General features: G+C 37.3%; 25 protein-coding genes, 1 long non-coding RNA gene and 1 pseudogene across 39 annotated transcripts; 8 read left to right on the forward strand and 19 right to left on the reverse strand.

Moving 5' to 3' along the window:
- Positions 1-6,162: 6,162 nt before the first annotated feature.
- Positions 6,163-7,804, reverse strand: LOC148179701 (cysteine-rich protein 1-like). The gene is made up of 2 exons (XM_088029267.1): positions 7,568-7,804; positions 6,163-6,464 (listed from the first exon to the last, which is right to left on the reverse strand). Exons 1-2 carry the CDS (start codon positions 7,605-7,607, stop codon positions 6,268-6,270), a joined length of 237 nt encoding a protein of 78 aa, XP_087885393.1. The 5' UTR covers positions 7,608-7,804; the 3' UTR covers positions 6,163-6,267.
- Positions 7,805-9,229: 1,425 nt separating this feature from the next.
- On the reverse strand, positions 9,230-11,917 carry LOC148179702 (cilia- and flagella-associated protein 52). The gene is made up of 7 exons (XM_088029568.1): positions 11,832-11,917; positions 11,586-11,785; positions 10,841-11,539; positions 10,618-10,793; positions 10,274-10,568; positions 9,822-10,230; positions 9,230-9,774 (listed from the first exon to the last, which is right to left on the reverse strand). Exons 1-7 carry the CDS (start codon positions 11,905-11,907, stop codon positions 9,230-9,232), a joined length of 2,400 nt encoding a protein of 799 aa, XP_087885694.1. The 5' UTR covers positions 11,908-11,917.
- Positions 11,918-13,977: 2,060 nt separating this feature from the next.
- Det (baculoviral IAP repeat containing deterin) lies at positions 13,978-14,764 on the forward strand. The gene is made up of 3 exons (XM_088029640.1): positions 13,978-14,141; positions 14,194-14,292; positions 14,341-14,764. The coding sequence occupies exons 1-3, from the start codon at positions 14,109-14,111 to the stop codon at positions 14,647-14,649; spliced, it is 441 nt and encodes a 146-aa protein (XP_087885766.1). The 5' UTR covers positions 13,978-14,108; the 3' UTR covers positions 14,650-14,764.
- On the forward strand, positions 14,650-15,283 carry LOC148179704 (uncharacterized). Its single transcript, XM_088029639.1, has 2 exons — positions 14,650-14,920; positions 14,969-15,283. Exons 1-2 carry the CDS (start codon positions 14,744-14,746, stop codon positions 15,245-15,247), a joined length of 456 nt encoding a protein of 151 aa, XP_087885765.1. The 5' UTR covers positions 14,650-14,743; the 3' UTR covers positions 15,248-15,283.
- A 177-nt stretch (positions 15,284-15,460) lies between these two features.
- LOC148179705 (poly [ADP-ribose] polymerase 1-like) lies at positions 15,461-19,245 on the reverse strand. The gene is made up of 10 exons (XM_088050416.1): positions 18,745-19,245; positions 18,549-18,690; positions 18,376-18,491; positions 18,174-18,307; positions 17,927-18,119; positions 17,633-17,883; positions 17,274-17,583; positions 16,454-17,224; positions 15,899-16,402; positions 15,461-15,842 (listed from the first exon to the last, which is right to left on the reverse strand). The coding sequence occupies exons 1-10, from the start codon at positions 18,862-18,864 to the stop codon at positions 15,588-15,590; spliced, it is 2,796 nt and encodes a 931-aa protein (XP_087906542.1). The 5' UTR covers positions 18,865-19,245; the 3' UTR covers positions 15,461-15,587.
- A 420-nt stretch (positions 19,246-19,665) lies between these two features.
- On the reverse strand, positions 19,666-22,090 carry LOC148179706 (poly [ADP-ribose] polymerase 1-like). The gene is made up of 7 exons (XM_088029569.1): positions 21,989-22,090; positions 21,671-21,948; positions 21,298-21,622; positions 20,467-21,252; positions 19,935-20,420; positions 19,719-19,888; positions 19,666-19,672 (listed from the first exon to the last, which is right to left on the reverse strand). Exons 1-7 carry the CDS (start codon positions 22,088-22,090, stop codon positions 19,666-19,668), a joined length of 2,154 nt encoding a protein of 717 aa, XP_087885695.1.
- Positions 22,091-22,098: 8 nt separating this feature from the next.
- Positions 22,099-22,580, reverse strand: LOC148179707 (uncharacterized). The gene is made up of 3 exons (XR_015771765.1): positions 22,460-22,580; positions 22,237-22,412; positions 22,099-22,190 (listed from the first exon to the last, which is right to left on the reverse strand). It is a non-coding gene; the product is annotated as an uncharacterized LOC148179707 (long non-coding RNA).
- A 395-nt stretch (positions 22,581-22,975) lies between these two features.
- On the forward strand, positions 22,976-23,442 carry LOC148179708 (uncharacterized). Its single transcript, XM_088050417.1, has 2 exons — positions 22,976-23,170; positions 23,225-23,442. Exons 1-2 carry the CDS (start codon positions 22,991-22,993, stop codon positions 23,387-23,389), a joined length of 345 nt encoding a protein of 114 aa, XP_087906543.1. The 5' UTR covers positions 22,976-22,990; the 3' UTR covers positions 23,390-23,442.
- On the reverse strand, positions 23,429-27,788 carry Parp1 (Poly-(ADP-ribose) polymerase). The gene is made up of 9 exons (XM_088050415.1): positions 27,557-27,788; positions 26,549-26,690; positions 26,328-26,494; positions 26,095-26,282; positions 25,835-26,045; positions 25,493-25,791; positions 25,127-25,442; positions 23,804-25,078; positions 23,429-23,755 (listed from the first exon to the last, which is right to left on the reverse strand). The coding sequence occupies exons 1-9, from the start codon at positions 27,662-27,664 to the stop codon at positions 23,504-23,506; spliced, it is 2,958 nt and encodes a 985-aa protein (XP_087906541.1). The 5' UTR covers positions 27,665-27,788; the 3' UTR covers positions 23,429-23,503.
- A 214-nt stretch (positions 27,789-28,002) lies between these two features.
- On the forward strand, positions 28,003-29,154 carry Rrp42 (exosome complex component Rrp42). The gene is made up of 5 exons (XM_088030686.1): positions 28,003-28,125; positions 28,171-28,367; positions 28,415-28,580; positions 28,632-28,811; positions 28,858-29,154. The coding sequence occupies exons 1-5, from the start codon at positions 28,078-28,080 to the stop codon at positions 29,122-29,124; spliced, it is 858 nt and encodes a 285-aa protein (XP_087886812.1). The 5' UTR covers positions 28,003-28,077; the 3' UTR covers positions 29,125-29,154.
- Positions 29,108-30,849, reverse strand: Rcd5 (microspherule protein Rcd5). 2 transcript variants are annotated; one of them, XM_088030685.1, is made up of 5 exons: positions 30,630-30,849; positions 30,506-30,584; positions 29,992-30,453; positions 29,426-29,946; positions 29,108-29,371 (listed from the first exon to the last, which is right to left on the reverse strand). In XM_088030685.1, the coding sequence occupies exons 1-5, from the start codon at positions 30,743-30,745 to the stop codon at positions 29,167-29,169; spliced, it is 1,383 nt and encodes a 460-aa protein (XP_087886811.1). In that variant the 5' UTR covers positions 30,746-30,849; the 3' UTR covers positions 29,108-29,166. The 2 variants fall into 2 exon arrangements, with proteins under 2 accessions (XP_087886811.1, XP_087886810.1); XM_088030684.1 differs by having other exon boundaries at positions 30,500-30,584.
- Positions 30,850-31,054: 205 nt separating this feature from the next.
- On the forward strand, positions 31,055-33,293 carry Sirt7 (sirtuin 7). Its single transcript, XM_088029240.1, has 3 exons — positions 31,055-31,319; positions 31,370-31,683; positions 31,729-33,293. Exons 1-3 carry the CDS (start codon positions 31,167-31,169, stop codon positions 33,176-33,178), a joined length of 1,917 nt encoding a protein of 638 aa, XP_087885366.1. The 5' UTR covers positions 31,055-31,166; the 3' UTR covers positions 33,179-33,293.
- Positions 33,290-33,976, reverse strand: mRpS6 (mitochondrial ribosomal protein S6). The gene is made up of 3 exons (XM_088029244.1): positions 33,817-33,976; positions 33,632-33,771; positions 33,290-33,583 (listed from the first exon to the last, which is right to left on the reverse strand). The coding sequence occupies exons 1-3, from the start codon at positions 33,859-33,861 to the stop codon at positions 33,325-33,327; spliced, it is 444 nt and encodes a 147-aa protein (XP_087885370.1). The 5' UTR covers positions 33,862-33,976; the 3' UTR covers positions 33,290-33,324.
- A 159-nt stretch (positions 33,977-34,135) lies between these two features.
- Positions 34,136-35,193, forward strand: LOC148179714 (histone-arginine methyltransferase METTL23). Of its 2 annotated transcripts, XM_088029242.1 has the most exons (3): positions 34,136-34,411; positions 34,468-35,052; positions 35,104-35,193. In XM_088029242.1, the coding sequence occupies exons 1-3, from the start codon at positions 34,307-34,309 to the stop codon at positions 35,131-35,133; spliced, it is 720 nt and encodes a 239-aa protein (XP_087885368.1). In that variant the 5' UTR covers positions 34,136-34,306; the 3' UTR covers positions 35,134-35,193. The 2 variants fall into 2 exon arrangements, with proteins under 2 accessions (XP_087885368.1, XP_087885369.1); XM_088029243.1 differs by lacking the exon at positions 35,104-35,193 and having other exon boundaries at positions 34,468-35,058.
- On the forward strand, positions 35,061-35,330 carry LOC148179715 (SRA stem-loop-interacting RNA-binding protein, mitochondrial-like). The gene has a single exon (XM_088029246.1). The coding sequence runs from the start codon at positions 35,061-35,063 to the stop codon at positions 35,328-35,330; it is 270 nt and encodes an 89-aa protein (XP_087885372.1).
- anox (acyl-CoA-binding domain-containing protein anorexia) lies at positions 35,330-36,129 on the forward strand. Its single transcript, XM_088029241.1, has one exon. The coding sequence runs from the start codon at positions 35,330-35,332 to the stop codon at positions 36,086-36,088; it is 759 nt and encodes a 252-aa protein (XP_087885367.1). The 3' UTR covers positions 36,089-36,129.
- On the reverse strand, positions 36,120-42,057 carry LOC148179717 (phospholipid-transporting ATPase ABCA3-like). The gene is made up of 16 exons (XM_088029571.1): positions 41,579-42,057; positions 41,430-41,533; positions 41,272-41,382; positions 40,962-41,224; positions 39,449-40,915; positions 39,247-39,404; positions 39,124-39,203; positions 38,736-39,076; positions 38,463-38,690; positions 38,141-38,417; positions 37,970-38,095; positions 37,652-37,924; positions 36,445-37,604; positions 36,359-36,397; positions 36,216-36,288; positions 36,120-36,130 (listed from the first exon to the last, which is right to left on the reverse strand). The coding sequence occupies exons 1-16, from the start codon at positions 42,055-42,057 to the stop codon at positions 36,120-36,122; spliced, it is 5,190 nt and encodes a 1,729-aa protein (XP_087885697.1).
- Positions 42,058-42,137: 80 nt separating this feature from the next.
- LOC148179718 (phospholipid-transporting ATPase ABCA3-like) lies at positions 42,138-53,278 on the reverse strand. Of its 4 annotated transcripts, none has more exons than XM_088029180.1 (13): positions 53,085-53,278; positions 47,769-48,249; positions 47,594-47,721; positions 47,419-47,538; positions 46,855-47,138; positions 45,181-46,805; positions 44,997-45,130; positions 44,607-44,950; positions 44,329-44,559; positions 44,007-44,283; positions 43,562-43,960; positions 42,340-43,514; positions 42,138-42,294 (listed from the first exon to the last, which is right to left on the reverse strand). In XM_088029180.1, exons 2-13 carry the CDS (start codon positions 48,242-48,244, stop codon positions 42,262-42,264), a joined length of 5,226 nt encoding a protein of 1,741 aa, XP_087885306.1. In that variant the 5' UTR covers positions 48,245-48,249; positions 53,085-53,278; the 3' UTR covers positions 42,138-42,261. The 4 variants fall into 4 exon arrangements, with proteins under 4 accessions (XP_087885306.1, XP_087885305.1, XP_087885304.1 ...); XM_088029179.1 differs by lacking the exon at positions 53,085-53,278 and adding an exon at positions 51,529-51,610; XM_088029178.1 differs by lacking the exon at positions 53,085-53,278 and adding an exon at positions 50,109-50,408.
- A 732-nt stretch (positions 53,279-54,010) lies between these two features.
- Positions 54,011-59,873, reverse strand: LOC148179719 (phospholipid-transporting ATPase ABCA3-like; annotated as a pseudogene).
- A 355-nt stretch (positions 59,874-60,228) lies between these two features.
- Positions 60,229-65,792, reverse strand: LOC148179720 (phospholipid-transporting ATPase ABCA3-like). Its single transcript, XM_088030309.1, has 16 exons — positions 65,538-65,792; positions 65,372-65,487; positions 65,089-65,324; positions 64,806-65,040; positions 64,579-64,755; positions 64,325-64,534; positions 63,835-64,277; positions 63,620-63,785; positions 63,199-63,574; positions 62,718-63,147; positions 62,451-62,663; positions 62,129-62,402; positions 61,952-62,077; positions 61,687-61,902; positions 60,471-61,639; positions 60,229-60,422 (listed from the first exon to the last, which is right to left on the reverse strand). The coding sequence occupies exons 1-16, from the start codon at positions 65,720-65,722 to the stop codon at positions 60,390-60,392; spliced, it is 4,605 nt and encodes a 1,534-aa protein (XP_087886435.1). The 5' UTR covers positions 65,723-65,792; the 3' UTR covers positions 60,229-60,389.
- Positions 65,793-68,694: 2,902 nt separating this feature from the next.
- On the reverse strand, positions 68,695-72,217 carry LOC148179721 (choline transporter-like protein 1). Of its 2 annotated transcripts, none has more exons than XM_088029994.1 (14): positions 71,975-72,217; positions 71,677-71,728; positions 71,509-71,631; positions 71,183-71,325; positions 71,073-71,135; positions 70,353-70,413; positions 70,236-70,302; positions 70,074-70,182; positions 69,828-70,029; positions 69,546-69,781; positions 69,276-69,499; positions 69,062-69,228; positions 68,927-69,010; positions 68,695-68,878 (listed from the first exon to the last, which is right to left on the reverse strand). In XM_088029994.1, exons 2-14 carry the CDS (start codon positions 71,710-71,712, stop codon positions 68,732-68,734), a joined length of 1,662 nt encoding a protein of 553 aa, XP_087886120.1. In that variant the 5' UTR covers positions 71,713-71,728; positions 71,975-72,217; the 3' UTR covers positions 68,695-68,731. The 2 variants fall into 2 exon arrangements, with proteins under 2 accessions (XP_087886120.1, XP_087886119.1); XM_088029993.1 differs by lacking the exon at positions 71,975-72,217 and adding an exon at positions 71,783-71,867.
- Positions 72,218-74,153: 1,936 nt separating this feature from the next.
- Positions 74,154-77,746, reverse strand: LOC148179722 (choline transporter-like protein 1). Its single transcript, XM_088029992.1, has 12 exons — positions 77,655-77,746; positions 77,458-77,502; positions 76,846-76,968; positions 76,660-76,802; positions 76,405-76,613; positions 76,231-76,339; positions 75,959-76,187; positions 75,670-75,902; positions 75,387-75,616; positions 75,168-75,334; positions 75,033-75,122; positions 74,154-74,983 (listed from the first exon to the last, which is right to left on the reverse strand). The coding sequence occupies exons 2-12, from the start codon at positions 77,491-77,493 to the stop codon at positions 74,852-74,854; spliced, it is 1,701 nt and encodes a 566-aa protein (XP_087886118.1). The 5' UTR covers positions 77,494-77,502; positions 77,655-77,746; the 3' UTR covers positions 74,154-74,851.
- Positions 77,747-79,117: 1,371 nt separating this feature from the next.
- On the reverse strand, positions 79,118-82,144 carry LOC148179723 (choline transporter-like protein 1). Of its 4 annotated transcripts, none has more exons than XM_088030319.1 (13): positions 82,052-82,144; positions 81,748-81,801; positions 81,504-81,626; positions 81,303-81,457; positions 81,174-81,254; positions 80,955-81,045; positions 80,842-80,905; positions 80,683-80,791; positions 80,394-80,634; positions 80,110-80,342; positions 79,802-80,058; positions 79,585-79,751; positions 79,118-79,540 (listed from the first exon to the last, which is right to left on the reverse strand). In XM_088030319.1, the coding sequence occupies exons 2-13, from the start codon at positions 81,790-81,792 to the stop codon at positions 79,241-79,243; spliced, it is 1,866 nt and encodes a 621-aa protein (XP_087886445.1). In that variant the 5' UTR covers positions 81,793-81,801; positions 82,052-82,144; the 3' UTR covers positions 79,118-79,240. The 4 variants fall into 4 exon arrangements, with proteins under 4 accessions (XP_087886445.1, XP_087886444.1, XP_087886443.1 ...); XM_088030318.1 differs by having other exon boundaries at positions 81,748-81,828; XM_088030317.1 differs by lacking the exon at positions 82,052-82,144 and having other exon boundaries at positions 81,748-81,835.
- LOC148179724 (uncharacterized) lies at positions 82,125-83,164 on the reverse strand. Its single transcript, XM_088030322.1, has 3 exons — positions 82,979-83,164; positions 82,248-82,935; positions 82,125-82,186 (listed from the first exon to the last, which is right to left on the reverse strand). Exons 1-2 carry the CDS (start codon positions 83,133-83,135, stop codon positions 82,505-82,507), a joined length of 588 nt encoding a protein of 195 aa, XP_087886448.1. The 5' UTR covers positions 83,136-83,164; the 3' UTR covers positions 82,125-82,186; positions 82,248-82,504.
- A 91-nt stretch (positions 83,165-83,255) lies between these two features.
- Positions 83,256-84,102, reverse strand: LOC148179725 (uncharacterized). Its single transcript, XM_088030321.1, has 2 exons — positions 83,859-84,102; positions 83,256-83,809 (listed from the first exon to the last, which is right to left on the reverse strand). Exons 1-2 carry the CDS (start codon positions 83,998-84,000, stop codon positions 83,328-83,330), a joined length of 624 nt encoding a protein of 207 aa, XP_087886447.1. The 5' UTR covers positions 84,001-84,102; the 3' UTR covers positions 83,256-83,327.
- Positions 84,103-84,163: 61 nt separating this feature from the next.
- Positions 84,164-96,860, reverse strand: LOC148179726 (uncharacterized). Of its 5 annotated transcripts, none has more exons than XM_088029199.1 (8): positions 91,243-91,331; positions 88,266-88,784; positions 85,823-86,876; positions 85,544-85,774; positions 85,344-85,496; positions 85,221-85,295; positions 84,976-85,173; positions 84,164-84,928 (listed from the first exon to the last, which is right to left on the reverse strand). In XM_088029199.1, the coding sequence occupies exons 2-8, from the start codon at positions 88,649-88,651 to the stop codon at positions 84,887-84,889; spliced, it is 2,139 nt and encodes a 712-aa protein (XP_087885325.1). In that variant the 5' UTR covers positions 88,652-88,784; positions 91,243-91,331; the 3' UTR covers positions 84,164-84,886. The 5 variants fall into 5 exon arrangements, with proteins under 5 accessions (XP_087885325.1, XP_087885326.1, XP_087885324.1 ...); XM_088029200.1 differs by having other exon boundaries at positions 88,266-88,713; positions 91,248-91,311; XM_088029198.1 differs by lacking the exons at positions 88,266-88,784; positions 91,243-91,331 and adding an exon at positions 96,195-96,860.
- A 20,268-nt stretch (positions 96,861-117,128) lies between these two features.
- LOC148179727 (uncharacterized) lies at positions 117,129-125,587 on the reverse strand. Its single transcript, XM_088050706.1, has 2 exons — positions 122,036-125,587; positions 117,129-117,217 (listed from the first exon to the last, which is right to left on the reverse strand). Exons 1-2 carry the CDS (start codon positions 125,404-125,406, stop codon positions 117,160-117,162), a joined length of 3,429 nt encoding a protein of 1,142 aa, XP_087906832.1. The 5' UTR covers positions 125,407-125,587; the 3' UTR covers positions 117,129-117,159.
- Between the last annotated feature and the right edge of the window lie 8,731 nt (positions 125,588-134,318).

The following is a 134,318-nucleotide window of genomic DNA, read 5'->3' on the forward strand; positions in this document are numbered from 1 at the left end:
TGTCAATGTAGAAATTATCAATTTCTTTCATTTTTTTCGCACAAAGTAAAATTTATGCCAAATTTAACTTTTGACATTAGAATTAGAAACGCCCATTTAAATACCACTCTCGCCAACTGTCACGTTTAGGAAGTTTTGTATTCGCCAACCTTAGTAACTTTTATGTTTTGTGAATGAATATATTAATTATATTCACTATGAAAACAAAACGGCAAAATAGTGCTCGACAGGAATTCCAGAGCCACCCTTGATGCTAGAAACATTTATAAACAACTTGTAACATATAAATATGCCAATTTGACATTTGTTTTTTAAAAGCGTCAAATTTGGATATGAAAAATTAATATTTCCAGTTTAAAACATCACAGATCTCTTACCAACTTAACAAAACCTTTATGTATCTCTCAAATAATCAAATTTAGCATCTTCAATAATAAACTACATTTTGTGCAAAAATTCCGCCCAAAAAACAAAAAAGTTTGTACCAACGTCAGAAAAATAACTACCCTACTGATGGAAGCAAAAACAGCGATTGGCTACATTGTCCAGCCTGTAATGACAGTATTTTAATTAATTTTAGACACAAAGTCAGAAGAACTGAATTTACCAAAATGACTTTTCTTCTTCTTCTGCCTCGAAGCTCTTTGTCCACCCTGCCTCTCCTTGACCTCCATTCTCCGTCTAATTACCGTATCGCCTTGTTAACGCCAAACAAAACACAATCTCCACCAGTCGTACCAACCCTGAACCGACCGGTTTGTTTATCTTCCGACTGCCAGGTTCTTATTTTGCGCTAAATGATTGCAGTTCTGCAGTTGAATCCTAGATAAGCCGCCAACGAACCGAACTAAACCAAAGGCGGGGTCGCTCCGGATTTAATTCAACCTAATTTTTCGACATCATTCCTCACCTGGTGCTATCAAACCAAATTCTTCAGTAGCTTGGTGGTCTTCTCGAGCCATTTTCGAATGAATAAAATAAATATCTCGTTTATTTGAATCCGGTCGAGTTAAACTGTAATGGAGATATTACGTTCGATGTTGTTTAATATCCGCTCTTCATAATTGATAAACTAGTTTGCGTCGTGATAGAGGCTGGTTCTCTTCGCACGGAGGAATAATTATATAGCTAAAATCGGTAGAAAAAGTCTTATCATGTTATTGATACGTTTGCATATTTCTTTATGTCATTAGTACGATCTAATTTAGTCGGAGCTGTCGCCGCTATGTGGTTATGCAAAGTACGTGGAAAAACTTGAAATTTAAAGCCGAGCTTTGGTACTTTTCTTGAACTTGACTCGTTTTCAGTCACTTTATCAGCAAAGAAAAATGAAATCATAACAAAAATACTGATCAAAATAAATATGAAATGCTCAGTTTGTGAGATATTTTTTATCAGTATCATCTGAACTATCTTGTAACTAAATATAACGGATTAAATAGACAATACTTGTTCCCACACATATTTGTAAACTTTTATCGGTGTTCTGGTATCTACTCCGCTACATTTATTAATTTTCAAGAGATAAAAATATGAAACCAAATATTTTATTGATAGGAATTAAGATGTGAAAAAATCTGCTCAAAAATACCAGCGAATTTTATAAAAGTCCTTTATCTAGAAAAAGACAACACCCATTAAAATCAATCATAATCGAGAAACGAAAATCCAGAATAATTCAGGTGTCAATAAAAAAAGCACTTGAGACGCCAATACATCAATTCATCAACATATCAATGTAATCATAACTAGATAATTCCATATCCCGTTTTTATTTCAGAATTTGGCCTACATGCAGTGACAATAACTCCATTAATTCAAAAATGTGCTCGTGTTACGTCGTCGATAAGATAAGCTGTTTACTTAACTGTTAAGATAACGTCAAAATATAAATTCGGCAATCCATATTCTCATTTAATTATTATGTTTGTTCGAAACAAATAACAAAAATCGATTTATTTAGGGGAAGGAAGTCAACATCGATAAGACTGGCTCCACATGAAGAGCTGTACAGTTATTTTACCTACTCGAAAGCAGCAGACAGCATTCTTTGTTAAGATGATTTGTTTGGGAAAGGCACCCCATGCAAACATATAATGGCGTGTAAATGGGGGTGGGCATTCCAAGAATATAAAGGACCGGTCTTGGCTCCAAACAGGTCCCGGAACCAAAATCCAACCCCCATAACTGCACCCTTAATCCTCTGACTTGTGCGTAATTGTCACCAGAAAAGCCGACAGTAAACAGATGCGGAACACTTCAAATGAACAATCTTCAGAAACAAATTATACGCGGATTTCTTGCTTTCATTGATTCGAAATCGGGGGAGCAGGTAGACAGAGTTAGACCTGATTGCTCGGTTGTAAATTACTTCATTAACGGAAATGACAGGTACGATTCTTACTTCCACAAATTCCGGAGTCATAAATAATAACGGGAGGATTTTTACCTGGCGTGATAAAAATCTGACGGAATGTACCTGCAGTATGACGTCAATGTACTAACAATTGGCATTTTTATTAAAATTTTAGTTACACAGTGTTGAAAGATATGTCAATGAACAACATAATGGGTTGTATAAATAAAAGCACGATCACATAAAGAACATATTAAAGAGTTGTGTCAACAGTTAGATCGTCTTTCTAACAATATGTTTAATAATTGAGTATCAACACTCTGGTAGGTAATAATTTTCACTGAAAAAGATTTTCTTTTCTGTTAATTTCCCTTTTCTCTTGTTGTCACACAAAGTGATTCCTGAAGTGACTAGAGAATAGTTAAGCAGCAAAAATGTAAAATAAAATGAGTGGTATTGTCTAGCATAAATTAACCTAAAGAATAAGTTAAAAAAACACCTGTAAAAAGCAAACCAAAAGAATGAACTTAAAAAAATAGCTTAAAAAATATTAACTTGGAGGCGCAGATTGAACCTAAAAAATAAACTTAGAAAACCTACACCTAAAAAACCCTCACAGAATGAAAACTGAGAATGAACCATACAAACAAGCATTAATTTGAAGAAGCCTACATTTAAGCTTTAACCTAAAAAAAAACTACAGATTGGGCCTAAAAATGAGCAGAAGAAATAAGCCTAAAAACTGTTTAGAAAGCACTAAAGGAATGAGTTTTAAAAGAATGAAAATGAGCTTACATACTGAGCTGACAGCATGAAAAAGAATTAAGATAAACAAAGATCCCAAAGAATGAATGAATGGTTCGGAAAACCCCAAACAATATGTGAACCAAAAGTACACAAAATAAAATATAAATTTTTTTCTTGGTATTTACACTACGACACTATTATCGATTTTTCCGGCAACCAACTGACCGAAATAAAGTTCACAGTAATCCCGAAAAAATTTTAAGAACGAATTATCTCTAAAAACGTTTTGTTTATTTTCATTCCGCGTCTTTACAACGAAAACATAAAATATTACCTATTTGTTTATTTGTTTTGGTTTTAAAAAATGATCGATTATGCATGCAGCTGACGTATTTTATTTTTAAACGTCCAGTACAAGGTGGTGGTTCTTTGAAGAAACAAACCGGCGAATTTTTGTTCATCGACATATTTCTAGGTGTAAGCGACGGAGATGTTTCCTGAATTCTTTTAAACGAAGCTTCCGATTTGCGTTAACATCGTCTAGACTTGTTTCCATTGTTAGAAATTTTTGTTTTTTTCCTTACCAAGGTCTCTTTCCTCCTTCGATTTCAAGATTTATCTTTTTTATTGTGCTATAAAGCACGTAATAGACGAAAAGAATCTTTGTTATTCTTAGCATTCCACAAACACGAAAATTTACCTATAGACAACATCTTCAAGTTATGTGGTCGAATTAACATAAATACTTTCATTATTTATACAACGAATTCTCCGACGAAAAGTCGCTTCTTTACCAAAGTGAAAACTGTTAACGTGTTGGCAACACACCCTGATCGGTAAGTACCATAATTTCGGAAATTTGAGATGGTACTTGTTGTTAGCTGAAAGTTGATGGGATAATAGCGGGCAAATCGTGCAAAACAGTGACAGGTAGACGTTATATTTTGGGAAAAGTGGTCGTTTTTTAGTAATTTCAGGTGGTGTTAACTACGTGGATGATTACAAATGAAGGCTAGTAGTTAGTCTGGTATGTAAATATTTGTCCAAGAGGTAGAATCGCGCGAGGTGCGTGTCCGTGTAAAGTGGACCGGGCCTGGCGAGTTTGGCAGTTGTTCCAGAGACTCAATGGGTAGGTAGACGAAGGTGAGATAATGAGCTTGAGATGGAAATACAAGACTTCTTCTGCGACCAACAAAGATGGAGTTTTAGGAATTCCACCCGCTGTATCTTGTTAAGTCATCTCGACTCACGATCGAGGAGAAGCCAGATTTACGCCCACCGAACTCGACCAGTTTACACCAGGACACAGAAGACAAGATTTCTCTTTGTATGGTCATCGTACAACTTTCCCCAGGTTCCGGGAAAATTGGCGACTCACCCTTGCAAAAAACACCGGACGCCACTGTTGGCAAAACACCCGGTGGATTAAACCAAGCCCCCCTACATGTAACTGTTTGTTATACAAAGAAAACACCCACGGGCGTTTGCGGTTATAATTAAATTAATGCAAATTAGAACTGTGTATTAGTGGTTGCATACATAACATTTCAATGCCACAATCACATGAAAAGACCATTTGCAAAAAACGACCAAAGAATGAATTAAAAATTCCACTCGACGCTTCTCAGAAGATGACTCCGAAAAACCTTGTTACGATCCTTCGGCATTTTAACACTCGTTAGATAAAACCTAATGTAATTAATATTTATTATACCATCCTCAGATTACCTATCGCAAATTTAGGTTTATTATTAATGAAAACGTGAGCAAAATATTTACACTGCTTCACCGGAATATTAAATAAGCAATAAACAAAAACGTAAATTTGACTTTTTGCGAACACTGGCCATTGCTTTGTCGGCAATACACGTGGCATTTTGAACTAGACGTGATTCGAATGGGATACGAGTTGATTCGTTCCCGGAAGTTTGCACCCAAGACCATTTCTAAAATTGCGTCTTTTTTAATTTTTTTTTTTGGAAAATTAAAGCAGAACTCGGCCTCCAAAGTTTTTTCAAAAACCTGTTAAGTTATTTATGATAATGTGAAGTTCTGAAACAAAGCGCCAGTTATTTTTTCACTAATATCGAAAATGAAACTTGTTGAATAATTAATTTATGTTAAATAGTGATCTTGCGAAGAAAAATGTGATCATAAATTAGACTTGCGAGGTCATTCTATTTATCACAGGTTTTGTGATGTTTGTCGAATTGATCTGCTTAGATTGCAATATCAGTTTAAGAATTTCTGTTGTTTTAAGTGTTAAATTCGTGCATATGCAACCAATATGACAGTTAATTTTAGAAAGAATTTAACAGGCAACACAAACAACAAATAGGATGGTTGCGGGTTGTGGGATTTCAGCTCGTATATTAAAAATAGTTTGGGATTATTCATTATTCATTTGATAAAAATGATCATTCGCTATATGCAATACAGAATACAAGTTTTGTAAACTTAAAATGTGACTACCTGAAAAGTATCAATTATCTGTGACCTAATAAGTTTAACAATATTCATCCAAGCGTAAATTTTGTCACATTGTTTCACTAGAAGAGGTGCGGATAAATTTATGCATATTTAATTTGATGAAATTATTGATTTTTCTACAAATGTATTCTTATCAGAAATTTTGATGGAGATTATCAAAAAAGTCTATTTACGCCTTCAAATAGTACATTTTTGCTTGCTAAGCGATTGATTGTCTCTGAATTGTCTTTAGATTCTTTTCAATGTTCCACATTTTCATTTCCTCATCTGTTAATCTGTTACTAGAAGTGTGATGTAATTTTCTGGATTATCTAAATATCTTTAAAGATAATCCACATTTCGTAAATCCAAAACTAACGGAGATTAGTCTTGTATTATCGGCATTTAGCAGGACTACTCGGGTTTGAAAAGTTCGCAAACTTTCTGACCCCCGCAAATTAAAAACGCAGTTTGTTTTGTTGTGTTATCTTTTTAGAACAATATGCGAGCACGTGAGCTCATTTCATTTAATCTTCCCACTGAACTTTGGACTTCTGCAATTCCAAAATGTGCGATAAAAACACCACAACTGAAACATTTCATTTTAATGATTAACACATTATTACAAAAGCATGCAAAAGTATTTTAATGGTAATTATAATTTTTTAATACTTGGTCATGTACGACCTGCTTATTTATTTATTGTAAACGTAACTTTCAGCTCCTCCACGTCCAAAACCAGTAGGACCAAAAAGGGCCGCGTAGCAAGGCTGGTTGCAGTATGGCTTTCCTTCATGTTCGGCATGAGATCCTGGAGTCAGGGTCTTGTTGCATTTTTCACATCGCAAACATGCGGAATGCCAGTCTTTACCGAGCGAGGTTTTGCGTTCGGCTGAAAAAGATAAGAATTTATTAATGCAATTATATAAATGATAACTTGCGCTATTTTATCTTTATTGTTATTTACACGGATCAATGTGGGATTTTTGCATTATCAAATGTTGCATCCATTAGTTAATTATAATGCGAAGTTTTTTACACCCCGTTTCACTAATTTCGAATTTTTTAATACAGCTCAGCGGGGATTAGCAGGATTTTAAAATCAATACGTCCTTAGAGAATTAGCCGCAGTATTTTCCACAGTTCCCCACAGTTTGATAACTATTTCCGTGTGATAACAATGTCCAGTTGTTAATATTCATGAAGGCTGGAAAATCATTGAGTCAAGAATCATGTCCGAAGGAAGTAACTGTTATGTTTTATGTCTACGAAGTGTGTATACAAATTATTACGTCAACTTTGTAAAATGCCAACTAAAGATGGTGATTACTCATCTCTGGTCAACTGCTAGATCCGCGAGTGAGATGAGAGGAAGATTTGACCACTCTCAAGGTTGAAAAAATCAGGAATTTAATTTTTCGTCTTTATCATTGTCGGAGTTGAAATATAAGCTAGACATTTTGCAAAGTAAACAAACACTCCTTTTATGGATGTAAAAGTCAGCAGAGCACTTCCTGGCTGTTACTATCAGTGGTACTAGTAAATGACAACATTGTAACAATGGCTACTTTTTTCGGATTTTTCCGATACACGTATTTGCACTAAAAGAGTCCTCACTCATGTAAACAAAGAGAAACCGTACAAAAAAGTACAAAAAAAAACACGACCTACTTTTGACGAAGAGTACAATGTTGACCACACACTGTAAAGGAAAAGTTTTAACGTACTGTTTACAGGTGATAAAATAAGAGAACTGTACGATAAGCTCCTTTGGACTTGAGTTCATACTAAAAACATCATTCTTTAAAACGCTGGCACAAGTAATCCGCAAAATGTATGCACAAAAATTAACGGCAAGATGCCACAGCATAGATAATCGTGTTAGTTTTAGTACAAATATTTGAATACTAACCGTCAGTACCACACAGTACTTGTTATAAGAAAATAATTAAATTACCAAAGACTATCGCGCTTTAATTAATCAAAAATCCATACCAAAATACACAGGCTTTTCGCATTTCGGGCAGTTGGGCATGTTTGGAACCGATTTGTGTCGACCTGAACACCACAAAGTACCAACTTCGACTAAGCACTGCGAGTAACAAACGCAGGTTTTACTTAACCAGTGTTCGATTTCATTCGTTGCACCGCTGGGAAAGTGATGTAATTTGTAGTGTTTTGCTATTAACGCGTATGTCTTTTGTGATTCAGAGTAGAAAGTACACGTTTTCAGTTTCAATATTTCGGCCTGTCGTCCTGGAAAAGCGAGAAAGTTGACGGTACTTAAAGAAGGATCGTTGCGATATGTGGAACGTAATATCTATAATTAAAAAATTGATATTATTACATAGTAAAATTGGTCGGAGTTAAAAAGGAGACCATGATCTCACAAACAAGGTATTTGTGTGCCTAAGTTCGTTAACTGTCGCGTTGATAAGACTGATAAGAAGAGTTTGAGAATGTTACTGAGCGTAGGACTGTTTTATAGAACGGGTGATTTGGCAGTTTGATTATAATTATTTCTTCACCTGTTTCCGGAGTTTAAGGTGAAGGTAGTGAAGGAGCTTTTCTTGCCTATTTTGGATTTATATTTTATTTACGTTTCTCGAATACGTGATAGAGAATAATATCACAATTACAACATAACAAGTGCGTAGGTGTCTTAATAAATATGAATCATATTTATGTTATTGACTCATTTTATTATACTTTCTTTAGGACTGACGTACTCAGTGGATCTTTTCACAAGACGGTACTTTGTACTTTTCTTTCTGGAAATTAATGAACTGTTAATACCTTTGTTTATCTTAAAAAAATAAAATCATAAAAAAATAAATAAATAAAGATTGTGCTTAGAACTGTAGCTATTTATGTAATAAGTACATAATTTAGGTCTTTGTGGACGAGCCCTATAGTTCATGAAAGGGCGAACTAGCGAGGCCAAACAATAGGGCTAGTACGAATTACATACCAGGCTTTATTTTCGATTGCGGTGAAAACAATTTTCTATCAAAAGAATTAAATTTGGCATATTTAAAGTGCGCCGTTTTTAGTTTAAGTGAAAAAAACTTAAATCGAGCATAAAATGGAAGAAATGGGTGAAATTACATCAAATGCTAAGTTACAACGCATTCAGAACGTTAAATTGTACTTTGGCATTAATTTTTTAATTATTTAACACTGACGAGCACCCGTTTTACTCATTACGCACGCTGTCGATACAGAGCCACTTTATGGACGCTAACGATATTGTAAAAATATAGATTATTATACAATCAGACATAAAATCAATTTTTTTATTTAATTTTATTAGAAAGAATTTCACAAAAGTAAAATTCTTAAAATAAAAATTACGCCTCAGAATTGACTTAGGTGAATCAAAATAAATAAAGTACACCTTAAACTCACAACTTTTATAATTTAAATTCTTGAGGATTTTTTGACGCGTACCGAACATTTTTAACGGGCAATAAATGAATAAGGCAAAACTACTTAGTACTCCTAACTTATTATAAAATATAGCTTGGCTATTGGTAATACTAAACTTTCTGTAAACTTCATAAGTACTCGTGTGAAATAATATCCATACAAATTAATAAATAAATATATTAAAATAAATGTGAGTACAAAAGTATAAAATTCAGAATTGTAAAGTTTTCATTTAGTCCTCCCGCTCTCTCCAAGTGATTCTGGTAACCCAACTTTTAAACTTGGTATAATCTCAGCATCTCCTTCTCCAGTTCCACAATCATTTTTAGGAGAAACTACCTCTTCATCACATCTAATCGCACACTGACACGTCGCCTTGGCTCTTCCACTTTTAACACTACTTGTGTCGCTCCTAGCAGTTGGCAAATCTCGAATTGTCTCGACTTTGGCACAAACTTCAGCTTCATTTCTCTCAGAACTTATCGCACATTGACACATCGCCTTGGCTTTCCCACTTTTAACACTACTTGTGTCGCTCCTAGCAGTTGGTAAATCTCGAATTGTCTCGACTTTGCAATCAACATCAGATTCTTTTCTCTCGGAATCAACTACTGGTTTATCCTCAGCTGTTCTGTCCTTAAATAGAGCTTCAGGACACTGCCAAATAAAAATGCTGCCGGAGCCTCCAGTCGTCACGATGTACTTCTGATCGGGGCTAAAACGCGTAGCTGTGATGACCGCGGAGTGTCCTTCTCCGATGTGAGTGGTAATGCCTGTACGGTACTAATAAGAAATTAAAGTTTCGGAGTGGTAACTTCACCTTTTTGATAGTCCCAGAGTTTAACAATTTGATCGTTGCCACCGGTGACGAAGATCCTTCCATCTTCGGAGATATCAAGTGCGTTGATTGCTCCCGACTGTGAACCTTCCACTTCTCGGACAAGAGTACCATCGAGTACTTCCCAGTAGGATAGCTTCCGGTCGGAGCCTCCAGTTAAGATCTGAACATCGGTCGGGTAGTACCGAGCACACATGAATAAAGTTGTACCAAACATGATATGTCGGCGACATTGACGGATCAAATCCCAGATTATACATGTACCATCAGTACCAGCACTGACAGCTTCCGTTCCGGCTTTGTTGATGTCAACAGCGGAAACGGGAGCTTTGTGTTCTTTCAGCGTGCAAATGAGCTGCTGGCGGTACGGAGAAACGGACCACATTCTCACCTAAAATTTATATAGGCGATGGGTCAAAAAATGGTGATTTTACCTGTCCCTCGCATCCTCCGCTGACTAAAAGATTTCCTTCGTGGTTTGTTGCGAGAGCTGATACTCCTTTGTTGTGTGCGTTTAAGATTGCGTAAATTAGTCTTCCAGTTAGTGGAGTGAAAGATCGGATAATTCCATCGTTCCAAGCTGTGAGTATGGATTTTCCATCATGCGAAAATATCACACTCGAACAGCTGAAATTTTGGACTTTGATTCGGAGGAGTTCTTGGCGGGTTCTTATTGACCAGACGCGGACGTCATTTTGCCCCGCTGTTGCGAAGACTTCAGAAAAGTTGCTGAAACAGGTCTTTAATGTCACGGTAAAATTTTCTTTAGTGTTTTTACTATGGAAAAGCCACGTCGTAAATCGTTGAACCATGACAAGTTACGGTCAGCTCGGTGTGAAATGTCTGCATATTGATCATGTAGACCTCACAGTTGACCGTCGCGGCTAATATTACAGTGTCTTTCTTCATTAGTTGTAAAGACGTGACGGCCGAAAAGATGTTAGTGGTTTTGAGCTGGAATCAGCGTTTAGAAACTGTTGGATTGATTTTAAATTAGTTACAATTTTGAGAGTTGGCACGGATGGCATCTTCACTCTTGGATCGACTTCTTTTCCTGGAACATACTTAGATTCTTCAACGAGTTCAACAGTACCGTCCCCAGCCCCAATGAGGAGAGGCCCAGCAAACAAGCGCTTAATCGATTTCACCCCTAAACTATACAAGTCGACTTTTCCAGCCGGTAACTTCTTTTTACTGATTCTAGTGAAGCATCCAAGAGTCGCCGGTTGTTTCGCTGGTATTAACACATCTGTATCGTGATGGTAATTCAAGCGAACTTTCAAGACATCTCCTGTGGTGGTACCGCAGTAGCACATTTCATCCCTTTCATTCACGTCCATGCAGAGAATAGTTCTTGTGAGTTTCCTGGTGCGGATATCGATCGAGTGTACTTTTCTAGCTTGTTTATCGACTGTCCAAATCGCGATGTGGTTGTCTCCACCAGTCATAAAACACGGTCCTCGTCTGTTCATACTCAAAATAGTTGTCGCGTCTCCTTGAATTCCATGTGCAACCGCGGAACCACATATAACCTGACCTTGGGTCACGTCCCATACCACCAAAGAACCACAATCGCGCCCACCTATGGAGAATAAGTACTCGTCGTTACTTGAAAAAGAGACGGCTTCAACACGGACTTTGTGAAGTTCATGCTGAGAGATGATGGCTTGTGTCTCGAAATCCCAGATTATGACGCGAGCCTGTCAATGTAAACTAATTAAAAGACTAAAAAATTATTGAAACTACTTTAAATCCGATGTGGTTGATTTGACCACTCGCGATATATTTCCCCGATCTGGAGACATCGATGGCTGAAATGGTGTTAGTATGACCACTAAGAAAAAACTGTTCTCTTGTGCCCAGGTTGAGAATCGTCACTTTATTGCCTAGTGGAAAAATCGCGTGCTTTTCGTCGGGATGGATCACAAAACCATTGATGGTAGTACCTTTAAAGTTACATCAACATTTTGGTGGTGATTTTTTTAAACTCACCGTCAAAACCGATGATGCCGTGCACTTCCAATTGTCCGACGAATCCTTCCAGGAGTTCTGTTTCTGGTTCGGACATTTTTAGTCAACGGAGTGAAAATGTGGTTGTTATATTTGAAGTGACAGAGGGGTTGTTATGGTGAACACTTTTGAAGTTTGGTCAATGGAGACACGGGTTCTTCCACCCAATTCGGTGTTAAAAAGCGTACATTTAAATGTATTGATTGTTTAGATTATCTTTGGTATGTTCATAAAGTGAGACGTCTGTTGGAGCGAGTGACGTCAGAGTGATGTAGTTAACACTCTGAGATTCGCCAGAGTGTTGTTGCGTTTATGAACGGTTTCCGTGGTTATTTAAATGTTTGAAAATAGGTACATCACCTACATACAAAACGCAATTTTCGCGAAAATTCATCACAAAAACTATGGCCAAACTTCTGATATCGATATCTCGCTTATTTTTTAGAATAAACTTAAGTTATTATACATCAGTGTACGCAGAATTTTACGCAGATTTCAAATCTGGGATTTAAATTCAGATCCGACAACAGATAACTGAGTTATGGCCGATCAAAGTTTCGGAAAGTTGATTTTCAATTTTTCTCATTTTTCGTAATTTTTAACGTTAAATATCTCGGAAACTATTTGAGATATTGAGATGCGGTTTGCGCCATTCTTTTTCTCAGCTCATTTTACGTTAGAAAATGTTCTCAAAAGCCCAAAATTTGATAGTCGATTTTTCGTGAAAAAAAATTACGACTCAAACGATGAAAATTTTTCTTTTTTTTAATTTTTGGCCAGAACTCGTAAACGATTTGTCCGATAGATCTCAAATTTGGCCAGTAGATAGACTTTGAGCTCCTCTTTCGACTGATGTGTAATTCAATGCTATTAAACGTCGTTTTCATTTTGGAAACATTGATTGAAAATCACCCTAAAATGATCTTTCCAAAACAGTTTTTGGCCAATACCTGGTTTATTTATTGCGCAAACTCAACAAATTTGGGTCTCATTTTACGTAGAATTTTACGCTGAATTCAAAAACATGATAATTTTTTAATTTTTGTCAACAAATAACCGAGTTATGGCCGTTTGAAATTTTGGGTTTTCGCCAGAGGGCCAAATTTTCCAAGGTTCAAAACAATTCATGCTCGATATCTCGGAAGCTATTTCAGATATTGAAATGCGGTTTGCGCCATCGTTTTCTTCGCGATTTTTTACATAAGAAATAGTTCTTTGATTTTTCTACAGTCGAAATTTGCAAATTTTCGCAAAAATTCATGACTAAAACTATGGCAAAATTTCTGATATCGATATCTCGCTTATTTTTTAGAGTAAACTCAAGTTATTTACATCTGTGTACGCAGAATTTTACGCAGATTTCAAATCTGGGATTTAAATTTAGATCCGACAACAGATAACTGAGTTATGGCCGATCAAAGTTTCGGAAAGTTGATTTTCAATTTTTCTCATTTTTCGTAATTTTTAAAGTTAAATATCTCGGAAACTATTTGAGATATTGAGATGCGGTTTGCGCCATTCTTTTTTTCGGCTCATTTTACGTTAGAAAATGTTCTCAAAAGCCCAAAATTTGATAGTCAATTTTTCGTGAAAAAAATTACGACTCGGAAACTATTTTAGATATTTAGATGCGGTTTACGTCATCGTTTTTTTTCGCGATTTTTTACGTAAGAAATAGTTCTTTGATTTCAGTGCATTTGAAATCCAAGACATTGCGCATGCGGAGCGTTTTTCATCGGGTTTCTGAATCCGTTTCGAGCACTCTGTGCGTTCTTAGCGTAGTATTTATGAATGCTCAAAGTCGAGTGACAGAAAGCATTGCGCATCTTTATAAACGCTTTTGTGTCACATTTTACACAAACTTTACACAAGAGTGGTTTTTATGAACGCAGCCCTGCGGAAAACATAATAAACAGGTGCGTGACATTAAAAAAGTTTTAGTAGCTCGAAAAAATCGTTTAAGTTTAGTTTATACGTATTATTGTGTGGATGCATGATTTGTTTCATCACTGCTGTAAAAGCGGATTTAAAAAAAGTTTAATATTTGTAAGAGTAATTAATTTAGCTTGATTTAGAGTTAGACGACCAATTATACACCGAATTTTGAATTACCCGCTGTTGATTTTGACACTTTTGACAACTTCACGACGCATGCGTCCTATTCAAATTTCAAGTCCTTTTTGAACCGTTTGTTTGTCTTCAATTTCGTGTGATTTTCCTCTTAAATTGAGATAAAAGAACATTTAAACTCTACCAGTGATGTCGGACTCTTTGGAGGCAAACATCCTGAAAGTAAGAACTTCCTATGTCTTTGACTTAACTTAATTTTTTCCACTTTGAGCAGTCCCTTGAAGACAACTTGGAGTTTTGTCGTGAGCAAACCCGCAAGGCTACTTATAAGTCGTGGGTGTTCAGTGACGATGCGTCATGTAGTGCTGCAAAGGTGAAATTGAAGAAGAGTTGTTTTTGTTATAATGATTTGAGTTTTTAGATGGCAGAGGCTGGTTTTGTATTTGAAGGGAGTAGGACTGAGCCTGACGCTGTAAGGTGTTTCTTGTGTAATAAACATTTAGATTGTTGGGATGAGGACGACGATCCATGGGCAGAGCACCGAAAGCACGCCCCACAGTGCTCCTTTGCCAAGCTGGACAAACCAGAAAAAAGTCTCACTTTGTCAGAGTTTATAGATATAAGAAATGAGTTCATTGAGCGTTTTGTCAAAGATTTATTAACTGAAGGTGTTGAAAAAGATAAAGCACAGTTTGAACGAATCTTTGCTTTGTTCTCTAAGTTTCTTTGATAAGACTGTTATCTTAAAACTTGTAAATCTAATCTTTAATCAATATCTTGCTTTATTTTTAATTGTTTTTGTAGTATTAAAGTGAATTCCAATAATGAAAGTAGTATTAGTTCTATGTTTGTTTTTCTGTGGCTCAGCAATCGCATTGGATTGCTACACATGTTCTGTTGGTGAGCAAGATGCCATCAGAACGTGTGTTGATGCTCCTCAAAACCTTACAATTACTCATTGCAACAAGAAATATTGTACCGTAATAAGACAGGAGTACTTGGTAAGATTACCACTATTAAAACTGTTATAAAAATTTTATGTTGTTTAGGATCCTGCAGACAAAGTCGCATCCATTTATAGAGGATGTGAAGATAAACCACTTCACATGAATGAGATCATAGAAGATGAATCTTATAGGTTTTATTACACAGCTTGCCAAGATCCACTCTGCAATGGAGGTACTGGAAAGTCTGGAGATGGAGGATCTGACAAGACCAATTTGGGTGACAAATCCACATTGATTGTTCCTGGAACTGGCAGCGCAAATTCTTATCAGATTTCCGTTTTCGTAGTTTTAGTGATGGTGGCGTTATCTTGGACCCTGTAGATACTTTAAAATATAGAATTGTGTATATAATAGTGACTGACTCTTAAATTTTGGTTCTTTTCTCCCTTCCAGAGGTCCTGGAATCTGTATTCTCTGAAATTATGCAGAATTTACGAGGATTTTTATAAAACCATACTATTTGTACTACATATTGTCTATCGAGCTTCTTCGGCATTCTATTCTCATGGTATTTATTGAAAACAAAGAATTGCATTTGAATAAAATCGCTTATATTAAATAGCTATAAATATAATAATATAAGAAATATATTAAGATAAAAAGAATAAAAGTATGTTAAAATGGTTATCAAAATCATGCTTCTGTAATGCAAGCCTCTAAATTAATTCTTAGATTCAAAACTAACTTGTATCAAGTAGTTTATATAAACTTGGGCAATATCATAAACAATATATTCATTGTACTCCAATGACAATGAGGTGATGCCTTCAAGTTTTACCTCTCGCCCAAGAGGTACTTCCATTCCTTTATAATATATATAACCTTCTGGGTTAGGTATCTTTGTACCTAACCCTTTGGTACTATGCTTTCCATCGGACAATTTTTCCACATATTCAAAATGCTTTTTCTCGTACATCTGTAAAATACAACCGCATATAACCGGGTTGGTGTTTAAAATAAAAAAAATCTTACATCCCCCAATGCGACATCACACAACAGAAGTAAACCAGTAGGGTTAGCCTTGTGGTCAAACAAACAAGTGTACTGGCCCGCTTTCGAGACCATATCAGCAAAGTAAATGCCCTTGCCGAACATATAACCAGTGTAGGGGGCTTCAGGTGGAGCAATCTGCAAACCCCGAGACAAAATACCCGCGAAGTTAGTCGTGCGCGAGCCGTGCCACAGTAGTTTATGATTGTGGAGATTTTTAAATCGTTGGAATCTCTCTTCTTCTCCTTCGCGTTTAATAGTGAACACTTCTTTAATGTTAATCTTGAAAGGATGTGTCGAACCGTGTGTGTTTGTCAAGTATTTTTCTATAATTTTGTATTCCTCCGAGTGTTTGTCGAGGACCTTGACTTCTGTTTTGAGTTGTTTGTAGTATTCGTCCACTGTGTTGTCGCATTCGTGCAAAGCTTTCATTAAACTGTAGCCTATCTCGATTTGGCGAAGGCTGTCCAACATTTCGAGTTTTTTCTGGAAAAATAACAACCAGTACAAAAAGGTGCGAATAATTATTTTACCCACTTTAATGTCACTCGTTTCTTTGAGTACCACAGGATCTCCTCTCCCAAAAGAGTGAGGAATCAAACTGTAGAATCTATTAGAAGCATCAATAAATGTTTTTTCAGGTGCCCCTTTCTCGATGAGATGTTCCAATTCAAGAAGGACCCCATACGCTCTTAGAATCTGCTTTCCGCTGAGTTTACCAAGAGGCATTTTCCCAAGATCTAGTTCAAACTTCAGCAATTCTTTCTCCATTGCATCTACATCAAATATCATGTTCATTAAATTTTGAACGGGAATAGCTAGAGTTGACCTGGGATCAGGAACTTGAAGTGGCTTCGGCGGCTCGGGATAACTGACGTCCTGGATAGTATAAAGTCCACGAATCTTTTGGAAATAATGTCGATATTTCCATTTATTCCCGGTTTTTTCTTCGAATAATTGACAAAACGATGATTTAGCCTCATCTAGAGAGTCAAATGGGGTTAATTTCGCATCGCCGATTTTGGTCCCGATGCGACCCCAGGAACGGTACACCCAATACTTATTTCCCGTGTTTGATTCCAGGAGCTGAATATTGTAATAACTATTCTTTTTATTTTGAACTTCGGTTCTAGATAGAGAGGCAGTGAATTTATCCGAATTATCAGAATAAACATGAGCCACGTGCTGTAAACCTGATTTTGGATCCACGACTGCGCCATTTTTCACAGCCAAAATTACAGTTTTTTGTGAAACAGTTTGATTTTTTGCCACTTGTACTACACTGTCCATTACATGATTCAGTCTATCCTGTAGAAGAATCATCAGTGGGTATACTAAATTGGAAGTTGCTGCTTACAACTGATCCCCAGTCACAAATACATCTTGCTTCTACCAGTTCTTTAATTTTTCCCTCATATTCAGGCGCCTCGTCAACAAATTCCTCTGGAACAACATGTACTTTGGTTCTTCTAATTTCTTGCATTTTGTCGTTCATTTCTGTAATGTCGTCAAGTGAAGCAATGCCAGCCACGACTTCACGACTTAAATTTCTGGTAATAACTTGTCCGCCCATGTTTTGAATTTGTTGCTTTAACATTTTTTCGGTTCTTTTGGGTTTTCCGAGAATGATGAATTTCATTTTGTGAAGAATTTTGGAGTTTGTGGGTCTAAAATTTAAACTTTTTAACCAGAGCCGATAAGACTGGAAGTATTTACTGATGTGGAAAGACACGAGTTCTTCGCACATATTTATAGTCGTGGAAATACGAATAGTTCTTAGAGATGCTCAAAGGTATTTCGAACGAACGTCTTATTGGTTCTCTGTATAGAGTTTTACATTTTGTAAATGGTAAAGTACTTCCAGTGCACCTGTAGCCAAATTTTTCAAAAATTAATGGACCATATCCACAAACACCACAGTGATATAAAGCTCCGAAAGTCATGCAATCTGCCAGGAAGTCTAAAATCTGAAACCCAAAATATCAAAACGAACCTGGAGACAAAACTCACATCATCTTGATTCCGTATGAATTGTTGATTGTGATTTATCAACTTTTCTAACTCTCTTTTGGACAAATGTTTCAACGCTTCTCTGTGTTTAAACAAAATTTCATTTTGTTCAAAATATAATTTAGATTCTTCTTCTGTTAGTCCCTCAACAAGGTCCAATTTTGCTTTTTTGGCAACAGGGTCATCCTCTTGCCTGCAGATATTTTTTAATGAAAACAAGGTTGAGTTGTTAAATACTTCTACTTACAATATTTTTCTCACTGCTTCTTGATCTTCTTGTTGCAAACTCTCGAATCCTGTTAACTGATCTATAGAATTAAAATCACCAAAATCAAAACAAGAGACGTGATGCCAATGGTTAGTCTTCTCGCGAAAACGGATCTTTAACAGGGACAAATGTATTGTTTAGTTTTGCTGAAGTTTCATGTAACAATAGCAATAATACCAACCTCGTTTTTCAGTATTGTTTCCTTACATGTTTTACAAGCAGCTCGTCCAGTTTTCGCATTCTCTATGAAGAAGTTTTCGCTGTTACATTCATTTCTTTTCCGTTTTCTAGATGCATCTGTTAAATTGATTGTTTTATGTGTTAAACTTTACATTAAAACTTAACACAACTCACTCAGCCTTTTTTGGATTTCAATTTGATCATCAATGTGTAAACTTTCAAAATTTCGGACATCGTTCTTCGACTTTGGGCGGCGTTTGTCGAAGAAACAATCGAGGTGATACCAGTGCTCAATTTTTTTGTCAAATCTGGTAGCCTAAATTAATAATTATAGTAAAAATTATAAACGATTTCAGGTGGAGTTTCTTACCCAAATTCTGTAGGCAAGTCGGAGGGTTTCTTTCTGGATAAAATTTTTGCATCCTCTACATTTAGATCTTCCACTTTTTGCATATTCTGCACAATAATGCAGATCTTCAATCGTGTTCATTATTAGGATTAGTTTGGGAAGAAATCAAGAAATGGTGAACGCAGAAAAGGCGGGAAACCACTCATGCGACAATCAGTTTTACGTCATTTATTGATAACGGACTGGCAGTTTGAGATAACTGCAGCGTGAATTTGCATTCAAAAGTGAGCAGTCTTGCCACTTTTAATAATGTATATGCAATATCAATTTCCACATAAACCTAAGAAGCCTTGACCTTTAAGGCGGGGCACAGTGGTAACCCCCAACGAGAAAAGAGAAAGTTGTGAGGGTGGTACCTGTGAATATATTTTTTTTACCACATTTACTAATGATTCTCGTCTCAACTAATGTTTTCCAGGATTCTTTATTATTGTAAAGGCATTGAAGAATTAATTATTAATCACTCTGCGATAATGTCACATTAGCATGAGTTTAATGAGTGAATAATGAGAAGAAAGCAGAAGAACTGCACCACAAGTACTTATTATGAATTATTATTTACAATAAACAAAGCAGGGTTAGAATAGCCATTGAGGAGCGTGTAACTTACATGTTTATAACAGAACAGGTTATTGTATTATGTAAAAATAGTTTTCACAAAGGTAGACAATCAAAAATACAGCATTACTGGTGCCGCAGTACCTTATCGTCACTACTGATTGAAGACCCATTTCCTTTTCCCTGGATATGTAGAGGAAGCAATAAGGTGTAAAACGAAGTGTATTTAAAGTAAGATTATATTTATAACAAGTGAATAAGGCTAGAATAACAATACAAGATAGAACAGTTCAGCTTAAATCCTCGGGGTAAAACGGACTTCCACTAAATACTTAATGTTAATTTGTGCGACGTCATAGACAATATACTCGTTGTACATCAACGTCGCTGGACTGTTTTCAAGAACAATTTGTTTCCCAAGTGGTACTTCAACTCCATCATAAACTACAGCATCTTCAGGATTTGGTACATTCCGACCCAAACCTTTAGTGCTGTGCTTTCCTTCTGGTAACCTCTCCACAAACTCAGCTCGAGTTCTTTCGTACATCTAAACCCAATCATTAGTTTTTTACACCCAAATTTGAACAACTTACCTCTCCTAATGCGACATCACATAAAAGAAGCAAACCAGTCTGATTGTTGCCGAACGAACGGCAGTACTGTGCCGATTTCGAGACCATGTCTGCAAAGTAAACGCCTTTGCCAAACATGTAACCCGAGCAGGGGGCTTCGGGTGGGGCAATACGCAACCCTTGTGATAAAATACCCGCGAAATTGGTCGTACGTGAGCCGTGCCAAAGCAGTTTATGATTGTGCAGATTTCTAAAGGCTTCGAATCTCTGAGCTTCCCCGTCGCGTTTAATCGCGAACATTTCTTTGATTTCAAGACCGAAGAAATGTGTGGTTCCTTGGGTGTTTGTAAGGTACGTTTCTATCATCCTGTATTCCTCCGAGACTTTCTCCAGGACTTCGATTCCCGTTTTGAGTTGATTGTAATGTTGATCCACTGTGGACAGTTGTTTGGTTAAGTTGTAACCAATTTCCATCTCCAGGAGGCTCTCCAACATTTCTACTTTTTCCTGCAAAATCCCTGTAAGACCCAACGAGTGTTAAAATTCAACTCACCTCAATAACTCTCGTTTCGTTGAGTACCGGAGGATTCCCCACACCGAAAGAATGAGGAATTAAACTGTAGAATCTATTAGAAGCATCGATAAGTGTAGTACCACCTTCGTTAGCATCAATGAGATGCTGCAGCTCGGTCAAGACAGCAAAAGCGCTTCGGATCTGCCTCTCGCTAAGTTTCCCAAGCGGCATTTTCAGGAGGTCCAGTTGAAATCTTCGCATAGCTGCCGTCATAGCATCCACATCAAATATGACCTTCATTAGATGTTGAACGGGAAGAGACAAATTTGATTGTTCATCTGGTACTTTCAGACGTTTCAACGTGTTGTTGATACGTCCGTAATCAACATCAACGAAGTTATAAAAGCCGGGAATTTTCTGGAAAATTTGCCGGTCTTCCCACTTATTCCGCGTTTTTTCTTCGAAGAGTTGACAGAACAACAACTTCGCCTCGTCTAGAGTATCCAGCTCGTTTAATTTGTTGTCGCCGTATTCGGTACCGATGCGTCCCCAGGAACGAAACACCCAGTAGTCATTCCCGCGGTTTGATTCCAGCAACTGTATTTTGTAAAAGGTGTTCTGGTTGGTTTGGATGTCGGTTTTGGACAACGTGGCGTTGAACTTATCAGACTCTTCAGTGTAGACGTGGGCGATGTCTTCTAAACCAGAGTCGGGATCCACCGCGGTACCATCTTTGACGACTAGTCTTACTGTGTTAACTGCTCGAGAGCCCCCAAATATTCTTCTGTACGTACACACTCGTGACAATACGCAATCGAGTTGCATCTAAAGTAACAATTAGCGGAATTACTGCGAAGAATTCGTACTCACGTCAGTGCCCCAGTCACAGATACGTTTCGATAGAAGCAAGTCACGAATTCTTCCCTCATGATTCGGAACCTCATCAATGAAATCTTCCGTGACGACGTTTATGTTAAATTTCTTGATGGCTTTCATCCTGTTGTTCATTTTAGCTATTTCTTCAGGTGAAGCTATAACTGCAACTATTTCATGAGCCGAAATTTTTGTAACGACTTGTCCGCCGTAAAAGCGAATTTGTTGTTTCAACGCCTCTTTTCCTCTGGTTGGGTCTCCGAAAATGATGAATTTCATTCTGGAAAGAGCGCGCGATTCTCTCGCTGCTTTAGAGAGGGGCCTAAAATGTAACTTCTTTAATCAAAGCACAGAAAGAGAGACTATTTACTCAGGTGTGTGAACTTCGATATCAGGAGCCTGTTTAATGACACGAGTTCTGGTCACGAACTTATAATCCAGCAGATGTGGATACTTCGCAGAGATGTGAGGCGGAATTTCAAAGGAAACTCGTAACGGTTCTCTGACTCGTGTTTTGCACTTGGTCCATTCAGTCAAGCTTCCGAGGCACACGTAAGCAAACTTCTCAAACACCAACTGGCCGTTCTTGCAAACATCACATCGTACCAACGCTCCGAAAGTCATGCAATCGGCTAAATGATCCAAAATCTAAGGAAAATATTGAAATTTTTCTTACGATAGTACTCACCCTTTCAATTCCACGAGGAACCGTCTGGGAGTTGTACTCCAACAGTTCTGTCAACTCATTTTTGGTCAAACTCTGTTTCAACGCATCTCTGTGCTCAAACATGATTTTGTTTTGCTCGCTGTATGATTGCGATTGATCTTCTGTTAGTCCTTCGATACAATCAAGTTTCGTCTTTTTCGGAGAATCTTCTTGCTTCAGAGATCTGTAGATTGGCGGTTACAACGAGAAGTTCGAACTGGAGTACTTACGGTAATATCTTCTTCACTTTTTCTTGATCATCTCTTTGCAACATGTCGAATCCAGGTAAACGGTCTGCACCATCGAAATAACTCAATTCTTCGCGCATCGCCGCGAAACACGACACGTGGTACCACAAATCCACCCCTTTGAACCTCCGTCCCATTTGTCTCTTCGAAATGCGGAGCTAGAAAGATAATATTACTCTCTTGATGAAGTGAAAAAGTACCAAACCTCGCGTAGTGTTATGTTTGAGTGACATTTTTTGCAAAGAGCTTTGTCCGTCTTGGCGAACTCAATTCTAAAGTTTTGCAATGCGTCTTTCGGAATAGGACACGCACCGCGTTTTCTTCCTCTTCCCCCGCTGGAACTTGGTGCGGACAACGCTTCAGCTGTTAAAAAATGTTGGGCTTTGAATTTCAAAGAAAGGTACTTACTCAGAGCTTCTTGGATTTTAATTTGATCTTCGATGCGTAAAGACTCGAATTTGCGAATGTCGTCCACAGACTGTGGGCGATGTTTGAAGAAAAAGCACGGGAAATGGTACCATTGGGGTTGTTTTCCGTCATAGTGGCTGGACTGAGAAAAATCAGAATTAACAAACAATGGGTACTTGAGTACACAGGATACAGATTCGAAGTTTCTCGGAAAACACGATTTCAAGGTAATTTGATATCTTGCGCCGGAAATCAGATCGTTTCCTTTGATAATTTGGTATATAAATAATCCAAAACTTGTCTTTTTTTATAGTTCACCATTGTCACAATGAAACTACTTGCAGTTTTTGCGTTTACGCTTCTTTGCGGTTCAGTCCTTGCTCTAAATTGCTACACCTGTTCGGGTGGTGAACAAGATGGAGTCCAACCTTGTCTAGATGCTCCCGAAAACCTCACCATCACTGATTGCAACAAGAAGTACTGCGTCATCATAAGGCAAGAATATAAGGTAATTTTTGATAATTATAAAACTGGTCAGTTTACCAGCTATTTGAATTTTCAGAACCAAGAGAGAGTTGCTTCAATATATCGAGGATGCGAGGACAATCCACTCCATATCCATGATATTATAGAAGATGAATCCTACAGATTTTATTTCTCAGCCTGCCAGCAGCCTCTTTGCAATGGGGACAGTGGAAAATTTGAAAGCTCTTCACTACTTATTTAACATAAAACAAGTGTAGGTACTTTCCAATAAAAGAAAACGTCAGCTAAATATAACTTTATTGAAAAAAGGCAGATAAACGGCAAACTTTAGAACACGTAAAAAAGTGATTCAATATTAATACTTGTATTTAAAATCGACTTTAAGCAAATATTTGATGCGAACTTGCGCCACGTCGTACACAATATACTCATTGTATAGCAACGCAGATCCCAGAGAGTCGTTCGCCACTCCTTTCCCCAGAGGTACTTCAACTCCATCCAAAGTCGTCGCTTCTTTCGGATCGGGTTCAGTTCGCCCCAACCCTTTGGTACTGTGTTTACCCTTTGGTAACTTCTCCACGTACTCAGCTTTGGTTCTTTCGTACATCTACAAAACAACCATAAATACCAGTCACCCTCAAAACAAAAATCTTACATTTCCTAAAGCGACGTCGCACAACAGAAGCAATCCAGTGGAGTCTTGAGGTGAAGTGCAACAATAATTCGCCGATTTCGACACCATGTCGGCGAAATAAATGCCTTTACCGAACATGTATCCAGTGACTGGGGCTTCCGGGGGCGCGATTCTCAAACCTTGTGCTAGAATACCCGCGTAGTTGGTGGTACGGGAACCGTGCCATAGTAATTTATGATTTGGTAACTTCTTGAACGGCTTGAATCTCTTATCCTCTCCTTCTCGCTTGATGGTGAAGATGTCTTGAATTTCCAAGGAGTAACTCGAGTGAGTTTGTGCGTGCGTGTTCTCGAGGTATTTCTGTATAATTTTGAACTCCTCGGAGTTTTTATCGACGACATCAACCTCAGTGTTGAGTTGTTGGTAATACGAGTCGACGGTGTGTTCAGATCCGCTCGATTTCATCAAGTTGTAAGCAATCTCGAGTTCCATCAAATTGTCGAGCATGTCGATCTTTTGCTTGATCATATCCGGGTCGTTCAAAATTGGAGGATCATCCACTCCAAAAGAATGAGGCACGTAAGCGTAGAATCTGTTGGAAGCGTCGATAAATCGAGGCTCGTCACCTTTTGAATCGATAAGACCCTGCAGCTCGGTCAGGACATTGTAAGCTTTCTGTATTTGGCTTTTGCTGATTTTTCCCAACGGCATCTTCTCCGTGTCCAACTCGAACTCCAACATGACTTTCTGCATTGCGTTCACATCGAAGATTTTTCTGATTAAATTCTGCACAGGAACCGGTAAGGATGACTCCGACTCTGTTATAACCAAGGAAGTCTTGGGTTCCTCTTCGCCGTAATCAACATCAACTGGATAGAACATCCCTGGGTTTTTAGTAAAATGCGATCGAAGCTCCCAGGTATTTCCAGTTTTCTCTTCATAGAGTTGATTAAAGTTTGATTGGGCCATTTGAAGTGAATCGAATTGTTCCACTTTGTTACCACCGATTGTGGTACCGATACGGCCCCAAGCCCGGAAGACCCAATAACGACTTCCTTTATCTGATTTCAGCAGTTGCAATTTATAGTAACTATTTTTTTTGGTTTGAATGTCGGTTTTGGTGAGCGTAACTGTGTACTTGTTAAACACGTGGGCTTTGTCTTCAAGTCCGGAGTCTGGATCCACGGCGGTACCTCCTTTCAGTGTTAGTTTCACTTTGCTTGGTACTTTACTCGTGTAGATGCTCCCGGATTTCGACTTTGATGTGGAAGGTTCCGCTGGGAGACGCGTCTTCGGCTAGATAAGAAGAAATCAGCTTTGTACTTTTTTAACGGCGGTACTCACATCCGAACCCCAGTCACAAATCGCTTTTTCGACTATCAATTCCGGGATTTTTCCCACATGATTCGGAGCCTCATCCACAAACTCCTCAGGAACGACGTGAACATTATTATCTTGAACTGACTGCATTCTAGCGTTCATTTTTTCAACTTCTGCTTCGGAGGCAATCACTGCCATGATAGACTCGCTAATTTTTGTGATTACTTTCCCCCCTAATTTAGTAATTTGTTTCTTTAATTCCTCCTTTCCTCTTTTGGGCTGGCCCAAAATAACAAACTCCATGTTATAAAGAGGAGGCGTTTCTCGTGCGACTTTAGGTCTAAAAGCAAAAAACTAAAAAAAAAATACAATGGGAATGAGAGTATTTACTGGCCGTTTTCTTCCTTTTCTTCTTTTTTCACGGCAAGAGAAGGAGGGGCGCTTTTGACCACTCTGGTCCTCGCAACGTACTTGTACTTCTTTAAGAAAGGAAATTGTCCTTTTAGATTGGATGGTACTTTGAAGGCTTTTCTCTCAGGTTCTTTTACGAGGGTGTTACATTTGGCCCATTCCGTTAAGTTTCCATGACATTTGTAACCGAATTTTTCGAAAACGAGTTGTCCTCGAGAACAAACTTTACACGGAAGAAGAGTCCCAAAAGTCATTAAATCCGCCAGTCTGTCTAAAATCTATCGAAAACAGTGTCAGCATAAACAAGCAATAAAAACTGACCCTATCTAATCCAGGTGGAACGTCTTGTTTATTAAACTGTAGAAGCTCAATTAACTCATCTTTATTGAGATTCTCTTTTAGTTGGTCCCTGTATTTAAACATGATTTTGTTTTGTTCGGCGTACAGCTTTGTCTCCTCCTCTGTTAGCCCTTCGAAACTATTCTCACTTTTTAGTTTTTTGGTTTCAGGAACATCTTCTTGTTTAATAGCTCTAAAGATATTTCAACTTAGTAAAAACACCGATACTACCAACCACTTACGGTAACTCTTTCTTTGCTTGCGCTTGGTCGTTTTTATTCAACGTCTTGAAACCAGGCAACTTATCAGCAGACTCAAAATACCCCAACTCTGAGCGTAATTTAGCAAAACAAGTTAAATGATGCCACATATCCTGCCCCCCGTACTTCATACCGACCTCGGATTCAAAATCTTTTTTTGAAATTCGTACCTGCAAAACCAACATAACACTCGTTTCAAAGTTGTACCATTTTACCTCTTCTTTCATTATTTTTTGTTCGCAGCCTCTACACATGGCTCTGCTCGATTTTGCATATTCTACTTTAAAGTCTTTAAGAGCTGCGTTTTTTGCGGCAGCAGCAGCAGCGTCTCTTTTTTTACCTTTTCCTTTCTTTTCTGGTACGATTATGGATGCGGCGGTACCTAGCGAAAACATCGAGTTAGAACTCAGTTCGGAGTTTAAACCAATAAACTCACTCAGTTTTTCTTTGATTTTTTCCTGGTCTTCTATACGTAATGTTTCAAAATCCTTAATATCGTCTACTGTTTTCGGGCGCTGCTTGGTAAAGAAGCACATGAGGTGGTACCAGTTTGGGGTTTTGCCGTCGAAAAAGGGCGACTATGGAAAAGCGGAATTGCGTCAGAATAAGAATCTTAATGTTGAAAGAAAAAGAAAAAGGCGAAAAATAGTGACAACAAGAATTAGAGAAGATTTTTCAATATCCTTGCAAAGCGGAAATGTTAAGAAATCGGATGTTTTTACATTCGGACTGATCGTAATCAGATTAGCGAAATCTGAGAGTGTTCACGGATTTAAACATGCATGTAACTGATAATAAATTTATCTTTAAGTAGTTTTGCAGTCATTGTGTACTTAGGTCCTTTTCAAATGATGAAAATGGAACTTTACGATTAGATTGCTAAACGCAGATTCAGGTTAATCAGTACGTAAACAAAAAAATACATAAAAATTAAGTGATAAAATACACAACAACAAAAGGCAAGGCCAAATTCAACTGATATCTCTACAATTGACATAAAAATAACAATGTAAAAAAAAACGTTTAAAATATTGCTATTATTGTTTCTGTTGATTGTTAAGATAAGAATTTGGAAATTATAAATGTGGACTGTTTTCCATTTGAATTTTTACAATATGAACAAACATCAGACAAAAATAAAATTCGGTTTTATTTAGTGCTGTTTAGAGCAGCAAAAGTTCTCGTTGAGTTTTGAACTACAAGGCCGCTCTCAAAAAATATGCAATTCCCAGAAGTGATACTTAATATGGTTGATCAGTGTTTATTTACATGGCAACACTATTTATACCTATTACCACCACCTGCAGGACTCCATTACCATCAACTTCTTCAAGGGCCTGAACCCAAAGACACTTTCTACTTTATTATACCTCTACGCGTAGCTCATTCGGCCTCAAACCCCAATATTCTTAAGAAAATAAAGAATATGTTCAACAGTTCTCACCTGAACCATAACAGCAAGTCGGACGCTCCCTTGGGCAATTGGAGATTTACATCCTTTACACCCAGCTCGTCCACTCTTTGCGTATTCTGCACAATACGGCAGATCCATGATTAGTTCCAATTATCAATTTGTTTACACAGAAATCCTTTTTTCACAGTTGAGAACCTACACCAATGCCGGATAAAACGCGCAATAGCGACAAGAGCGGGAAACCAGTCAGGCGACCAACCCTAAGTCACTAAAAACTCTAAGAATCGCAGTGTTTTATGGTAATATTAGCGGCTTTGTGTTGTCGAATCTGTAAATTACCGGCGCGTTTTTTCAAATATTGGCTCTCGACAACAATAAATTCCTGCCTATTTCAAGATGACAGCACAAAATATGAATTTATAAATAAAGTGTGATATCTGCTGTGTTAGTTTTCATAAAAACGCGCCTTGGGAAGTCAACAAAATTATGGCTGTCACCAATAAGGTTATAGAGGTTATGTTTCCAAACACGTTTGTTTTGGATACTGCGAAATGGCCTTATGCGAAGCTGAAAAAACATTCATTTTGCATGGAGTCGAGGTAAACACTTTGAAGAAACATTCAGTTTGTAGTGTTGAATTCTAGGAAAATTTCCGCATAGATGGACGTAAGCGTGAAGATTACCGCCCTATGGAACTCGAAACCAACATTGTCTCTCACGCTTTTGGTTCCGCAAGACTACGCCTAGCTAATACGGATGTTTTAGTCGCGGTGAAAATTGAAGTTGATGTTCCATATCCTGAGAGGCCAAGAGAGGGAAAATTGGAGTTTTTTGTTGACTGGTTGAGTTTTTCATTGTAAAGTTTCAATCTAATGATTGTTATTGCAGTTCTGCGAACGCTACTCCCGATTTTGAAGGTCGAGGCGGTGAAGATTTAGCTGTTGAAATATCAAACAGTTTAGCGGCGGCTTACAGGTCGCCTGAAGTTTTTGATTTGACCAAATTGTGTATACTTAAAGGGCGCAAATGCTGGAAACTATTTGTAGATATTTTAGTACGATCAAAAAATCATTTTGGATGTAATATCTAAGTTTGTCTTTTGTAGCTCCTAGAGTGTGGGGGCAACTTATATGATGCCGTTTCCTTAGCAGTAAAGGCAGCTCTCTGGGATACCAAAATACCGCAAGTTAAATCCGTTGCTGTCGATGGTAACAATGTAGACATGGAAGTGTCAGAAGAGCTTCACGATTGCCAGAAATTAGATGTCTCCGGGGCCCCCATCATGGTAAAATTTACACAATTTGGGTGTTTATTTCTAGCGCTATTTCCAGGTGACTGTGTGCAAAATCGGAGAACATTGCATCGTAGACCCGAGCGCAGCAGAAGAACTATGTTCACTAGGAGCCGTAGTGATTGCAATTTCAAGAGACAAATTCAGTACAGTTTTACAAACAGGTTCTGGTTCCCTCCACGCTCAAACACTTCTAGAATGTTTTCAAATGGGGCACAAAGTCGGACAGAAACTCGGTGCAGCCCTCTCTGAAACTCTGTCTCAAATTAAACCGAGTGAAAGTCAAGACGTTGGTTTTTTGAGATAATTTATTTTAAGAATAAAAAATTAAATTCAAGTACATTTCAATTTAAGCGGGACCGTTGTATCGTAGCGAATCATGAATGGTTCGGATCAGATCGTGGTTAACGGAAAAAATGAATTTAAGGGACGAAATTTCCACGACGGCGTTGTCGTACAAGCGAACTTTATTCCCGGCAGTGATGGGGCGTCCGTCGACGAAAATAGGGCGTCTGCCCTCTGACGATAAGTAGAATTCTCCTGTGTTTCTCAATCTACGTAAAGAAAATATGAAATTCTTGAAATTACATCTGGGGTGCGAGTCTTACCGTAAAGTTCCTTGGCGCCGGGAGACTTTATGTGCAGGTCCCTCCAGGCTCAAATCTATGTCAACTACGTATCCTTTGGCGGTTCTACCGATGATAATTTCTTTGCTTCTCATCAAATACCGCACCATCCTGCCTCTCAACACTGCTAAGGTATTGTTGTCCAACTCCCCTGGTGAGACTCCTGTGACGCTGTCCACCAGAACATTCCACCGACCAACTTCATTCTCTAAGTGTCTTATTTGTTTAATGTTTTTCCTCTGTTGTAACCGTAATTCTCTATCAAGGGCTTCATCAGGAGGCTCACTCAGTTCAGAATCCTGTATGATATCCTCAGCATCATTGAACGTCATAATTGGACGCCCTGACATGGGTAGAGGCCCCAAAACTTGGTCTGGTAAGAGATGGTACATTTTTAAAGTCTGCCAGTGGCGGAATAACGCGTTGGCTGTTCTCCCAGAGTAGAAAACATCGGGATTTTGGGCAAGGAGCTCCGCAAACACATCGATTGTCGGAGTGGCGCTCTGCAAATAAACGTGAAATTGCTGTTCTAATATTGTTCTACTTACTGATTTAATAGTACTCAAAATCTGTTCTTCAGCTTGACTCCACAAGGCTTTATCCTGCACCGCGGCGATCATATCAGGATGAAGATTCCGCATTGCTGACACCGCGACTCGCGACACTGGTTGATCATACAGCAAGGCATACCACCTCTGCTGCAACTCTTGTACTGTAAACTTGCAAGAAAACTTGGTCCCTAAGTGAACTGTGCGCAAATCGTTTGTTTGCTGGACTCCAATAATCAACGCCAAGTCGTCAGTGGGCTTCCATCGTCCTAAATCCTTGGTAGTGAACTGGTTTGGTTGGCGCCCTTTTTTACTGCGTCTAGAGCTGCTGCTCAATGTTCTTGACGCCGGCTTTCTTTTCACTTCAGCGATGTGAGTCACAACTGGAGTACTAACAACAGGAGGAGTCGAAGGACTAGCCACTGAGAAATCGGAATGTGATTGGGTCCTCGCTCTGTTGCTCTAAAAACGCGCTCGTAGTAATAATATTGAAAAAATCTCAAGTTACCTTTACTGTATTCAAGCCGGGGAGTCCTAAGCTGTACTCTACCAGTTCGTCGTCGAACTTTTTCCTCTTTATGGAGCGATTAGAGCTGAAATTTGAGTTGTGGTTGTTTGTATTACATAACCTCAATTACCTTCGACGTTTGGTAACATCGCTGCTCTCCAAGAGGTGACTTTGCGACATTGAGCCGTACATTTCCGACTTTTCGTTTGCAGACTGCAGCATTTCCGCCTCTTGCAATCCTTCCATTGTGAAGAATTGTTTTTAATTGCGTTGGTTCAAGGTTTTTCCAATAAACAAACAGAAATGTCAACTGTCAAAAGTGAAGATGCCTGCTTTATCGATGGGTATTAATTTTTTGATAATTTTTTGTACGACCTATTTAATCAAAAAACCGCACATTATCAAATTTATCAGTTGATTTTAAACTTGTAATATAATAAAGTATTTTTCTAAAACATGAATTTTCTTCGTAACCCAACTGGAATCGTTATTTAATTAGCAACTTTCAAATCTAGCGCGCCATGGAGCAGTGCGTCCACTCCGGAAACTGTAGAAATTTGGTGACATGAGGGTGTTGCCAACCAAATAACGGTAAAACAGGTGCATGAGGATGGCCGTTTGTTTATGTAAAATAATGTCACCCCAAGAATAATAGAAAGAAACAACAATGGACTCTGACTTAAATCTAGAGGATTCTCTAGATAATGTCGGTATGGACGTGGAGGACAGGATTATGAAACGTTGTAGACTACCTCGAAGACAAGCAGTGCAATCCAAGAAGTTTTGTGCCAAAGATGAAAGAAATGCATCACTCAGAAAGGTGAAACCGTAGCTTAAGTTAAAAGTAACCCCCTAAATGAGTTTTCTCAGGTTTCTGTAATCCTCCAGAAATCAGAGACTGATAGAACATTTGAAGAAGCTCAAGTGTTGACTGAATGCTCAGAAGCTGTAGAGGAGGTACAGATGCGTTGGCGCAAAAGAGACGAAGCGAAGCGGAGATTGGAAGAGTTTGAGGAACCTCCAGAAGTGCTGAAACAGAAGTGTTTAATCCTTGCTCAAGCTATAGCTCAGGCACAACATTTAGTTGTTTATACAGGAGCAGGGATTAGCACAGCTGCGAAAATTCCGGACTACAGGGGGCCTAATGGTATTTGGACGAGACTGCAGAAGGGCAAAGACATTGGGTGAGTTACAGCAACCATGAGACTCTTCTTAACTCAGTTTTTCAGAGCTCATGACTTGTCATTAGCTGAGCCAACATATACCCACATGGCTCTGTCTGAGCTCTACAAAAAGAAAATTCTCAAGTACGTTGTATCTCAAAATTGCGATGGTTTGCACTTGCGGTCGGGTTTACCGAGAACAGCGCTGTCAGAACTGCACGGAAACATGTATGTTGAAGTTTGTAAGCACTGTAAACCTCATAAAGAATATTGGCGATTGTTTGACGTAACTGAAAATACTGCCAGGTACTCGCACAAGACATCACGACGATGTTATTCATGTAACGAGCCTTTAATAGACTCGATAGTTCATTTTGGGGAAAGGGGCAGCTTGCAATGGCCTTTGAATTGGGCGGGAGCTTGTAAAAACGCCGAGAAAGCGACAACAATTATTTGTTTAGGTTCAAGTCTGAAAGTTCTAAAAAAGTATCCTTGGTTGTGGAGGATGGATAAGCCTGCTAAAAAGAGACCAAATTTGTATATAGTTAACTTGCAGTGGACTCCAAAAGACGACGTCGCGAATGTTAAAATTCATGGTAAATGTGACCAGGTGATGGAAGCTGTTATGAATTTACTCGACATCCCGGTGCCCCAGTATGATAAAATCAAAGATCCGATTTTTGCTCACGGGACGACTCTGCACGAGGCTGAATTACACACCACCACTCAGCCCGTGTTAAAATTAGATTATGAGATTAAAAAAGAAGATTTTACAGTACAAAGTGATTTTAAAGACTGTCAGACAAATCGTGATAATGATCTCAGTTGTAGTAATTTGATAAAATCAGAGTTCTGTGATAGTAGTAGCAATAGTAATAAATCATCACCCAGTCGTTCTGAAGCTGCGCCAAACCGTCTTCCTGTTAACGAAACCACAAACGGATTTTCAATAGACGAAATTCTCAACGGCCGTGTTCATCAATCTTCGACTTTACCTCGACGGAATACACCAAGTCCTGTAGAAGATAAGTTTCTAAAGACTTCAACGTACTCGCTTTTAAACTGTAATAACTTGAGCACAAACTTATTGCAGTATCAGCTGCTGGGCGCATATCCTGAATTTATTTATTATCCGTATCAGACTAGTTTTTTATATTCTGGTTTGCATAGTATTATAAATCCTGCCCCTGATTTTGTCATTTCAGACAACAAATCTGAAACAAGTCCGAAAATTGAACCGTCATGTGACTTTTGTGATAAATATTACAATTCCGTAGCTTGCATGTTTTACCCGAAAACAGAAGCAGTATTCATCAAACCGCGCTATAGGTTTAGTAAAATCGAACAGAAAGAAAAGCCAAATCTTTGCGTGTGCTGCGATTACACCACTGACGAAGACGACGTCGAAATCCCTGAAACGAAGGACCAGAATGGAGAAAAAGAAATCAAAGGTAAAATCCAAGCGGGATGGTTTGGGAAAGGATGCCGAAAGAATCGACGTTGGAAACGAAAGTGAAGTCTTGTTTTACTTTTCAATTTGTCAGTATTACTGTGGTTTTGTATTTTTTTACCTATTTATTTATTTTCTGAATGTTTTATTTGTATGTGCGCAAATAAAAGACAAAAATGTATTTCCTATTTACTACTAAAGAATCGACAGTCTTATTTCTGGAACGGATAATAATCGAGACCTGTCTTATAATCATACCTAGGTTTATCTGACTTCCGCGCTTGTTCTATTAGAGTCTGCACGCTTTTTCTGTAAGGTGGTGGCAACAAATCTTCATGAAGAGTGCAGTCAAAACGCTCCACTTCTTTTTTCTTATATATTCGTTTCCGTATGATATCAACATCACGGCCATACTCATCCGCGAGTTGCTCCAATTTTGACGGTGGAACATTAAATTCAATTAAAAAATAACTGAAATTTTCGCTTTTATTTCTTAAATTCCGTTCTACTCAAGTTTACCTAGCTTTACGGTGAACCAAGCCGTGTTTGCTTGTCTTGTAAGGCATGTCTTGAGTCCCCAAATGCTCCAATTTTCGAATAAACCCACCTTTGTCGAAAATCGCTGTTGCAGATCTTTTTACTACAGACGCCAATTCCGGCTGCAATTAACGTGTTTTTATAAAAAATGACAGAAAAAGACAAACCTTGGGCATTATCCTAAAAAGCACCATCAGTTCGTACGTAATCATGATTCAAATTTCTAATAAAAACATGCAAAAAAATCTCGTATAAGTTAGGTTAAGATACTCAAATTGTCAAAATTGACTGTGAACTGGGATATTTCACGCTCAAGTTTTTTGTATGTTGGCAATGGTCCTTGAAGTTAATTTTAATTTTTATTAAAATAACTACGAAATGAAGGTAATAAAAAAGCAGCATGTTTGCTTGTGTAGATCAAAAACTATCTAAATGGAGTATTATAGTTTTAATTGTAATTTATTTCCGCTTTAAAATTTTCCTTTGGTGACATTTTACCCATACTACCAACTTAAACTCTCTCTGTCAAAAAGTCAAAATTTCATAAGGCGTGTTTTTGAGGTAAGCGGTTTTGGTGTGCCTTTTGGTCCATTCCGTTGAAAACTAATTTCTGTGTGCTGTAAATAATGTATAAACCGCTTATTGTCACTCCCCCAAATGTCTGATGGGCCCCAGGAACAACTAAAAAGATTCGTGTTTTCTTCTAAATATAACCTCCGAGGAGAGCCCGAGGAAGAGAAGCTAGAAGTGATTATTCCTGAGGTACCATCACCTTTCGTTATACAATACCGTCACTCAACAACTGATTTTTTTTCTAGCTTCTGCTACCAAGTTACTCATTTTACACTTGGCCTTCAGCGCCGGTTCTCGCTTGGTTTTTGTGGGAAAACCGCAAAGAGTTGGTAGGAAAACGAATATTAGAAATTGGGTCGGGGACTGCACTCCCTGGAATTGTCGCTGCAAAGTGTGGAGCAAAAGTAACCTTGAGTGACTCAGCTACTTTGCCCAAGTCACTGGCTCACACAAAAAGAAGCTGCCAGTTGAACAATTTGGTGGTAAATGAAGATATTCAGATAATTGGTCTGACGTGGGGGTTGTTCTTAAACAGTATAGATCTGGTTGGACAACTTGATCTGATCCTGGGTTCTGATTGTTTCTATGAACCTGCAGTTTTTGAGGACATTATAGTGTCAGTCTCCTATTTGCTTGAAGCCAATCAGGGAGCCAAATTCCTGTGCACTTATCAAGAACGCAGTTCTGACTGGTCTATTGAACACTTGCTGGCTAAGTGGAATTTACACTGCCAAGTGCATAATATCAGCAACTTGGGGGCCACTGCCGGTTTAGACATCCACGAATTGGTTGGAGATCATAGTATACATTTGTTGGAAATTTCCCGCCAGGTTTGAGTATGGCCGGTAATTTTGTGAGATCCCTCTATAAAGTTTATGTAGGAAATATTCCATGGACTGTGGGGCACTTAGAATTGAAGCAATATTTCAATAAGTTTGGTCCAGTTAGTCTCGCCAACGTCGTTTTTGATAAAGACACCGGTTTGTCGAGAAACTACGGTTTTGTCCAATATAAAAACAAAGAAGATTTTGAGAAGGCTATCCAAGCTGATCATCATCACTTAGAAGGAAATACTTTGAAGGTTTCTCCAGCTAATAACAACCAATAATGGCGACTTCTATCGATAGTTTTAACGATCTCAAAGAACTTGGGATCGATTGCGACGATAACGATTCTTTAACAGAAATTTTCAATCAAGCTGCCAACCACTTACAAAATTTACTACCGAATTTGGACAACCAGACGCTGTTAACATTGTATGGTTACTACAAACAGGGCTCTCAAGGCCCTTGCAACATCCCTAAACCTAGCTGGTACGACATGAAAGCCAAATCAAAATGGGAAGCCTGGAACAAACTAGGCCAAATGCCCCAAAACGACGCCAAGACGATCTACGTGGAAACAATAAAAAAGTTAGACCCCAATTTCAACGTCTCCGCTAAAGAGTATTGGGTGTCAGTATCGACGCTACAAAACGACCAAACAGACGAATCCGGCGAGAAGAACATCGTTGATTTCGTCAAAGAAGACAACTCTGCTCAAGTACAACAAATCCTGAAGTCTTCAGAAGGCAAAAGTCGGATCAATAACCTTGATGACGAAGGATTAGGCTTAATTCACTGGGCTTCTGATAGAGGCTCTGTTGATATTTTGAAGATTTTGATCGATTCTGGTGCTGATGTTAATCTTCAGGATTCTGATGGACAAACTGCCTTACATTACGCAGCGAGTTGTGGACACGTGGATTGTATCAAGTTGCTCCTGAAAAATAACGCCAGGAGGGATGTTAAAGACAACGAAAATTTGTGTGCGGAGTCCTTGGCTTGTGACCAAACTGTTAAAGAATTGTTAGCGAATTTTACGTAGTCTTTGTTATGTTAAAGTTTTAATAAAGAGATTAGATGGGATCTATTCTTCATTATTTAATTAACCTTTCTTATATTATTCATGGTATTTTATTAAAATTAAAAAAAAATAATAAAAAAGTCGTTACCCGGCGCATCCACCATTTTACCATTATTTGGATTCAAAAAACCTCCAGTGAAAAAGTTGGAATAAATATATGGCTTTATTGCAATTCACAGAAGTCACATATAACATAAAGAAATTACGTTTTTACAATATTCAACAATTTACGGACTCCAGACGTTGAAGTGTGGCCATTCTTAGAAATACCTGCAAAATGTGTTTTAGATAACACCAAAAAAATAAGTGCAACAAACCTGTTCTAAACTCGCTTGTCCTAAAGAATAATCCTCAATATTAAGTCTCTTTTTGGCGTTTTCTAAGATTCCAAACATGTACGATAAATCTAAGTTCTCATCAGCGATGTAATAAGTAACCAGTTCCTGATGCTTCTCCTGCCGTTTTGCAGTAGGAAAACTCTGCGCAATAAACCGTTCCATGTCTGTATACTGTTGCACTTCCTGTCGCCTGACTTTAATCGTGAGCGTGTAACCAGCGGCAAACTTATTCTTCAAATGTTGCAATGATCCGATGCATTTGAAATTTCCATTTACCATTATAGCCAGTCTGGTACACAGCGCTTCACACTCTTCCATGCTGTGAGAAGTGAAAAGAATGCATTTCCCGCTGTCTCTAACAGTGCAAAGAGCATTCCATAAGTGCCTCTTTGTCACTGGATCCATTCCTGCAGTAGGCTCATCGAGACACACAACCGGAGGATCACCAATTAGCGAAACAGCGGTACTAATCTTCCTTTTGTTACCCCCACTTAATTGTTTAATCTTCTTGTGTAAATGCTGGTGAAAATCAAAGTCTTGTGCCAATTTGCGCGCTATATATTTGCACTGGTTTAGTGGGATTCCTCTCAAAAGAGCGAACATGATTAGAGTCTCCTGCGCCGTCAGATCGGTGATGAGAGCGTCGAATTGGGGGCAGTACCCGATTAGTTTCTGCACTTCGTTTAATTGAGTTTTTATACTGAAGCCGTGAATCCAGGCGTTTCCATAAGTGATGGTTCGGTCTCCAGTTATCATTTTAAACGTGGTTGTTTTACCGGCACCGTTCACTCCCAAGAGACCGAAACACTCGAATTGTTGAACTCCGAAGCAGATTTCGTTAACTGCCAGAAACTTTCGATAGAATTTCGTCACGTCTTTGAGGACTAAACTGTAGTCTTTTAGCAACTGTTGTTCTGGAGTTCCACGAATTCTTTTCTTTTCATTGGTGACGTCGTCGTCTTCATCTGTGGCGTACGGTAATGGTTTAACTTTGACTTGAAAGATTCTGTAGATATTTGAAAACATTTTGTATTCTCGAAGAATTAGAAGAACGAACAAAGTAGTTCCGGAGATTAATGAATAGAAGACGTTTCTACCTACGCCTGGACTGTCCCATTTGAAGTAATTTGGTTCGCGGTCTGAAACAAAAGGCTCTAATATTGGATTTTGTATTTTTGGTACTAACCGCAACAATAACGAGCAATGACTTCGTTGTAGTTACTGTTGCACGCCTTCTCCCAGCACTCTTCGTCTGTTACATTAGAGTGCCCTTCCAAGCAGTTGTTGACGAAGAAGTTGCAGATTTTCGTCGTCATAAACGTGGTGTAAATGTCTCTTATACCTGTCGCTAGAGAATAATGAGGTACCAGAAGAAAAATCCAGTGGAGGGCATTGGCGATGTACTTTAAAGACAGTCCTGGAGTTGACAGGATTTGGATGACCAAGAAAGCAGTCACTCCTGGAATTACTGTTAGCACAAGGCTTCAAATCGCTCATTAATTACCAGTAAGAACACTAAACAGCGTCATTCTGGTGTAACCCGTCGATGGAATGTCGAACAAATAAGAAGCGAAATACACCATCGGTAGTACCGCCCAAGCAAAGTAAAACAATAAAAAGAATATTCTACCTACGAGAACGATTCCTCACAAAGACATTAGTACCTAGCACGTACCTAACTCGTCAGGGTTCATGAAACCTTCTTCTTGGAAACACAGCAGGGTCACCAGGATTGCTAAGATCGTCACAATGAAAGTCACCAAGTCACAAGTGAAAGCAGTTGTCCAGAATATGTAGCTTTTCACCCCGGAAGCAAACTGAAGGTGTTTGGATTTGCACGCTCTTTCTTTAACGTTGAAGAGGATGTAAAAGGAGGAGACGAACGCCATGCTGAAGGCGAGATTGAAAGCCAGTTGGAATCCCATGCTGTTGCCTTTCATCAGTTTTTCGATCTGGTGATAATAGCGGCTATTGGAATTTAATCAGCAAATGTTTACCTTCGTGTTAGGAGAAAATGGTAGCGGATGGTTCACAAAGGTGATACCGTAGTCCTTTCCTAAAATTGATTTGTACATGGCATTTAAAACTAGTCCGAGTGCCAGAGGAGGAGTGTGGTAAGGATTGTTGTTGAACCATGCCGTGACCAAAGTAGCGTTGTTCCTCATCAAAGCGATTGTGGCACCAACCAGAAACTTTTTTTTAACAGTGGCAGGCTTGACTCGGGTCTACGAAACTAAACATTTTCAGAACTTTTCTAGCATTCAACTCACCAAATCGAGCATAGTTTTTGTGATATTCTCAACACTTTGAACTTGGTGCCCTCTTAACAGCTCGCGGTAAAAACCACTAAAATTATTGTTAAGTTCGTCCTGTAGCAGCGTCACGGGTTTCTTGTACACATCTAAAGTTATCTCCAATTTCGGCAACTCACTTGTTCTCTTGTGAATATTCCTGCTAACACTTATAGCTACCATAAGAAAGGCCACCGGAATCACGATCTGAATAATTTGCAGCAACCACGTGCGTGTAATTGATAAGATTTTCTTCATAAACATTGCAATAAACTGGTTTCGGACCAACTCAGGACCCGTTAAAAGCGTCATTTCCTTTGCTAAAAATGACGGGTAAGATCGTGGAAGCACGTGAAGAGAAAGTTACTTTTTGGGTTCAGAAGAAAATCGGAGTTACCTTTGTCAAAGTCGACAGCTACGGGTTTTGACTCAAAATCCGTCCCAACGCTAAAAAGGAATCTGTATTGTTGCTGCTACTTTTAGCACGTACTTTATGAAAACGTCTTCTAAAGTTGTTAACGAGATGCCGTAGCTACGAATGTGCAAGTCGCTTTTGGTGTTTTCCAGGTCTTTGAGCATGTCTGCAAAGACGGGCGCATGGTGTTGCTCTAGCAAGTAGATGAGCTCAGAGCCCACGCTTCTGGGGACCTGTATTGAGGGTTTTATTCGGCGCATCCACCATTTTTTCTTACCTGAATGTCGGGAATATATTTTTCTATCAGTTCTGTAACTCTCACAGAGTCGCAGCCCGGGCGTTTGTCTAAAATTAAGTGATACCCCGTCCCAAATCTCTTTTTGAGGAAAAAACTAGAGCCGCAGCACTTCAAATTTCCGTTGGCCATAATGGCGATTCGGTCGCCTAACAAATCAGCCTCGTCCATGTAATGAGTGGTCAACAAAATACATCTTCCGGATTTTTGTGTTTGTAATAAATCCCACAAACTTCTTCTAGACGAAGGATCTATTCCGGCTGTTGGTTCGTCTAATAGCACAACTTGAGAGCCTCCACAGAGCGCGATTCCCACACACAATTTCCTCTTCATTCCACCTGAAAGCGTGTGGGATTTCTTGTTTATTTTAGACTCCAAGTCGAGGAGTTTGATATATTTGTGGATTTCTTCGTTTATTTCTGTTTTGGGAAGTCCTTTGAGTTTGCTGAAGAAATAAAGGTGCTCTTTTACCGTCAGCTCATCGAAGAGTATATTGTGTTGAGGACACAACCCCAAGTTGGCTCTTACATCTTTCATGTTCGTTTGAATGTCGAAGCCGAGAATTGACGCCGTGCCGCTTGTGGCGGAGATTATACCAGTTAACATGGACATGATTGTGGTTTTTCCGGCACCGTTGTGCCCCAGTAAAACCGTAATTTGGTCTCTGTAAATCTCCAAAGAAATATTGTTGACAGCCACTTTCGCACCAAACACTTTATGCAAATTCTGGATGTGAATTCCAAGAGCCAAGTTTGTGGGGTTTTTCTCGAAAAAGTCGCTCTTCGGTGGGAAATTATGCGTGACAGTCTCCACAACTATTTCTCTTGGTTTACCGCACCAATAAGAGCACGTTACTGGGAAGTACCACGGCTGGGGCATCCCGTACTCCCCAGGGAACACAGCCTCAACGTACAAAGTAATACACAAGTAAATAAGCGCATCTGCGATCAACATGACTAGAACTAGTCCAAGACTGAAGTCATCATCCGTTGTACACGGCTTCCAAATGTTATCCCATTGAATTCCTTCGCTGGTGCTTTCGTACATTAAAAACATCTGGAAACCGTAAGCCATCGCGGTGTTGGAGCCCAAACACACCAACAGCTTCGTGGATAGAGTGAGTTGGTCGTACTGCGATTGCAGGAAAAGATAGGGAGCGTACGATAGGAACCACAACAAACCTGCAAAAGTCGCCGCGGTGTTGGCTTTGGAAAAAAACACGCTTATGGAAAAACAAAAAGTGATTGTTGCCACCATGTAAAACAACAAGAATACGAACAGAATTACAGGATTGGCGTAAGTGAAGACACTGTACGAACTGTGGGAGTACCACGAGATGGTCAGAAGCACCATTATGCATACTGTTGAAACGAACAAGAACGATAATGATTTGATAAACCATGCAGTCCAGTGCAGCCAATTGGGCAATCCCATGATTTTCATCGCTTCCTGGACAAAAAGAAACAGTGAAAACCAACCGAAAGTGTTACTTAACTTTTAATTGTCTTTCCTTCTCGTTGGTGATGACTTTCACCGTGTTGATGCAAGTGTAGACGAAACTCAACATGATGACGATACCGATGAAGCTGATCAAGGCTGGGAGTAGCACGTCGTCGTTCCAAGTCGAGAATGGGAACCGTTTCATGTAGATTTTAGGAAATAGCCCCCTTTTCATCAGTTTCATGGGGTCCAACTGGACAATTACCAAAAGATACGTGATGATGGTTTGAAAAGCCAAAAAGCCTTCCCCGTGGTAGCCTGAAAGATCGTCCTTTTATTGTTGTGGAGGATGGAAAATACCTTACTGGGAGCCCCTCCGGTGTTTTTCTCTGGAGCTCTTGCCCCTGGGGCCTCAAAAAGGGAGAACAACTTGTTGGTTTTCCAGTCACGGATGTCAAACAATTTGATTAGTTTATCTGGAGGTGAAATTTTACGGATTTCGTTATTGCGACTGTTTTCTTACCAGTCACAGACTCGCTGTCATTGGATACGTGGAAAGTAACGTTTTTTTGATTTAGAGGAACCAGAACGAAGGCTTCTTTTATGTTGCGGAGCTCACTAGGAAATCTACGACTTGCCTAAATCTTGATATTTGTACCACCCAACTCTTACCTGATAGACACTTTTATATCTCGAGGAATTGTGGTCTTATTAAACAACTCGTTGTCAAATTGTACCGCTGCGAACGTCCGACGTCCCTCAATACTGCTATAGTGGCGCTCCAGAAGTCTCGAGTTTCGAAACCCTTTAATTCTATTGAACGCGGGCCTCAAAAGGTTCATCGCACTGTCCAAGACGAGATTCGGGGAAGGAGAGTACACGATCATGTAAGTGTCGAGATAAGACGTAAAATTGTCTTGGGTCATCTTTTTGTGCAGATCAGAGACGAAAAAAAACGATGGGATCGGATGAAACGGCAAGTATTCGTGAGTTGGATGCTGCTCGGGCTTTACGAGACTTCTTAATATGACCAACAAGATTGAAAAGAGAACTGGAGCTGCAATTTCCACCGAGGTTTGGAGGGGTCTTCGGTATTGAAGCTTCCAGTTTTTCCACATGAGGAGTAGGAACTTGTCCCAATTCTTTCCCATAGTTCAAAGAACAAGAATTTTGGATGTGGTGACGTACGTCAGTTTGTTGTCAATGGGGGGCAAGAAATGACACGACAATATATTAAAATAAAATTTATTCATTGTGTTAAACTTAAACGTAAAATAAATACTGTACTGTGGATGCACTTTACTAAAAATCACATATCACAATTATTGACATGAAAAGGCACAACTTAAGTCAAATCAACGTTGCAGCTTAGTGAACGTTAGGAACACCTGAAACAAGATGTAAGTGGGAGTTAAGTCACATTTTCGTTTTACCTGTTCCAAACTGGATTGTCCTAATGAGTAGTCTTCAATGTTCAGTTTCTGTTTTCCTTTTTCTAATATTCCGAACATTTTCGACCATGGAGTGTTCTTATCAGTTATATAATACGTCAAAAGCTCTTGGTGCTTCTCTCTCTCGATCGCATTAGGGAAATTTGCCTTCACAAACTCCTCGATGGGTTTAGTATCGGCGTCACTAGCATCCGACGTCTTCTTAATCTTAATTGTCAGCGTGTATCCTTCAGCGAATTTATTCTTCAGATGCTGAGTGGACCCAAGGCATTTAAAATTGCCATTCACCATTATCGCCAGTCTTGTACATAAAGCCTCACATTCTTCCATGCTGTGTGAAGTTAGCACCACGCATTTCCCATTGTCTCGCACTTTGCAAATTGCATCCCACAAGTACCTCTTAGTTGCAGGATCCATTCCTGTGGTCGGCTCGTCCAAATAAATCACCGGAGGATCACCGATCAAAGAAATGGCAGTACTCAACTTCCTCTTATTCCCGCCGCTGAGCTCTTTAACTTGCTTGTGAAGATGTCGGTGGAAATCAAACTCTTTCGCCAGTCTTCGACTGAGATATTTACACTCTTCGCGAGGTACTCCTCTAAGTAACGCGAACATTGTCAACGATTCTTGCGCGGTCAAGTCGTCAAGGAGTGCATCAAATTGCGGGCAGTACCCAACGAGTTTCTGCACCCTTTTCATCTGGGATTTGATGCTGAAACCTTTTACCCAACCTTCCCCAAAGGTGATTTTTTCATCGCCTGTCATCATTTTGAAAGTGGTGGTTTTGCCCGCTCCGTTTATCCCCAGGAGACCAAAACATTCGAATTGTTTGACACCCAAGCACAGTCCGTTGACCGCTAAGAAGTTATTATAGTACTTCGTGAGGTCTTTGAGTACTAAAATGTAGTCTTTTTGAAGTTGTAAGTCCGAGGCGTTTTGAATCAACTGTTTCTCGTTTCGGACGTCGCTGTCTTCCTCTGGGTTGTCTTGAGGAAGTTGATTACCGTATTTCCGTCTTAGTTTGTCTTCCAGTTTAGAAAAAAGCTTGTATTCCGCCACGTTGAGCATAATGAAGTAGATTGTGCCGATTAGGAAGGAGTACAAGAGGTTGCGTCCGATTCCCGGACTCTCCCATTTGTAGTAGTCCGGAGAACGCGCTGAAAAGAACATGGCAACAACGTGGATTTTTATCACGAGTACTTACCACAGCAGTAATCGGCTAGAGACTGCGACGGGTTGTTATGACACGCCATGTCCCAACACTTATCTTCCGTCATACCTTTCTGGTTTTCCACGCATGTTTGTACGACAAATTTGCAGACTTTATTAGTGGCGTAACTAGTGTAAGTGTCTCGGATTCCCGTCGCTAGAGAGTAATGAGGTATTATGAGGAATATCCAGTGAAGAGTGTTGGCGACGTATTCCAAATCTAGGCCTGGAGTACCAAGAACTTGCACCACTAGAAATGCGGCTACGCCTGTGAAGACGCTAAATAAGGTCATTCTTGTGTAGCCAGTGGAAGGCACTTCGAAGGAGTACGCGGCAAAGTACATCATGGGGAGCATAGCCACTCCGAAGTAGAACAACAACAGGAACATCCGTGCTAGAATAAAAAGAGTTACAAGAGAAATAGTTAGTTAAAATAGTACCTAAGTCACTAGCCGACTTAAAACCGTCTTCTTGGAACGCAACGAGAGTGAAAAGAACCGCTAAGATTGTCACAATGAACGTGAGCAAGTCGCACAAGAACGACATGATCCAGAAGATGTAGACTCGCACACCGGAGACAAACTGCAAGTGTTTCGATTTGCAGACTCGTTCTTTCACGTAGAATAAAACATAGAATGAGGACACAAAGGCCATGCTGAAGCCGATGTTGAAGGCCAGCTGGAAACCCATGCTGTTGCCTTGGAGGAGTTGTTGCACCTAGAAAACTGTTAAATATTTTTCAAGTACTGCCACAGTAGGTACCTTAGAATCCGCTGTGTAAGACAACGGATAATTGGCAAAACTGATACTGCGGTTGGTTCCAACTAGGTCTTTGTATATCAAATTCAAGACGAGTCCAAGAGCCAGACCCGGAGAGTGGTAAGGATTGTTGTTAAACCAAACAGTAATCAAAGAGATGAGTCCGCCAAAGGTGTGATCAAAAGAAGCTCCGACTATGTACCTCAAATTGAACGTGGCAGGGGCGGTTTCAGTCTGTAAAACAAGACGGAACTCTCAACAATTCTTCCGATACAACTTACAATGGACAGAATCTCCGCGGTGATGTTCTCAACTTTCTGAATCTCGTACCCTTTAAGAGTCTCCACGTACATCTCAGAAAAAACGTCGCTACTCTTCTCTTCCATCAGCGTGATCGGATTGTAGTACGAACCTAAACTGAGGTGAAGTTTAGGCAACTCTCCGATGTAGTTCGAGGTTCTGCTAACAACAATCGCTATAACCAAAAAAGCAACCGGCATGAAGATTTGAATGCATTGAAGTATCCACGTCCGCGCAACCGACAAACTTTTCTTCATAAACATCGCCCTAAACTGGTTTTTAATCAGTTGGAACCCAGTCAAAAGAACCGTGTTTTCCACCGTCACTAAAAACTAACATCAGTACCGGAAGTTGTACGAAAACAAGCGTACGCTTTGTTTCCTGGCAGTTGTTTTCATGTGCGCTTTCAATGCCGAACTTGGATTTCAACCTGGAGAAGAAAGTTTCGGCGGGGGCAGCTTGGACGGCGTTGTACGTTTCTTCTTGGCCATGGTCTGCTCCGACTCTGTAACGAAGCTCATGAGATCTAGTTTTGCGAGAACTTACCAGACTTGCTTCATAAATACTTCTTCTAAAGTTGTGAGCGAGATGCCGTAACTCTGAACACCCAAATTGTCGCTGTGGCTCTCTAAATCTTGTAACATTTCTTCGAAAACTGACGACTGGTTCTCGGCGAGGAGGTACGTTAGTTCGGAACCGATGTTACTATGGATCTGTATGCTAGGAATGTGCTTTTGTAGAAGATTCGTCACTTTGTCTGTTTGGCACGCTGCAGTTTTGTCCATAATGAGGTGATATCCAGCACCGTACTTCTTCTTAAGGAAGAAACTAGAGCCGCAACATTGCAATTCTCCTCCCGCCATTATCGCGATTCTGTCACCTAACAAATCGGCTTCGTCCATGAAATGCGTCGTTAGCAGCATAGTTCTTCCTTGTTTCTGCTGCTGGAGGAGATCCCACAACGCTCTTCTGGCTGAAGGGTCCATCCCAGCGGTAGGCTCATCCAACATTACCACTTTCGAGTTTCCGCACAGAGCCATTCCTACGCACAGTTTTCTCTTCATTCCTCCAGACAGAGTTGCCGATTTCGCATTCGCTTTGGGTTGAAGTTCTAAGAGTTCGACGTAACGATCGATTTCCTCGTTGATCACTTCCTTTTTTAGTCCTTTGAGTTTGCTGAAGAAGTACAAGTGTTCTTTAACAGTAAGGTCGTCGAAGAGGATGTTGTGTTGAGGGCACAGCCCTAAACTAGCCCTGACTCCATCCATATCGCTTCTGATGTCGTGCCCGGTGACTATAGCAGTACCGCTCGTCGGAGGGAACATTCCGGTCAGCATAGACATGGTGGTGGTTTTCCCGGCGCCGTTGTGGCCCAACAAAACTGTGATTTGGTCGTTGTACATGTTAAGCGAGAGATTTCGGACGGCTGCTTTGCTTCCAAACACTTTCCGGAGGTTTCTGATTTGGATGCCCGTCGATAAGTGTGTCGGATCTTTTTCGAAAAACTCTCCTTCGTTTGTTGGATCGCTGGGGAAGTCTTCCACGCCGGTGTACCTGGGATGTCCCAACCAGTAAGAGGTGGTAAATGGGAAGTACCAAGGTTGCGGGACTCCGTACTCCCCGGGGAAGATGGCCTCCACGTAAATCGCCACGAGAAGATAAATAAACATGTCGATAATCAGCATCATCATGATGAGACCAAGACTTAAGTTATCGTCCGAATTGATGGGTTTGATGACATTCGACCATTGCATTCCTTCACTGATTCCTTCGTACATCAGCATGAGCTGGAAACCGTAAGCCATCGCAGTGTTAGATCCAAGACTCGCCACTAACTTCGTGGAAAGGCTGAGTTTGTCGTATTGTTGTTGTAAGAACAAATAAGGTGAGTAGGAGAGGAACCAGAGCAAACCAGCGACGGTTGCTGCAGTGTTGGCTTTGGAGAAGAACACGCTAATTGCAAAACAAAACGTGATGGTTGCGCAGATGTAGAGAATCAAGAACACCAACATGACTGTGGGGTCGCTGTGCGTGAAGACACTGTAATCGGTGTTTGGATTCCACGCGATTTTCAGAAGAATTATGATGAGGATGATGGATATTAGCAGGAAAATGAAGGTTTTGATGAACCACGCCGTCCAGTGGAGCCAGTTCGGCAAGCCCATGATCTTCATGGCTTCCTGTAAAGAGTGAAGACTACCAAGAGGTGGTGGTACAAAGAGATCTTACCTTAAGTTGCTTTTCTTTTTCTGTGGTGATGACTTTGACGGTGTTGATACAGGTGTAGACAAAACTCAACATTACGAGGATACTGACAAAGCTCTCGAGGGCTTGTAATAGAGGATCCTCCACCCAACTCGCGTATGGAAAACGCCTCATTTGGATCATCGGTGGAAGGACAGTCGACATTTTCTCTTTAAGTTCTTCGAAAGTGGTCACTTGCATTTGACCACCGAAAGCCAGAACGTAAGTCATGAGGAGTTGTAAAGTCAAAAATCCTTCTCGATAATAGCCTAAAAGAATGAGAGTTAGTTCGTACTTGAAGACGAAGAGGATCAAATTGGTGATTTGCGGGCTGAGCTTGTACGTCACTTATTGTTTTAATTTCCTCTTCTTGGTCCCTGGAGTGAGGTAATGAAGTCTAAATTAGCTAATTAACGGAGCCCCACCCGCGAATCTAACCAATTTGATTCTGGTTTCTGTACGATAGAGCACTGCCATGCAATATTAATAAGAAAACTATCAAGCGGTTATGTTTCGAGCATTTCTGCACACTTTACCACCCACGCCTACCTGGTTGACTACCAAACATAGATCGTGCCGACCTAGGTCCAGGTGTCTGGTAAATGGGGTACAATAAATTTGTTTTCCAAGTTCTTCTTTTAAATATATTACTTATTCTCTCTGTTGGTGCTAATATTACGAGTTAACGAATTCCGAGTGCAATTTCCAAAGGAACGCAACCTACCTGGTTCAGCTCCTGTGTCATTTTCCGGCGTCCGCGGGCCCGGCATTTGGTATATCGGATACATGATATTAGTATGCCAATTATTCTGTCCAAAAATATCGATGAAAGTTCGTAATTCGCTTGGAAATCTAAAAACTGCTACTAAACCTCATGGTCAATTTTTTTATAATTCTACCTCAGCGAAACTTCCACGTCATCAGGAAGAGTGTCTCTGTTCGCTAGCGAGTCGTCTAATTGTATTCCAGCAAATGTTAGCGACGCGTTAGAATTAACAAAATACGCTTCAAGTTGTTTGGAATTATTATATCCAATCACATTCCCGAAGAGTTGTTCTAAAATCCCCATAGATCGCTTAAACGCGACGTTAGAAGCAGGGGAATACACCAAGGAAACATTTTCTAAACTTGTGATGTTGAAGTCAAGACCACCACCTGAGGAGTTTCCACTGGGGCAATAAAACGGCACTAAACAAAAGGGTTCGTAGATTTTTGGTGGATGTAGTTCAGGATCCACTAGGCCGCGGATAATTACTAATAGGATTGAAAACAGAACGGGGGCTAACACTTCGACGAGAGTTTGGAGGGGTTTCCGGTACTGAAGCAACCAGTTCTTCCACATGAGAAGGAGGAACTTCTCCAGTTGGTTTCCCATTGCTCCTAAAAAAAAAAATTAGGTGGAGAAATTATTGAATTAGGTCAATTCAATACACTTCGCGTTTCAACGGTTATGACAGAATTGAGTGCACTTTTTACAATTTTTGTTTCAGTATTTTATTTTTTATCTGTTTCAACAAAAAGCGTGGCACTTACGGTGTGACCTTCTCCAGGTTAGTGATATGAAAAGGATAATAATTTTTGGAAAAGTCTTTATCATATTTTTATTTTTTTTTATGAGATCAAACCAAAAATATGAAATTTTTTTTTAGTAGAAATTTGTAACTTTGGAAATTTTGGTGCTACAGAAATTAAATTTAGGCGAGTTACTGATTTTACATCGTTTATTGAGTGTACAAAACAATTTTTTTTTTAGTTAATGTTAACTTTGGTAACTTTGCCAATTTTAGTGCTTCAGTAATTAAATTTAGGAGAATTACATCGTTTATTAAGTGTACAAAATCGCTTAGTATTAGAGTTAAGGAGACAAATTTTATAAATTTTTATTATGAGATTGGGCCAAATATGTTTTTTTTTAAGAAATTTGAGTGCTACATTAATTAAATTTAGGGGATTTACTAATGTTGCATCGTTTATTAAGTGTACAAAATCGTATAGTGCTAGAGTAAAAGAGACCGATTTTAGAAATTTTTATTATGAGATTGGGCCAAATATGAAACTTTTTTAAGAAAAAAATTGTAACTTTTCCAATTTTAGTGCTACATTAATTAAATTTGGGGAAGTTACTAATTTTGCATCTTTTATTAAGTGCACAAAATCGCATAGTGCTGGAGTAAAACAGACAGATTTTAGAATTTTTTATTATGAGATCGAGCAAAAACTGAAATTTTTTTAGTTAAAATTTGGAACTTTGGCAATTTTAGTCCTACATTAATTAAATTTAAGGAAGTTACTAATTTTACATCGTTTATTAATCGTACAAAATCGCATAGTGATAGAGTAAAAGAGACAGATTTTAATTTTTTATTATGAGATCGAGAAAAACTGTTTTTTTTTTAGTAAAAATTTGGAACATTGGCAATTTTAGTGCTTTATTAATTAAATTTAGGGGAGTTACTAATTTCGTCTTCTAAAAGTAAATAATAAATACTCCTACATAATTACTTAATTACACTCAACGGAATTTTGGTTCGATAAATCGATAAATGAGAAGCTGCTAATTTATTCTTGTAGGATTTAGGCTTAGTAGCATTCTAGTTTTATCCTGATTTTTCGATCGTTTCAATTTTATGATTCCTATCACAAATCAGAAAATTGATTTATCTGTGACAAAACACGATAATGCTATCAGCATTTGGTAAAATTTTAATAGAATCACGTTTCGTCATCTTTTTGTAAGAACATAGAAAATGGGTTCAGACGACACTTAACTCGATTATCTTGCACTGAATACCCTTAAAATAATGGGTAAACAATTCCTGAAAATATGTTTCCTGGGAAAACATTCAAGACGCAAACATTATTATTTACAGTCCGACAGGGAGCTTGAGTGTTTATTCTTTTCTTTGCGGTAAAATGTAAACCTTAAATTTCCCAATCAATAATCTGAATAATAAATTCCTGTAGATCTAAAGAATTTATTGCATGACTAGACGGTACAACAACTCTATCACATTCTTACGTAGTCCACCAAGAAAACACGCAACAATTATCTCTCCCAATTACATTTTTACCCCAATATTGTCAGTGTTGTTCTTTTGATCCTAATCAGATCATACATTGAAGTGCCCTCCTGTTGTAATTAATTAACATTATCATTAAATATCACCCAAAATTGTTTTTGTTGACCAAGAGACAACGCAACGAAAGCTGACCTTGGTACTGAATGTGACGCAACTCACCGTCATCGTCATTGTCAGCTGTTTTGGTATCATTTTCAACAGTTTCTATTCTTTCATTTCCGATAATTGCGTATGGATATTGTTCTCTGGATGTTGATGCCATGTTCTTCGAGTTATGTAAGATTTACATGCCGCACAAAAGATGGAAACGAGCACCAAACTCCAGCACTTGCGAAACTGGCTGGTTACTCGAAGGGGATCGACCTGAGTCATTGTTTATAGTATGGCTCTCCTATCATTAATAAATAATTGCGGAAATTCCGTTGGTTACAAATGGTCGTAATTGTTTCCCGTGCTCAGGTTGTGCATGTTTTGATCAGAGACTCAAAATTGAGATAACGCATCTATTGACTGCGGAGATTACGAAAAGTTTCCTCATCCGCTGAAACCTAAATAAATGAGGCCTTTTAATCCAAAGTGTGCAAATTCGTTTTTATGAGAAAAGCGGTCCTATTGATTTCACGAAACGAAATGTTTTTTGGAATGAGTTAGAAGAATGAAAATATCGAGCAAAAACTTCTTTTAAAATGGTCTAGTCATTTTCATGTCATAAATTATGGGAAAAGCATGACGAACACTCAAATGCAATTCAGGAAATATGGATCATAAAATGACCCGAATAAACTTAGATAAAAAAGTGATTCGTGTAACTTCACCGAAAAATTAGCAATGCTTATGTCAATACACAATATACAAAATGTGATTGAAATAGCCCAGACTTGTTTAAAATAAAAATGATGATAAAAGTGTGGGTGGGAACTATTTATCTACACTCTGTATAACTAGAAAAGCAGCGAACGTACTCTGGCTATAGTGTGTTTGCAAAATATCACAAGTAGTCAGTCCAAAACTATCATATCTCTTAAACTGACGTCAACAGAACTTAAGTACTTTCAAAGAATTGTTGTTTTTGACCCTATATAAAATTTTATTAGTATACTAACCTGTATTATCATAATTATGGGTATATGAATTTAAATGAGACCTTTGCTAAAATGCTTTTTATGTTCAGTTTTATTATACAAAATATGTTTCGGGCTATTTTGTCACGCTTATTTCAGTTCTGCTGATTTGTTAGGTACGCATTTAAAACCATAGCGGATTAGTCACAACGTCACGTTTCCAAAAGGTGTTTACATGTTACCCGGATTTAATTGGACATTTAAATCTGCTCAAATTGAAGTTCACATGCACCGAATCAATTGAACTTTTCCCATTAATTCCTCGTCAATACAAATCCTTGGATTAACACGCCGTTAAACAATAGATATTATCAAAATTTGACATTTTTGCTCAGTCATTTTATGTTTTTCTGATATCCACTACAATCTAAGTACTTCAAAGATTACCTATTTTCTATTTTCGTATGTTCATTTTTTTAAGTCAAGACACTCATTTTCAGTTAAGATGAAAAACTTACCCAGGATAAACATTTTTGAGAACTACTTTGCTTCCACTTTGGATATTCACTTATTCACTGATTTCGAATATGTTGGTACTAGGAACATGTCATTTCCACTGTAAAGCACGTTTTACGGTCGATTTGAATTTTATTTTAGATTAACAAATGTGTACACGCATTGATAACACAATTTTGCTGTGGATGATAATACACAGAAATAAAATTTATGAAATATTTCTTGGTTCATAAAAGTCTTGTACGGACTTGTTCAAAAACATATTTATTTGTTGGTGCTTCTGGAAAGTTTTGGTTTAAACTGTATTTGTTATGGATTTATTTGGAGTTTAAAACAAACATAACGACCTTCGGATTTTTGTATATTCACTATAAAACACTTCCGTTGGATTTGCATTATTTGTAAATATAATAGTCATTATGACAGTGGATACCAGAACTTCTGGTCATTTGTAGTTGTGTACGGAGTATCCATGATCGAGCTTAGAAAAGAATAAAAATTAGAAAAGGTTCTTCTGGTCGAAATAAAAATATAATCGCGAAAACCCAAGCGAAGGAAGAATTTCTGAAGTTTAGATTGTTCAGATCAAACACTTTTATTCAAATGCTTAGGATTTGGTTGAACTGTTTATCTTTAATTTATTTTTGAAATCTCATGGTCATGACTTGGTTTTGATAAACTTTTCCAGATTTTACGTTTTTTACTTTTAAATTCTTCCGTTTTTCAGATCGTCCATTGTCTTTTCGTTGAATTATCAGATTCTTTGAGTCTTTTGCAATTTTCTTAATAATTAAACAAAGTAGTAAACACTTCTGTTATACTAAATAAAATTTTTAATTAAATTTTTTGTAAAACTTTTAGAACATTAGCCCACTATCCTTTTTGGATTAAGGATTCGATACTTAAATCCGTTGTATTTATTTAATTTCGTTAAATTCTCTAGAAAGTTCAAAGCGTGTTTTAAGCTCATATAATTTTTTAATTTATCCTTAGAATGTCCTTTATTGTCCTTGCGTTTAGTTAAAATAAATTGGAAAAAGAAGGTTAATTAAATTTTCTTACAGTGCATATCAGTCTATTTATACTGACAATTTCATTATTTTAAACGATCAAGGAGTCAAAAAAGGTCATTAGGCAACTTTACTGCTCGTATATCCTGAACACAATAGTAACATAATCAATAATAATTATTACTTATAAAAAGTATGTTAAACGTGTATTCGGAGAACTCGTTATTTTTGCATGATACATTGACTTTTAATTTCCTACATTTTTCTATGTTCAACACAATTAATAAAACGTTTTTAATAATAAAATTATGATCACGATTTTTTTTTTGTTAAAATTTAATTTTTGGATAAATATTTTCAGAGCATTTCTTAGAACTGACCACAATCAATTCCTCTCAAAAATATTTATGCGAACCAATCCCTGCCACGCACGTGATGAAAATTCACACAATTTATATTGATGTGATCTACTTTAATAGTGACAAGGGCAAGGGCAAGGTCTACACCATACGGCATTACAAACATCATTGAAAATCATAATGACTCACCTCATTAACTGGCACCCTACACAGAATTTTGCATATCAGTAAAAATATAAAAATTTTACACTACCGCTGAAACATCAGAACACTTTCTAGGTTATACTTATGCTGAAAATAACTCGGTCTGAAAACGCAGGCGTTTCAACTTGAACTCCAAAGCTCAAGTTCTCGCTGTCGATAGGCGAAGGATACTGAGCTGGACATTTGGGAGTTTCGATATATTCGTGGTATCAGTAATTAGTTACACTTATTTTGTTGATTGGTCCGAGTTTTGATGTTGATGTGCTACTATGATAAGGTTTTATCCTGAATTTGAAGCGTTTAGCGTTTATTATAGTTAGATAAGTTTGTTGAGAGAGGAATTAGCAGTATGAGATTGCATTTGTTGTACGTACAGTGGTGCTCATGATCGATTTTAGTTTAATTAAATTTCTTTTTGTAAAATTATTAAAAAATTGGCATATCCCCATTTTTTTTCGGAAAAAGTATGGCTTAAAGTAAGTATGTCAAACTTCTGTGGTTGATATGTCGCTTATTTGCGTTATTGAAGCTCATTTTACGCAGAATTTCGCACATCCAAATCCGGGCTCAAAATCGACGTACGCCAACAAATAACTGCGTTATGGTCGTTCAAAATTTCGGAAAGTGAATCGTTAATTTCGAAATTTTTATGATATCTTCAAAACGCTATCGTTTTTCTGGCGCTTTTCTTCTTTAGAATTCGACGTCAAAACTCAACTCATTTTTTTTGTGTTCATTTTACGAAGAACGCGGAATACAAAACTGGGCAATATTTTAACGTACGTCAAGAAATAATTGAGTTATGATCAATTAAAGTTTTGGATAGTGAATTTTTAGTTTCCGAAATGTATAAAGCTCGAAATCTTCGAAACTAATAAGACAGACAGAAAATTTATAATATTATTTTCAATTTAGAAGGTTGATATCTTCGAAATTATGACAGATAGAAAAATGCGGTTTTTACCATCGTTTTTCTAACCCAGCATATCCATATCAATTTCTATTAAATTTTGAGGCTACAAAATACGATATATTTGTGTCATTTTACAGAAATATCACACTCAAACTGACACTTCCATGATTTGGGACGATCCCAGTCTTGTTGATATTTGGTAAAGCTCAAGTAAACCTGAAAGCAGAAACCGTTTAATTGCAACAAAAACGAATTCACAAAATTACCTGTTCCAAACTGCACTCTCCAAGAGAATAGTCTTCAATATTCAACTCCATCTTGCTCTTCTCCAACAATCCAAACATTTGTGACCACGTCATAGAAGTGTTGATTAGTCGGTACGACAACAGTTCTTGTAGTTTTTCAGTTAATTCCGCTTCAGGGAAGTTCGTCCGGATGAAGTTATCAACCATCGTAACTTCATTATCCATATTTAGTTCGTCGGTTTTTCTCATTTTGATCGTGAAAGTGTAGCCTTGGGCAAATTTATTTTTGAGCCTCTGTGTCGATCCGAGACATTGGAAGTTTCCGTTAACCATAATAGCCAGTCTGGTGCACAAAGCTTCACATTCTTCCATACTGTGCGATGTTAAAACGATACACTTTCCGTTATCTCTTAGCTTAGCGAGAGCTGTCCACAAGAAGCGTTTACTCGCGGGATCCATTCCAGTAGTCGGTTCATCTAAATAGATAATCGGAGGATCACCAATCACAGCGAGGGCGATACTGAGTTTTCGCTTATTACCGCCACTGAGTTCTTTTACTTTCATGTCTAAATGTTTGAAGAAATCGAATTCATGCGCAAGATGTTCTCCCAACTGGTTACAAGTCTTCATAGGTACGCCTCGAATTAAAGCAAAGATGCGCAGGGTTTCCCTGGCGGTTAGGTCATCGAGAAGAGCGTCGAATTGTGGACAATAGCCTATCAACTGTTGAACTTTCTTTTGCTCTCTTTTTATGTTCAAACCGTTGACCCAAACATCACCATAGGAAATTTGTTCATCCCCCGTCAGCATTTTTAATATGGTGGTTTTACCAGCACCGTTTGCACCAAGAAGACCGAAACATTCATAAGGTTTAACAGCGAAGCAAAGACCATTTACTGCAAGGAAGTTCTTGTAGTACTTGGTGACGTCGCGTAGTACTAAAGAGTACTCGTTGATCAGGTCGTTGAGATCGGTGCTGTGTATTTTATTATTTTCTTCTAGAACGTCGTCTTCTAGTTGTACGTCTCTGTGTGGACGTTTGTTACAATTGATCACTTTGATGATAAAACTAAAGAAGCCGTATTCGTTAAAAATAAGAATGGTAATCAGGACGAAGAACATTGCAAAAGATACAATTATATTTGGACCAATACCAGGAGTAGTCATGGCGTAATAATCTTCGATTCCTAAAAAATATTTTAGATAGTGTTTAAAATACTATTTTTTGGAATGTTACCACAACACAATAGTTTATTAGTGCATGCAATATTTAAATCCGTCGAAACTTGATAGCAAATTTTTCTGTAATGGTTAATTAATTCCAAATCATAAGCACCCTTTTCCAATGAATAGAAGGGTATTAACGATAGTACCCAATTCAGAGTGCCATTAGACCGCATTCTCACAATGAAAACAGTGGCTATGATTGCTAAAAAAATGTGTTGAGTTGTCGGTTGGTATAAATAATAAAATACCTATTTCTCCTAAAGTTATCATTGTGGAGAGGCCAGTTGAGGGTTTTCCAAACAAGTACGAAACTAAGTAAGTAAATGGTAGCATGAAGAATCCGAAGTAAAGCAATATGATGGTGAGATGACCTAGAATTTAAAAATTTCCAATAAAAGTTCGGAATATCCAAATCTTACCGAATTTCTCTGAAATGTTGTAACTGTCTTCTTGAAGCGCTGCTAGCGTTATAAGAACTCCACACATTGTTATAAAGTATGTAAACAAATCACACAAGAACGCAGTGCCCCAAAAGACAACTACATTGACACCTGAGACCAACTGCAAGTGTTTGGATTTGCTTGTGCGCTCTTGAATGTAGAACATGATGTAAAAACCCGCGACAAAAGCCATAGAATAACCGAGCTCGGCAGCCATAGCCATTATATTAGACATCGGATTACTCAGCTAGAATGGTATTAATAGTATATAGCAACTCTATTAGTATTAAGATTTCACACACCTGCGAATGTACATTTAGTGGTAGCGGATAATTAGTGAAGCTTATAGAAGAGTCTTTTCCTAAAGTTTGTTTATACAGCGTGTTCAACACTAGTCTTAGAGCCAAAGGGGGGGAATGGTACGGATCACCATTAAACCAAGCTTTGGAGGTGGTTCCATTAAACGATGCTCCCACAATGTAATGCATTTTTACATTTGACGGGGTCTGCAAAATTGTAACGCTGAATTACCAAAAAAAGTGATAAGTCGGTTAGTACCTCGCTGAGTATTGTCTCGGCTACATCCTGAACTTCTCGGATTTGGTAATTAGGCAACATGTCTTTGTACAGTTGGTAGTACTCTCCGTTACCATCGAGTAAAATTATAGGATTTTTGTATGAATCTAGACTCATTTCCAAGGAAGGGAAGTGAGTGCGTTTCCTCGGGTTTAGTACTGTTATGTTTATTATTAAAAAGGCAATGGGCAAGAGAATTTGAACTGCCATCAAGTACCATTTTCGCCAAATCGACAGCATTTTTTTTAAGAGCATCGCAGTGAACTGATTTCGCATCAGTGCTCCTCCACGTAAGAAGTGTATTTCTGGATCTGATTTACTTACTAAAATAATGTTATTATTTCGGAAATTGAACCAGTTAAATTACCATTGCTGCCGCTTCTGTTTCTCGGATTGTACAATTTTGGAGTGTTGTTTTCGTGGTCAGCACCAACTCTGACATTAATACAAATGTTAAATGATCATATTTTCATATTTATAACAACTTACTTCATAAAAACATCCTCCAACGTTGTATGTGACACGCGATAGCTCTGAACACCAAGTGTCGACATCTTCTGTTCCAAATCAAAGAACATTCTCTCAAACTTCTCGGATTTGTTCTGAGGCAACTGGTATGTAAGCTCCGTCTCTACGCGCGAAAAGATTTCAACTTGTGGAATGTACTCTTTTAGTAGTGTAGTAATTTCGATGGGTGCACAATTGGATTTAATATCCATGGTCAGGTAGTACCCAGCACCATACTTTTTCTTCAAGAAGAAACTTGATCCGCAACATTGCAGAACTCCGTCAGTCATTATAGCAATTCTGTCTCCAAGCAACTCGGCTTCGTCCATAAAGTGCGTGGTTAGAAGAATAGTTCGTCCTGGAAAATCTCTTAGCAACTTTTAGTCTCTAAGAATCTACTGACCTTTTTTCTTCTTTTGCAACAGATTCCAAACGGCTCGTCTCGCTGATGGATCCATTCCAGCCGTTGGTTCGTCAAGTATTACAACTTTGGAATTTCCACACATGGCCATTCCGACATTCAGCTTTCTTTTCATACCCTCAGATAGACAACTTACACGGACGTCCCGCTGTAGAGATATCACAGTCGTTAAAAATACAAAAGGTGGAAGATCATACTATGTCTTCCAGCTCTAGCAGACTGATGTAGTTGTTGATTTCTTGTTCAATTTCATTAGCCTGCAGCTCTTTGAGTTTGCCGAAAAAATACAAATGTTCATAAACGGTCAAGCTGTCGAAAAGAACGTTGTGTTGTAAACAAAGTCCCATGCTGTCTCGAACTCGTTGGACGTTGGTTCTCACATCGTAACCACTGACCATGGCGGTTCCTTCCGTGAGAGGAAGCATCCCCGTAATCAAAGATATTGTTGTTGTTTTACCAGCACCGTTGTGACCGAGGAAGACCGTGATCTGCCCTTCATACATATCCAAATTTAATTTGTTAACAACCGTGTTTGCACCAAAGATTTTTGATAAATTCTGCAGCTGTATTCCTATTGGCAGGTTCTCATTGAAGTCTTCAAAGTATTCTTCGGTGTTTTTAGTGATTTTGTCATCGTTGGCTGGAAGTAAAGGAATGAATGAAAGATGATGAAAATGATGAAAAAGATGAAAAAATTAACTTACTCAAATGAATGGCTTTGTTGCACCAGTAGGCGCGAGTAAATGGGAAGTACCAAGGCTGAGGAACTCTGCATTCACCAGGAAAGACCACTTCGATGTACAGCGCGAGACATAGATACAAAATTGTGTCAAACAGTATTATCAGTAAGATTGCACCAAGAGTCAAATCATTATCTGGAGATGTTGATGACCACAACTTATTCCATTGAATACCTTAAAGAAAGGATGAACTTCTCCACAACTTCTTAAATAGTTACCTTCTTGCACTGCTTCGAATTTAATAATTAATGCTACTCCAAAAGGGAGTGCACAGTTAGGTAAAAGACTCAAAGCTAATACAGCTCCAATATTGGATTCTTGCTGAAAAAAAATGTATGGAATAAACGTTACCAAAAATACCGCACTGCTGACAAACATAGCCGTCTTAGCTAAAAGAACTTGTTGCTTAATGTTAAAAAGACTATATTTTTCTTACATTTGGAGAACAATACACTGATAAAGAAGCCGCTGGCGATGGTGCTGCATACGAAAAGAAACAACAGAAGAAATAGGACACTTCGATCCGAATAAGTGAACACCGCCGCTGTTTTAATTTTCGTAGTTGTCACTACTTCGATAATGATAATTACAATAAGGGCAACAATGAAACTACGTAAAAACCAAGCCGTCCAATGCAGCCATCCTTGTAATCCCATGATTTTCATTGATTCCTTAAATAATCTTATTTATTTCTTAACAGTTTCATATTTCAACGAACCTTTAACTGATGCTCTTTTTCAGTTGTTATTTCTTTGACTGTGTTTACGAAACTTATCGAGAAGCTGAACACAATGAGGGAAGAAACTGTTACAACCATTACAGTATTTGAATAAAAGTAATCATTTAAATACGCGGGGTATGGAAATCTGTGGATAATAATCTCAGGGGTGGGAGCTGGTTTTAACAGAGTAAAAGTTAACTTTTGTTGTAGGGCGAGAAAGCCTCTTTCCATGTAGCCTAAAAAAATGTAAGAAAAATTTTTCGTTTTACCAGGTAAGGTTACCTGGAGTTCCACCATAATCAGGAAACTCCCCAGACCTAGGTCCAGATGCCAACGTTTGAAAAAGAGGGTAAATTAAATTTGTATACCACAACTCGTTCTGAGACCCTATTTTCGCCGGTGACATAGAAGATAGTCTAGAAATCATCGTGAGAACACCCCTACAAGTAAATTTACTACTACCTTATGATGAGTTTCATGTTCGGAACAAGATTTTCACGATCATTGATTCCTCTTAATTCATCATTGAATTCGATGGCAGCGAACAGTTCCCCCGCGAAATTTACATCACTGTCAATGACTTCATTTAAAACTTTTGAGCTCTCATAAGCTTTAGTTTGTAGAGATGAATTTGGACATAGTTGCGAGAAACTTGAAGAAATTACTTCATTTAACAACGGACTTTCTGGGGAATAAGCAACGAGAAGGTATTTCCTAAGGCAATCATTTTTAACTGACGATCTTAGCTGAAATTTAAGTCGATACTCACTGGTGGCAAAATCGACTATCAACGTTTGTTGCGTGAAACTCGGAATAAACTACAGAAGGACTTTGTTCGACATCATTCAAAGCTCTTATACCAACCAGAATTAAACATGTTATTACAGGACAAAGAATTTCACATGCAGTAGCACTTCGGAACCGTTTAGAAATAGTCCAATTTTTCCACATTAACAGTATAAGTTTATGAAATTGTTTCTTCATATTTCTATAAAAGAAATTAACGGCAAATTAGCAACTAAAAGTTTTTATCACCACCCGTATACAAATAAAATAAATACCTGACTGACAAGATTAGTATTTTTCAGATGCCATAAAATCCACCTAAGCTCAATAAAATGATTCATTTTGCGAATGAGAGCAACAAAAAAGATTATCTTAACTGATGAAGAAATTCCATTACTGCATTTTTTGTCGTTTATTGTCTCACATACTTTTCCAAAATTGTTGTTTTTGCTTTTCGGTAAGTACTTGTTCTAAAGAAAGGTAATTTAACTCATATACTCAGGAAATGTTTCTTAGAAACTTATCAATTGTGTGTGTCATAGCAAATAAAAACTTTAGTAAAGAAATAAAACTTTATTAAGTTATACCTAATACATCATAAATAAATAATTCATCAGATTGTAGGTATATTCTACGTTTTAATTTCACGTATAGCCAAAGTATCTGACTACAATATACACAGAAAATAAATTAGTCGGTCCATGATAACAAATTTTATTGTTGATATTTAGTGAAGCTCAAGAAAACCTGAAAGCACAAACCGTTAATTTCAAACAAAATTCAACTCAAAGTTACCTGTTCCAAACTGCACTGTCCCAGAGAATAGTCTTCAATATTCAACTCCTTCTTACTCCTCTCCAGTAATCCAAACATCTGTGACCACGGCATGGAATTGTTAATTAGTTGGTAAGACAGAAGTTCTTGATACTTTTCTTTCAGTTCCGCTCCTGGGAAGTTTGCCCGGATAAAATTATCAATCATCGTGATTTCATTATCTATATTATGGTCGACGGTTTTTCGCATTTTGATCGTTAGCGCGTAGCCTTGGGCAAATTTATTTTTGAGCCTCTGTGTCGATCCGAGACATTGAAAGTTTCCGTTGACCATAATAGCCAGTCTGGTACACAAAGCTTCACATTCTTCCATACTGTGTGATGTTAAAATGATACACTTTCCGTTATCTCTTAGTTTAGCGAGAGCTGTCCACAAGAAGCGTTTGGTCGCGGGGTCCATCCCAGTGGTCGGTTCATCTAAATAAATAATTGGTGGATCACCAATCAGAGCAAGAGCTGTACTAAGTTTTCGCTTATTGCCACCACTGAGTTCTTTGATTTTCTTGTCTAAATGTTTGAAGAAATCGAATTCATGCGCGAGATGTTCTCCCAACTGGTTACAATTCTCCATAGGTACACCTCGAATTAAACCAAAGATTCGTAAGGTTTCCCTGGCGGTTAAATCATCGAGAAGAGCGTCGAATTGTGGACAGTAGCCTATCAACCGTTGGACCTTTTTCTGCTCTCTTTTTATGTTCAAACCGTTGACCCAAGCCTCGCCGTAGGAAATTTGTTCATCACCGGTCATCATTTTGAAGGTGGTAGTTTTACCAGCACCGTTTACACCAAGAAGACCGAAACATTCGTAAGGTTTCACACCCAAACAAAGACCATTTACTGCCAGGAAGTTCTTGTAGTACTTCGTCACATCACGTAGTACCAAACAATACTCGTTGGAGAGGTCGTAAGGGTCGGTGTTGTGAATTTTATTATTTTCTTCTTGAACGTCGACTTCCAATTGAATGTCTCTGCTAGGAGGTTTGTTGTAGTTGATTAGTTTGTTCATAATAAAACTGAAGAAGCCGTATTCGTTAAATATAATAACGGCAAATAGAACGAAGAACATCACAAATGATATAATTACGTTTCGACCAATACCAGGACTAGTCATTGCGTAATAATCATCGAGCCCTAAAACAAATATGAGACTGTGTTTTTTGCCTATTTTATGATATTACCACAACAAGTGCTCTGAAAGGCGCATGCAATATTTAAATCCTCCGAAATCTGACTACAAATTTTTCTATAACTAGTAATTGATCCCAAATCATAAGCTCCTTTTGCTATTGAATAGAACGGTATGAACAATAGAACCCAGTTCAGAGGTCGGGCGACATACAGAAGATCTAAAGCTTCTATTTCCAAAACTTGCATAGCAGTGATACCCACAATTCCTAAAAGAGTTTGTTTTTCTAACTGCTGGGACCCCAATCAGAAACATACCTGCTACTGCTCCTAAAAGCATCATTCTTGAGAACCCTGTTGAGGGAATTCCAAACAGGTACGAAGCTAAATAAGTGAATGGTAACATGAAAAATCCGAAGTAAACCAGAACGACCGTGAGACGACCTAGAATTTTTTTTTCAAATAAAGTTGAAATTTTAAATGTCACAATCTTACTTAATTCGTCGGGAGTGCTAAAGCCCTCTTCTTGAAGCCCCGCTAGCGTTATAAGAATTCCACACATTGTAATCAAATATGTAAACAAATCACACAAGAACGCAGCGCCCCAAAAGACAAATACATTGACTCCTGATACAAATTGCAAATGCTTGGCTTTGCTAATTCGCTCCCGAATGCAAAATAGGATGTAGAAACTCGCGACGAAAGCCATACCATAACCGAGCTCCATAGCAATTTGGAAGCCCATGATATTAAATTGCAGATTATCCAGCTACAATGGTATTAATAACAACCCCTTCTGTGTTGAGTTTTCACAAACCTGCGCATCCAGAGTAAGTGGCAGGGGATGATTGGTGAAGCTTATAGAAAAGTCTTTTCCCAAGGTCTGTTTATACAGCATGTTTAATACGAGATTTAGGGCTAGAGGGGTGGAATGGTACGGATCACCATTGAACCAAGCTTTGGAGGTGGTTGCATTAAACGAAGCTCCCACAATGTAATGCATTTTTACATTCGCTGGGGAATTTACCGTCTGCAAAAATGTAATATTTTATTATCAAAAAAATAATAAGTCGGCTAGTAGTACCTCGGTGAGTATTGCGTCAGCCACGTTCGGAACTTCATTGACTTGATAATTAGACAACATGTCCTTGTACAAGTCGTAGTACTGCCCGTTACCGTCGATTAACATTACAGGATTCCGATAGGAATCTAGACTAATTTCCAAGGCTGGGAATTGAGTGAGTGCAAGGTTTTGTCTCGCGTTTAGTACTGTGATTATCAAAAGAGCAATGGGCAAAAGAATTTGAATTGCCATCAAGTACCATGTTCGCCATATCGACAGTATTTTCTTCAAGATCATAGCAATGAACTGATTCCTCATCAAAGCTCCTCCACGTAAGAACAGTGTTTGCAGACCGGAATTATCATGAACAAGTATTGTGCTGTCGTTTCCGTTTGTGTTCGAGCTGTTGTTGTACATTTTAGAGCTGTTGTTCTCATGGTCTGCACCAACCCTGACAAAAATTAAAATATTAATTTTTACATTACCCCATGGTCATATTTACTTCATGAAAACTTCCTCCAACGTGGTAAGTGACATTCCATAACTCTGAACTCCAAGCCTCGATACGTTCTGTTCTAGTTCGTGTAGCATTCTTTCAAACTTCCCGGATTCATTCTCTGGTAATTGATATGTAAGTTCCGATCCTACGTGAGAAAAGATTTCAACTTGGGGAATGTACTTCTTCAGTAGTCTGGTAATTTCGTTAGTTGCACAGTTGGGTTTAATATCCATGATCAGGTAGTACCCAGCGCCATACTTTTTCTTCAAGAAGAAACTAGATCCGCAGCATTGCAGAACTCCGCCAGTCATTATAGCAATTCTGTCTCCAAGCAAGTCGGCTTCGTCCATGAAGTGCGTGGTGAGAAGAATAGTTCGTCCTGGAAAACTTATTAGCAACTTTTACTTTCTAAGGATCAACTGACCTTCTTTCTGTTTTTGCAACAGATTCCAAATGGCGCGTCTCGCTGATGGATCCATTCCAGCTGTTGGTTCGTCAAGCATTACAACTTTGGAGTTTCCACACATGGCCATTCCGACACTCAGTTTTCGCTTCATACCTCCAGAGAGACTACTTGAAAGGGCGTGCCGCTGTAAAGTTATCACAGTCAACAAATATACAGATGATGGTAGTTCCTACTTTGTCCTCCAGCTCTAGCAGACTGATGTAGTTGTTGATTTCTTGCTCAATTTCATTAGCCTGCAGCCCTTTGAGTTTGCCGAAGAAGTACAAGTGTTCATAAACGGTCAAGCTGTCGAAAAGAACGTTGTGTTGTAAACAAAGTCCCATGCTGTCTCGAACGCTCTGGACGTTGGTTCTCACATCGTAACCACTGACCATCGCGGTTCCTTTCGTGGGAGGAAACATCCCCGTAATCATAGACATTGTTGTCGTTTTACCAGCACCATTGTGACCGAGGAGGACTGTAATCTGCCCTTCATACATATCCAAATTTAGTTTGTTGACCGCTGTGTTTGCACCGAAAATTTTTGATAAATTCTGCAGCTGAATTCCTATGGGCAGGTTCTCATTGAAGTCTTCAAAGTATTCTCCGGTGTTTTTGGTGATTTTGTCGTCGTTGGCTGGAAGTAAAACAATGAAGAAACGATTGACGAAAAAATTAACTTACTCAAATGCACGGCTTTGTTGCACCAATAGGCGCGAGTAAATGGGAAGTACCAAGGCTGAGGAACCCCGTATTCACCAGGAAACACTGCTTCGATGTACAACGCGAGACACAGATAGAAAAATGTGTCAAACAGCATTATCAGTAAGATTGCACCAAGAGTCAAATCATTATCTGGAGATGTTGATGACCACAAATTATTCCACTGAATACCTGAAAGAAAGAGTGAACTTCTGAACAACATCTCGAATAGTTACCTTCTTGCACTGCTTCAAATTTAAGAATTACGCCGACTCCAAAGGACAGTCCGGAGTTGGCCAGGAGACTTGACGCCAACACTGCACTGACATTCACAGTTGTGGACTGTTGCTGAAGAGTATATGGAAGATACGTTAAGAAGAACACAAGACTGCCTACAGCGGTGGCCGTGTTAGCTGCAAGAACATGATGTAGTCGCGAAAATTTTCTCCATAATTTTTCTTACATTTGGAGAAAAACACGCTGATAAAGAAGCTGAAAGTGATGGTGCTGCACGAGAAAATAAACAGGAAGATAAATAAGACAGATGGCTCAGAATATGTGAACACCGGTGCTGTCTTAATAGTGACCGTTAGCACCACGACAATAATGATAATTGCAATAAGTAAAATAATGAAACTGCGGAGGAACCAAGCCATCCAATGTAACCACCCTGGCAATCCCATGATTTTCATTGATTCCTTAAATAATTTCAATTATTTTTATAACGATTCGAGCTTCTGACGTACCTTTAATTGGTGCTCTTTTTCTGTGGTTATTGCCCTGATTGTGTTAATGAAATTGTACATGAAGCTCATCATAAGCATCAAACCGACCATAGTCTCCATCATATCAGCATAAAATAGATCATTTAAGTACGCGGGATAAGGAAATCTTTGCATTAAAATTTCAGATGCGACGGGTGTTCCCAAGAGTGCTAATGTTAACTTTTGTTGTAGCGCTAGAAATCCTCTTTTCATGTAGTCTAAAATTGAAAAAAATATAGGAAAGAAAATTCAGAAGAAAGGTTACCTGGAGTCCCTCCATAATTTGAATAGCCCTCAGATCTCGGGCCAGGTGTTTGGAAAACAGGGTAAATTAAATTTGTATACCATTCGTTTTTATCGTCTTCTATCATAGTTGGAAGCCTAAAGAATAATCATTAGAACACTCTTAATACATATTAAATTATTTTTACCTTATAGTGATCTTCACATTCGAGGCAAGATTTTTCTGATCAGTGAGTCCGCTTAAATCATCATTAAATTGGATAGCAGCAAACAGATTCTTTGCCAAATTTACATCATTGTTAATTAATTCATTTAAAGTCTCTGAATTCGCATAAGATTGAATTAGTAGACTTGAATTTTGGCATAATTCCATGAAAGTTGAACTAAGAATTTCTTGTAATAATGTACTTGGTGGGGAATAAGCAACAAGAAGATCTTTCCTAAGGCAGAAAATTTTAACAAAGAATTCCAATTAACCTTTCAATACTCACTGGCGACAAAACTGGTAGCCAACGTTTGTTGCTTCGAACTCGAGGTAAGTTACAGAGTCTTCTTCTTCAACATGAATCATACTTCTTACACCAACCAGTACCAAACATATTAAAACAGGATAAATAATTTCGAAAGCTGTGTGAATTGGGCGCCGTTTTAAAAGAGTCCAATTCTTCCACATTAACAGCTTAAACTTGTTAAATTGGTTGGTCATTTTTCTACAAAAAAATTTGCTAGATCGAACAAAGTCTAAAAATAAGTTTTATCAGCCGCTCAATACTGATAACATAACACTAGGAAATATCTGATAGGCTACTAAGAAAAATCTAAATCCGCGAAATTTAGAGTATTGACGTAACAAAAAACTGTGCTCCAAACTGACATTCTCGTTAAAGTCGTCAAATAATTTGTTGGTTTAGAATAGATGTAAATAAATAAAATATTTTGGACTGTTGTGCGACTGTAGTAGAAATCTTACCAGCACTTGGAGCGTCTTGAAAATTTAATTAAATCCTTGCACGTGTATATTTAACACCATGCACTAGTACGTTCCGGATCACACTTTTTGAGAATGGCAGATTAGCAACTTGAGTTAGTACTCGGCACGACACGTATATATAACAGTAACACCTGATTGATAAGATAGGTAAATTTCAAAAGTTATTGTTATTAGTCATTTCATTGAATAACAATATTTCGGAAAAAGCTTTTCTAAAATTTTATAAACAAGATCTGGTTGAAGTGCTGTTCAAATTGTGATTTTTCTTAATCTGTTATGCTTACTTAATGTATGAAATTTTTGTTTGAATTTGTTGGGAAAAAGAGACTCTTTGGTTTTTATTGTATGCATGCAGTGATACTCCTAATGAACGTTCTTATCTAGGAGTATGTTAATGCATAAAACAACAGTCATTTAATTATGCTTAAATACATTTAATGACTAATTTAAAATTACGTTACTTTTTATTAAAACTTCAAATAGTTGCATTTTAAAACTGCATACGATAATTACCACGTTATGTTCTTCCAGGCTGTTGCTAATTTTTTTTTAATTTTGGTTTTAGAAATATGTTTCTGATCTTATGTAACCCGAAGTTTCTGACTAAATTAGATAAAACAATCTAACTTATCTATACAGTTGTATCCACTCAAATTCGTGTACTTACAGTGCGTGGCACTTCAGCTCGAATCTGTAATTTTGAGTAAAAATTTATTCATAGAATTCCAAAAAACGAAGTGGTCGTACCAAATTTTATCTCAAGATTCACCTTAGAAAAGTGAGAAATTAGTCCAGTTCTTTACCCAAAATATCATTTCAGTTTTGAGTTTTATCGGAATTATCATTTTAGACTTGGTAGACAATTTAGGGACCAATTCTGCTAATCTATGACTAATACTTAATTATAATACTAAAGGAAAAGATTTAGTCCTGCTGATAAGAAATGTATTAAGAACTGGTTCCAAGTGTAATAGGCATGAGCGTTAAAGGAATTTATTGATAAAACAGTATCCTGTTGATGGATGACAGTACAAAATGCGAGAGTTTTATCAGCGATGACGAACAAGTCTGAAAAGGATGAGCTGTTATCAAGTGGTATTGCATTTTTAGTCAGTTCCAAACTTCTGTGGGCTGAAATTTGGTTTTTGGATTTGGAAGTGAGAAGGTTATAATTATAGGTAGGTACATATCCGCAAACAATAATCAAAATTTTACACTTAAAAATTTATCCGTGCCCATTTTCAAAATTATAGACCTAAGAGAAATTATTAGCTTGCCTGTTTTCAAACACAGAAAACTAATCAAAATCATTTTCTGACTAAATCTCGAATTTTGTACATAATTGGGCACATTTTTATCTTTTCTCACCAATAATAAACAAACCCAATGAAAATGTTATCTAACAAATGCAGAGATCGATTTATTGTTTTGTGGGTTTTATGTAATCAACATCCGATGAACTGATTTTTCTTGTGCATGTCTTAATAACACAGTTGACTAAAATTTAACTTTTCTATTTTTTCCGAAGAAGTCTCAACAGTTCCATATAATTTAGACCTTAATTGTGTAAAAATTCGTCGACAGATTTATCATATCAGCTCTAGTATTTTTTGATTTTTAATTGTTTTTCCAAATTTTGAAGAAGCGATTTTGGCAACAAGAAAAAAAAATCAAAAGTCTGACTGCCCAATTTAATCAATTTAGTGTAAATGTAAAAGTGTAAATTTACGATTTCCATCGATCTCTTTCCGGTGTTTAGTCTTAAATAATAAAATTTTACATGTTTCTTGAGACCAATTTTTGCGATTTTGACAATTGTCACGTCAATCTTTTAAGCGATGTTGCTCTAACATTGTTTGTAGAGTAACATCGATTTTGAATGAATTTTGAATGAATTTAAAGACTTTTTCAAAAAAATCTTCAGAAATACAGTATTTTTTTACAGCTGGTTTAGGCTTGAAATTTGACATTAGAGCTAATCTTGAAAAATCGATTACTGTATTCAGATAAAGGAAAATGCGAGCCAATATAACGAAATAATGAGTTTATAATATAGTATATAATATTTTTACTCATACTTTTAATTTAAAAGAGTGTTTACACGAGCCTTTGAATGAATCATTTTTATTTTCTTTAGAGATAATTCAAAGATAAGTTAACAATACAATTATTGCACTTACGTAAAAGATAGGAGTAAAATCTTGGCAAAATTTAAAAATGTGAATCATTTCCACGTGTTACAGCCTATATTCAGTATGTATTCAAATAACAATTTACTAACAAAGCATAAACCTGCAGTCTGTCCCCGAATATTTGTCTCTTCTGGACCGAAAAATTAAAAGAAACAATTCTACTCTGTTTATTTTTTTTTATTAACATTATTGAATTACACTAACTGTCAACCTTCTTATCCGATGCTTTTTGGCATTGGTCCATAAACTGCATAAAATCTGTTGTCATAGCATACGGTTTATCCGCACTCCCATCATTTAGTCCCACGTCTTCGCAGTAGCATATAAAAAGAGTGTCCACGATCGTCTAAAAACCCCAATAAACGCTCGAAATAAACCCTCGAATTAAACTTACCTCAAAAACCCCAAATATAACCACGACGATAACGAGATTAATGAGAAAAGCGAAAAATGTTAGCATAAAATTGAAGATATTATTCTAAAAAATAAACAAAACGTGAGTTTTTATTTGTGTATTTCGTTTACGTACCATTAAAATTGCATAAGCAATTATTGTTGATATTGTAAGCAACAAGAACTCTATTATTGCCAGAACAAAATCGCCCACGCAATTAAGAGCGATGACAGTCTCGAGATTCTTAATCAGTAAGCCAGCAGCTCTTCTCCCTGATCGCAGGAAACTCTGGCCGTATATAGCTACAACAAAAGTTCCACCATCTTCTGAGAAAATATGGGCAACTTACCCGTTTCAATGTATGCGTTTTTGGATAAGACTTTCAACAGAGCCCCGAAATTGTTACAGCAGCACTCGCATATCCATCGAGTTCGTGAATTACATAAAAACGTTTTAAAGATTGCTTTAACAACGGCTATTAGAGTTATAAGGAAAGAACCAAAAGCAACAGTTCCCAAGTGGTACCTCAATGTATTCGTGAAGCTCACAATAATAGCAGACTTTGCTTGATCTCTGTAAAATCGCGTTAATAAGAAATTGTCTGTGAAGGAGTTGGTACTTTTTAAAGAACCACTGAGCCATGCTTCCTGACAGGACCATATATTGACATCCTGAGATGAACTGAAGCGACCAGATGGCTACAATAACGTTGAAAATTATTGTAAATGTGATAACTCCGTTTTTTTTGTAGAAATAGTCATCTGTAGTGTCGTCGTGGACCAGTTCAACTGCTGATGAAACGTAAGTTGTGGTGACCACCAGGAGAGCCAGTATAAGAAATTGCAATACTAGTGTCTGAAACAGATTTTATTTTATTTGAAGATTTTATTATTGTTGTTACCAAGATTGGCAGGAGAACCATCAGTGGCATTGCGAACAAAGCCTTGGCGGTTTCTTTGTACAGGAGAACTACCAGTTGGATCTTTTTGAATACGCACAAGAAGATTACCACCATGATCCCGGAAAATAGAGTGGAGACCAAAGCAAGGCCTAGAAATCCGTGTCTGCTGGGACTAACGCGGTCTGATTGGGCGAACAGGACCCTGCAGGAAACAGTAGAAAAGAAAAAATTGTTATGTTTACGTACCAGAAAAGGATAGTCAGGCCGATTGTGGACAATATGCCCAAAATGCTGATTCCCCACACTAAGGCCCCGGGGATGTATCTAAATATTATCAGAGTAAGTAAGCTTAAGACTGAAAAAAATGTAAATGAAGAATGTGTTATTTTAGTCTTATTGAAGATATACCTGTGGTTATTATCCCTATTAGCAGAAATTTCCACCATAGATTAAAAATAAAACTCCATGCCAAGGTCTGAAAAATTTAATTGAGAGATTTAGATATAAATTATGTTTTATTCGTACCACAGAATCTATAGTTCCACCTTCACCCAGGTCGCCATAACAAATGTAACCATCAGCCGTACTAAAATTTTACTTTAATAGAATTGAAGATAAAGGGATAATAAATTATTTTTAGCGGAAGTGAAGTTAAAATACTGGATTGGGGTTGAAAAGAAGTAAAACCAATTAAAGTCGATTAAATTAAACAAAAACACGGGGCACAAAGACTGAAGTGGAAATTCGGAAGAGCCCGAAGCGGAGTAAAAAAGAAAAATTGCCTTGACTTCGGTAATCAGAATTCGTGAAAGAATTCGTTTTTATTAAAGAAAACAATAAGAAATCAGAAGGCAAAAGGCAGAAGAGTGATTACAGCTAAAATAAAACAAGAAATTTATGGCATAAGAAGACTATTTTCAGTGAATTAATCGCTTTTAAAGTTTTTTTTTGAATTTTGTGTGCAATTATAAAGAAATGGGTATTTATAGTATAAGCAGGTTATTTAACATACAATCTACAAGAGGTACGAGACTTATCGAACTAAATATTGAGAGTTAAAATTTCTTGTTTTGCTGGTACCCAAGCAATACATTTTTGCAAATTTTTCGGGACAAGCGAATGAAAGATGTAATGACAAATTAGTAAAATAAAATAAATGTTTTTTCTAAAAACAAATACAGAACTTGAATCAATTGATATTTAATACCCCAAAATTTAGCACTCTTTTTGCGAAGCTTTACTTACTATCCGGGTGGACATTCCGCTGTGCAAGTCTTTTTTTCTTCTCGTATATTGACTGTTTCATACCTAGAATTAAATAAAAAAAAAATGTCTTTGTGCCAATGCAATCTTACGGTTGATTAGTGTAGTCTTTTCCGGAGCAGTTCACACCTTCAATTTTTTTGTTAGCAACTCCGCATAAATTGCCACAGTCGTCATGTCCATGGTAGAGTCTTCTAATGTCCGACTTTACAAGCCCGTAGATTAAGAATGGTAGCTGTAACAAAATTAGATCATTCCAAACACTAGAAGATTTGGTTTTTATCAATTTTTTTACCTATATCTAATAATTATAATCATAATCATAAGTATCATAACAATATAGTATACTTAATTTTTAAGATAATTTTACAATGTATAAATATTTATAGTGTGGTGCGTTTAAAATTACAAAACTTACCAAAACCGCAATCAAAATTCCAAAAACCACAAATCCCTTCTTATCTGTGAGTGTTCTCTGAGAAGGTGGAGTTGGTATTTCAACATTATCAGTCCCATCCTTCAATTTTCTGAATTCCTCCAACTACAACACAATAATAATAAAAGTGGTTTTCTAGTTTTTCCTCACCTCTTGTTCCTTCAAAGCACTCGCCGAACCACCCATGTCGCTGTAGAGAAACCTTCAAAAACATAACGTACAATTATAACAGAAAACTTTACAATAAAATAACCACATTATTAGATGAAAAATCGACGCACAAGGCACAATTTAATTTCCCGGTGGAAAACGTGCGACGATAACTTTATCTAGGGATAAACATGCGTAACCTTGATTTGATGTAGAAACACACATTTATTTAATAGATAAGAAGGACAAAATGTATGAAAATGAAATTGTTGATTAAGTAAAAATATTACAGTCTTACCTGTCTTTCCAAAGGAAAAGGTATTAACTATTATTGAGTTGTAGCTCAAATAAAGGAATTTTGACGAAGGTGAAGTTTTGTTGAGATAAGCTTCAGTTTATCTGGTTTGATTAACGTATCTTTAGAAATCCGTATCCATCAAATTTCATGGTAAATGTAGATTAATGGCGGAAATGAGGTTTCTTATGTTATAAGTAAACTTATGATTTACGTTCCGAAAACTAGATTAATTGAATTTGTTTACTTCAACTATTCCTGAAGTTATCTTAATAGATAAAAGTACTGCGAAGGGAAGAAAATACGTAGGTACTTGTTTACTTGATTGATGCGCAAAGGCGGGATTAAGCTGGTGAGAAATCTTGCGAGAGTTTATTGTCGGACAGTGATAACTATAATAGAACTACTATTGCTTGTTGATTCTATGGAACTTGCGGAAGTTCTCGAGCGAGCGATTTTTTCTCCAGTGGATGTATACAAGTATTTTTGATCTTGCTCAAGTTCTCTTCCAAATGATTTCGATATGGATGCAAATTAATCCTGAGACTTCAATCCCCACACAATAGAAATTTCGGCAACGGACAACAAATCATGGACGATGTAAAAGACGATGTAAAAACCATAATTTCTTTTTATGAAGAAAATTCGCATCTGTGGAATGTTTTTAAAAAAACTCCTACTAAAGAACAGAAATAAAAATTCTTGTGTCAATTTGTCGTATTTCTCCAAGTATTTTTCTTCGTTTTCTCCTTTACTCTCAAACCCAATACGATCTTTTTTTTTTTTAATTAAACTAAATTCAATATTATTATCAGTGTAAACCGGTGTCTGAGAAATTGCAAAAGACAGAATTCACCAAACTATCGTGACAGAAACCTAAAAATAAAAATTTGTTTAGATAGAGATAACAGAGCTGCCAACATGAAAAAATGTGTAAGATCTTTCAGACCAAAGTTGAGTTGACATTTCAGAAATTCTTTTATTTTGGTGCTTTACAGACTCATTTCGACACTTTTCAGATGATAAATTATGAAAAAATTTTGTGTTTTTTTTGCGGCTAATTGAATTATTTGGTGCTGTGTGCGTGTGTTTTTTTTTGTGTCATTTGAACGTTTTGCTCCTATTGTAAATTTTGAAGATCCAAAAAAAAATGTTAATTCTGTTACTTTTAATGCTACAGTACCGAAATTTGCGAAACCGTAATTCATTCAAAATTTGTAAAATTTGAGTTTTCCGCTTTATGATTTTGAAATTTAGTTCAGTTAATACACGACTTAAAAATAGTAATAAGTTTCCTAAATATCGTAGCCGCAGCTGTGAAATTAGTAAAATCATAAATTTTACTGAAGAGTGTTGGAAATTTTCGCTTGGACTTTAAAATAAATATTTCTAAAATTTGAGTTTTTTGCTCTGCAATTTTGCATATTGGGAGAGTTGATCTACGACTCAAAAATAGTAAATAGTAATTGAGATCTCCTTGTTGCCAGTGTAAAGTGGCAAAAAAAATACAGAAAAATTATAATTTCTTCAAAGTCTACTAAATTCTGCTGAATCGAACTAACAAAGTGACGCAATATCAATAACATTATGGCGAAAAAGTATAGATAATTAAGTTTGCCTTTTACTTAGCGTATAGTTTCTTGCAATTTTCCACACATTCCATAAAACCTGTCGACATGTAGTAAGGTCTCTCCATGCCATCATTCAAGACGCAGTCTTCGCAGAAGCAGAGGAAGAGCGTGTTCATGATGGCCTGAAACATTATCTTTAAGAAAATTAGTACCACACCGAGAAGGTGCTATGGTAAAAAAATTCGGGTCCGAAAACTTTATTTGAATTTGTTTAATTCAATCGGCTACTCCAAAAAATATCTAAACAGATAAAACCACAACAAAGGAAAGAAAATATGTAAATTAATACTGGTTTACTTGAATTATATATAACAACTAATACAATATAAAGGAGCGATTCCACTTACTTGGTCTAGCCCAGACCAGACTAGACATCCAAGATTTTGAGAGACGTTTTTATATCTTAATGTTTTATCTTATGTTTTAAACACAGAAAGGGACTGAAGAATTATAAAAACGTCACTCAAATCTTGAATGCTTAGTCTGGTCTGGGCTAGAACAAGCAAGTGGAATCGCGGCTTAAGAGGTCTTAAAATAAAAACAAAAGTACATATTGTTCTATACGTTATTTATTGTACAAAAAATAAATCCTGCGTACAGTGTATACATGTGTGGCTCAGAAATATTGTATTTATGATACAGGGTCATTTTGAAATAGAAGCAAAAAAAAACACGGCTTTACGGAAAAACGTAAAGGCGTTTTCGGTAATTTTAATTAATTTTAAGATGAAAGTAAAGATTCCAAAATAGTTACATTTTGTTCGTTAATAATGTACATACCTATGCATAGCAATCTTTGGTGTAGCATGAAATTGCAATCAATTTCTTTTATTTTTTTTTCTTAAAACTGAAGCAGCAATTTAAAAAACGAAACCTGCCAACTTCCTTCAATTACAATAAGCTGTAACGTTTTTTTTCGCCTCTATTTCAAAATCAACCTGTACTTGTAAAAACAGCATTATTGGCTTAACTTTAGATTGCAAATATTTACTTACAAAGATATAAAAAAAAACATACCTAATAAAATTTTAAAATTGACACACAACAATGTAAACGTACATTTATATGCGTAATATTAAAAAAGCATTAATTCCATTAAGCTACAATTATTGTAATCTGTAATATACAGAGAGATTTTAATATCCTCTCAGTCCACTAAATTCTGCTGAACGGATTGAACTGACAAAGTGACTTTGTGTCGTAATATCAATAGAGATACGGCAAAAATTATACATAATAAGTTCGCCTTTTATTTAGCGTACAGTTTCTTGGAATTTTCCACAAACTCCATAAGACCTGTGGACATGTAGTAAGGCCTCGCCATGCCATCATTCAAGACGGAGTCTTCGCAGAAGCAGAGGAAAAGAGTGTCGATGATGGCCTAAAAAAATCATTTTTAAGAAAACTAGTACTACACCGATAAGACTTACTTGGAAAGTAGCAAAAATTATGCATATGATGATCAGATTGACCACGAAACAGATCAAGGCGGGCAGGGCGGCGTACTCATAACCACCAGACTACAACAGACAAGTGAAGACAAGTTCCAAGAAGAGTCATCTTACCATAAACAAAGCGTATGAAATTCCTGTAGTTACAATGGTGAGGAGAAGAACAATTACCAGAAGAACGAAGTCTCCGACGCAGTTTATGGCGATCACGCTAGCAGCATTTGACACCAAGAGTTTTGTTGCTCGTTTTGCTGACCTTAGGAAGGACTGACCGTGCATGCCTGTAAATTATCATCGTCAATCAAAAGTTTAGTTTCTAAATGAAGCTCAGACTTGTTTGAATGTACGCATTTTCTGACAGAAACTTGAGGACAAGATCTAAATTATTGCAGCAGAGGGCAAAGCAACATCTGCAGCATGCGTTTCTGCAGACCGATTTTATTATTGCTTTCACCACTGAAAACAAAGTCAGTAGGAAGGAGCCAAAGGCAGCGGTGCCGAGGTGGAACTTGAAAGTGGTTTGCAGACTTGTGGAGATTGGAGATCCTAAATACTCTTTGTTTCTGTGAAAAAAAGACATTGGTTTGAGGGCAATCACTAATTTTATTATGAGTACCTAGCGAAGTACCACGTTGAGACGCTGCCAGAGACGACCATGTACTGAATCCCATCGATAAATCGCATGGTCCATACTGTGACAACCAAATTAAAGATTATGGTAAACACCATGACTCCAGTCGGGTAGTACACATATTCAGATTCTGAGACTTGGTACAATTCTTGCGAAAACATCATTCCGAATGTTGTCACCACAGCAGTTATCACCACTAGGATCTGTACGACCGCCACCTGGAAAGAAGAACATTCAGTTTTCTTCTGTTAGTAAAACGAATTACTTTACTTACCACTATTGGTATCAGTACCAAGAGAGGCATCGCAGCTAGAGCTTTCGTTGCTTCTTTGTACAATTGCACCACTAAACCAATCCTTTTGAACAAGACGATAAACACAATCAAGATGATCGCAGCAATGATTGTGATAACTACTGCAAATGCGAGGACAGAACTCTTGTCTACGGTGGTACCGTCTCTTTCATCGGTGTACTCCTCCGGATTAAAATTGAAGTATAAGACCCTAAGTAAACGGATTATTTCAGGTTTTCTGGTTTGATACCTACCATGCTCCCAGAACCAAAACTACCAAGACTACCATCGAGAAAATAATGATGAACCATACCACAGGAGCGGGCATATATCTCAGTAAAATTAGGACAACGATGCTCAGAGCTGAAATAGTCGGAACAAAGTTTTTACTAGAGAAATAAGAAGAAAAATGTAAAACCAAAACTCACTTATGGTTATGGCAATGGAAACAATAAATTTCCACCATTGCCCCTTGTAACTCATCGTTGTGTGTACTTCAACATTATCCGAGTCCTCTTGAAACAAAGTTTCCATCGCGCGATCATTGAAATCTCCCTTAGAAAACATCAGCATACTTTTCCAACAAGTTTTCGAATTCCTCGGACACGAAGTCATACAGGAAACGCCGTTCCCATATCTAAAACGATTTTATCAGCGATTGACAATGTCTCCAAACCACTTACGGTTCGAGGGTGTAATCTTGCCCAGAACAAGCAATGCCGTCAATTTTCTCATTTTTCTCGCCGCAGAAATTTCCACAGCTGTCAGTTTGGTGGGTCACATGCCGTAAATCGGATTTTACGAGCGTATATATGAGAAACGGTAACTAAAACTAAAATCAAATTTTGATAACACCATCGCGAACTTACCAGAATTAAAATCGCGATCGCAAAGATAACGAATCCCTTTTTGTCCGTGAGCGTGCGGCTCTCTGGCCTCGCTGGAATTTCCACATTTTCAACAGCAGTGTTTAATTTTCTGTGCTCGACGAGCTGGAACATAAAGAGTTGTTAAAATCATTAAAATAATTAGTGGTCCTCATCACAAATTAGGAACACATTTTTTTTGGTGTGAGTGTAAACATCGCGGCCGAGTTTTAAATAACTGGTATATTTAAAGAACGATGTTCAACATTGCAGCGGCTTTTCAAATTTAATCACGTTATGAAAACGGGGAAGATATGTAAAAATAAATCGTGAAAACAAACAGGGAGCGGCTAATTACGCCAAACGGAAATAAATTGGATCACGCATGTTCACCCTCGACGAAGAGAGTTGAAATTTTAGAGATATTCTCGGTCTAAATTTTGGAATGTTTTATAAATAATGCATGATTTCACAAGTACAAGGCCATAGAAGCAGACGCCGGCTCAGCAAAAGTAATTATGCGTAGCAAAATGAACACTATCTAATTTTTATTATTGTGGGCGCGTACCGTAATTAGAAACTTGTTAGTATGTGGGTAATTAAAGGCATACTGACCTCGTGGGGCTTCATGACACTTGAAAACGACCCCATGTTGTGGTCCTGGAAATAAAAGCAAACACTGACACTGTTTCAATTAAACACAAACGTAAATGTCGAGGCTAAAACTAAAAAACACATGTAGGAAACATCGGGAGGATGGTGTATGTTCAAATTAATTTTATCAGAATCAAATGACACAAATTTGAACTTACGTTACGTAATTTGTTTCTTTGTGGCCGCGGCTAATGTTGTCTGTTCAAAACACGCGGAAAACTAGCGCGCTTCAAACCAAACACGACACACTCTTTGGATTCCAAGCGCACCATCCAAACAACGAAGGTCACAGAGAGGAATAAATAGAAAAAAATTGTGAAATATAGATCGTTTAGATATAAGACTACTTGTTCTTTAAAATAACTGTTTAGTCTGAGGTACGGTACGAATCGATTGATTGAAGGATTAATCAGGTCATGGGTCGTGACCCGATTGTTCCAATGGGTTGGTAAAGACAAAGAAATGCGACACTCATTGCAATGTCAGGAAAAAGTTCAGTGCACCATTTGGTGGGCAGATTTCAGCGAGCAGATGCTGGACTGATTATTACCAAACTGTTGTACATAAATTTTTGCATTTGTGTAATGAATAATTTATTTCTATCGAGTGTTTACGATTTATACTGTTAGATTTAGGTTTTTGGATTTACAAATTTTGAGACACAATCTCAGGTTTCATGTTGATAGAGGACAAGAATCAAGAGTCACTGAAACTCTAAAAGTATATATGGGTTAGAATATTTTAAAGCATATTAATGGAGAGTTTAATCAAGGATAACCCAAAAAGAATTAGATATAGTTTGAAGACTCTAGAAGGTTAAACAAATTTAAAAACTCACAATAATAATTCAGTTTATATGGAATCCAAGAATTCAAGGATATTCAATATTCGAAAAAACGGTTTTGCCATAAATCGAAGAATCCACTGTCGGGAATAGAAAATAATTCGACAAAAGAAGAGTTTCTATTGTAAATCTGCTTACGATCAAACTTAATGAGCGCCAACACACAAAGAATGTTATTACAGCTGCTGCGCTCCCACTAAAAAAAAATTCTGGTCCTAACTACTGAATCCGTATCTGGAATATATCTAAATCCGTCAAATAGGGCCCTGAAAGCCTTCTCAACCTTTGCCCCATTTTAGTGAATGCTTAAAAAACCATGAAAACCTTTTCATCAAAATGATGATTTAGGTTGGCGTTAAATTGACGCGACCATGAAACCAACGCATTCAATGTATTATGTGAAAACATTAATTTGCAGTTTCTGAATTATTGCCGTTAACCAAATATGGTGTAGCCGAACAACAGGCCGAGTTTTTATTCGCATGAATTTGAAAGCATTGCATGTAAACAACATCTGAATGAAAGCAACTCTGTGAAGTGTGTGCATGTGATGTCGAAATTGAAGCTGATGATGTTACAGCTAACATTTACTGTACAAAAACAAAAGCATTTGAACAGAATGCCTACCTAAAATTTTGATTTTACGTGTGTAGTTGTAGTGAAATTACGCGTCTGATTTTTCGAGCGGATCAATAGCTGGCAACGGACATGACAGGAATAGTAATAATGCCCAAGCCGCCATCTCTTTCAATCGCGAAGAAGTTTTGATTAGAATCCTTTCAGAGATTTACACCCAAAATACTTTATTTATAGCAAGAGTAAAATACAAAAAATCACAATCTTTGTGCATAGATAAATCCAAAAAATGTAGAAAAATATCACACGACTTGTGCATTTAATTCAATTCTTCTTCTCGACAATGTCGCTAACTGTCGGTACTTTACTCTGCCACGCTTGGTCCCGCTGACTCTTATCATAAACTTCCAAGACTTTCTTCGAATTCTCGACAAACTCCATCAAGCCTCTGGACATGTAGTACGGTTTCGCGATTCCATCGTTGTGTTCACAATCTTCGCAAAAGCACAAAAAGATTGTGTCAATTGCCATCTCATAGACCGTCATAAAACAGTGGGCAACGAAATAAGCGACGAGTCCTGCCAGAGTCAAAAGCACCCACATGTGCTGCAACCCCTCTTTGTACTAAAAAAATCAATGAAACACTGGGGCAACAGCTAGAAACGCACCTGCAGCATTTTAACACCGATTAACACCGTCGCTGCCACTACCAGAACTTTCCCTAGGAAAAGAACGAAGTCGCCAACTGAGTTGATTGCGGTAACACGAAGAACGTTGGCGACGAGGAGCTTGAAGGCTTGTCGGCCGGCTTGGCAGAAGGAGTAACCGTACATTGCTACAAAAACAGAGTTAGAGTTAGAATAGTCGTGGGCTCTGGAGTAGTACCAGTTTCAATATAAGCGTTCCTTGTAATGTACTTCAAGATTTTCTCGAAGCAGTACAAACAGCACTGACAACATTTGAGTACGCAGTCTACGCATTTGCCTCGGTGGCTGTGAAGGTACTTCTCCAGGCACTTTAAGAGGACTCGGATGAATTGGACTAAGGCTATAAGAAAAGAGCCTAAAGCGACAGAGCCGAGGTGGTACCGAGTCAAGTTGTAGAGGCTCTTAAGGATGGGAGTACCAAGAGTGTTTTTGTCTCTGAAAACAATCTGTTTTATCACCAAAATTGTTTTTTTTTTTGGAAGGTACCGAGTGAAGTACCAGTCGGAGATGGCACCTGCTAGCACCATGTGTTGACAACCAATGACAAACTGGCACATCCACAGCATTGCTAGAAGGTTGTACCATCGAGTGACTTTCATCCAAGTGTCTTTTTGGTAAGAGTAGACGTGTGGTTCTTTCGGGGTGAGATGACCAGAGCTTTCAATCCACAAAGAGAAATAGAACCAGAGGCTAATTACGACTCCCAAAGAAACGAAAGTCTAAAAATTATGAGGTAGTACAAAAATAAATCGTTTTTTCGAGAATTATACAAAAATCGGCTGTATCAGAAGAAGAGGCATCGCCGCCATGGCCTTCCCAGCTTCTTTAAACAGTTGTACGACTAACTCAATCCTTTTTCTCATGACAATAATGACTAAAATTACAATAGTCGTGACAACAGAAGACGCGATGGCAAATGCAAGATAAGTTCCTGTTTTTCTAGAGTCCACATCAGGAATCATTCTTTCTGGAAGATTTTCGGTTGATCGTTTTGATTGATTCCACATTATCCTGAAAGGTGAAAATCCAATTTGTTAGAATTTTTTGGTTCTTGATTACCATAAAATGACGGTGCCGGCGCAGCAAGCTAGAACTACTCCGATGAGGACAATCCAAACTACTATTCCCACCAGAAATCGAAATAGCACTAATATCAAAATAGAGAATGCTGCAATTGAGAATAAATTTTCGGAGTTTCTTTGGTTTTGGCGGACTTACCGAGGGAAATTAGGCAGAGATATAAAAATTCGGACCAACATAAGTGAAAGTCCTCGGAAACTTCCTGGAAAAAAATCTCTTTTTGTTGTACATATTTCGAATTCAACACTTACATGGAAGAAATTTTTGATCCCAGTTTTAGAAAAGAACTGATTCACGACTTTGCTGCTTTTGACTGGAACACATCTGTGGAAGAATTTCCGGCTAAAAATAATTTTAAAAATCAATATCTCTGTCTGGACAAAATAAGTATAAGGAAGAAACCTAAATATTTTATAGATCGCGTGCAATAATGCAGCAAATTAACTCGTCGATAAGTCAGAAATACTTACTACCCCACGTAGTCGTTACAGTCGGAGACACATTTTTTCTCCATTATAGATGAGTTGTCCACCCTCAACATGATGTGGTAGCTACGAAGAATAATGCAAACTTTATTAACACTTGAATGGTAATCTTACGGTTCTTTGAGAGTTTCCCGTTGTTGACACACCTCATCTTTATTATTACCATAGTTAATCAAGCTGCGTTGCCCGCAAACTTTACCACAGTTGTCGTAGCCGTTGATAATTCTGAAGATGTCTCCATTACAAATGCAATATCCAAGAAAAAAGAACTGAAACTGTATCTAAGTACCACGTAACATCGCGAAATTGTTTTACCAGAACGGTGAGAAACAGCGTTAGAACCAAAAGGAAAAACGCATCAGTGGTGGATCGAACTTTACTTTTAAACTCATCGCTTGATCCAGACGTCGCCCGGTACGAATTTTTGACTTCAGCGAGCTAAAATTAAAAGAAATCATAACTGCGTAGGTAATAAAAAAAAGCGTACAAACTCCTCCACTTGCAACATTTTACTGCATAATTAAGGGTGGAGTTAATGGAAAAAAATAATTAGTCTCACCTCATGCGGTCTGATTTTCTCCCCGGTGCTAACTTTTGCCCCCATAGCCTTGGTCTGCAGCGATAATTTTGATGGTGATAACTGCATCCGGTTGTTGGTTTGACAGAAAAAGTTCTGATTTCATGCGTAATCGCGGGAACTACCCATGATTTATTTAAATGGGTTTACATGTTGGACATAACATTACTCTTTAATTGACCTATTTTTTACAAAAAGTGCATTACTTAGTCGAGGGAATGTCTGATAAGAGTGATAAGAGAATTCCGGGGATGTTCCAGCAACAAGTTAAAAAAAAGGTGCTTACCGTTTGTGTGATGGGTCGTGTTTGTAATCATTTAAAGACTGATCTTAAGGCAGTCTTTTGAGCTGATTATACCACATTCTTCCTTTGTTGTCATCGGCTAAAGTTAGAATAAACCCATTTTCCATTTAAGCCAGCCTTCAATGAACATACATATTAAAGCGTTTCCCCTCTCTGCCGCAAGTGGAATAGAATTTACCACGCTCGCCATGCCATGTAAACAAGTTGGGGTTGTAACCAAGACAACACCTTGACCCTAGCCCACATCCATCAGGTGTCCCCCTTTTCGCTTTATCTACTTCGTGTTTTTTCCATTACAACAATGCATATATCAAGAATCCTCCATCAGTCATAATTGATTTCCGGGCTAACACGCACGTTTCGATTTCAAAAGACGACCTCGATAGACAATAACACACTGCTCTATTTAGAAAATAAAACGCAATCCTTTATTCATTATTTCAACCCTTGTAAATACAAAATTTCGGCGGAGTTGACGCATCGGAAAACCTCCGCTTTGATCTGAGCTTGCACGAGAAGTGGTAGTGTTTTCACCGTCTCCGCCATGCTGATAAAAAAATGAGTGACACCATCTTTCTCCGTCTTCAACTGTTGGAGCGCCTCTCCAATAGGTAGAGACTCGCAAGAACTCGTCCGATCGTCTTCAACTTTCGGTTCTTCAGGTTCTTCTTTGATGTCTATAGCGATGCTATCGTCGTCTTCAGACATATGCGTGGGTTGTACATGTGGGTTGCTTCTCCTTTGTATGCAACCTTTCAAGAAACTCATGTTATCTTCAAATCGCCACTTTTTGCGGCCGTGATTGTTTCGCAACGCCTTGCGGTACCCTGATCTTAAGATTGTCCATTTCGCTCTGCAGAGCTCGGCTGCAATAAAATTCAAGAAAATGTTAACACTTAGGGTTCTCACCTGTTAAGTTTAACTCATTCGCGATGGTTTCCCAGATGAGGTCTCTCCTGAACTGATCGGCGTATTCGACGTGGTTCGAATTGTACAATTGTGGATGTTTGTTGACCAAACCGATAAGTTTCTCGATTTGGGCTGTGTTCATGTTAATTATTTGCATTGGGGAGCAAGAGATTTGACAACCACGCGCAAGTTATAGATAGTCTGCGATAAATAAGGATAGATTGTGTTGGAGGTCGTCTCAGAATCGATAAGTTGTACATCAACATCCAAAAACAAATTAAATTGAATCCAGGGGTGTACTCTTTATTTTTGGGCTAATTAGACAACCCCAGACAGTTTATTAGTACATCTAACAAAAGGAATAAGTGTGATCCGAGTTCTCTTTAGCCTTCTCTTGTAAATACTTCAGCTCGGCCGTGTTGACCGATTTGAAGACTTCCGCTTTGACTTGGGCCTGTATCACTGGTGGTAGCATCTTCACAGTTTCTGCCAAAGACAAGAAAAACTGTTGAACGGTGTCTACTTCTTTATCGCTCTTATTGGGGGTTGCTTTTTCAGTGGTGAAAGATTCGCACGAACTGAACGCATCTTCATCTCTGTGATCAGACTCCACTTCTCTCGGTTCTTCTTTAACAAGGGTAATAGCGTCCTCCTCAGCTTCGTTGTTTTGCGCATATCTTCGCCTCCCTTCAATAACGTAATCTCTTAAGAAACTCATGTCGTCTTCAAAGCGCCATTTTCGCCCCCCGAATGGACTGCTCCCCTCTTTGTTTCGCAGAGCTCTTCTGTAGCTACCGCGGAGGCTGTTCCATTTTGTTTTGCAGACTTCGACTAGAATTGTCCGAAATTAAACGTGTAAGAGTTGGTCATAGTCAAATACCTGAGATGTTCAACTGTTGGGAGATGCGTTGCCAACTGGCTTCTCTTGTCTGCATGTCTCCATTGCATTTGTTAGTGGGGTCGTACAACTCGGGGTGGTCGCTGACGAGGTGAATTAGGCGCTCAAGATTTATTGAACTCATATTAAGAGGAGTTATTGGGGTTAAACTGAAATGAACAACTGCGACTGCTTGTGAATGTACGAGATCGAACGAACGCAAACGAACGATGGTGAGAGTCTCGGCTGAAGGAAAATTCTCTTCAGCTGGTTTTTAGGTAGTGGAAGGTTTAAAGAAACAAAAAATCTGTTTATGAAAGATACCGGTTTTAATTTAAATTAAGTATCGTTGATCCAATATTGGATATCACAGTGTTGTATCTTACAGCAACCTAAACCTAATCATAATGATAGAAACATAATAAAAAATACACAACCCTTACATAAATGGCACTTACACAACACATAAAACGAACATTGCAAACTTAGTTAGGTAACTACAACTTAATTGACTAGTACAAATTCATAAATAGGAAGATATCTACTTATAGGTAACATAAACATAGACTTCTGTATGGCTATTGTTTGACGATTACAAAAGACAACTCAATCCACACTTTGAGAAAAAAAAATCAGCTTTGGATCATTTAAAATTTTGGCATATTTTCTTGTAAATACGTATATAATTTCTCTTGTACAAAATAACAATTTTGCGGTGTTTGTTTCATTTGATTTAAATGCTTACATTTTGAATCGCAGCCTACATTTAGCAAAAAATGCATCGAGAAACGAATTTTCAAGCTTTGGATATCTTTGGTTCTACAAGGTATCAAATGAAATTAAGCCACATTGATGCAGTGATATAATCATAGCTCTAGCACTACAAGTCAAGGCAAGAATTTTCTTTAAAAGGAATGCTATAATTTCATTGCATCAATATCTCTGAACAGGTACCAAATTTGTTTGGTGCAAATTTTAATTCTTAGAGAACAATAACTTGTTACCATGCATGTATAAAAATAATTCGATTTCTAACCGGAGCAAACTTCAGAGTGCTCATCCCACGCAGACACCTGTAAAATCTCGTATAGAAACTGTTATCAGAAACCTTAAGAATTACCTGACAGTCTCTGCTGCAGTACCATTGATTGCCACAACCCGCGCACACAAAAAGAGCCGATTTTTGGTTACATCCTTGGCACTGGGGAACTTCGTCACCACCGTCTGAACTGTTATCGCCTCTTCCTCTACCATCGAGGATCTCACTGCTTTCGTCAATCACCAGGCGGTCGGCGCTGTCTTCAGCTTCGTCTTCTTCCTACAAGACAAAATAGAACCAACTCTAATGGTGCTATACAAAACTACCTGAGAAACGGATTTGCCTTTGTGGGGGGCATCGAACTGGGTACCAACTGGAGTGATCGTGATTTCGTTACGAGCCTACAACAGAACCCTTCAGTGTCAATTCAAATCCAAAAGTTACAGTACTTTGCTGGTGGAGAGAATCTCTGAAATCGACATGTTGGCGGAGTTGTTTGCAAGACTTGTTGTGGGAGACTGGGAGTTTCCCCGCTCTGGGGCTGTGAGAAGACGAGCTAACGTGGGGCTAAATGAGGTTTTCGTGTTGGCTTTTGATGGGCTCTAGAAATAATATTAAAAAATCGGTGGTCTCACTATATTGATTCTACCTTCGTTAAGATGCCATGGAGTAAGGAATTGGTAGGTGCTGCGGTGGTGGTAGTAGGCACCGGATGAACCGTGACTTCCGGGTAAGGTGGCGGCGGCTTGATAGCATTTTGGATAAGTTCATGGCGCTCACTCTGCGATAGTTTGGCGAACTGCACCAACATATCCTTGAAGGAAGGTTCGTGAGGTGTGGAAGACTCTGCACTAGACGGTCGAGAACTATCATTTCGATTCTGCAAATGAAATGGTAATGATATGTGAAGACCAAGTTGGGAACTCACCGAGTCCATGGCGTTCAGTAGAATTCCCAATTCACTGTTCATGTCAATTCCCTGAACGTTCTGATGGACTTGACTCCCAGACCCCAGCGCCAGCGATGAGAAATTGAGAATGTGATTATTTGAGTTCTTGTCATTGTAAGGGTTGCGAATCCTGCGACCTCTTCGCGGTACAATCTCGGGGTGTCTTTGTCTGTAGTCCGCTATGATGGATTGTACGTCCAAGACGGGTCTTTGCTTGTTTTGTCTGAAATCGAGAGAACCGTTCATTTCTTGAGAATACTGCTGGGGTTTGGGTAGAATATTCCGGTGTCTGGAGTTTGGTATTTTCAGCGTCTTGTTAGGATTCGTCAAGTTGGCTTTGAGGATGCTTTGGTTGGAGTTCTTCAATCGTTCACTGTCAGTTTGAGATTCACCGTATAAAACTTCACCGTTTTCGTTTTTATCACTGTTAAACAACATCACTTGCTTCTTCCGTTGCATTCGAAGGAGGAGCTCCTCTTTCATCTTCTTCAAATGGATGATGTTGTTCCATTCTCGTTCTTTCTCCTTCGCTAGCTCGTTCAAGGTTCGGATTTCCGCCAGGATTTGCTCAGTTTGAATCTGCAACTGCTCCACCGAACTGCAGTCCGACATTTCAATAAAATCGTTTAATATCTTGTCACGTGTAACAAAATTCTCCTGGATATCCATCCGTAGTCTCTTGTTAGCAGAGTCCTGACTTTCCGATTTCCGTTTCTGAGGAGCTTCCTCCGAACTCGTGTTACTGGAACTTTCCTCGTTGACGTTATTCAACTCGTTTTCAGCTTTGGCATCACCGTTTTCGACATCAACCGATGCTGTCTCTTCTTTTATCTCCTCGCCTTCGGTGTCTTTCTTTGGTTCTTCTTCAACATGATTGTTCAACGCAGCACTGTCTTCTTCAAAACCGTTTTCTTCATGGTCAGCGCTGACCTTCGTTTCGTCATTGTTTAAACGTTCCTCGGCGTGTCCCGGTGACGAAGGTTGAACGCTGCAACCTTCTCGCACGTCCTCCATTATTTGCATTTTGGTCAGACTGAAAAAGGGATACAGTCGATCAAATGATTACAGTATTAACCTTGATAATGTTTGTTTACAAAAGATAACCGTGGAACTATCGGTCAGTAATCTACGCTGTGGAAGAACCTCGCGGAATGTTACAGTCTAGACACCAGCGAAAAGCTGCACTCTGAAGCTCGAACTTACTTAGCTTACTTTGCTCGAAATCTGCATTCGGAGTCGTCTGATTGTTTGGATTCGTTGTGTAACACGTGCATGAGTGTGGTCTGTTTGGATAGCAGCCGGGAGACCCACACAAAGACGCCTTGAAGCACCGCGAACATATCAGCGTACTGAGAAGTAGGTCGGTATCGCGCGGTCACGGACCCTCAGGCAAATGAACTATAGCCCGAACACGTAGTAGGGGGACTTAGAAAGCCGGTCGCTGCTTCGAATTCAGCTTGCGAAACTCCTACGCCGATGTGAATAAATGGCGAATACCCACGGAACGAAATTAGATAATTATCCGCCAGCGCGAAACCGAGGAAGTGCCGTCTTGAACCCTCCGAATTTACTTTTCTCGGAAATGAGGTCCAAGAAACGCACATGATTCACGCCTTTGGGAATTTTCACATTCCAACATTTTCCGGAGATGACTTTGCATCGTGACGCAGACTTATAGGACTTCCTTGCTCATGGCCGTCTCAACAAATAAAATGTTTCGCTATCAAATGGATAAGAGGCAAATTTGCTCCGAAAAAAAAGTCAACCTAGTTATCCAAAAATCGTCAAATTATTTATTAATTTAGGTGCCTGAAAGTTATTAAAACCTTAAGGTCTATTCTTGGACGAGTTTTGAAAGCCGGAAACTTGAAAAAATGCCAATTTCAAATGCTCAAACTTGAAATTTTCATTTTGAGTTTTAGAAACTTTGAGAGAATTTATGATAACTTAAAAACTTGCTATTTCCGGAGTCAAATTTCCATCTTGTTTAGTTTAGATGTTAGACGTCAATTAGTTACTTATTATCCTATTTATGAAGACTGTGATAATTTCTGACAATTAGTCTAAACACTTCAGACGTAATCTTCATTCAATTTGAATGTTATAACACGCTCCTTTAAGATTTATTTGTATGTATTAAAAATAACGCTGGTAGTAAAATTAGCCAATAAAGTCCGATATCAATCCAAAAAACACCTCAATATTTACAAATGTACGAAATATCATACCGTTGGGAAGACTGTTTATTATTTCGTGGACAAAAAACCTCATCGAGACAGGAAACAAGTGTTATAAAGTAATATTATAACTTATAATATAACCTTGAGTCCCCGTTCTAAAGTGTCTCTTTTAATTCTCCAAGCAAACAAATCAGTTTACCACAAGTCACGAGAGGTCATTTTCCTCATCACCCATCACTTACTCTTGAGGAAGTCCTCCGGAGATCTTCCTCGGGACCTTAGCAGCAGGCACTAACCCCACCGCCAGTAAAATGGCAATCGCACTATCAGGAAGAGCCTCCTCCTTAAGAAAATCCGTCGGTAGATTTCTGTCTGGAGCAGCCCCTTTTTTCAGGCGACACCTCGTCGGCAGCCCCAGCAGCTCGTGCTGAACATCCCTCTCATAACTCTCGTCGGTGAAATGCAAGGAGCAGACTCTGGCAGTGGAGCAATTCTGCACGTATTTGCCACAAGCTTGCACCCAGCGAGCTCTTGTGGCAGAATCTCCCGGGAAGCGGTGATAGCGGATAGATCCTCCTTTGGTTTTGCGATGGGAACTGTTACAACCCACCACTGCGCACTGAGGCATCGCAGTTAAGTGTCAAAGTTCACTTTCTAGGTTTCAAATAAGGTTCTCTTGGTTTTTAGCGTCTGGAAATGGGACGTTCATGTTATGATCCTCCTACGCGAGCTAAACCGGATGATATTACCGACCATCCGCTCTCACCTAAATGCAATCATACCGGGTTAAATAAAGAGTAAACGTGATAAGGAACTAGGTCGTCTGTTCCAATTTACCATTGGATGTTACGTCACTGGTGTAATCTTGTTGGTTACCTGATAAGTGGTTCATTGCTAATATTAAATAGGAAGGTAATGTTTGTTCATTTGGTGGAAGGTTATGAAATGAGTAACGAAACGAATGTGCCAGGACGTCTTGGAACGTGGTGCAATCAGCACATAAATTTTGTTTATTGTATTGGGCGTAGTTTCCCCACTAAAAACTCTCCCAAAAGCTAAAAATTCGACCCAATTTTGCAGAGCTAAAAATTTACAACCCCATAAGTTTAGAAACGAGGGTGAAATCTTGAAATAACACGCGAGGTCTCATAAATATGCAATTCCAATATTTTTAATTTTGCCAAGGTAAGTAATTAAATTTCTTACAGTTTAATCATACCGCAACTAAAATATGAATCACCCGGTAATTGTACTTTTTTTCGAGCACCAGTGACATCGAAATCATTCGTTTCGGATATTATCAATAATCATATCATTTAAAGTAAAAAAGTGAAGCACGAACTATAATGTGGAAATCAAACTGTCTTTAAAAAAACATTAAAGGTACAGGTAATGGTTCCCAAGTTAGGCAATCGCTGAACTGTATCAAAAAAACGAAAATTACAAAATGTCCTGAAACTAATGTCGCAGTATCACACACCACCGGAAGCTTCAATTAAAATTTCGTATAATTAACAATGGATACGTCAAAACCATTACATTTGTACGACAGAATTTTACCATTGAAACTAAAACGTTGCAAAGTCAATAAAATTTTCAACTTGCTATGAACTTTCTATTACCGGAAAATGAGATCTCCGGTTTGTTATTTTATTGCCATTTAACTGCAGCTCATGATCATTAGCAAATTTTTCAGTTTAATTATAATTTTATTACGAGTTTTTGTCATTATATTCTGCGCTTTCAGGTCAAGTCATTTGACACGGTAAGAAGCTTATAGTGGAATTAAAAACACGTTGCGTTGGTACTCCTGCCCAGTTTGAGAATTTGGGGTCAGGGGGTTGAAAACTAGAAGTACCAACTTATTTTACTACAGTACACTCTCGATAATTTGAAACTCAAGGGACCTGGCAAAAAGTTCAAATTATCGAGAGTTCAAAATATAGTATGATTCCAATAATTGAGAGAAAGAAAAGAAAAAATTCAAATAAACGAGAGTTTAAGGACAAACACACAATAGTTACAATAAACAAACCAATCAGAGAAGAGATCGAAAAATCCACTAACTCCGCTTTGACGAAATATCGTAAAACTTATATTTTGTTAGCTATTAATTTTTCTAGTAAAACGGATTCATGTTATGACAAAACTTCCAAAAACCTTTTATTAAAAGACATAAGTCAAAAATGGAAAAATCTGATTTTAAAGCTGCAATGGAATTTTTGAGAATGGCTTGTTCAGGAGTTTTCTGTTTTTTCTGTACGCCCACGCGAGGAACTTTAAATTTAACGAAAGTTCGGGAGGGAAAAATAAATTATAGAGTGTTGGCGGGAAAAAAGTTCTCGGTTCTACTTCAAATTAACGAGGGGACCAAAATACATCGACATTTTTCAATTTATCGAGAGAAATCCAAAGGACCGTGAAAAAACTTCAAATTATCGAGAGTCTACTGTATATGCAAAAGACTGTAAAAAGATATCTACACGTCATTTACTAATCTTTGTTATTTCACTTAAGTGCCATACAATTTAGGCTAAATCTCTTGAGCAAATATTTATTTTCAAGACAGTTTACATTATATTCCACTCGTAAATGATTGTAAAATATTGGCTAATGTTAATATTACCGGTGGCGCTCCTGTTCAATCTGATTTTTTTCTCCACAGCTTCATTAGCTTGGAAACTGCGGCCATACCGCAAGCCACCCACCCCTTTCCTGTAGATGACACTTAATAATGAACTCGTTCCTAAGACGCATGCTCTAATTTAAATTTTACTACAAATCGTACGTCATGATAAGCAACAGTAAAGTGATACAAAATGACGCACCTTGTACTGCAGTGAACCAATTTATTCCACGCGAGCGACTGTTTACTTTAAACATGTGTGTTCTACCGAAATCTTGAACTTTCGACCCTGGAAGGTCCAATTAAGAGCTTTCCGCAAGAACAGACAAACAGGTCGATCTTAAGTCATCCCGTGACCCGCATTTCCTCCCTAACAATGAGCGACTTAAAAATATTCTTTGGCACTATTCTCTCTGGCACAATTAAAGAAAATTCCGGTATTGTAACAAAAGTTAAATTCCGAGAGCGTCGTTCCTGCGTTCTTTGAACCCACAGGGCGCGCCACTATTTGAACGGAAATTGTTGCAACTTCCGTTTGTACCCAAAACCAAACCCATCGTTCACCGCCGTGAAAATGGGAAAACCAAGAGAACCTCACTTTAGGAAATAGCACACACACGTGGGGTGAAACTTTTTTGGTACGCACTGTGGTTCCGACACGTGAGCTTTTTTTCAATCACTAGGTATCTTCGAAGGGAACAATTGTCTGCGGTTTACTCCGAGGGACCGCAGATACGCACTGGTTCAGCTCAAGCTTGGACCAAGCGCCGCGCCCCACCAAGTGAGCACCGGTGACGTCACGAGCGTCTATCCGCCACCGCCTAGATGATCGATTTTGTGCAATTAGATCGGAGATGCTCCCGCATCCAGACTCACCCTCAACATTATCCTCGTCATTGAGGTTCCCAAAAGGTCATGCGAGCAGGAAGACGCAAAAACTCGCACAAAGAGATTCTTAGATACCAAAAATAGCAACAGGCAAACTGCGAACGCAATCGCAAAAACTCTTTCTCGATGAAAAATGGAAGTTTTTGCTGGCAGGGTGAATAAACGGAGATCTGCAAAGATGCCTGCATGGCACGGACTGCAATTAGGGTCTGCTGAGTCACGCGGGAGCTGTTGCAGTCTGGGGCTACATCTCGATCAATACATCCACGGCCCTCAAACTCACACCCCACGTGTGCTCCTCGCTCGCCCTATTCGAATCAGCAAAGGTTAACGTCAACCCCACCACAACATCACTTCCAGCACTGATGGGGCATTGGCAATTAATCATCTTGTGTTGGCACATTCAAAAATGATTGAGCAATGATAATAAATTTCACTTTCAAGAAGAATCATTTTCGGCAGGTGCCAGGAGATTCTTATAATGTCCACATTAATCGACTTGATGACTTCAATTCATTTAATTGAGCAATCGAGTGTTAGAATAAAAAAGGATTTTCGCTGTGTAATTGCTGGATAATTAGGTAGTGCTATTTAACAGGTTTTACTCGTTGCAAGTTGCGCGAGTATTGTTTGTTTAAACTCAACCAAACTTGCAACATTCATCGTGGAATTCTATTGTCTGTTGCTTTATACCAATTATTTTTTAAAATGCAATGACTCAAGATCACAAAAACAGTCAAAAATGTGTTAAATCTCATCAATCTAACTGATATTATATCAATTTTTGGGGTGCATTGGAATCTGGCAGAACTCGAGATTTTCAAATGGACGATTTTTTCCAATTTCTGGAGGAAAATTGTACAATTTTCTTCGAAAACAAGTAAAATACCCAAAAATAAAAATGTCATTTCATTAGTTTGATCTCCGGATCATAAGTTTCTGGGATTCCCCTCAAAGAATTGAGGGCTTCTAAGATCTTGTACAAATTGCAACTGCACAACAAAAAACTCCCCAAAAACAAAACTTGTGTTTCCACTTGAACTCTAATTTCTTACTCTGGACAAACTTATGAATACTTCATGACGTAGCCGGCCCAGAATTTCAGGAAAGCAAACAGTTCTAGCCTCAAAAAGTTTGAGAACAAACATTGATGTAAAGCATATAAACACAAGTTTTATTTATGAGACAAACGACGAAACAATTGTTTCATTTTCATGAATATTCAAAGATTTCCCACGAAAGGTGTCTGTAAGATCTCAAGTGAGATGTTTAAATTTCCGGAACTAACTGATCGTTGCTAATTGAGTTTGTATTTATAGTTCGATAAACAGAAAACGTTTAAACGAAATCTGTAAGGACTTTTACGTCCGTCGCGTGCAAGAATGAATTGTTACTTGCAATGTTATTTATTATTATTGCGAGTATTGTTCAGTTGTGAACGAAAAAATGTACAATGCGGTTTGTGGTAAAAATTATGACTATTAACAAGTAAAATATTGTTTACTGTTGATACTGCCCATCCATTCAATAAATCTGGGGAATGAATACAAGGATACGTGAAAATTACAAGTTAAAGTTAATTATTTTTAGCACCTGTCTTTCATTCCCGGTAATTGAATTCTATGCAGTATTGATCAAACGAAGGGAGTCGATGCGATTAGAACAAAAAATTCAATTCAAAACGATGATTTAAACACTCTACTTTTGTCTTTGATTTATCCTTTTCCACATCATTACCATTTGGTCAACGATCCGTTGCGGTGGTTCACTTCATTCAGTGAGCATTATTTAGAATAAATTATAATCGCAGACCACAAATCGTGCTCGCTAATCCATCATTAATCTTGCACCTTTTACTCGAAGCAAAACGATAAACAATTTTCACTTATTGTGTTGTTTAACACGGTTATTGTTCAGTCAGTATGCAAATTACTTAACTGCATGGTAGGTTGCAACAAACAACCAGACACAAAATATTTTTGTCAAGGTCGTAATGGCAGGACACGACATCCTGCAGAAACCTTGAACCCGGTTTCATCGAACTAAAGTGGCACGAGGCCAATACTGGGACAAAATCGCACACTGCATTTGTGTATCTTTGACCTCTAAATGTCTTTCTCGCGATTTTATGAAGCGACACAATTCGTCGGAATTTTATCCTTACCTTGACGCGGTTTGCAGTTCCTGTATTTTGTCCAACGACAAATCGAAGTCGTAAGTGGGCAAACGGACTTTAGTGCGATCAAACTTGAGGAGAAGCTTCGCCATGAATTTCACTTTGTCACAGAAAAATTCAGTTTCATTGTCACCAAGGGACTTGTTCAAGAGTTCAATTGACTTTTTCTTGGCGATTCGAAAGCTGGATCTCATGGGGATTTTACAATTAGTTAGAATTTTGAGAGGTAACTCTCCTGGTAAGTTCCGATCTGGGACAGCATCAGGTTTGAGTTTTTTCCGTAATGGCAATCCGAGGAGTTCGTGCTGCAAGTCCCTCTGATAACAGTTTTCTGAAAAGTGGGCGCTACACACGCGACCATGGGTGTTCACTTTTCCGTTTGTCTTGTTTCTGCACAATTCCACCCACTTTGTCTGAAGTTCAGGATCTGATGGCAACATGTGATAAATTATTTTATTACCACCGCGTGTTTTACTATAATAATTCCCGCACGTTTTTACTATACACTGAGGCATCTTTTACCAAGTCGATCAAACTGTTCGATGATGCATTCGTACTTTGCACTGTTTCATCCCCTGGTAATTCGGTACATACTTAATTCACCTCTATGTGGAGGGAGATTGGGACCGGTTTTCCGTGCCATTCAAACAGATGCTTTACAAAGAACACCCTCTTGCCTTTACCCTTGGTTATTGTGTTATACCTACCACCATGACGTCACTGAGTCTCGTTGGAAAAACGATCAAAAAACTTAATAGATGCAGGAGAGTGAAATACTGCGTCGTCTTCACTTCATAATCTCATCTGTCTTTTAGCGCGTACATTAAGAAAGCCTGCGATTGATCATCCATCTCTTTCATCATTTTTATAACAATAATCAATGCTGGTGATGGACTAGTGTGGATAATTTTTTTTACATTTCTCACGGTTGAGTAAAAAAATTTAATACCAAGAACAAAATACCCTAAGATTAAAATAAATTCAAGGATGTCTACTTCTTTGACACTTTTCCCAGAAGGTGCGGAATTCACCTTAAAATGTATGTTCATGCACTAAATATTCAGTGGTCGCACTGCAAAATGAAATTCTGTAAATGTAGCTAGAAGTCAAATCCGCCTCGACATTCTCTAACCTGTTAAGAGAACGTCGTAACATCTTTATTTATTTTTATTTTTTATTAACTGTACAGCTACTTTGGTCTAGAATTTCCATCGACTTAATTGCAACCAATTTTTAGTTTGCTTGTTTTGCAGCTCTAAATTGTCCTTATTCTGGTGAAATAGTGTTAACCGAAGAAAATAACGAGGCTGAGGATTTAATTAGACAGCAGGAGTTCAGTCCACCATACTCCTGTGCAAAACTGTTTAAAATGAAATTGAATCCTTATAACCAAGCGATATAAGTTTATAAAAATACAGTCGTATTGTTAGTTTCATTTTTCATTTAAAACCAATTTTTAATTTATGGAGACTTTATAAACAACATTTCATAAAAATTAATTTGACCAGCGCGACGCATCGAATCCTGACTGTTTGAATCCTGTAAAGTTATCTCCTGCAGGCTTCACACAACAATAAATTTTTTGCAATGAATTGCCGCTATGAAAAACAAAATACAAAATTAATTTAATACCTTTATATTCTGTCCCTGATCCTTCATCAAAAACTGTTAAAAGAAATTATTTAGTCGATCAACCAAGAATAAGATCGTAAGTTTTAAATATTTTTTTAAATTCTGTTTATCATTCATTCACAAAATAAATGGAGGATTTAGGCAACGAACGAAATCAAGATTTCAAGGAGTTTTTTGCAAATGGAAGTCGCTTGGTTCGAATTATGCAATTCCATTTTAAACGTAAGCTATAAAAATTTTGGAACATCACAATTAGTTGCCCCATATTTCTCTTTATTTTCTTATTGTATAATTAACGTCTTAATACCTAACACATTTGAATTCCCAACACAATCACACACGAAAAATTAATATGTAAATATAATGCCTGATTAGAATGAATAATTGAAGCCTTAATTTAGGAAGTATAATTAATTATGATTAAGGTCAAATTTTGACTACTTCTAATTACGTATATGGAACATAAAAGACACGAAAAGAAGCTTTTTCCAGAACCATAAAAGTCTCTTTGCACTTTACCACGTTTTCCGACACGGCGGCAAGTGCCAAAGTATGTCCTTTTAACAATGATAATGGCTTACAGGAAAAATATCAAGAAAAAATTCTGCTGAAGCCACAACGAAGAATATTAGTTCATGGTCACTTGCAAGGAAATGTTCATCCGGCCTTCATAGCCGATTGTCTCTTCATTGAATTAGCACTAAATGACGAAAAACCTCTTTAAATCTCAGCTATGTCATCCGGAGTGCAAATGCTTTTCTCGTGTCGTCATTCGAGTGCAGCTTTTCCTCCGTTTTGCGTAATCGTGCAATGAAACATTCCAACAAGCTCGATTTTGAATAAACTTACCATTCTGTGTTTTCCGCTTCTAGACTTTCCTCCATGGAGTTCTCCGGGGAGATTGAAGCGTCCAGTTTTTCGTCTTCGACGTCTTCTTCTTCGAAGAACTCGTTTTTTTCGAGATCGGGGCAATCCATGATAACATTGTCACTTTTGAACTCGATTCCGTCGTTTTCAGTTTCGATATTTTCCAAGAGAAGATCATCGTTGAAATCATTTTTGCTTTCTCCCGCTAAAAATTTTTCAACAGCGTCCTCTTGCGTTGTATTACCTGTCATTCCTTCATGTGGTTCGTCTTCCGGCTTATTTATATTTGTTTCTATCTCTGTTATGTCATTATTAGTATTTTTTTCATCTGCTTCGGTTACAACCTCGACACAATTACTATTAATAGCCTCACAATTATTTTGAAACGTCAGCATTACTGACTTTTCCGCCATTTTCATGCTTGTTTAAATTAACCATTTAAATTCTCGAGGTTTTCACTTTTCCTTTGTGGATGCACTAAATTCGACACTTAAACTTCACGTTTTCTTAGATTCGGGCACTGTAACTGACACTACGTTTCGATTTGGTTAACTAGCAAATGTAAACGCATTTCGACACTTTATTTATACCTCGAAAATATTTGCTGACCCCAATGTATTGATTGCGTTATGGTAGCGCTACAGGAAACTACTTAAAATTCATTTGAACTTTGGCGCTCCAAACAGTCTAACCGGGGAGCTCTTTCGCGGCACAGACGCCATCTCTTAGTGGTACTCTACGTTAACTTAGCGGTCACAAAAAAATAGTTCAAGGAGACGCTGTAACAAATTGGAATTGATTTTATTTTATCGAATATGAATTTTATGACCGCCCACCAAAAGTAGAGCAGCTGGCTTCGAGTTCACTTTTGAATTAAACATTTGTAGACTTTAATTTAATTATTGGAGACAATTGCCCTTAATTATTCAATTAAGGATTATTTTATAGGGGAAGCCGGAGCAAAAAAAGCTTCAGAAAAATAAACCGATTTTAGTAAGTGGGGGGAAGGTTCCTGCCTGACCTTCTAATGTGACGCCCATGATTAAGACACACCCATAATTAAGAACCATCAAGCACATCCAATTGCGTTTTAATGCGCATGAAATGGAAATTTAAAAATTCGGCAGCTGCTCGCTAATTTTAAAAGTAATCTTCAGTTTGGTTTCGTGCCCAAAAAAAATAAATTCTGTGTTCGGTTTAGGCGTCTATAAAACCGTTTTATTACTTCTATTTCCATAATAGTCGTAACTATATTACGAGATAATGACGAATTAATGTGTGGTACTTAATAGCTAAAAACTATATTAATGCCGCCATAAATTTAAATTGCATATTATTAAAGCGAATTATTAAAACATCAGCCGCTAGATTACGTTCCAATGACGAGCATAAATCAAAATCTACACTTTTGTGGCACCAGCATGCGAGAGGATCTTTTATTACCACGCACTTAGACATCATGACAGTTATTATCGCAAATGTTACATGTCATATACCACAAAGAAAAACTGTCTGTTATCAATTCCAGCGATCAGCTCACGGTTTAGCTATCAGATAGATAATCTGATCACTCCTCTCTGTAAGAACATAAACTGTATGAGCCGACTGAATCGTGGGTGTGCAGAATATTCACAGTTCGTGATTCTACTGTAAAGATAAAAATTACATGCATTTGCTTTTTAAATGAACCACTTAACAAATACTAGATTATTAAGCTACTTTCCAAGCTACGTTCCTCAAAATGTCGACGGGAATAGCGGCATGGTTTACTTTTTTGGCGAGTTATTGTCTTCGGGGAGCCATTAATTTTACCGAAGCAAAGTGGAAACTATAATAATAATATGCCTGAAACGAAGCTGTTTCAAATTCTAGCAGGAAAACTATTTTTTTCTACTCCTTCTAATATAAATTATTTATTACGTATTTGACAGCAGATAAGTAATAGTCTATTAAAGACTACACGTGTATTCTAAATTAATGGCGACCGAAGAAAAACCGAAAATTTTAGTCGACTACGTATTCAAAATTTTGGTTGGTAATTCAGTTTGGTCAGTTCATTAAAGTGTTCGGAAGAGATATTTAAAAGAAAAATCGATTATCGATTTAAAAATCCAATTTTTAGTGAATTTGTTTGTGTATGGTTTGTGGATTGGCATTAGATCTAGTGGGGTGATAAGTGTCAACGATTGCTCGTGTTGCGCAGTTCGTGGCGCAGTTTAATATAATGTCTGACGCCGAAGACGAATTTACGGCTACACCCCCTGAAAATACGGCCCAAATGGTTATTAGTAATTTGCTGCCGTCAAAGACGAAGGAAAAGTATGAATATAATTATGAAAAATTCATGAATTGGAGAAGAAAGAAAAACATAACCTCATTTTCTGAAAACGTTATTCTTGCCTATTTTGAAACTTTAGGTATACATGTATAATACAATGAAACCTTCGTCATTATGGGCGACATATTCTATGTTGAGAAGTACTCTCAACATCAAGGAAAATGTTGACATTACCAAATATTTGAAATTACGTACATACCTGAAACGAACCTCAGATGGATATAAAGCAAAAAAATCGTCAACGTTTACTTCTGAACAAATTAAACGTTTTATTGAGGAAGCTTCAGACGAAAAGTATTTGTTTTCAAAGGTAATTCATCCATTTAAACGCGACATTTTATTATAGTTATCTATTTGTAGGTTGCACTGATTATTGCTGTTTCCGGTGCATGTCGCAAAAAGGAATTAAAAGATATACAAGTATATCATGTGAAAGACATGGGAAACGAACTTTACATCAAAATTCTTGAGAGTAAAAATAAAACAGAAAGATCTTTTATTGTTTCTGGACATTTCTATGATATTTGTAAGAGGTATATAAGCCTCCGACCTGCAAATGCGGACAGTTCTCAGTACTTTTTAAACTATCATAATGGGAAATGCACTCGTCAAGTGGTTGGTATTAACAAGTTAGGTGATCAACCAAAAATCATTGCCAAATTTTTAAATTTGGAGCATCCAGAGCAGTACACAGACCATTGCTTTAGGCGTTCTTCGGCGACAATTTTGGTTGATGGAGGAGGCGATTTAATGGCATTGAAACGCCATGGCGGATGGAAAAGCCAAGCCGTGCCTGAAGCTTATGTATAACTCGATGGCAGCTAAAAGAAATACGTCAGATATTCTGTGTAACAGCATTGAGAATAACAGTGACACACCAAATGTGGCTTTAATTCTCAATTTAATCGAAACGTAGAAATGGGACCATCAACCTCGAAATGTGCGGCACCAGTTGCCCTCACTAAATGCAAAAAGTTACAATAAACATCAATAATTATTATAACACAAATAATAAATAAAAGCATTTTTTTGAAGTTAAGTTGTAATTTTTTACCGCAATCGTAGAAAATCGCATTTCCACCGCGCTGGAGATTCAACCGAGGTGGCTCTGGAAATGTCAGAAATTTCCACAAGTGGTGTGATTTGTAGTGTTCCCATGCGAGTTTTAGTGTTCAAAACTTCAATGAAACTGTTCTATACGTTGGCACCAGTCAAAATATGATCAAAAGGAGAGAATTGAGGTTATTTTCCGATTTTTCAAATTCGAAACGGACCAGTCTATTGTACGAGGTAAGGGGAGTTCGATACATTTGCTGTTTTAGAACTGTGTGATTCAACTCACGGTGTACAAATTCGCGAAAAGTACGCAATTTTAAGTGTCCCCACGCGAGTTTTAGTGTTCAAAACTTGAATGAAAGTGTTCTACACGTTGGCACCAGTCGAAATATGATCAAAAGGAGAGGATTGAGCTTATTTTCCAATTTTTCAAATTAGAAACGGACCAGTCTATTGTACGAGGTAAGGGGAGTTCGCTACATTTGCTGTTTTAGAACTTTAAAATTCCAAACTTGTTAGATTTACATTTATTTTGTGCGCCTCCGTCATTTTTTATGGCATTTGTGATACTCATTTGCGGCAAGAAATTTGTCGTCGTTTGAAAGTCCAAGCAGCCAAACGTGACATTTAGAATAGTTGGTTTTATTTTGCTAGTTGGCATCACTAGGTAAATGTCAATTGTGTTAATTCGTGTGCCGTTGTGGAGACCAATCTTCAATTGTTCGATTTGAATGCGGTGCTACCAACCTATTTACCAACTGACAAAGTTTCCCTAAATGAATGAATGACGTTTTAAATTCAAAATAAATAATTATTAATTATTGTCGACGTATAAAATTGGTTTTTACCTAATATGTCTGAAAAATGCTGGAAAATTGAAATAATTATTTCAATCAATCAATCATTCAATCAATTTATATCAATTTTCCAGCTTACATTTCATTATAAATGTCGTTTATCGTAAAAAATGCGACTACCTAACCTCAGAAAATTTTTTGAATTACCGAAGTTCGAAATTTAAAAATGCCGCATGTCAATTTTCCTGATCAGTCGTACTTTAGAAATGATTTTCCGGTACAATTTTCCCACATTTGTAACTACTGGATTAACTCAGATCCTTCAAAGCTTTACAACATTCTTTAAGTTCATCTCTTACCCCTTTCGGCAACAAGTTGAATGCTTGTTACCCCTATAATTATCTCCCTTTCTAAACGGGGAAATAAAAATAGGCTTAAAAGTGCTTGCACACAATTACAGCTCTGATAAATCTGACTGAAGTGAAGTAGGCACAAACCGAGCGCATCCTTTTTCGATTTCTGCACGCCACTGCACAATGCCAACGATTACAGCAATTTGTTAGTTAGCTTTGTTAATAATCCTCAATAACCAAATTGCTATGAAAATTACTTCTCATTGCCTTTAATTGCGGACAAAGTGCGATTAAAGTAATTTCGTTTAAATCTGAAAAATATCCAAATTTAAATAAATGTCAACTCCAACTCGACATAGAGGAGCCTAAACTGGTGATTTTCATAATAAGCGTCCAGCTGGACACCTTCAAATTGCCTATTTCCTCTCGGTTAATTTTTTCTACCAGTGTAAACGGCGTATAATTTTTCCGACAACTGCAACAAATTCTAATGAGATCAATAGTAAGTAATCTGATTCGATAATTGAACAGGTGGTGATTCCATGAACCGAGACCCTTCCGGTTCTTCCAAGCAATAAACCCGTTAATTACAAAACAATGAAACTTTAATGTCGCCATTCGGATTTCAGGTGGACACAAAATCACGCAATACTCGCCGAAACTGAAAAGTCTGAGATGTATTTTCACAGAATTGAATCAAGATCTACTTTCCACTGTTATTAAGATAAAAATCGTCACGAATCCAGGAAATTCCCTGAGAACTGCTGAGTTGAGCTAGAAAGGGATTCTGGGCCACGTTCGGCTTTATCTCCTTTTCTAGTTCTAATTACCCTTTTAGATCTATAAAACAGAAATTACCTACGTTTTATATCCCCCACGGACCAACGCTAAACGAGATCTTTTTGTCAGTATTGATCGACATAAATTCGCATCCTCGTCGGTCGTACGCGGTATTAATCTTGATGTAATCTTAATACCTCACTGCTATATATGTAAATGCCACATCACAAGAACGAAATCACAATAGTGGTGTAATTACAACCTTTTCGTACGCATTAATAAACGAGGCTCGCAACCAGTTTCCACTTGGCCAATGCCTTATTAACATTGTCTCAAAGAAAATGTAAATAGGAGCGATCACATCTCTAATTTAGCACTCCTTGCTTCATTTTTATCCCATTAGCTACCAAATGGGCGAAACGAAACGTCAAATGCAGGCACAGCTTTATAACGAATGCAAATGAATATCTGTTTCAAACCGCTGAAAAACGAGCAAAGATTTGCGACTTTGCGAACCGAATAAACATCAATTTTGTCACAATCAAATTAAAAGCAGACTTGAATAAAGGATGAAGCGTGAAATATAGACGGGGGCGGCATAAAGACACAAAGCGAGCTTGTCCAGCACTACATTTCAATTATCTGCATTGAAGACGTTTTCTTCGAGGGGTGAGTAAAGTGCGTGGCGCCGGGGGCGGAGAAAATTGCACAGTTTTCAAATTTTGCTTTTCAAAATCTGCACCCTTTGGATGAGACGTTATTATCTTGATTTTCAGTGCGGTGGTCTGTCTTTCACATCATCGCCCCTACTCAATAGACCCTTTTAATTTAATTGGCGTGAATGTGTTTCCCACATAAGGTCCAAATTCCAGTATACAACTCTCCCCTAGCTGTTAACAGGATTTACGGAACACAAGTGATTTTCCAAAATAAGATTATTCGAAGCGTAATTAGAAAATTATGATTTGCATCCACTTATTGCATTATTACCTTTAATTATGATTTTTTGTTTATAATGCGTTTTTTATTGGATTAACGACGTTATTTTGAGAAAATCTCATGCGTTTCCACAATTATAATCATTTTGAAGCTCTTTATGATCGCATAGGTTTGCGTACAATTATCTTTTCTCACGTTGTAACACCTAAATTGTTTTATGAGGTGGAACTAATTGCGCTGTTGCAAAATTTAATTAAACCAAACTTTACGTAAATACTTTACATAATGCGCAGTTAATCTTGGCAGCTAATGGAATTGTTTACGTCTTACGAGGAATTGATATACCGCACGCATCTCAACCACATAAATCATAACCAGATTGCTGCTGTTGATTGGTGGATTTAAATGCAAAAATTCATTTACATGAAAACTCGCTGTAATTGCCATTGAAAGGATTACAGCATTATCTAAGTGTGGATCTGAATAAATGACCTCAAATTTGATGTAGGAGTAGTGTAGGTGTGTTTAGAAAATGACAAAACATTTCATTGATTTTTCTAGCAGGCTAATATTTTTCGACAATTAAAATCCAACTAATGACTCCTACATAGCTGATTACATCTAGAAAGAAACCATAAAGACGCCACTTGTAAAAATTAATCACCAGTTTCGTGTAGGCGGAATTGGCAGAAAACAGTTCGTGCTAGTAAGGTCCAAACACAATATTTGCTTTTTTTATTAGAAATAGCAATAGTTGAACTGTTAAAAATGTCAATAACCTCATGCCTTCTGCTAATGTGTGAAATAACGTAATGTTGGCTACATGAATTTCGCTTTCTACTTAGAAGTTGCAGCAATTATCATTTATAAAATGGCTATGTAAAGCTTATCGCAAACGTGAAGTGAAGAAAAGGCAAGTTATATAATTTTTAAAACATGTCACATTTATTGATATTCTTGAAAGCTTTAATCGTTCATTTCAGCTAGTATTATTGAATATTTGTATACTAACTCATCTATAATTGAGAAAAATAAATTAGTTTAACTTGTAACTACCACAATCAGATGCATATAAATCTATCACAACTAGAGCTTATTTATCAAGTACTCGAATAAAGTGATTAAATATTTATTTTCTCATGTTGTAGATAGACAACATTATACATTCTAATAATAAATTGCTATTGTAATTAATACAAGTTATCAATTAAAATAAATATGTTATTAAAACATTACATTGAATAAAATTCTGCATATGCATGAAATGGAAATTGCTGCTTTAAATTATTAATGTATATATCTCTCGTTATTACATGTATTTTACTACCATACTTTACGGAACAAAATTCTTGTCCTCGAGTTTCTACGAAAGAATTACTGCCTTTTTTTAGATAAAAAATCGTTCTTAAATTTTCCAAAAGTCGAAGGTTGGAGTTTTTGGTAAAAATTCATGACTAAAACTATGCCTAAGTTCTGATATCGATAACTCGCTTATTTTTTGGAGTAAACTTGTGTTATTACACATCATTTTACGCAGAATTTTCCGCAAATTTTAAATGCGAGATTGAAATTCAGATCCGACAACAAATAACTGAATTATGGCCCATCAAAGTTTCGGATAGTTGATTTTAATTTTTCCCAATTTTTTAGTTAAATATCTCGAAAACTATTTGAGATATTGAGATGCGGTTTGCGCCATTCTTTTTCTCGGTTTATTTTACGTTAGAAAATGTTCTCAAAAGCGTAAAATTCGATAGTCGATTTTTCACGAAAAAAAAATCCGACTCAAACGATGAAAATTTTTAATTTTTTTATTTTTGGCCATAACTCGTAAACTATTTGTCCGATAGATCTCAAATTTGGCCAGTAGATAGATTTTGAGCTCCTCTTTCGACTAACGTATAATTCAATGCTATTAAAGGTCATTTTCATTTTGAAAACATTGATTGAAAATCACCCTAAAATGATGTTTTCAAAACAGTTTTTGGCCAATACCTCGTTTATTTATTAAGCAAACTCAACAAATTTGGGTCTCATTTTACGCAGAATTTCACGCTGAATCTAAAAATATGATAATTTTTTAAAATTTGTCAATAAATTACCGAGTTATGGCCGTTTGAAATTTTGGGTTGTCGCCAGAGGGTCAAATTTTCGAAGGTTCGAAACAATTCATGCTCGATATCTCGGAAACTATTACAGATATTGGAATGCGGTTTGCGGCATCGTTTTTCTCGCGATTTTTTACATAAGAAATCGTTTTTAGATTTTCCAATAGTCGAAATTTGCAAATTTTCGCGAAAATTCGTGATTAAAACTATAACAAATTTCTCATATCGATATCTCGCTTATTTTTTAGAGTAAACTTGAGTTATTATACATCAGTGAACGCAGAATTTTACGCAGATTCCAAATCTGGGATTTAAATTCAGATCCGGCAACAAATAACTGAGTTATGGCCGATCAAAGTTTCGGATAGTTGATTTTCATTTTTTCTCATTTTTCCCAATTTTCAAAGTTAAATACAGTAGAGCCTCGGTAATCCGGACCTCTGCTAGTTCGGTGATCGCTGTAATCCGGCCGGGCAATGAGCTTTGCGGGGTGACGGGCGGGGCGGGTGTAGGTGCGGGCTGCCATGAGCCAATGCGTCGTCAGTCTTTTGTTTATGTAAAGTCTAATGTTTTATGTAATTTAACTTACTGTTTTTCTACATGAACAATTACATTTTTGTCTTTATGCTTTCATTTAAAAATTGATTAAAGAAACTAAAGTTAAACATGTGTTTTAGTACCGTCAAATATGGCATACTATAATCCGGACGCCTCGATAATCCGGAAAGGGTCTTGTTTTTGCCTCTCCGGATTAACGAGGCCCTACTGTATCTCGGAAACTATTAGAGATATTGAGATGCGGTTTGCGCCATCGTTTTTCTCGGCTCATTTTACGTTAGAAAAAGTGCTTAAAAGCCCAAAATTCGATAGTCGATTTTTCGCGAAAAAAAATTGCGACTCAAACGATAAAGATTTTTCATTTTTTTTAATTTTTGGCCATAACTCGCAAACTATTTGTCCTATAGATCTCAAATTTGACCAGTAGATAGATTTTGAGCTCCTCTTTCGACTGATGTATAATTCATTGCTATTAAACGTCATTTTTATTTTGAAAACATTGATTGAAAATCACCCTAAAATGATGTTTTCAAAACAGTTTTTTTCCAATACCTCATTTATTTATTAAGCAAACTCAACAAATTTGGGTCTCATTTTACGCAGAATTTCACGCTGAATCTAAAAATATGATAATTTTTTAAAATTTGTCAATAAATAACCGAGTTATGGCCGTTTGGAATTTTGGGTTGTCGCCAGAGGGTCAAATTTTCGAAGGTTCGAAACAATTCATGCTCGATATCTCGGAAAGTATTACAGATATTGGAATGCGGTTTGCGGCATCGTTTTTCTCGCGATTTTTTACATAAGAAATGGTTCTTTGATTTTTCTTAAGTCGAAATTTGCAAATTTTCGCAAAAATTCGCCTATCAGCTTGCTTTTGCTGTTGACTGTATTTTAACAAATTATTGAATCTGAAGCAATTGGAGGTAGTTGAATATCCAGAAACTTGAAAAATAGAGAGCCAAAGTGTGTAAAAAACTCTAAAAACGTTGAAACTTGCCATATTATATATTGCAAGGGAAGTTTTTAGTTTAATTGAATATTTCACAGCAAATAACTACTAAATCACTCGAAAGCTTCTGTTTTAATGACTTTATAAATAACCCCTTAATTCGTATTAATTACTAGTAACTACAATAATACAGATATTAATGCGGTAATAAAATATTTGTGACGCAAAACGGTTGGTTGAAATGCGTCATTTGTCACATCGTTACCAGTCAAAAATGTGGTACAATCCTGAAGTCATAAACGGACCTCTCTGGAATGCTCTTGTCGCCAACTGCACCAGTCTGCTTTATTTAGCAGATAACACAATTGACGTGTGTCATGATTTCAAATTTAATGATGCACGTCCATTTATAAATGAATATGCCAGGAAATGCTTTATGAAATATTTAATGTGTATTATCATTATGGTTACATTGTTTTCGGTCAAAGTAAAACCTAGTTTCTATTATCCATTAGATAATCAAAGGCTCGTGCTTAGCATAAACACACCTTAGCTTGGTATGTTTAGAATTTAGTTTTTCTCATTGTTATGCACATCCTCCTTCCTTTGTCCTTCAGTACAATTTTTATCACTTTATTTAAAACTAGATGGTGGTCATTATCATTAAAATGTTTGGAATTTCTAATGGGTACCTACGACATAATTTGTTTACTGTTTATGGGTGCTCAAAAAGTAATAGAATCACATGTCCAAATGTCTTTCCTTCGTTTTAATTGGCAACACGAGCCGTACCGTCAAAAGTTTTTGATTCTGTTTTTTAAACTGTAACTGCCAATTAGCAAGTGTTGGAAATCAGCGAAAGAAACACGTAATGAAGTCGTGTGCTTATAATTATGCTTTTTAAGTTTATTTGTCGAATGACAGATCAGTTTCAGTTATCGTTCTTCATTTCTTCAAAATTCCTGCAACCACTTTTTCCTTTTCTTCCGCCCAGTTTGTTTCCGTGACGTCCACAATTATACAATGTTTATATCTAAATTAGGGCTGTAATGAGTTACCGGTCCATAGCTGTGGTAATTGCATTTCCATGCAGTCCTTTGTGCTCCTGTGAGTTTGTCAACATACGCACATACAGACAGTGAGTAAAGTCGATGAAGTCGGGGCTGGCGGAACTAAAGAGAAGCAACAACACTGCTGCTGAAGAATCGCCCTTATGCGTCTTGTACAGAGAAGTTGCACAGACCCTACAGACCTTGAGTGGGATAAGATACAATCTGACTTTTTATTTGTGGTGCGTCTCGTTGTCAAGGCCGCATGGGGATCGGCATTAATATAAATTTTGTCAGTGGCGGAGAGTACGCTTGTGCAATTGATTGGTCACTATTTGACGAGCAGGGCTACCAACGGAGTTCAAAATTTAAAGGCAGTTTCGCGGATTTTTATGCTTTTTTGGAATTCAATGAACTTTCCATTGTCTAAATATACTATGTATGAAGGTTAGATTTTATTTGGAATTCATGTTTTGTATATTTATTGAGTTGTTTATACATGTTTTCGAGAATAAAAAGGAAAACGGTTTTGATAATAACTTTTCATATTGACGTAACTTCGACGTGCATCAAGTTTGAAGACTTTAACCACTAAAAGTAAATATTAACTTGTGTAATAACCATCTTGAAGCGGAATGAGAGAATATTAACAAGTGCAGCTTCCCAGAAAAACGAAATTAAATGCAAATTAATTAATTTATTACCTCCACTTTGTAAAGCAAAGAAAATGATATGCAAATTATAATTTCTTCGTAATAAAAAACTTAGTTGACAAGCCTCCTTAGTAATTATCCAAAAAAACGCTCAAACTGACCAACTGGCTAATCCAGTTCTCAGTATCGATTATACGTTGTGGTTATTAAAAGAGATTTTCTCGCTTTTGGTTTTTTTATCCTATTTGTACCACATATGTGCAACTTTGTAAAAGAATCATCCGAAAAGAAATGAAATTCACAACGTTTTAAGGTCGTTGTTAAAAGCCCCAACACTAAAGATGTAATTACTACTTATAATAAAACAGTTATTAGACATTGACGTCTCAGGCTACACTCGTAAAACGATTATTAACACGTATGCGAACATGCTAAGAACAATCGTTGCCGTAATAATATGAGTAGCATAAAACACTTTTCCTATTTAGTCTTATTTTGAATTATGTTGGGTCAGGTAGCAACTTTGCAATTTCAATCAGTCACTGTTGCCCTCCTTGAAGCACCACATTTAATTAAACTGTAAAAGCTGCATGAAAGCACGGAGTCGCTGACATTATGAAGAGGTTTTAAATTACGGAAAAATTTCCGCGAAATAGGGGAAAATTTGAGGCGACGTTTTTATGTTTCGAGTCGCGCTACCATTTGGGGTGTTTTCTGCGTCTTATTACAATTTTTATGGGGATGGAGCTAGTTAAGTATACAATTCAGAGAAATATAAAGACTAAATAAATATGTTCATAACTGCTGCTGAAGGTATGACATACAGTGGCTACTTTTATTTAGAAACACTTACATGAAAAGCGCAATTATCTGAATCTGCGTTTGTTGTTGCTTTCTTTCAGTGTTCTTTGTTTGCGAATATCAAGTTCGATCGTCTTTAGGTGTTGCAGATATAAATGATGACTTACCTTCTTCTCTTGGTCATATTCATTTAACTCCTTATTTTTCAACCCCATTTTGTTTCTTTTTTTTCTTCCTTCTTAACGAATTACTGAGAGAAAAATGTTGCTAGTGAAACAACGCAAAAAATGAAGTTTTCTTGAAACTTTCTTTGCTAAATGTTAAATGACATAATACAATTAACTAGGTGGCCCTCGAAAATCTGTGGATCTAGCTTTTTTCGTGGACCTTGCTTTCCGAGGCCTTCTTTGTTTCATAGTATACCAAAAAAAGCATTTTAAATTAATATCCAAAGTCACGGAAAAGCGACGTCGACGGAAAAAACGAGATCCACAGATTTCCGAGTTGTATTTCACCAACTCTTGGTTCAAAACTAATCCGACAAATAGGTGTCAAAGTGAAATTAAATACACCATCGCCAATACTGGACCGTGCGGTGTTGTGGCTTGCTACTTGTTTGAATAATCATGGTTCATTGGTGCACGCTAACAATGAAGGACGGATATTGAACACAAAGGACGTGACTGTATCCAGGAATATCAGTAATTAAATGGGAATGGCTTAAAACCCCAACAAGCATCGACACTTTAATGAGATTTAGTAAACGTTGATTAACTTTTACACTAATAAAAATAACGAAGTTAATTCTTTGTCTAATCTAATAGAATGAAATGTCAGTTTTATGAAAGCTATTGGAAGGAATTGTATTATCATATTTTAAATTGACAGGGGCAACAGGTTTTTCCAGGAAAATTCAAATTGAACATGTTGTGGATTTCTCTTCAAAGAGATCTTGGAAAGCAGAAAGCTAAATTTGAATGGTTATTGTGACGGGTATCGAAAATAACTTTTTGATTATAAAATGCATTTGCCATTTCCAGCATTTTAAGCTTAATCCGGTTGTGCTTTGGTAATTTTAGTAACAGTTATCGATTATGTCGATGTTTGGTCTGACCCCATACTAAAAATGATTATAATGTCCAACCGAAAAACTGGTTATGGAGACATAAACGTATTTTTCCATCGCAACTGCAAGATAAAATTGACAGATAACAGGAGAGCAATAAAATTCGTACAAATGTTTTAAATTATTTTATTATCGGCTAGAAGTTTATGTATAGGCTACATTCTAAAACTATAATAATTGTTCTTTGGTTTGAAACAAAATCTGATTACTTAATAATTACAAAAATCAATAAATAATACTTAATTGTACATATTTTAATTACAACAACTATGTACCGCTATTAAGCGTTTAAACACCATATTTTCTTCTACAAACAAATTTCACAACGTGTTATTTATTGTCTACACTTTTAATACTTTTTAAAAGTAAAATTAATTATATAAAATAATTTTTTACGATATGTTTGTATACATCAGAGATGCATTGTGTCACAGATATTTGTATTTTCAACATCGATAAAACAGAATCAGGTAATACTGCAACTTGAAACGAAATAAAATATGTACAGAAAAAATATCAACAAAAACTAGAACTAAGTTAGTACATGGCAAACAATCGTAATTCGTTTCATACTCTTATTTTAGAAACAATATTCATCCAATTTCGATTTATTAAACTTTAAAACGCGTTAAACATTTTACCTCAGTTATAACAATTATATAAAAAAGTCTGATGAAAATTTGGAGACGACTACCAATTTTTTTTATCTAATTCACTTAGTCTAATTTTCATTTAGTTTATAAAATGTTGCTTCAGTGTTGCTTCAGGATATGCAAAGCATACAATATAATTTTTGTAACTATGAAAATCATTTTATGTACAAAAGTCGAAGACTAAATTTTTACATGAATTTGTGGCTTTATATAAATATATTGCTAGTATCTAATTTCTCTTCAATTGTGAATACAAACATGGAAAAGTTACAGTGAAACTCTACGTGAAATGATACAAATCAGAAAAATATTGCACATAAGTGTAACCGTTCAAAACATAACAAGTGACTGCAAACACAAATACAGAAAACATACACTTAAATTTATTAACAACATTTACATAACATTACATCAAACATAACATTATTTCAGACATTTATATACTTTTATATACACAATATAAATACAAGATACAATTTTTTTACATTCAGGAACATTTCTTAATAATTGTAATAAGCGTGGAATGTTGTTTATAGTTTGAATGATAACGCAATCCACCAACAAATCGCTAAACATCGTTTGTTTTGGTAATTCACACGAAAATCAACTGGACCCTTATTTTATCACTACGACAAATATCAATAAAAATTACCATAAATTATTCCTCAATAACAGTGCTAACAACTTGTGATGATGACTTGACTTCCTTTCAAGTGAACCGCTGCACCTTTACGTGTAATTGCGTGACGAAAGTAGCCGAAATGTAAATTACATGTAAAACGTTTCGACGTTATCAATGTCTAATTAATTTTACAACAACTTTAGATGATTACAGTAGCTGAAACGCCGCAAAAATGAGTCAGGAAATACAATTTTCTTGTGATTTATAGAAACGTGTCATTCTTACATGAACATAACTTTCAATTCACGAGAAAATGGGTAAAAAGAAGGAGGTAGAATGTCACTATGATTTGTTTTGCAAGACATTCCAGATGTGCAACTGTGAGTCGTATTAACATTGAAAATATTTAAATAACACAAAAAAGCTGACAGAAAACATATTTAATCAGTGGAAACACAGTTCTGTTGATACATATGTATTGGCATATCATGCATGTTTCACACAGTTGGTATCTTTTCAATTAATATTTAAATTAATATCTAATTGAATACATAGTTTTATAATTGTAAATTACCAGTTGAATTCCACTCACAATTGCTTTGTTATTTAAAACGGAAATATTCATCACCATATACATCTCAAAGAAATGCTGCGACACCCAAAAAAATGACCATAATGGCATTCCTTGCTGGCACTGGTCAGTCCCGTTTTGGTTGTAATTTCGCTGTGGCACAGTTGACTAAGCTCTAATTATTTCGGTCGGTTTACATTTGCTATAACCGTATAAATGTTTATACAATTAATGTTCAAACATTTACATTTCCATTTGAGCAGAATTCCTTGAAATGCCTTCATGATTTCTAGCACACATAAGATAGTCGCGAAAAATTCAGGACCTGTACAAATTTGGATTAATAGAGCGTCATCTATGCCGATAATCTAGGCCGCGTGTACAGAATTAGTGAAAATAGAGTTCACAAAGTGTTTTGACCTGCTCTCTGTACACAACGGAGAATGCCAGCTGCATGTATTTGAACAGAAAGTGCAAAGATATTAATTAAAATGTAGGTTACGTTTGAATTAAACCAACACTGTTAAGTGTAAATTATTTCTTTTTACATGGTCTGTGTGATATTTATTCCATTTTAGAACGCTAGCTAAAACCGACTTTCGATCGAAACGTGTATATGCCATTAACTTAATCTATTTACCATCGGGGTTCTTGTGGGAAAAGAAATGTGTCCTACAATTCGAATCTAACGAGCTTTCAAAGCTCTAAACATCTTATCGGAACTTTTATAGGATTTCTTGGGTTTGCTACGACCTAAATCATTATTACAAGTATTAGGTACAAAGTGAAAGTTTAAGTATTTTTCGGTAAATTTTCATTTCGGAATTAGCAACATCTGGTAAAGCTGTAAATCATTTAGCTGCTCGAAAGTCCATTAAAGAGAATGAGTGAGTGTACGTACACTACTCAAATTGATTTTGTTGTTTTCCGGATAATTTAATATTCAATTAACTCTTCAGTTTTTCGCAGCTTTAATTTTCTGCAAGTTAGGTGTTGTGGTTTTGTTACTTTCACTTTATCTAATTCTGTTGCGAGATGATATTTAATTAACTTTAAAGAGACGTAGCGAAAGAAATGTTCAAAGACGAAGGATCCAAAAATGCACTTTCTGGAGAATCCGAAAAGTAGATAGATTGAAATTTTTCTCTTAGGTACAAGGTAGAAAGATCAAGAACATGTCGATGCAAACAAGAGCTCTTTGAACAGCTTACTAACTTCTTCATTTATTTTCTTTAGCCCAGCGTGAACAGTAAAACTCTGACAGGCAATTTAAATATGTAATATAATATTCTTGATATTCTGGTAATAAAAATATTTGAAGCATCAAATGTAGAAACCCAGAAAGTGCGTGTGTGGTGCAAAATTGAGAACCATATTTATGTCAAAATAAAAATGCAAATATACGAACTGTATCCGATATGAAGCACTTACCACAGTAAACGCTCTATAAAAACAGTATCGAATTAAACGTGTAATGAGAGTTTGTTGTGTTTGAAAGCGATCGGTTTACAGGTGTGTCTTGTAACCGGAGGCAAAGTGTAACTCGATCCCTCGGCACTATTTCAAGAAGTCTTCCGATAAAAGCGAACGAACTTATTTTCATCCACCAGCGATTTCGACAGATTTGAGGGTAATTTAACTCGCGAACGAAACATTTTCAATTAGCTTTGGTAACGATCGTTCTTTCCAAACAATACTCGCCCTGAAGTTTCTTTTACGAGGTTATTGACTGGTGTAACACATCAGGTGTTCAAACGTGAATGGTTCCATTTATTTTCACGAACCCCAAACTATTCATTTCCTACAATAATGCAAATTAGGGAGCGACGTCACTTCACAGGCATCTTCGCTTTCTTGTCAATTAATTATCCTAATTAACGTCAACAATTTGCGCATTTCCCGCCCCGATTTCTTTCAATTTTCATTTAAACGCCGCATCATTTCATTGTTCGCATCACCGTCCAAATTGGATTTAACGTGTCAATTTTACGCCACAGTTACATTCGTCAATTGATCTTTTGTAATTTCATGCAAAATCGTGGTCGGAAAAGTCGGAGTTGTGGGTGGGTGGCATGATTTGAGATAATTACGACGGGGAATTTGCCGGAATTATTTTCATCTGTAATCCTATTAAGTTTAATTCAATCAGGCTAAAGCGGATCAGAATCACGCAAGAGGTCCTTTTTGTGAAGTTACAAAATGAATTAAAGGTAACACTCGGGAATTGAAGTGGCCTCGAGCGAAAAGTGTTTCAATATATCAAATTCGGTGGAAGTGAGAAGTTTTGATAAAAAATATCAACCGCAGAACCACTACCGTTAATTCCGCAAGCCACAAGATTACCCGGAATAATTAATCTATTAGGGAAAACATTAAAATTACGGATAAATTAAGTGGTAAAAACGCGAGACAGATCCTGGGAAACTTTCTCGCCTGTCTCAGTGGTGTTTTTTTAACAAAACAACTGTGCATATTTTTAGAGCACCGAAAATATTCACATATCGCAGTGTGACAACGTAATAAATCAATATTTCGAACTGACATGATATACGACGTCTAATTTTAAACCGAAGTTTTATCGATTGGAACAATCGTTTGCCAATTTGGATGCTACTTTCTTATTATGTCCTGATAATAAATGCCCGCCGTGGACTATTTACTTTTGATATTAACTAATGTGTCTGTCAATTTAAATTTATTGGACGTAACAGTTACATATGCATTATTAAAAATGTCTATTTGAAAGTGGTTCGATCTGTCGATAACACCATGTCACAGAAATGAGGGCTGTCTTGTGATCTATCTAAATTCGATTTTCGTAATTTGATAAACGTGTTGTAATCACCTCATCAAGGTCGGCAGACTCTGTTCAGATTTACACAAAGAATTGTTAAAATCCCGATTACTATTCAATCAACGTTATGCCCGGTCACGCTTCTATTCTTTTTTCTTTTGAAAAACATGTTTTCTGTCCATACGAAGCTCATAAAGAACACGAACGTTGGTTTATTCAAATACATTAAACTATTTATTTTAGTCATAAAATCGTAATTTCGTGTCTCATAAATTCATGAAGATAAGTTAACTTGGCTTAGCTTTGATGGTGTTATTTTAGCGCAACCTTCGTGTTTTTTTTTGAAGTGGTTTAGATAAAATTTGCCTGTGACGTTTTGCTCGTTTTATAATTTTGAGAACTAAACCATTGTCATGGAGAAAGACCAAGGACAATGGACTATATTTCTTTTCGTATAATCAGTGTAACGAGTGTTTTTAACAAAGTTTCGTTTGTTCTTCCCACCTCATAACAACACGATAAAAAATGTTAATGTCATAACGTCAAAAATGTAGACAGTTCAAGACTAAAATAGAACAATCCAATAACTCGATCGATATTTCTAAAAATACCAAACGATAAGTCTATTATAGCAGCTCTAAAATAAACAGGACTAAACGGTCTCCAATTAAAGCAATCGATTTAATTACGGTCATTTTTTTGAATTCCAGTCAACGGAATTTTATATGAATTCGATATTCAATTATTCGAGGTTCAGTTTTCTGCAAATTTGTTTTGATTGGTTCGATTTATAGTCCGTGTACTTGTAATTAAACAGTTCGCTGAGTTTAGAGTGTTGAGTGTTACATTTTGAAGAGTTCTTCTAAATTCTTGAAAGACGCGATTCCCAGCGTTCCATTGACACCGTGAACCCTCCGAATTGGAGCAAACAACGCAACCACAACAATTCGGAATATTCGCGGTGAATAAAGACGGCTTCATTAAACCATCCATCGAATCCTGCGAGAACGCACTTTCCTGAAACAGTGTTTCAGTCGGGGAGACATCGACCGAGTAAAATCAATACCGCAGCCATGCAGAGTTTGAAACGGATGGAAGCTAGCAGGGTCATGAGTTCACCTCGACTGAAAGCGGAGGTTCTAAATTTAAACGACCGTTCGCTGCTTGCTTGCATTCAATTTACTGCTTGCTTCCCTTTATGCACAAAAAAGCGACCATTTCAAATGCTAATTTGTTATTAACACTTCGCTAGATGTTTGCTTAGGAGACGCCGTTGTCTTTACAACTGCTTAGCAGGAAGTGTGTACTAATAAGAAAGACACATTCTGTGGGCGTTCTGAGATTTACCACCACAGAGTTATGCGTCAACACAACCAAAACGAAAAAAGAACCGAGCGGTCTGTGTGGTTTGAAGAGCGAACAATTAACGATTTTGTTTGTTTTGTTAGATTTAGCGCGGAGGTACATAATAGCATGGCAAACAGTGAAGAAGTCAAAACAGCGATTATGACAGCTGGACGCGTAAGTTTTGAATGACGCAAACGAAAATCGATGCAAAACACATTTGGGGATTATCCCATTTACCAAATGCTTGGATATTAAGAAACAATGTCGAGTTCCATAATGGGCAAAGTCGTTTGTTCAAAATGGGATTGTCTTTTATTTACCACGAAGCCTTTGATAATTTCGACATTAAAAATTTTTGGAAAAATTGAAAAAACGTTTTCATAGAGGAACGTGCTAAATTGCAGAATTTCTGTTTTCTCGAGTCATTTCAAATTCAAATGAATTTCTCTGCTCCTTCAAGCAAACACAGGAAGCTGCTCCGAAACGACATGCATTTTAATTTTTGTTCGTGCAATGCAAACGGCAAAAAAGCTCGCGATAGCCTCCAACTCCACTAATTTGGAAAGGGTAAAATCGAATTTAACGCGACACCGCCGAATCAATTAGAAAAGCGGAAATGAGGAACTGTCATAATTTCGTGTTTTATGCAAGTTCAGGACAAAGCTGCGTTCCATTAACGTAAAGTACCTATTAAAGCTCATCAAGTATTGACGTCAGAGTGTGTCAGTGGCTGTTTGACCCCCTCTAGACGAAGAAAAATTGTGAATGCTTAACTGTCTAGTCAGTCAAAAGATTGACTAGAAGGTTAAATGCGTGCCGCATTGTTTAAAACTTGGTGAAATTTTAACAATTGGGTCAGGTCATGTGGTTTCTCTGCGATCGTTTAACACAGCATTTGTGGTTTTTCGTTTCCAGATATGTTTTTATCGAATATAAATTTCGATAACAAACCACAGTTTAAAAAATGTGCAATCGCCCGGTTTATCAACATGTGGGTACTTTGATAAGACCTAAACTAATTACGGACTAATTCGAAAATCGATTGTTGGATCACATGCGGGTTTACAATGGTTGTAATAATAATAAATTCCGTTCTTTTGAAGTTTTTAGATCGAAGCCATCATCACAGCACTGGTTTTAAACAGCACCCTTTTATCGATGCAAATCAAGCTTTAAAATTGTATGTAAATGTCGCTAACGAAATTACAAATTCTAATCATAGTCCAGAATGAATTATTAATCGAGCGTGATTTGATTTAGGTGTGAATTGAGTATACTGAATGGATTGTGAATTGCGATTTGTTGGTTCACATCGTAAGAACAACAAAATTAACACGAAACTAACCTCTCATTTGGAAAAATAGTCAAAGTCGAACCCTGTGAAGGCAGCATCGTTATTGACGCTTTGGTACGAAGGTGTCCTCCAGGTTGATGGAGGCTGAAGCCGATGTTATTCTCCTGTCGCTGTCACGGTTGTCCAATTCCAGGGGCTGTGATAACCTTTTTGGCTGAAATTGAAAAACATTGTAATTAGATACATAGGTGAACGCGTTAATTTATAAATTGGCAATTAGAGCGGCTGTCCATGCGAAAATTTCCCTGCCAACGAGTGCAATAATTGGAATTGAATTGTTATAGATCACTCTAGGTGTGTCAAAAGAAAGCTTACTTAACATGATCAAAAGGTAAGAACATGTCACTTGTATCGCGTTGACCCATTTAATCAAGAATATTTCCAACTTTTTTTTACGTAATTTATATGTGTAGCAGTGCGTGTTTGAAACCAAGCTTCATTATCGCACATCAAATCAACAAAGTGGTAATTGAAAATACGTTTAATGTGTTTCCAAGTTTTAATTAAACGTACCTACATCAGAGATCGTGATATATTTTAATTATGTTGTTACAAAATGTAGATAATTGCGATTTTATAGTGTCATTAAAATGGCGTTATGATCAATTTTTCAAATATTTAATAAGTTTTATAAATGAGCATGGTTGATGGCAGTTTAACTCTATTAATTGTATTTCAATTAAATTTAATGCGATTTAGTTATTGAGTGCTTGAAAACTAAAAATAAAGATGTTGAGAGATGTACGGAAGAAAGAGTTTACTGGAAGATGTAGGAAAACAAACAAAGTTGCAAGAAATGATGTGTAGGCATGTGCTGACACTTGTGTTCATTATTTTGACACAAAGTAACAAGTTTTTGTGCAATTTGCTCTCTACAAATTTGAATAGTAAGATTTGGCTAGGAAAATTTTGGCAATTTAAAATAAAAGCATTGCTGTGAAATTAAATTGAAATTTTATTAAACTGCAGGCGTTTGGTTGAAATTGGAACGTATTCAATACACCCAAAAAATTCAACTAAAATTCTGAATTAGTGAAAACTTTCGAGCGAGGGGTTAACCTCCCTGGGAAATAAGTGTATCAGTCTTAGGAAATCAGGGAAAATCATTTGGAAGTTAGGGAAATTATTAAGACATAAGGGGCAATTAATGGAAATCAGGGAAAGTTTTCGAAATAACAAACAAATAAGGGGAAGTTGGACGAAATCACAAAGAAATCAGAAGAAGTTTTATGAAATCACAAGGAAATAAGGGGGGAAGTTGGACAAAAACACAAGGAAATCTGAGGGCATTTAGACGAAATTACAAGGAAATAAGTAGAAGTTAGACGAAAACACGAGGAAATCAGGGGAATTTAGACGAAATTACAAGGCAATAAGTAGAGGTTAGACGAAATCACAAGGAATTCAGGGGAAGTTTCACGAAATAACAAGGAAATTAGGGAAAGTTGAACGAAATCACAAGGAAATGAGTGGAAGTTTTATGAAATCACAAGGAAATAAGGGGAAGTTGGACGAAAACACAAGGAAATCAGAGGGAATTTAGACGAAATTACAAGGAAATAAGTAAAGGTTAGACGAAAACACAAGAAATTTAAGGAAAGTTTTACGAAATAACAAGGAAATTAGCGGAAGTTGGACGAAATCACAAGGTAATCAGGGGAAGTCAAGTGTAGGTCATTTTTTAGAAGTATTAACCCCTAGCTTTCGAGCTTTCACACTGTAATGCTACATGTCCTTAGTAACCTGTCTACATCAAACAACTTCATCAATAAGTAAAGTTGAAAGGGCAATGCAATTTAGAGTTGAATCTTTGACATTTTCAGCAACAAAGAGTATTGGAATATTTGATTCCATGCACAGCTTTTAGTTCCGAGCTCGATTGCACCTCACAAAAGAAAATTAAAAACGAACAATGCGTCGTGGACAGGAAACAAAGTTAAAAAACAGCGTCATGGAAATAAAGCGGCACAGCATGCCCCATTTATTTATGCTTTGTATAGTGCGTTTCAAAGGAGGAATGAATTACATTTTATCTCCATAATTGGCAGTGTATTGCAAATTACATTTTTTTTTCTCGATGAAATCGCGTTTATCCACTGAATCGAGCAACACATGCGTGTTTTTGAAACAGACTGTACGGCATGAAATATTAAATTTTATTAAGGAGGATAGGCATTCAAGGGCACACTCATCCGGTGTTATCTATGATTAAATTCATTTAAGCGAGTTATTAAAAATGGGTATGGCATTAACTTGATTGATTAATCGTAGATGTCTTTAACAGAATGTTCGCTGAAACTCATAACGAATAATTAACGATGCCACCATAATTCAAACGGTTCGAGGTCTCTACTATTAATTTAATTAAAGAAACCAGAAGCGTGAAGAATTTTGTGGTGTAGGGTAAGATTTTCTGACAAAAAATATTTAAGACCGCGAGTCAACGACACAAAGTTCCGATAATTTATAATTGTACTAACTACCAACTCCCGTTATTGGTGAAAGGTTTACTTATTGTTTTATGATGGAATCATTTCATTTATTACAACAAACATTACATGTACAATCACACTTCAGAAGCAGTTTAAATATGCATAAATCTCTTAGAAACTACCATTAGAAGTGACATTAACGTCGTCATTTATTAATATTAAGTATGACTTTCGTTGCCCTGGACATAAATTTAGTTCAAATTTGGACTTAGGATGCTCGAGAACTGGAAATTGGCATTACTTCACTATTTCTATTTTTATGAATGGCAATCATAGCTGAATTCCATCGGCATTTATGATGTCACATGTCTTGATTTATTACAGCATTAATAATAAACATTTTTTACAATTGCGAAAACGCAATATAATTATTTTTTATCGGACTGCTGCCCCAAGAAGCGCCATAACTTGACTTTATAAATAATTTATGAAAATATTTACGAGCCGCATAATTGGCAAATACTTTTCTTTCAACATATTTTCCGCGACTTTTACCCACCGCTCGTATGAGATAAATTTTCGAAAAGCTTTAGCGCTGTTGAATTTTCGGAGAACTCACTCCGGAACAAAAGATAATATTGAAGGTTTACATCCGGGGGGTTCAAATACGTCCTATTATTTGTTTATTTCAAATATTTGCAGGAAATTCCGGTAGTATATTTAGTTTTCTTTAGTAAACAAAGAATGGAGAAGCAATTATTATTGGATGCCACCCTGCTTTAATATTTAAATTACGGAACAAAAGGTCTCGCACCAACTCTCTCTAAATTATCTTTTTTGGATCAAAACTTTCCGCACCAAAACACCCTAAATTAATTTCCTGACACTACAAATAACTTCATTCGGGTGCTTTTCTAAGAATGCAAACCAGTTGGATCATCAGATCAAGGTCACATCTTTTTATCCTGCAAACGTGGGAGCCGGTATTACTTTCACTCTTTATGAATAGTTGTAGTTACGTCACGGTGTTGTGGTTTGGAGTAGTACTAGTTGCAATGTCGCCAATTATTGTTAACTGAAAATTTCGAGTTTTCACGTTTCCGTGTATTTTTTTTGTCCAGCCATATTAATGGTCTCCCGGATAGTTTTCTTTAATTCTAAAAATAAATATTTGCCATTTTACAATTATGCTGATAGTTGATCAAAACATCGTTTTTAAAATTGTCTTCTAAATAATTATGAAAAATACGTACGTTTAGCGAATATAATTTGACGACAAGATTGGACGTTAATTTCATACTAAGTTTAAGTTATTAAGTTTTAATCGGAAAGGTTTTTATACACAAAAAACAAATTACATGTCGAGTCAACTATTTTTCTAATAATATTACAGATGGAGTCTCCACAATTAATTACTTAATAAATAAATAATTGATCAATTTATATCGCTTATAGTAGATCAATATCTTTAATGAAGAGGAAATATCATTAGCCAAATCCGTCTTCGAGAACTATAAACGGTCCCATAGCAGACAAAGTTCTGCACAAATCGCACTAATAGACCACAAACCGTTACATTTTTTTCAGTAAAATTTATTTCCGTCTTTTCCACTCCAGTGGACACATCGTTAAGATTATCAAAGTATTTACAGAAGCTCCACGCTAATGATAATAATTGCAGAAAATAACAATCTGCCATGCTTGAAGGTGAATGATCGTGTTTACCAACAGCGAAGAACTATTTTCGTTTAATGGAGCGAAATTGTTTCAAGGTTACCACAATGGATCCAAACACAAAGTTTTCTCTCAAATTTTCAGTCGTGGAGACGACTCGTAATGCTGGAGTGAAAATTCGCTTCACATTTCTTAATACAGTTGGCCTCATTTGAGTCATGCGGAACTAATTAAACAAATTCGTCCATTTTATGCGACAAGGAATGTGAGGATAAATTTTCCGCATGTAATAAAATAATTTGTGATAATTGTTCATTTGCACGAAGCTCGACAGTTAATTCAGTTGTTGCATTTTCTTTATTAAAAACGAACAATTAAGAATGAAGGAGTAGAATGGGAGTTGTAAATTGACTAGCATTTATCATAAATGGCGTTTTCAACATGCAATAGCACTTAATCGTCGAAAACCTTCCACTTCAACACACTTCAAGTTTCGTTTTACTATTCGCGATAAAATCACAATAGAAATGCAAATTTGTGATGTTAAAGTGTATTTAGCACATGAATTTGAATAATGCAATATGATTATCGTGATAAGCACGACGCTATTAATATGATTACGATGCAGTTTCAACTAAACACTCTTGAAATATCAAGAACCTGAGATATAATGCACACGTTATTGCAATAATTTCCGTGTAAATTTATGAAGACCCAAGACACCTCGATGCCACTTATCGCAAACGTGCCTAATGAATCGCTCGTAAATGCAAAGCGATAATTAACATGACCAATTAACAAAAGAAAATTCCATTTCCTTTACCGCCCACTCTACGTAATCGAAGCACCAAAGTTTACAAACTTACTTTCCAAAGAGCGGATGCCAGAGGTGTTTATGTGCATCTTGCATTTCCTCGACACTGGCGGTGGTGCTGCCAACTTCGGGAACGTCATCGTGCTTTAACAATTTCGATGCGTTTGTCGGATCGATGAGGTGTTGTTTAACCTTCAGCTTTGCTGCCGGTGCCGTTGAACCAGAAAGATCAATCGGCTGCGTGTGATGTTTGGAAAAATCACCGTTTGAAGACGACTTTTCCTTTTGTTCGCTGGAGGGTTTGTGATACGAGACACTGGCGAACGGTTTGCACGAGACTTTATGTTTGTGTTCCTGCTTGTGTTTCTCTTCGCTTCTTTGGTGAAAGAATCCGGGGTAGGTGGGTTTAGGGTCGAACTTCTGCTTGGGCATGTAGGGATGTGAGGGCGGTTTCTGTTGGATGTTTTTCTGGGCGTAAAGCGGGTTGAAATGAGGTATTTGCAAATTTTGTTTTGCGCTCGATTGGTGGTACGAATTCGGGATGTTCATGTAAGAGTTCTGGAATGACGTGTGTCCGTTGCTTCCTGAGGGATAAAAGTTGTTTGGTAGGTTGGGCTTGTTCATTAAAGTTGGATGTTTGTGGTTGTTCACGCTAGGAGTTTTCGCTGATGCAGCGAAGTTCATCTTGTCCAGATAATCTCTGAATGAATTCTTGGGATTTAGGCCCTCGAAAGGAAGCTTAGGCCGTAACATATTGGCCTGCATCATGGCTTCCTGCCACATTGATAATTCAAGAGCATTGTAGTTCAATTGGGGTTGCTGTTGTTGTTGCATCGGAAAATTAACCGGAGGCGGGAATCGACCGGCGCCAATCAGATGATTCAAGTCCGGAAGTTGACCTGGATACATCGGTAGCGAGTTCGATAACATTTTCATCATTTCGGAATTATTGCCGAACGACATTGCCTCTAATTGGTTTAAATACGGCAACCAGATCATTTGATTAAAGGCGGCGGTGGTGGCGGCGTCGATATCGTTCGCTAGTTCCGTGAAACCTCCTTTCGATTGAACCTCGCGCGCCGAACTCATCAATTTATTGACGGATTCGTCTAGACTTTTCTTTTTACTTGAATTTTCTTTACTGACTTCCGGAGTTTTCTCGGGCTGCTTAGACGGCTTCTCTTGACATTTCTCGATGGAGCTTTTTAGGTCTTTGAGATTGAATGATTGGTTTTGCTTGAGTATTATAGTTTCCAATTGTTGTAACGTAATTACAAGAATGTCGGGATCCTGTAGTAAATGTGGAAACGCCAAAGCTTCCGGTAATCTCAGCTCGGGTCTTTGCTTTAATAATCGCGGGATCTCGCGGCCCGGTTGAGAGATAATCTGACTCAATCTCTCTTTAGGTACCAACATGGGATCAGGAACATTTAAATTCGTATCGCAGAGGACTTGTCTTAATTGCGTTAGGGGATCAGGCCCTGAATCAGTCTTTAACAACTCCAATAACCTCGGGGTTTCAGGCGCGTTGTCTTTCTCCGTCGACTTTCTTTCCGCTCGCGACTTTGCTATTTCAATGTCCAACAAATTCTTCAGTGTTATGTCTTCGGGTTTGAATTTTTTGCTCGGAGGTTCGGCGTCGTCAGTGCCGTTCTTCACTTCTTCAGAACAGGTCACTGTAGGACTAGCCGATTTCCGGCACTTTCCCAAGTCGAGCGGTTCTTTCTGTTTGATGATGGTCACTTCAGAGTTAAGCGCGATCTTCTGGGAAGTGGTGGTGAGTAAAGATTCAAGAAATACTGTTTTATTTTTACAATTGGCACTAGTTGAAACGATATCTGGTGAGGGTGGCACGGCTGGAATTCCGCTGGGTTGAGGAGATTGGATGGCTTCGGAATTCTGTGATGGTGGTCGAGGTGTTGACGATCTGACAGGTGATGAAGTGCTTTTCGGAACGCTCAAGTCAGTGGGCTGATCGGCGTCCTCTGAGGTGACATTGTTGCATTCGTTATTGTCGTCGTATTTCGGTTTTATTGACAGATCTGTTGGTTCGTCCTCGTTGGTTGTGGACGATTCGACGATGTCTTCAGGGGGTTCTGCAGGTTTGGGGTCTGCTTCTTTTTCTTCTGTGCTTTTCGTTTCTTCGAAGAATTTCTCCAATTCGTCGTCAGGTACCGATTTGAAATTGTTTTCATTGATATCACTTTGGAAGCATTCCGCTTCCTTGATGTCGTCCTCGACTTTGCTTTCGTAATTTGTCGTGCAAGAATTGAGGACTTCCGCGATCTCCGGACATTCAGGACTCCTCAGTGATTGTTCAAGTCTGCTGAGAATGTCGTCCATCGCAAGATTATTGTCATCGTCCTCCGTGTAATCACAATCTTCTGATTTCGGTACTCCTTGGTGGTCTTCAAAGTCGGTGGAATTTTCTAGTTTTTCTTCAGATTTTGTACAGGATTCGATAAGACTGTTGAGTTGTTCTATGTTGTTGATGAAATTCTTTTGATCTTCGTCGATCTCTTGATGATCTTCATCTTCTGTTTTGTTTTCCCATTCACCAGATTGCATGTGTTGGTTGAACTCAAATTCGGCCACGGCAAGAAGATTATCTAAGGGACTGACGTCACATAATTTAGCGGCACTGCACTTTTCCGGTGGAGTTTGCGCACATTCGGTTACGACACTGTTTACATTCTGTTCTCTGACGGGGCTCGGACACTTTTGGGGGACGTGAATTTTATGGGACGGCAGAAGGGACTCGACATCGTTATGGACCGGAGACGACCACGTAGGTGGTGAGGGTGGCCGATCGTCGTCCGGATCCCGGATATCGACGTCCACCTGCACGGCGGTGGATTTCTGCCTGACCTTGCTCTTCCGCGACTTGCGGTGGCGGTGATGGTGATGATGGCGACTATCAGCCGCCTCCCTCAGCGGCGCCAGGGTCTCCGTGCGGGGGATGGCGCGCCAGCCTTGGGCTGTCTTGGTCAGGAGGATGCGGTTGCGCTTGTCGTAATCTTCGCATTTCACGTCCACGATGCGTGTGTCTTCTTGACGCACCCACACGAAAATGGGGTTAACTCGCGGCGGCCTCTCCGGAGAGGGTGGCGGCGTCGGCGACCTAGGGCTGTGTTTACTGCGCGACCGTGTCCTGACGGGTTTGCGGTGCTCGCGTCGTCTGTCTGATTTACGGTGGCGCTCGGACCTCGCTTTCCGGGACTGCGGCGGCTGTGGGGCGGCGCTGGGGCCACGTGACTGCGCGCTATCGATCGGGTCGCAAGGTTGGCGCCCCGTCCGCCGCGAGCGCTGCTCGCCCATAACCTCGACGCGAGGGGCACACTCCCGGCGCGCCCCGCCGGTGGGGCTCTTCAGCAGTGCTATGGGGATGAGGTCCGGGACGGGGGGCAGAGGCCCGCTGCTCATCTCACCGACCCGCGCTCGCACATCCGCACGATCACCTACGCGCCCCCATGGCCCCACTCGCCCTCGCGCGCACCATCACTAAACACTAACGTCGCCAAGAAACAACTTTTACGCGCAAATTTACAGCGGCAGCATACACTACTCACTTCTCTTTACGCTCGAACTAAACACGGCAAGTGTTCTTACACCACTATGAGAATTTCTACGACAACCACCGAGCACCGACACGAGCTTGGACGATAAAAGGTTCATGACGTCAACTTTGTAAGGGGTTTAGAAATTTGCTTGGAGTTTGTTGGCCCAGAGGCGGAGCTAATCACAATAAAGACGCCTCCAACTCTAGAAAGATGCGCACTGGTTTTTGAACCACCCGGTATTGTAATCCTCTGGCGGTGGTGAACGTTACTATTATCAAAGAAATTGTAACCTTGACTTGCTACATCGCGGTTGGCCGAACACTTGAGGGGGTGTAACTAGAACTCATAATGCTATTTCACTCGTCTTTTAACTGCATTCCAAAGGCGCATTCTGCAATTTGAAACAAAAGAAAAATTAAAAAAAACTTCTATTACTGTACGATTCTATTAAGTAATGATGTGTTTCAACACGTGATGACGATAATAGTGTTTTAATGAAGATAACACTTTCTATAGAATTGTAGAAACAACAGATTTTTTTTAATTCATCATCAATTTCAATTATACCTTCTGTCTTATATGTACCAATATGTTTACCAACTGTATCTCCGTGAAATATCTTTAGTGATGCGTGAAAATGTAGCGATTCCATCAATCTAATGTAAACACCATCGGTCTAATCAAGATTTGCAGTATGTAGTTATAGCGATTGGCGGGTTTATTTAAGCAGAATCTTGACTCATCACTCATGATAAAGTTACGATCACTAATAGGGTTCTGAAATTTTATAGCCATCCAAAATGTCGGTTACAACAAACTTAGAAATTGCGAAAAAAAATACATTTCTTCCAATTAGGAGCATCTGGGTCAAATTGTTAGATACAGTAAAAATTAAGCAACGAAATAAACTTTCCTCGTGGAAAATGATTCCTTTCACAGCAGGAACGTAGTTAATTGTAAATTACGTTCGTGGTAAGACTTCCCTTCGAAGGTAGTTTGGTAGCTATTGATTGTATCTTAGAGCATCTTAATATGAAGCACACTATAACTGTTAAAACTAGAACACCAACCAATTTTAGTACCATATAATTTAATCATAAATTATCAGAGAAATACGCAACACATTAGCATTTAAGTAATTCGGTCAAAAACACCAGGTCGTGTTTAAATAATCGCATATGTGCAACCAACTCATTGTAATTTGCTGTTGTCCCACTTAATTTTTGTGTCAGTCCGATTCGAAACCATTGAATTATTAACAAGCCTGACATCGAAGGCCGACATTTTTAATTATCATATCAATAATACACGTTGCTACATACATCCTGTGTAATTATAAGAATGATTTTTTCAGCAGTAAAATCAATGGCATTTTAAACGAATTACATGACCACGATCGGATGAACACGTGGCATTGTTGTTGTTGGTAAAATGTCATTATGATAAAGAATGTGCTCCCCTCGTGGAACGGCACTTGTCAATGACATAGTCAATATGTCAATTATCGCCACCACAGGCAATTACTTGCGGTCCTGGCACGAGACCCGCACATGGCGCCCACCCCAGTTACGGGCGTCAGATAACCCACGACGACCCTTGTCGCATTAAATACTTACAATGGAATGGAGCTCCTGTTTGTTTTTATTTTGTTCGGTTGGTACAAACGACTGCAACAATGGTTTATGGAGGTTGGGGGGCCGCATGCCAATGCACCGGAATTCTCAACTCAGATGTAAAATACTGAGACAATCTGAACAATCTGAATTTATTTTGAATTTTTAAAACTCATTCTCGAGACTGAATATCCAAAAATTTCGATGCTCAGTTTGGATGTCTAAAATTGCCAGTTTTTTTAAGTTTAATGTTTGGAAACTGCCTCGCAACCTTTGAAAACTGTGGAAGATTTTACGTTTAATATTTTCTTGCAGAAATCCACAAAAAAATCTTATCTTGTTTGTAAGGAGATACGACTACAATTCAAATAAGTTCTGTAAATACATTTCATGGAGAATTTGGTAACCTGTAGAACTACAATACTGAGAAATTGTGTCTGATATAAAAATATGAATAAACAGTCAGTTCATTGCTCCCGGCTATAAAATGAGGCAAAATATTTGCTAAAATCCATTTTAGTCTGTTTCCAATTTTAATGTAAACTGATTGAACATGTGTATCCCTTTGAAAAAGAATAGTGGGATTGAAAAACCGAATTGAACGTCAAATATTTGTCTACTGATATTTTATACAGCCAATATAATTTTATCTTTTGGGGCTCAGTCATTTTTGACTTTTATTGCTTGCACTTGAATCACAGGAGATAAATTTTAGGATGTTCTGAAGCGCAAATTTTCCACTTTTTCTATAAAAATCTGCACTTGCGTTCTTCTCGAATCGAAATGTTAAATAAAGTTGTGCAATGCATCTTCGTTAAAGTCGCTAAAACGGGAATAACTATTCTTGGCATGCTCATGGTAATGCCAAATTACAAAATTAATTATTACCGAGCCCAAAGTTTTGACAAGCCTCTGCGCAATAACACAAGCAGAAGAGACAAATCTTGGAATTTTTCGCTTTTAATTGCCAACAATTCAAAAATGATTATCGTGAATAAGTAATCATCGTTAAATTAATATCATAAATTAATTTTATGACCAATAATGAGACACCTCCTTATCTTTTTTTATTCCACACTGTTTTAAATATATCCGAATGAATTCTCCTCTTTCATGTCTGGGGCATGTAATGCATTACGCTTATTCTCTAGTTTATTACGACGAAGGAATGTTATTAACGTGACGAAAACTTGAAACGAATCCAAGAATTCCTACAAAAACATGTTGATTGCGGATGTTATAATCCACGTATTTCATTACGGGAATAAAAACTGAACAATCTCTCGCGTTACAGTCGAAACCTACAATCATACAACTTCCTCATGCATTTTGTAATTTAACAAATTAATGGTCTGATAGATTGTGACAAGTTTTTTATTAACTGCATTACCACATAGTTCTGCATTCACCACGTCATTCAGATCGTCACGAACCACTACATTATGCATGAAATTAACAGCGTCTGAAAGTCGTTTAAAAAAAAAACTTTGCTAATGTTGTATGAATCCCAGATTTTTCTACTAAATATGTAGATGTCCGTTGCGAATCTTTTCGGTAAAACCGGAAGTGATTAAAGCGACCAAGTTGTATTAATAATTTATTACATCGGGAGAGACGCCCAGCGCTCTAAAATTTATGCACAACATTGTTTTCCACTACAATTGTAATCGATATAGTTGTGTACCCACTCACAGTTAAACACGTAAGCACTTCTAAGACCATTATTAGAATGATTTAAACCAAGCAATTTTCTATAAATATTCATGTAACTCACATACATGAAGGTGGTACTTTGAATTTTAAATCACGGACAGATTAGTGACTTTTAACTACACCTCTTATCGATATTCTGTGTCTTCAAAGCAGTTTCCCATGCTCATCGATGATAAGAACAACCATAAAAAATGTCTCTAGATGCCACATTTAGCCTTAATATCGATTTGGAAAATAAAAATAAATTCATTCAGTTTCACGCTCATTCAGAACGGTAGTAAACAAAACCAACATGCGCTCCGATTTGATAATGATATTGATAAGTTACTTTGTAACACTTTTCTTTACTTCGAACGATACAATTGCGTGCGTTTAATTTGTGGGAGTATTCATCCTTGAAATCTAGTGTATTAATGTTTCCTTAAAACAAGCGATAAAATTTAATTTCTTTAATGGCGTGTAAGTTTTCCCACAGGTACGTGGCCGAAGAGTTTGATAATGCACGTCCATAAAATGTGTTATCAGCAATGGTACGATGACTTATTGATTTACAGTTCTAGTACCCGCCATAATTGTTTAAAATAAAAGAATTATCAAAGTATTCACATAAAACCGTGAAATCTCATCATGCGTCTATTGTATTGCTTTCATTAAACTGATTTAGAGTCTCATTTATCATTTTTATTGCGTTCTAAAAGCTCGGAAAGTAGTAGTTTTTAGACAATTCATAAATCTTGTGGGGTTTTGAGTTTACGGGTAATACCGTGAAGCCAAAAGTACAAGAAGAGTTTTAAGAAAATTGCTACAGTTTTAGGTAAATGCGGTGTCTGGAAATATATTTTTTAAGCGTTTCTAGATTTTCTCACGTTAATTAGCCTCCTTTGGAACAAGTCTGGCATTATTAACACTGCCAATCTAGCCACAAGCAATCTCTTAATTACTCAAGAATATCACACTTCACGTTCTCCAATTCTGTAATTATCATTAGCTTCATAATTCAGTTGGAAAGCGTAGAAGAAGTTTGGGCTCTCCCGTGTGGAAGAGAAAATGTTTTTGATAGAACTAGTTCTTTTTTGGACATTTTTCGTACATTTCTTAAGAAATTTACACAGATTGTACATAGAAAGTCTAAAGTAAATTAAAAATTTGGGGTTATAATTTACAGTTGCAATTTTTGAGTCGTGTGTTAACTGCAAATTCTAGAGCAAAGGACACAAATTTAAAAAAAATATATTTTGAAAAGGAAGCAAATATTTCCGACATGGTCCATTAAAATTCGTAATTTTAGTAATTTTAATGTTGTAGCAATAAAATTTGGGGAAAATACTATTTTTTAATTGTTTATTAACTCTATCAAATTTGCAGCTTTGTAGAGTAAAAAATACAAATTTTAGAATTTTTTATTTATCAGGGAAACAAAAACTTTTGACTTCCTTCACTAAAATTCACCATTTTGGTAATTTTCATGCTACAACAACGAAATTTGGGGAAGTTACTATTTTTAAATCGTGTATTAACTCTACCAAATTGCAAAATTGTAGAGCAAAGGACACATATTTTAGAATTTTTTTTTTGAAAAGAAAGCAAAAATTTACGACATTCTCCATTAAAATTCATCATTTTGGAAATTTAAGTGTTGCAGCTATAAAATTTGGAGAAAAACCTATTTTTAATTGTTTATTAACTCTATCAAATTTGCAAATTGGTAGAGCAAAAGACACAAATTTTAGAATTTTTCATTTATCAGAGAAGCAAAAACTTCCTTCACTAAAATTCACCATTTTGATAATTTTTATGCTACATAAATAAAATTTGGGGTAGGTTCTATTTTTAAATCGTGTATTAACTCTACCAAATTGCAAAATTGTAGAGCAAGAGACATAAATTTAAAGAAAAAATATTTTCAAAAGGAAGCAAACATTTCCGACGTCCTCCGCTAAAATTCGTAATTTTGGTAATTTTAGTGTTCCAGTTATGAAATTTGGGGAAATCGCTATTTCCGAATGGTGTATTAACTCTATCGAATTTCAAAATTGTAGAACAAAAATCACAAATTTTAGAAATTTTTATTTTGAAAAAGAAGCATAAATTTTCGACCTCCACCACCAAAATTGGTAATTTTAGTAATTTTAGTATTACAGCCCTGACATTTAAGCTAGTTACTATTTTTGAAACGGTTATTAATTTTACCAAATTGCAAAATTGTGGACCAAAAGACACAAATTTTAGAAATTTTTATTTCGAAAAGGAAACAAAAATTTTCGACGTCTTCTACTAAAATTTGTAATTTTAGTAATTTTTGTGCTACAGCTATGAAATTTGGGAAAATTACTACTTTCGAGTCGTGTATTGAGTCTACCAAATTACAAAGTTGTAGAGCAAAACATACAAATTTTAGAATTTTTCGTTTATAAGACGAAGCAAAAATTTAAGATATTTTTTACTACAATTCGTAGATTTGGTAATTTTAGTGATACATTATTGTGATTTGGAGAAATTACTATTTTTAAGTCGTGTGTTAACTCTACCAAATTACAAAATCGTAAAGCGAAAGATACAAGTTTTGGAAATGTTTATTTTAAAGACGGCACAAAAATTTGAAAAAAAAAGTTTTAAGCCGAATTTTTCGATTATTTATATTTCTTCCTTAAAGATTTTCAACTTATTTATTTAGATTAATCTTCACTCAACGTTTTGTTACATTTTTGACGGTTCACGAGAACCTGCGAAGTTATAGTCCATAACAATATCGTCATAATATCGATACGGCGCCCGTTCCTCCCCATCAAATCCTGCTGTTGTCATCTTCAATAAAATCAAGCCGTTTCGTCCTTTGGATCCCACAGCAGACCACATTTTTTCAGAGCAATCCTCTCAACTAATAAAAACGTTGAATAATGAGATTAAGAGGTTTTCTCCGTATGTAGAGCGCAAACAAGTTCCATCAATCATAAATTAGCAGCAGTAGAAACTGGAAACAAGAAGCAGCAACTTACAAAATCGATCGCGTAGTGGAACAGATTGCTCTTAAAGCTCACCCTCGCCCGATTATGACCATAACAAAAACAAAACAATCTGCAATATCATTTTATACTAAGTGCATTTATTTAGTATTTGAGGGGGGTAGAGAGATCGGGGACGAACAGGTACTTACTGGCTGTCGGACGTTGACTCCGACAGCAGGAGCGCATAGCAACAACTTTACTCTCCGTTCCTGGACAGAGACCACTATGAACAAACCTCGCATCAAGTGCTGCAATTGAACTCAATTACTCCCTGTCCCATGCCTTTTATGCCACAGTCTTAACTTGGACTTAAATGGACACCTCCGATAGTCAAGATAGCTTAATCTGTTAGAATATGGCCAAGACTGCGTCGTTTGTATTATGCTAATGTTATAATAACACAGATTTTATGGGAGCGCTTGAATTCTTTTGGGTTTGTGCCCACCTGCTTTGAACGTTTTTATAATCGATTTCTATATTTGATGGAATAGAATCAATTATTCACCGGCAGACGGGAAATGAGAAAAAAGAACTGATTTAAAAAACGCCAGTCTTAGGGATAAATTGCATTTTCATTACTCAGACGCTTCTTTCCTAAATGGGAAACGCTCCATTGCGCCTTGTAGCTGCATTTATAATTGAAGAATCGTAAAAGTTTCTAATTACAGAGACGAGGAATAACTAACCAGTGCTGTTTGATTCATAATTCAAGTACCTTCGCAGTCTCGAAAAGAAAATAGTCTGTAAAAGGTGGTCAAAAAGTGGTTTTATTTTAACATACTGAAAACTTCTTCTAATATTGATGTTTATCACGAGGAGTGAATAAACTCACTATGGATTAACTTCAGCACGTATCTCGTATAAAGGGGATAAAAAAAGCAATCGACTAGCTCGAGTTAGCATTTTGATGCATACAAAGTAGATATGTTTTGATTCCTATTGAATAAGCAAAGTATTCAAGAGTAAATTGAAAAAATATGCAATCTGCATTAAGTATTAGACGCGGGTTTTAAACTGTTATTCCGTTTAGATCAAGTTTTTCAGTTCTTTCAGTTTTTTACATTTTTATACTCTCCATATATTTATGATTTCGTTTTCTCTGTTTATTGTTTTTTATTTGTTTATTTATTTTTACGCAAAATTTTGCGCTGAATCTAAAACTACTCTTGTTTTTCTTGGCAGGCAACAAATAACTGAATTAGAGGCGTTTGAAATTTCGTATTGTCGCCAGAGAGCCAAAATTTTAAAGCTCCGGAAACGATTTTGCTCGATATCTCCGGAATTATGGCAAATATGAAAGATTTTTTTCCAAAATCGTTTTATTCGCAATTTTTAAGCTAAGAAATCGTTCTTAGATTTTTCAAAAGTCGAAAGTTGGAGTTTTTCGAAAAAATTCATGACTAAAAACATGTCAAAGTTCTGAAATCGATATTTCACTTATTTTGTTGCGTTATTTAGCTCATTTTACGCAGAATTTTACATCGATTCCAAATCTGGGCTTGGAATTTACCTACGACAACAAATAACTGGGTTATGGCCGAATTAAGTCAATTTTCATTTTTAAAAATTTTTAAACTTAATTATCTCCGAAACTACTACAGATATTAAGAAACGGTTTGCACCATCGTTTTTCTCGGGCCTTTTTTTTAGAACTCGCTATTAAATACCCAAAATTCAATGGTCGTTTTTTTCGCAAAAAAAAAATTGATTCAATCGATGAAAATTTTTCAATATTTTGTTTTTTGACTGCTATGAAAAAGTTGGTTTAAAAATTACCTCGACTTTTGAAATCATTAGAAATTTTGTTTAGAAACTGGAGTTTTTTCACTTCCATTTTCCCCCCACGTTCTACTTTTATCGTTGCAATTTATATTCCTCCAATTTCAACACTTCATATTTATTTCTTTCCTCTCATCCTTTAGTCACACTCCTTCTGTTTCCAATGTAAATTGTCATCCATATTTAAATTGTAAGCACGAAGAATCATCAGACATTTTTTTGCGAAATTAATAGAAAAAAATAAATTAGGTGATTGGATGTCTCGAATCATCGAATTGCTTTTATTAGATTAATTAGAAAGATTGTTTCCCAGTCTAATAGAAATCGACACAACAAAGCATATCTGCGATAAAATCAGTTGGTAAGAAACTAATTCATCAATATGAAATTAATTTCAACAGCTCCCGTCCAAATGATTTTTGATAAAACCACATTAACAGATTAAAAATTCCTCGGGTCTCGTCCTCCCTGTTTTCAACAGTTTTTTTCCACTCAAAGGGTCAACTCGCCGTCCCTTTTCACCTACGAAGAACCAGTTTTCCCCTTTTGTGTAAAACTAGCTATTCCTGCGACTCCTCTCTCAGTAATTGTTCCTGAACCTTCGCACATACATATATTAACGCAGATAAATACGTATGCATATTTTATAAATCGCTCTTTTAAGA

This window comes from Gnatocerus cornutus, chromosome 2 (assembly GCF_029298725.1).
Source record: "Gnatocerus cornutus isolate USDA-ARS CGAHR chromosome 2, icGnaCorn1.1, whole genome shotgun sequence".
Classification (NCBI taxonomy): Eukaryota; Metazoa; Arthropoda; class Insecta; order Coleoptera; family Tenebrionidae; genus Gnatocerus; species Gnatocerus cornutus.

Coding starts and splice junctions, on each gene's coding strand:
- LOC148179721 (XM_088029993.1), bottom strand. Junction 70,030..70,073: donor GGCCTGACTATCCTTTTCTG/GTACGTAAACAT, acceptor TGTTTCCTGCAG/GGTCCTGTTCGCCCAATCAG. Junction 69,229..69,275: donor AAACGCATACATTGAAACGG/GTAAGTTGCCCA, acceptor CTTTTGTTGTAG/CTATATACGGCCAGAGTTTC.
- LOC148179715 (XM_088029246.1), top strand. CDS start 35,061: ATGGCCGGTAATTTTGTGAGATCCCTCTATAAAGTTTATGTAGGAAAT.
- LOC148179708 (XM_088050417.1), top strand. CDS start 22,991: ATGAAACTACTTGCAGTTTTTGCGTTTACGCTTCTTTGCGGTTCAGTC. Junction 23,171..23,224: donor TCATAAGGCAAGAATATAAG/GTAATTTTTGAT, acceptor TTGAATTTTCAG/AACCAAGAGAGAGTTGCTTC.
- mRpS6 (XM_088029244.1), bottom strand. CDS start 33,861: ATGATTACGTACGAACTGATGGTGCTTTTTAGGATAATGCCCAAG. Junction 33,772..33,816: donor TTTTTAGGATAATGCCCAAG/GTTTGTCTTTTT, acceptor CGTTAATTGCAG/CCGGAATTGGCGTCTGTAGT. Junction 33,584..33,631: donor TTGGTTCACCGTAAAGCTAG/GTAAACTTGAGT, acceptor CGAAAATTTCAG/TTATTTTTTAATTGAATTTA.
- LOC148179705 (XM_088050416.1), bottom strand. CDS start 18,864: ATGAACACGATTGAAGATCTGCATTATTGTGCAGAATATGCAAAAAGT. Junction 17,884..17,926: donor TCATACGGAATCAAGATGAT/GTGAGTTTTGTC, acceptor TTTGGGTTTCAG/ATTTTAGACTTCCTGGCAGA. Junction 15,843..15,898: donor GTGATGTCGCATTGGGGGAT/GTAAGATTTTTT, acceptor TGTATTTTACAG/ATGTACGAGAAAAAGCATTT.
- LOC148179704 (XM_088029639.1), top strand. CDS start 14,744: ATGAAAGTAGTATTAGTTCTATGTTTGTTTTTCTGTGGCTCAGCAATC. Junction 14,921..14,968: donor TAATAAGACAGGAGTACTTG/GTAAGATTACCA, acceptor TATGTTGTTTAG/GATCCTGCAGACAAAGTCGC.
- LOC148179727 (XM_088050706.1), bottom strand. CDS start 125,406: ATGAGCAGCGGGCCTCTGCCCCCCGTCCCGGACCTCATCCCCATAGCA. Junction 117,218..122,035: donor TGGCATCCGCTCTTTGGAAA/GTAAGTTTGTAA, acceptor TTTCAATTTCAG/CCAAAAAGGTTATCACAGCC.
- Parp1 (XM_088050415.1), bottom strand. CDS start 27,664: ATGGATCTGCCGTATTGTGCAGAATACGCAAAGAGTGGACGAGCTGGG. Junction 26,495..26,548: donor AAAAATCAAAGAAAAACTGA/GTGAGTTTATTG, acceptor TGTTTTCGCTAG/GTACCGCCGCATCCATAATC. Junction 23,756..23,803: donor GCGACGTCGCTTTAGGAAAT/GTAAGATTTTTG, acceptor GTTGTTTTGTAG/ATGTACGAAAGAACCAAAGC.
- LOC148179706 (XM_088029569.1), bottom strand. CDS start 22,090: ATGTTTGAGCACAGAGATGCGTTGAAACAGAGTTTGACCAAAAATGAG. Junction 21,949..21,988: donor TTCCTCGTGGAATTGAAAGG/GTGAGTACTATC, acceptor TATTTTCCTTAG/ATTTTGGATCATTTAGCCGA. Junction 21,253..21,297: donor TCTGTGACTGGGGCACTGAC/GTGAGTACGAAT, acceptor TTGTTACTTTAG/ATGCAACTCGATTGCGTATT.
- LOC148179714 (XM_088029242.1), top strand. CDS start 34,307: ATGTCTGATGGGCCCCAGGAACAACTAAAAAGATTCGTGTTTTCTTCT. Junction 34,412..34,467: donor TAGAAGTGATTATTCCTGAG/GTACCATCACCT, acceptor TTTTTTTTCTAG/CTTCTGCTACCAAGTTACTC. Junction 35,053..35,103: donor TGTTGGAAATTTCCCGCCAG/GTTTGAGTATGG, acceptor AAGTTTATGTAG/GAAATATTCCATGGACTGTG.
- LOC148179726 (XM_088029197.1), bottom strand. CDS start 94,228: ATGCCTCAGTGTATAGTAAAAACGTGCGGGAATTATTATAGTAAAACA. Junction 85,775..85,822: donor TACTGAACGCCATGGACTCG/GTGAGTTCCCAA, acceptor TTTCATTTGCAG/AATCGAAATGATAGTTCTCG. Junction 85,174..85,220: donor AAGGCAAATCCGTTTCTCAG/GTAGTTTTGTAT, acceptor TTTGTCTTGTAG/GAAGAAGACGAAGCTGAAGA.
- LOC148179701 (XM_088029267.1), bottom strand. CDS start 7,607: ATGCCCAACTGCCCGAAATGCGAAAAGCCTGTGTATTTTG. Junction 6,465..7,567: donor CGAAAAGCCTGTGTATTTTG/GTATGGATTTTT, acceptor TATCTTTTTCAG/CCGAACGCAAAACCTCGCTC.
- Rcd5 (XM_088030684.1), bottom strand. CDS start 30,745: ATGGAAGGATTGCAAGAGGCGGAAATGCTGCAGTCTGCAAACGAAAAG. Junction 30,585..30,629: donor GATGTTACCAAACGTCGAAG/GTAATTGAGGTT, acceptor CTCAAATTTCAG/CTCTAATCGCTCCATAAAGA. Junction 30,454..30,499: donor CCGGCTTGAATACAGTAAAG/GTAACTTGAGAT, acceptor GCGCGTTTTTAG/AGCAACAGAGCGAGGACCCA.
- LOC148179722 (XM_088029992.1), bottom strand. CDS start 77,493: ATGGGGTCGTTTTCAAGTGTCATGAAGCCCCACGAG. Junction 76,614..76,659: donor CAAGATTACACCCTCGAACC/GTAAGTGGTTTG, acceptor AAATCGTTTTAG/ATATGGGAACGGCGTTTCCT. Junction 75,903..75,958: donor TGGTACTGATACCAATAGTG/GTAAGTAAAGTA, acceptor TCTTCTTTCCAG/GTGGCGGTCGTACAGATCCT.
- LOC148179725 (XM_088030321.1), bottom strand. CDS start 84,000: ATGAGTTCAATAAATCTTGAGCGCCTAATTCACCTCGTCAGCGACCAC. Junction 83,810..83,858: donor CCAACAGTTGAACATCTCAG/GTATTTGACTAT, acceptor GGACAATTCTAG/TCGAAGTCTGCAAAACAAAA.
- LOC148179702 (XM_088029568.1), bottom strand. CDS start 11,907: ATGTCCGAACCAGAAACAGAACTCCTGGAAGGATTCGTCGGACAATTG. Junction 10,794..10,840: donor CCGTGCCAACTCTCAAAATT/GTAACTAATTTA, acceptor CGCTGATTCCAG/CTCAAAACCACTAACATCTT. Junction 10,231..10,273: donor GCGGAGGATGCGAGGGACAG/GTAAAATCACCA, acceptor TATAAATTTTAG/GTGAGAATGTGGTCCGTTTC.
- anox (XM_088029241.1), top strand. CDS start 35,330: ATGGCGACTTCTATCGATAGTTTTAACGATCTCAAAGAACTTGGGATC.
- LOC148179718 (XM_088029178.1), bottom strand. CDS start 50,211: ATGGCATCAACATCCAGAGAACAATATCCATACGCAATTATCGGAAAT. Junction 47,722..47,768: donor GACGTGGAAGTTTCGCTGAG/GTAGAATTATAA, acceptor AGCAGTTTTTAG/ATTTCCAAGCGAATTACGAA. Junction 47,139..47,418: donor TATGTTTGGTAGTCAACCAG/GTAGGCGTGGGT, acceptor TCATTCTTTTAG/GCTATTATCGAGAAGGATTT.
- LOC148179723 (XM_088030317.1), bottom strand. CDS start 81,834: ATGCAGTTATCACCATCAAAATTATCGCTGCAGACCAAGGCTATGGGG. Junction 81,255..81,302: donor CGGGAAACTCTCAAAGAACC/GTAAGATTACCA, acceptor TATTCTTCGTAG/CTACCACATCATGTTGAGGG. Junction 79,541..79,584: donor TCGGTGTTAAAATGCTGCAG/GTGCGTTTCTAG, acceptor TGATTTTTTTAG/TACAAAGAGGGGTTGCAGCA.
- Sirt7 (XM_088029240.1), top strand. CDS start 31,167: ATGGACTCTGACTTAAATCTAGAGGATTCTCTAGATAATGTCGGTATG. Junction 31,320..31,369: donor GAAATGCATCACTCAGAAAG/GTGAAACCGTAG, acceptor GAGTTTTCTCAG/GTTTCTGTAATCCTCCAGAA. Junction 31,684..31,728: donor CAGAAGGGCAAAGACATTGG/GTGAGTTACAGC, acceptor TCAGTTTTTCAG/AGCTCATGACTTGTCATTAG.
- LOC148179717 (XM_088029571.1), bottom strand. CDS start 42,057: ATGGGAAAGAATTGGGACAAGTTCCTACTCCTCATGTGGAAAAACTGG. Junction 38,418..38,462: donor CATTTTCTCCTAACACGAAG/GTAAACATTTGC, acceptor TATTATCACCAG/ATCGAAAAACTGATGAAAGG. Junction 36,398..36,444: donor GACAAGCGAGTTTAGAACAG/GTTTGTTGCACT, acceptor CACATTTTGCAG/GTATTTCTAAGAATGGCCAC.
- LOC148179720 (XM_088030309.1), bottom strand. CDS start 65,722: ATGGAATTATGCCAAAATTCAAGTCTACTAATTCAATCTTATGCGAAT. Junction 65,325..65,371: donor AAATTATGGAGGGACTCCAG/GTAACCTTTCTT, acceptor TTTCAATTTTAG/ACTACATGAAAAGAGGATTT. Junction 63,786..63,834: donor TGCTAGAGCTGGAGGACAAA/GTAGGAACTACC, acceptor ATAACTTTACAG/CGGCACGCCCTTTCAAGTAG.
- Rrp42 (XM_088030686.1), top strand. CDS start 28,078: ATGGCCTTATGCGAAGCTGAAAAAACATTCATTTTGCATGGAGTCGAG. Junction 28,368..28,414: donor TTGGAGTTTTTTGTTGACTG/GTTGAGTTTTTC, acceptor TTGTTATTGCAG/TTCTGCGAACGCTACTCCCG. Junction 28,581..28,631: donor AACTATTTGTAGATATTTTA/GTACGATCAAAA, acceptor TGTCTTTTGTAG/CTCCTAGAGTGTGGGGGCAA.
- Det (XM_088029640.1), top strand. CDS start 14,109: ATGTCGGACTCTTTGGAGGCAAACATCCTGAAA. Junction 14,142..14,193: donor TGGAGGCAAACATCCTGAAA/GTAAGAACTTCC, acceptor CACTTTGAGCAG/TCCCTTGAAGACAACTTGGA. Junction 14,293..14,340: donor CGTCATGTAGTGCTGCAAAG/GTGAAATTGAAG, acceptor TTGAGTTTTTAG/ATGGCAGAGGCTGGTTTTGT.
- LOC148179724 (XM_088030322.1), bottom strand. CDS start 83,135: ATGCAAATAATTAACATGAACACAGCCCAAATCGAGAAACTTATCGGT. Junction 82,936..82,978: donor GAATGAGTTAAACTTAACAG/GTGAGAACCCTA, acceptor ATTTTATTGCAG/CCGAGCTCTGCAGAGCGAAA.